This window comes from Drosophila montana, unplaced genomic scaffold (assembly GCF_035044405.1).
Source record: "Drosophila montana isolate Dmon_TW-CO22-7 unplaced genomic scaffold, ASM3504440v1 contig_3733_1, whole genome shotgun sequence".
Taxonomy (NCBI): domain Eukaryota; kingdom Metazoa; phylum Arthropoda; class Insecta; order Diptera; family Drosophilidae; genus Drosophila; species Drosophila montana.
In genome coordinates, this window is record NW_026998620.1 from 12,871,102 (window position 1) to 13,009,733 (window position 138,632).

At 41.6% G+C, this 138,632-nt stretch overlaps 18 protein-coding genes and 1 long non-coding RNA gene across 32 annotated transcripts; 11 read left to right on the forward strand and 8 right to left on the reverse strand.

The window, feature by feature from the left end:
* The first annotated feature begins 8,670 nt into the window (after positions 1-8,670).
* LOC135436742 (uncharacterized PE-PGRS family protein PE_PGRS10) lies at positions 8,671-9,850 on the forward strand. The gene is made up of 3 exons (XM_064694435.1): positions 8,671-8,825; positions 8,890-9,653; positions 9,709-9,850. Exons 1-3 carry the CDS (start codon positions 8,811-8,813, stop codon positions 9,719-9,721), a joined length of 792 nt encoding a protein of 263 aa, XP_064550505.1. The 5' UTR covers positions 8,671-8,810; the 3' UTR covers positions 9,722-9,850.
* Positions 9,851-13,668: 3,818 nt separating this feature from the next.
* Positions 13,669-32,905, reverse strand: Cpr92F (cuticular protein 92F). Of its 2 annotated transcripts, none has more exons than XM_064693647.1 (2): positions 16,613-16,798; positions 13,669-15,375 (listed from the first exon to the last, which is right to left on the reverse strand). In XM_064693647.1, the coding sequence occupies exons 1-2, from the start codon at positions 16,622-16,624 to the stop codon at positions 14,239-14,241; spliced, it is 1,149 nt and encodes a 382-aa protein (XP_064549717.1). In that variant the 5' UTR covers positions 16,625-16,798; the 3' UTR covers positions 13,669-14,238. The 2 variants fall into 2 exon arrangements, 1 of the variants encoding a protein (XP_064549717.1); XR_010437488.1 differs by lacking the exon at positions 16,613-16,798 and adding an exon at positions 30,982-32,905 and having other exon boundaries at positions 15,249-15,375.
* Positions 29,469-38,322, forward strand: Nep4 (Neprilysin 4). Of its 3 annotated transcripts, none has more exons than XM_064693645.1 (5): positions 29,469-29,540; positions 33,457-35,111; positions 35,631-36,639; positions 36,697-37,113; positions 38,036-38,322. In XM_064693645.1, the coding sequence occupies exons 1-4, from the start codon at positions 29,507-29,509 to the stop codon at positions 37,020-37,022; spliced, it is 3,024 nt and encodes a 1,007-aa protein (XP_064549715.1). In that variant the 5' UTR covers positions 29,469-29,506; the 3' UTR covers positions 37,023-37,113; positions 38,036-38,322. The 3 variants fall into 3 exon arrangements, with proteins under 3 accessions (XP_064549715.1, XP_064549716.1, XP_064549714.1); XM_064693646.1 differs by having other exon boundaries at positions 29,503-29,972; XM_064693644.1 differs by lacking the exon at positions 29,469-29,540 and having other exon boundaries at positions 32,970-35,111.
* A 130-nt stretch (positions 38,323-38,452) lies between these two features.
* On the forward strand, positions 38,453-47,034 carry LOC135437167 (uncharacterized). The gene is made up of 28 exons (XM_064695031.1): positions 38,453-38,775; positions 38,843-39,003; positions 39,067-39,289; positions 39,343-39,735; positions 39,799-39,962; positions 40,023-40,253; positions 40,315-40,518; positions 40,577-40,661; positions 40,721-40,997; positions 41,059-41,260; positions 41,319-41,544; positions 41,615-41,727; positions 42,294-42,443; positions 42,497-42,664; positions 42,752-43,049; positions 43,626-43,786; positions 43,847-44,063; positions 44,120-44,310; positions 44,375-44,573; positions 44,627-44,790; positions 44,849-45,079; positions 45,138-45,341; positions 45,401-45,485; positions 45,543-45,819; positions 45,883-46,084; positions 46,141-46,366; positions 46,425-46,687; positions 46,742-47,034. The coding sequence occupies exons 1-28, from the start codon at positions 38,673-38,675 to the stop codon at positions 46,901-46,903; spliced, it is 5,580 nt and encodes a 1,859-aa protein (XP_064551101.1). The 5' UTR covers positions 38,453-38,672; the 3' UTR covers positions 46,904-47,034.
* Positions 46,982-56,268, reverse strand: Lrrk (Leucine-rich repeat kinase). 2 transcript variants are annotated; one of them, XM_064694830.1, is made up of 12 exons: positions 56,057-56,268; positions 55,215-55,374; positions 53,584-54,852; positions 51,663-53,528; positions 51,118-51,603; positions 50,673-51,048; positions 49,536-50,615; positions 48,938-49,468; positions 48,658-48,881; positions 47,992-48,600; positions 47,503-47,935; positions 46,982-47,442 (listed from the first exon to the last, which is right to left on the reverse strand). In XM_064694830.1, exons 1-12 carry the CDS (start codon positions 56,082-56,084, stop codon positions 47,215-47,217), a joined length of 7,290 nt encoding a protein of 2,429 aa, XP_064550900.1. In that variant the 5' UTR covers positions 56,085-56,268; the 3' UTR covers positions 46,982-47,214. The 2 variants fall into 2 exon arrangements, with proteins under 2 accessions (XP_064550900.1, XP_064550899.1); XM_064694829.1 differs by lacking the exon at positions 56,057-56,268 and adding an exon at positions 55,446-55,600.
* Positions 56,269-56,362: 94 nt separating this feature from the next.
* Positions 56,363-61,780, forward strand: Pi3K92E (phosphatidylinositol 3-kinase 92E). Its single transcript, XM_064694831.1, has 8 exons — positions 56,363-56,618; positions 57,443-59,437; positions 59,502-59,708; positions 59,767-60,354; positions 60,419-60,725; positions 60,792-60,962; positions 61,031-61,150; positions 61,212-61,780. Exons 2-8 carry the CDS (start codon positions 57,729-57,731, stop codon positions 61,338-61,340), a joined length of 3,231 nt encoding a protein of 1,076 aa, XP_064550901.1. The 5' UTR covers positions 56,363-56,618; positions 57,443-57,728; the 3' UTR covers positions 61,341-61,780.
* A 3,810-nt stretch (positions 61,781-65,590) lies between these two features.
* Positions 65,591-71,284, reverse strand: H (Hairless). 3 transcript variants are annotated; one of them, XM_064693577.1, is made up of 6 exons: positions 71,124-71,284; positions 69,079-70,023; positions 68,681-68,854; positions 67,782-68,617; positions 65,949-67,677; positions 65,591-65,887 (listed from the first exon to the last, which is right to left on the reverse strand). In XM_064693577.1, the coding sequence occupies exons 2-6, from the start codon at positions 69,764-69,766 to the stop codon at positions 65,859-65,861; spliced, it is 3,456 nt and encodes a 1,151-aa protein (XP_064549647.1). In that variant the 5' UTR covers positions 69,767-70,023; positions 71,124-71,284; the 3' UTR covers positions 65,591-65,858. The 3 variants fall into 3 exon arrangements, with proteins under 3 accessions (XP_064549647.1, XP_064549649.1, XP_064549648.1); XM_064693579.1 differs by lacking the exon at positions 71,124-71,284 and adding an exon at positions 70,660-70,681; XM_064693578.1 differs by lacking the exon at positions 71,124-71,284 and adding an exon at positions 70,618-70,640.
* On the forward strand, positions 70,721-71,252 carry LOC135436112 (uncharacterized). Its single transcript, XR_010437481.1, has 2 exons — positions 70,721-70,926; positions 71,014-71,252. It is a non-coding gene; the product is annotated as an uncharacterized LOC135436112 (long non-coding RNA).
* Positions 71,285-72,158: 874 nt separating the features above from the next.
* LOC135436111 (double-stranded RNA-binding protein Staufen homolog) lies at positions 72,159-74,975 on the reverse strand. Of its 2 annotated transcripts, XM_064693581.1 has the most exons (6): positions 74,749-74,975; positions 74,259-74,599; positions 73,093-74,196; positions 72,812-73,032; positions 72,513-72,754; positions 72,159-72,460 (listed from the first exon to the last, which is right to left on the reverse strand). In XM_064693581.1, exons 1-5 carry the CDS (start codon positions 74,758-74,760, stop codon positions 72,561-72,563), a joined length of 1,872 nt encoding a protein of 623 aa, XP_064549651.1. In that variant the 5' UTR covers positions 74,761-74,975; the 3' UTR covers positions 72,159-72,460; positions 72,513-72,560. The 2 variants fall into 2 exon arrangements, with proteins under 2 accessions (XP_064549651.1, XP_064549650.1); XM_064693580.1 differs by having other exon boundaries at positions 72,159-72,754.
* An 823-nt stretch (positions 74,976-75,798) lies between these two features.
* On the forward strand, positions 75,799-79,669 carry LOC135437168 (meckelin). The gene is given in 7 exon segments (XM_064695032.1): positions 75,799-76,033; positions 76,650-77,590; positions 77,653-78,833; positions 78,898-79,069; positions 79,164-79,251; positions 79,306-79,469; positions 79,532-79,669. Coding segments are annotated over 7 exon segments (2,919 nt in total).
* Positions 79,670-80,779: 1,110 nt separating this feature from the next.
* Positions 80,780-99,281, reverse strand: bon (bonus). 6 transcript variants are annotated; one of them, XM_064693587.1, is made up of 11 exons: positions 99,264-99,281; positions 98,172-99,199; positions 84,485-85,868; positions 84,325-84,408; positions 83,879-84,264; positions 83,685-83,811; positions 83,342-83,619; positions 83,093-83,267; positions 82,027-82,363; positions 81,843-81,966; positions 80,780-81,769 (listed from the first exon to the last, which is right to left on the reverse strand). In XM_064693587.1, exons 2-11 carry the CDS (start codon positions 98,361-98,363, stop codon positions 81,518-81,520), a joined length of 3,339 nt encoding a protein of 1,112 aa, XP_064549657.1. In that variant the 5' UTR covers positions 98,364-99,199; positions 99,264-99,281; the 3' UTR covers positions 80,780-81,517. The 6 variants fall into 6 exon arrangements, with proteins under 6 accessions (XP_064549657.1, XP_064549658.1, XP_064549656.1 ...); XM_064693588.1 differs by having other exon boundaries at positions 84,491-85,868; positions 99,264-99,280; XM_064693586.1 differs by having other exon boundaries at positions 80,780-81,772; positions 99,264-99,280.
* A 43-nt stretch (positions 99,282-99,324) lies between these two features.
* Positions 99,325-101,046, forward strand: Pus1 (Pseudouridine synthase 1). Of its 2 annotated transcripts, none has more exons than XM_064693590.1 (4): positions 99,325-99,483; positions 99,543-100,049; positions 100,100-100,370; positions 100,426-101,046. In XM_064693590.1, exons 1-4 carry the CDS (start codon positions 99,444-99,446, stop codon positions 100,949-100,951), a joined length of 1,344 nt encoding a protein of 447 aa, XP_064549660.1. In that variant the 5' UTR covers positions 99,325-99,443; the 3' UTR covers positions 100,952-101,046. The 2 variants fall into 2 exon arrangements, with proteins under 2 accessions (XP_064549660.1, XP_064549661.1); XM_064693591.1 differs by having other exon boundaries at positions 99,325-99,479.
* Srp72 (signal recognition particle 72) lies at positions 100,933-103,278 on the reverse strand. The gene is made up of 4 exons (XM_064693589.1): positions 103,073-103,278; positions 101,974-103,013; positions 101,229-101,914; positions 100,933-101,170 (listed from the first exon to the last, which is right to left on the reverse strand). Exons 1-4 carry the CDS (start codon positions 103,182-103,184, stop codon positions 101,041-101,043), a joined length of 1,968 nt encoding a protein of 655 aa, XP_064549659.1. The 5' UTR covers positions 103,185-103,278; the 3' UTR covers positions 100,933-101,040.
* Positions 103,279-103,379: 101 nt separating this feature from the next.
* Positions 103,380-105,598, forward strand: Sep2 (septin 2). Its single transcript, XM_064693592.1, has 2 exons — positions 103,380-103,604; positions 104,272-105,598. Exons 1-2 carry the CDS (start codon positions 103,457-103,459, stop codon positions 105,381-105,383), a joined length of 1,260 nt encoding a protein of 419 aa, XP_064549662.1. The 5' UTR covers positions 103,380-103,456; the 3' UTR covers positions 105,384-105,598.
* A 154-nt stretch (positions 105,599-105,752) lies between these two features.
* LOC135436496 (uncharacterized) lies at positions 105,753-109,432 on the forward strand. The gene is made up of 7 exons (XM_064694110.1): positions 105,753-106,119; positions 106,194-106,342; positions 107,140-108,004; positions 108,066-108,185; positions 108,250-108,414; positions 108,506-108,614; positions 108,674-109,432. Exons 1-7 carry the CDS (start codon positions 106,056-106,058, stop codon positions 108,909-108,911), a joined length of 1,710 nt encoding a protein of 569 aa, XP_064550180.1. The 5' UTR covers positions 105,753-106,055; the 3' UTR covers positions 108,912-109,432.
* A 1,305-nt stretch (positions 109,433-110,737) lies between these two features.
* LOC135436290 (uncharacterized) lies at positions 110,738-111,837 on the forward strand. The gene is made up of 3 exons (XM_064693856.1): positions 110,738-110,848; positions 110,905-111,169; positions 111,232-111,837. The coding sequence occupies exons 1-3, from the start codon at positions 110,780-110,782 to the stop codon at positions 111,519-111,521; spliced, it is 624 nt and encodes a 207-aa protein (XP_064549926.1). The 5' UTR covers positions 110,738-110,779; the 3' UTR covers positions 111,522-111,837.
* Srp14 (signal recognition particle 14) lies at positions 111,545-112,269 on the reverse strand. The gene is made up of 4 exons (XM_064693858.1): positions 112,139-112,269; positions 112,013-112,085; positions 111,838-111,938; positions 111,545-111,773 (listed from the first exon to the last, which is right to left on the reverse strand). The coding sequence occupies exons 1-4, from the start codon at positions 112,160-112,162 to the stop codon at positions 111,642-111,644; spliced, it is 330 nt and encodes a 109-aa protein (XP_064549928.1). The 5' UTR covers positions 112,163-112,269; the 3' UTR covers positions 111,545-111,641.
* A 78-nt stretch (positions 112,270-112,347) lies between these two features.
* EloB (elongin B) lies at positions 112,348-114,344 on the forward strand. The gene is made up of 4 exons (XM_064693857.1): positions 112,348-112,706; positions 112,936-113,029; positions 113,200-113,344; positions 113,860-114,344. The coding sequence occupies exons 1-4, from the start codon at positions 112,704-112,706 to the stop codon at positions 113,972-113,974; spliced, it is 357 nt and encodes a 118-aa protein (XP_064549927.1). The 5' UTR covers positions 112,348-112,703; the 3' UTR covers positions 113,975-114,344.
* Positions 114,345-114,499: 155 nt separating this feature from the next.
* Positions 114,500-115,679, reverse strand: LOC135436289 (esterase GA18864). The gene is made up of 3 exons (XM_064693855.1): positions 115,473-115,679; positions 115,095-115,415; positions 114,500-115,038 (listed from the first exon to the last, which is right to left on the reverse strand). The coding sequence occupies exons 1-3, from the start codon at positions 115,600-115,602 to the stop codon at positions 114,617-114,619; spliced, it is 873 nt and encodes a 290-aa protein (XP_064549925.1). The 5' UTR covers positions 115,603-115,679; the 3' UTR covers positions 114,500-114,616.
* Between the last annotated feature and the right edge of the window lie 22,953 nt (positions 115,680-138,632).

Sequence of the window (138,632 nt, forward strand, 5' to 3'; positions counted from 1 at the left end):
GCAACATCACCCCCAAATCTTTCATCCCCATTTCCACCAAGGAGGAATGGATTTTCCAAAGCTCCTAGCTCTTACGGTTTGGGCAGTCAATCAGTAAGTCAGTCAGGAGAAACAGTTTATAATATAGAGATAAATATTTATTTGTAATTACGTATTCGCCTGTAAATTCTCACGCTCGGATATTTTATCGTCATCTATTAGTAGAGGGAAGACGAACTCTTATATAAATCCATCACTAAAAGAACAGAAAAATAATGGTCATTAACTTGGATACGCAGTAACTTACCTACTTGAATTAGTGAGAATCGCGTAGTAGAGCAATATTTATAAATACGTTTTATGGTCATGTTTGGCTCAGCTCAAATTCAAATACATATAAGCCAACGTACAAACATACGATTGTAATAGTTGTTAATTTTTTTTTTTTAATATGATAAGACATATTTAAGTTTATAATACGTACTAGTTTTTTCAATTTCCTCCGCCAAAGCGATAACCACTGCCTCCTCCTCCTATCTCGAGCTTCACGTTTTAAGTTACATTTTACAAAAATATTTGACAATAAGTTTAAGATCCATCGCATGAAAAAAACAAATGTTAGAATCAACTCTTTACGCACATATTAGTCCTCTGGTGAGAACTTAAAGACGAAAAACGAACGAACGTTTAAGGCTCTCGGCTTAAAATATGATTTATTGAGCTTTAAGTGTGATTGATTGCAACTTGACGCTTTTTTAAACCGGATCAACGTATTCATAAGCTTTAAAAGCTAATTCTTGTATGGAGCTTGCAAGTGCTTTCTAACACATAATTTATGCTTTATACATTGAAAGTCTTCGTTGTTTAACCTAATTCAAGCATTTTATGCTATTAAAAAAATTAATCTGTTAAAGTCCACTAAAATTTGTTACTTATTTATGTCAGCTCTTGCATTCGCTGGTCGAGGGAGTAACGAAAAATGGTATATAAATTACTTGCTTAACCTATTTCGCTGCCATTTCTCAATAATTTGCGCTCAAAAATTAACATTTTAATGCCATTCCCAAGAAATGGCTGCCTTGCTTGCCAGCATTTACATTTGACTTTACGCTGCCATTTATTTTCATTCACTCCTAATCAAAATCAAAATGTTCACATTAATTTGCTGCTTGATGTTGTGAATTTAAATGTAAACTTCTGGCATGACATTCTGATATCTGAGTTGTGCTTGTAATGGATACTGTGTATGCAGAGACAGCGCGCGGTAACCTTTAGCCAAGTCTGGCCCACTTAGAACTCAGTCCAATTTTTCCGGTTGAGCATCACGCCCACATGCTCAGGGGGCGATTTACGCCCACATGGCCTATGGAGCAGCATGCTAGCTGAAAGTCAGCTGGGTTCTTTGAATACGAAATGTTTTAGTGCGTTGCCACATAGTGTCGTTTTTGCTGTATGTCCTTTTACGGCTTTTCGTGGGTTTGCCTACAAAATGTCGAACTGCGTTCGGAGCCAGCATTATGCCGTTGACAGGGCCTAGATAAACAGACGTCCTGCCGCTTGGCTGGCTGGCATTAAACAGCTGCATGCCACCCCACGTGGCCACGTATCACAGTCGCGTTTTGCCGCAGTAATACAGCAGCCATTGCAGTTTCCACAGTTTCCCCCCACACACCAACCATCGCTTTCGCTCTAAACTGTAAACGAAAAACCCCAAACACCCCAAAGCTGTTCTAGTGCGACGTGCAGCTAAACGAGCATTCAATGCTTTTATGGGCTGGCATTGTTGTTTCTGTTGTAGTTGTGATTGTTGTTGTTGCGCCAGGAAGAACAGCGACATTGTCAGCGTTGGAGATTGTGTGCAAAAAAAAAAAGCTGAAAAGTATGCTGGAGTTTACACGCTGTGCGCCCAACTGCAGCGATGAGACGAGCATTTTAAGTAGCTAACTTTTTTCGTCTCAATTAAAGGCAGCCAATTGAGCTGTTTGCCGTTGGCCCAAATGTCAAAGCACTGCTGCGGTTGCCTTGCCTCACAACGACCGCTCTTAATGAGCCGCAGGCATAAATCAATTGGCTCCCGGGGTACCGCTCGAGCAGCCTAGTTAAAGCCAATTTCTAACACACACAAAAAATTGACGTCAACCGTAACAGAAACGCCTGATAGAGCATCAGGAAAAACAAATACAAAAACAAAATAAAATAAAGTAAAACACAAAATACTCATTGCTGAAACTTATCACGCAATTAGAGCTACTGCACACCTGGCCATAAATTATGTGCCCAGCACAAAAGTAGGCAACAACGGGGCGCAAAAAATTAAAAGCCCTGGAAAAACCTGATGAAAAGCAGCAAGCGTAGTGAAAAAAAAAACGAAACGAAACACACAGAATTTGCTAGCTGTGCGTGTATATGTGAATGCTTGTACTGTGTGCAAGATCTTTGCACTTCCGCAGCAAAGCAAAGCAGCGGGGCGCACAGTGCGTATGATTAATGCGTTATAATAAAAGATGATTTGTTTTAAGGGTAGGTACAAGGCAATGTGGAAAGTCAACAGCCGCTACATACAAGTCAAGTCCCCATTCGAAATGGGATCAGGTGTAGTATACACACACACACACAATTACAATCTTTGACTGTGTCACATGTAAATTGGCTTTGAGCGTATTTTTAGCCTATACGTTCAGGTTTGATTTGCTTTGGTTGTGTGTTTGTTGTTTGCCCTGCCAAGCTCATCAATAGCTAAAAGAGAAAGCAAATTGAGCTATTTTTCGTTGGAGTGAGACAGATATAAATCCATAAATACCCCCAGGAAATTAAAGATAAAATTAAGTGTACCCAATCGATTTATTCATAAACATACTCGCTTATGCGCGAGCAGGTATAGAACTCTTTTTTGGTAACGGGAAGAAATACAAATGGCATTGCTAAGAGTCCTTCAAACATTTACCACATCTGCAATTCTTTGACTGATGAGCCAGCGAGCCCCCCCCATCCAACAGGTTGTTGTCTTTTGCTCTGTGTGCGATGACGAAAGCACAAGGACAAGGCCACAGCGGCGCCAAGCACCGAAAGTGCGTCATCAGCCAAAACTAGACGCCCACAGGAAAGGAATGATATAATACGCACTCGAATCTCTGTGGTCTGCTCCAGCTGCGACTGTGCCCAGTGTCTGCCCTATAGACATTTATATAAATGGGCGACAACTAAACCAAAACTGCCAGCTTCTTACAAGACACTAGAAGCATGACAAAAACACAAAAACTCCCAGAACAATACATTCAATTATCAGGAACAGCTTCCATTTCCATTCACATTGCTGCCAATTGCTTTCAACTGCCAACAGCAGTTTGCATAAATGGCTTTTTGTGCTCTGTAACTAGAAATGTGACTTTGACTGTGACTTCGACTTGAAATGGGAGTGAGTTTTAGACAGGGTTAGGAGCTTGTGGTTGCCGATGCTGCTGCTGGTAGCACCAATTGTGTAAGACAAGAGTTTAGAACGCCATATTTTCGGTCCGAATGGAAATGAGGCCATGGACAATGGTATCAAATGAAGCACTAGTATATACCCAATGTTCGACCTTGGTTTTTGCTTGGCTTAAAACTTAGTCCATTTATGTAAACTCCAAAACCCAAAAGCCCTTGCCTCAACTGGTCTGTGCTTAAATTACGCGCATTATCAGTAACTGTGACCAAATCATAAGCTCACCCACACACACACACACACACACACACACACACACAGGAAGATGAGGGATCAGGCAAATGCTTTGCTTATCGATAAAGTAGACCAAATTGATGGATGGGCGCCAGGGTCGGATACTTGCGGTTTTTCCAAAGAAAGCGCCAGACAAGACGGCGACAGGCTGATGATAAGCCCCGCCGGGCTTGAGTAACAGTACTATTAATAGCAAATTCTTGGTTACAAGAGATTTACCCAAGGCTTTACACATGAGCTCCCTTAAATTAAACAGCACCAATTTTGTTGGCCTTAAAGCTCTTACACATAAAGTTGACCAAGCGAAAAGAATTGCCCTAGTTGTTGTTGTTGTTGTTGTTGCTGCTGATGTTGTTAGTTGTTAGCCGCCGGGATTTGGGGTTGTTGGGGCAGCTCGTAAATGTTTTACTCATTAGCAATGGCGTGAAAAAACCAATAAACGCCTTCAGTTCATAACGGAACGCGAGACGATGCCAACAAATGCAATCAAAGTCGAACAGAAAACTAAAGAAACAATAAAAATTCCGTTATGATATGATCATAAAAGCCAACATAGGCGGCTGACTGACTCAAGGAAAACCAATTTGTTGGCGCTCAATAAAAACAATAAAAATATTGCAACACTTGTTAATGCCCAAACATTCAGTTTCACGCATTTTATACGGCTCGACGAGCTTTTTGTAATCGCTTTCAGTTCATTTTATTTCTTATTTTATGCCCACTTAATGGGCAACAAGTATATGAGTACAATAAAAATGTGTGCAAATATCTGTATAACGTCTCATAAATCTATATATATGTATACATACTTCTTCTTTAATAACTTTAACACTTGAGACGATTTTACAATGCTCGTCAGACAGGCTGATGGGCGGCTCATCGTTGCCATTTATTATTAATTTGATACATGTACTTTTCTTCTTTTTTGTTTTTTTTTTTATGTCTTATATTTGCTAGGGAAATTGAAGCCTAGATATGAAGCGTACAATAAAGAATAAACGGGAAATTCGTAGAAAACACTCTTCATCTCCTTCTAAAAACTGTTTTCCTTACAAATTCTCTTTGAAGTCTAAACTGAATATTATCAAAAATTTTGTATTTAAGTAATTTCTCTAAAAATGTAATTAATGTAATAAAATAAAATAAAAAAATTCTGTTTATTTTGCACTTACTAAAATATGCATTCCCTTAACATAAATTCTTATTTACTCATAAATAAATACAAAAAAGAATATCTACTTACCCAAAAATGCACAGAAAAACGCTCGAAAGAAATGAAAGAGGTAGAGAGAGGAACTTGTTTGTATGGCATTAAACATCAAAGTATGAAATATTGTATGTCTCTGGAATATTCGTGAGAATCGCATAGTAGGGATATATTTCATGAAAATACGTTTCTTATTAATTTGCCGCGCAGCAGCAAAATTTATCAAAATACATGTCCACTTGCATACATATTGTACACATACATACGTACCTTTCTGCATGCAAACATACATACAAATATAATTATTCTTACATATGTAATAAATTGTTTCTTATGTAGTGCTTCTAAAATAGTTTTGGAGCTAATACACCGTTGGACTCTCACTTTATCTCAGAGATTTTACTGAACATTTTCCTTCTTTTTTTTTTGTTTTTAATGTTTATCGTATTGAATCAAAAATAGCATACATTTTTATTACAGCACAGTTGGGAACATATTTCACATTTGCGAAATTGAAGCTTCCTAGCTTTTACAGTTTTGGTTTTGTGCACTTATCCATACTTACAACTTAAGCTAGCAATAATTGTTGATATAATTTAAACGCTTTTGACGCACATCATATTTATGCATTTTATTGTCAACTGCAATTGCTAACCGAATGTCAAATTGTCAGCTGAAGCATGCCGTGAAAAGCGCCAGCCGCAAATGTGAGGAACGCAGCGACCGCATTTATGCATTTAACATTTGCAGCAAATGGCATGGAAGCAAATTTTGACGGCCGGTTCTATGATTTATTATGATTTAAATGCGGTTTGTTTTGTGCTCTACTCCGTCGGCACTATAATATGTTTGTCTGACTGAACACTCGCTTGTTATTGATGGCTATGTCGACACTTTCAACATGCTGCATATTGTGACAGCTGTGACGACACTTGACGCCCCCAGTAAATGTCAAGCCCTGGGCTTTTGGCTTCTATATGCCACTTACTGAGACCGGTCAAAGTTCAGCTCAGGGAATACGTTTTTGTGGTGTCAGCGTCGTGTAGGAGTATTTCAACAAGCATCATAAATCATCTGACATGGCTTATTTTAAAGGTGAAAAGGAAATGCATTTAGAATGATAGATACGCTCACATGAGTTAAGTATTTATAAGAATTGTTGCCAAAGTTTCGAATGGGAGGGAGATTTCTTTGAGAATAATTGAGCATTTCGTTAAAACAGAGCAGCTCGAGAGCTCAATAGTGAAATGTTCTTATCGTTTGCAAAACTAATTCTAATAATCAGCTGCGGCAACAAATCAATAACTTTTAAGGCTAACGTTAGATAGTTAGTTAAGCGCCTTGCTAATATATAATAAATTATCGCTAGTCAAGCTTTATTATTATAAGTTAGCATTTTGTTAGCACAAGTAATAAAAATCGAAATGATTCATGTTGCGTCTCTTACGAATTTAATTTTAAAAATAAATCCTGATTATACACATGATTAAGGGTAGAACGAAATACATTTTTCTCCTTTCAATAGCAATAGCAATACCCGCAAAGCTAGTCTTTTAATTAAACACATGGGTGTACAATGAATTTACAATTGCGGGCATGTAGCACACTGATGATGGTGATGGACTGTACCCACTGACAGTTCCCTGGGATGCTGCTCACACATTCTGCCAGGCATTCGTGTGTGCAGGGCGCACAGCAATACATCACACATACGCCACATTGCTCATTAGGCATTCGCCCAGTGGTAATCATTTCTGTAAACTGTTTTCGATCTGCGCATCGTGCGGTCTTCCCCTTAGGGTTGTAGCAACACACGCCCACACAAAACGCACATGCGAGGCACGTAGAAGCCTTTTTGTGTCTCAGAGCAACGACAACAAAAATCCCTTTGTTGTTTGTTGTTGTGGTTGTTGTTGTTGTCGCTGTCCGCGTGCAGAGCCGATGGCAACGTCAACTTGACTTGGCTGTCAGTCAGCTAACAAATGAAGCACCGTCGAGTCTCCAGCAAAACTATTTATATGCGTCTACCCCAAAGGCGTGGCCGGGGTGCGGAATGTGAATGTATGGTCGCCTCCTTGCTGGGCTCCCAGCTCCCATTTATGGGCAACATATTTAAGCGCATTGTTTGCGTCTGCGGCTCGTCGATTGGCGCCTCAGTTTTGATTAATAGCACACGCCACCAGCTCCACCTTGGACAGTGGTCGCTGGCCCCACTGAGGCGCAAAAATATTTGCAATGCCAGCAAAATTGAATCTCAGTCAAATGTTATGACCAAATGCGCAGCGTTGGCATCATTTCATGTGCCAGTCGCGTTCCAAAGTCCGACGCTGGGCTAATTGACTGCAACTTTGTCCGAGCTGGTGCTGGTGGAGGGGCTGTAACTGGCTAACTAGCAAACCAACTAACTGGCCCCTCACTGCCATCCTTTGAGCGCACACGCTGCGTCTTTTTATCAGCTGGTGGCACACGCACAAACAATTTAGTTTTACTAAGTTGCCAGCTCACCCGCCCGCCCCTTTGTTGCTGTGAATAATGTTCCGGGCTTTGTAGCTGAATGCTAAGAATGAGCAAAGGGACATAGCCAAGACGAGAACGAGAACGAGGATGATGATGATAATGGCCTCGTTGCCGTTACTCGCTCCTTGCAGTCCCTTATGGTTGTTGTTGTTGTGGTTCTTTGGGCTTGTTGGCTTAATTGATTTAGTCGTAGCTGCATAGGGTTTAATAGTTGCTCATCATTTATGAGAAGCCCAGAAGGAGCTGTCAGGCGGCACAGCAACCCCAGCAGCCACAATAGGCCTTCAGCTAGCACTTAATTTTTGCCACCACTGTGTTACACATTTGACACGCGACGCTGAATACAGAAACCGGTTGGTCTACTCCTCAAACGCCACTTATGCCTCCAACACGACCACAATTCACATGCTATCGCGCCCCAGCCACGGAGTCCGCGACGCCAACGCCACTTTAAGCCGCTTGGCGGACTGCTGCCTCCTCAGAGAGTTCAGATTCTTGACTGCCGGCACATGGCCATGAATGGCATCTTATCTCGGGGTGCTGCCACCGCTGACAGCGGCGCATTTCAGTGGGAAGGCATTTTAATTATTTATTAGTTGATCAACTAGTGAGAAATTTCAAGAATCTCGATTAGGTAATATTTCAGCATCGAATAGTTCACATACCCTATGGTATCAAAGACACAGATATGACAAACTATTGATGGGATTTTAGTATTAACATTTTATCCAGATTAAAATTAACAATGAAAATATGATATTAGATGGTATTTTTTTTTTGGGAACACCTCTAAATATTTGGCATCATTTTATCCAAATTGTTACCTTTTTGAAAGAAAATATGACATTAAAGATTTTTTAGGAAATGCTGCTCCTAGCGAATGCCCCTAACATAGCAAATAATTGTTCATTTTCTTATCCAAGCATTTGCCGACATTTTATTCAAATTTGTATTTGTAATAAACATAGGAAATGATGGAGTATTTGTGTAGGTATGCTGACCTTGGAGAATACCCCTAGCATAAGAAATATTCATTCAGAGCAAACTAAACTGCGTATTTGATCGGTTCTGTGTTCTGTGAGTTACGCTGGATACACTAACACGATCATTGTGCAGCGTAATTGTTGTTGGTACGATTATAATAGTGCATTTTGCTGTAATTAACTGGGATCGAACTTGATTTATGCGGTTGCAGGTTGCTAGAGTGGAAGCTGATACCATTTATAGACAATGTCGCTATTCGTAACCCAGTTCCAATTAATCAATCGAACAGCAAGCAGACAACATATATAAGCATCGTTAGGGCATGACCAATGGAGTCAGTTCCACCTCAGCCTCAGCCGAGATCGGACTCAAAAGGGATATATAATTTGCCATTAATTTACTCACAGTATGCGAACAACAGCGGTAAGCAATTAATTGGGTTTAATTGATGCCAGTTTCGCAGATTGAACAAAATTTACACCTGCAGTTGCTGCTGCCGCTTGTGGCCCTATTGGCCGCCCACTACATCGATTGTGGCACGGCTCATGTGGTCCCATTACCGCTGCCAGTTTCTGGCACATATTTAGTAGCACAGCCGGTACCAATCCTGCTGCTTGTGCAGTCGCCAGAGGATGATGGCAGCTATAAGCCGCCAAATGACGCAGATGATGGCCTGTGGAAACCACAGCCAGGCCTGGAGGGCGAATATGTGGAGTCCTCTACCGGAGACGCCGGCGTGAATGGCGAGCCGCTGATTATCAACAACGCTGCTTCTGCGGAAGGTAGTGCTGCTGATGCTGCTGCTGCTGCGGCTGGTGCAGGGGCTGGTAGCGATGGTAGTGATGGTGGTGGCGGCGGAGGCGGTGCAGGGCAGGCGGGACAAGCTGGTGGCATTTTGGGCGGAGCTGGCGGCAGTGGCGGTTCTGGTGGCGGTGGCAGCGCTGGTGGTGGCGGCGCCGGAGGAGGCGGCGGTGGCGGTGGTACAGTCACATCCGGCGAGAACGGCCAAAACGGCGAACCCGGTGCACCCAGTCCAGCCGGTGCACAGCCAGATGGCGAAGATGGTGCCGATGGCGCTGATGGGCCCGACGGACCAGATGGCTCCAAGGGTGGAAAAGGTGGCAAAGGCGGTCAAGGAGCACACAATGGGGCCGGTGGCGGCGGCGGTGCCGGTGGCGCAGCACCACAACCAGCACCGGCAGCTGTCCTACTTCCGGCGCCCGTCTGGCCACAGCCGGAACACAATTTGATGTAAGTAGGTTTCGAAAGACTTGATTCAATGATTGCTCACATTGTCCGCTTACAGCGCCGTGGTCTAAGCAAATTCCCTGTGCCATCCGCAGCCAGTTCAACGTAGCCCTTTAAATGTCTCTGTTAGCCATAGGACTAGTCAACTATGTGAGAATCAAGCAAACGAATATTAAAATTCGAGAATGCCCAAAACGCAAGCACTACCCTGTGTCCATACAGATATACATACATATAATGGTGCTTAACTTTGGCACAGCATGCAATTAAGGCTCGTAATAGTGCCTGCAATAAATCCTTGCACTTTACAAACTGGGCCAAGCAACTGGCGAGCAGCAGCTGGACAAAGTTCTAGCCTAGCAACAGCTGCTTGACATTTACAATAACAAGGAACATTGAGATTTATATTTGCTCTCACCCTCTCTCTCTCTCTCTCTCTCTCTCTCTCTCTCTCTCTCTCTCTCTCTCTCTCTCTCTCTCACACACACATACTCTCTTTCACTCGCTTTGTTGCTCTTACGTCCGGCATTATCTCAGCAATTTAAACTTTTCTCAAATAGCAATAAATAAGCTTGTCCTACATTTCCGGCTACCACTGTGCTCATGTCCGAGCATTTGTTGTTGTTAGCTTTTGGAGTTATCCATAATTGTGTGTCACATTAATGAGCTTTTGACAGCAGCTTTCAACAGCGTCATAAATTACTCACATGCCTAAAAGCAGGCAATAGCATTTGCATATTATTAAGACCCAAACAAATAGGCAAGGAATCGAGTGTGCGAGTTTAATACCACATGTCAACAGCAAATTGACAAATATTCAATATTTTCCGTATTGTTGCACTTGACAGCTGCTGTTGCTGCTGCATATACGACAAATTGTCAGCTTGTTGCAGTGCACGTTCAACAACAACAAAATGCAGCGAATGCAGCAGTTCGCATCAATTTGCTGCAAGCGCTGGGGCATGGCACCCGCGGCACCATTTGGTACAAATGAAAAGGAAAACCGTGGAAAATTGTTTGCCAGGCAGCAATCAGCATTCGGCAATCGCATTTCACATTTCACATTTCTCGCTGCTTACTTTGTTGTGCAAATGCGCGAAATTTTCAGCGCATTTGCTGCATCAACTGCAGCGGCAGCAAATTGTGTTGCATTATCTTCGCGTGTTGTTTCAATTTGTTCGTGCTTCTACGTTATTTGTTATTGTCCCAGATAATTAAGCGGGTATACAAACAATTTAATATTTGTTTATCGGGCAATTGCGGCTGAAAAATAGAACAGGATTTAAAACTGAAATTTCATATTCTGCATAATCAGTATACAGATTTAAAATGACTAAGGAATATGTTCATTAAGTTTTAAAAATGTTTTTTCCAGCACTAATTTTCTTGCTACATTTACAGCTCTAACCTCATTAAGGTCTAAAGGAATATTTGAAATTTAATTCAATTAAATAAATTAAAACCACAGCCGCAAAGTTCTGAAAAATCGTAATTAAATTTCGTTAAAGTTTCAAAAAAACAAAATGTACAGTTAATGTTTAATAAGTCATGTCCCAATTCCAGGAATACGCTTTCAGGATATAACAGACTTTCATCAAATCAGAACTATACATAAATTCTCGCAAATTTCCGAGGATTGCAGCTCACTCAAGTGGAATTCTTTTCATCTAAATTTAAAAAATTTAACAGTAGCCCAGCGTATATAATAACAATGGTTTCGACTTGATTTCAACACTTGACTGGATTTACATATATTCAAATTGGATCAATTAGGCCATAAATTAACGCCTCAACCTCGAATTAAATTGAAGTTAAACCTAAAAACCACTTTCAACAAAAATATGCAAAACGTTGCAAAATGCCTACCACAAAAAAAAAATGAAAAAGTAGTGTATATCAATTTATCAGAGGTAGAAGAGAACCAACAGCTGAAAATGGCTAAGTAATTGTGTTATTTTATTCGAATTGTTGGCTGGCATTTATTTACATAGCCTTTTTCGCTATTGTTGTTGCTATTGTTGTTGCTGCTGTTGCAGTATTGGTCGCTGGGCTGGAGCTGACCCTCCAATTAAGCGTTGTTCTGGCCAACGACAAAGCCAACTGGTTGGCAAATTGAAGGCGCATGCAAATGAGCCAAAACGAAATTCTTCAATTCCAATGAAATATGAAAAGGCATAAAGGAAAAAAACAATAAGGTACACCGTGGCAACAAGCAAGAAGCGAGCTGCCTGCCACTTGTGCAAATCAACGCCAAAAATTGCAATAATAAAGTTGGCAAAAATGATTTGCGCCAGCAGCAACACAACAGCAACAATAATAACAACAGCCACAATGTAGCACATTCACTTTTGACGTGGGGTGGGCCACGCCTCACCACTTGTGGCAAGCTGTACGAACGATACGGTCATGCTACCGTTGCAACGCCTGCAACTGTTGCCGCTGCCACACATTCTGAGCTGGCCATTTAAACGGTTGCTTTGCAATTTAAACAATTTCAATTGCACTTTATTTTCTTTTGTTAAAGCATAATTAAATTGGATTCGATCAAATCAAAGACCAGATCCTTAACAACAAACTGCTGCACCTGAGCCAGCACCAGCCGAAGGTCAATCGAATGAACTCAAATACAAATTTAATTTCCTCTCGCCTCGAATTCCACTTCCAAATGCATGTCTAATTTAAAAGCTACATTTCAGAGCTTTAGTCTGCAGAGCGACCATTTTTAGGCAGGCAGAAGGGTTTTGGGCTTTGGCTTCGTGACCCTTCTGTTATTTATGCGTCGATAATCGAACAGTGTCGACCACTCGTTCTGTGACCTTTGCGTGTGCGGCGCAGATTGTTAATTTTTAATTAGTTGGCCACGTCAGGGGCATTCCCTGTAATTGACGGCGAGCCGCCAAGGTTATTGATTAGTGCAAAGGTTGCATTTCAATTTATGGCCCACTGGCATGAGGCCTGCATATTCCTTTCAGTCCGAGGCCAGCACCAAGTATTCGCACAAATTGAAATGCAGCCACGTACGACTATTACATATTTGTTACTGAATTACCCGCAAATAGATGTGAGCAAATATGTGCCCGCACAGTATACACGTGGAAATGTGGAATCAGAAAAATGAAAATGACACACACTCGCTTTTCCGCATTGATTGATTGTCTGCGCTCGACGCTTCCACTGAAACCTTTAGCAACATTTCCGTCGAGAGCCCCAGACTTTTGTGTTCCTGCTCAATGGCATATGCACATTTCAATCGCCTGCACGGTAAATACATCAGCATATGTACACGTATTTGTGCTGCTCGTCAGGAATAGTCTTCGTTTGAGTGTGTGTATGTGACAAGGTTTACAGACTTTAACATTCTGGTGGAATTGCAAAGGATGTGAACACATAGAATGAATATGAAATGCAATTCAAAGGGTAAAAAAACCTAGTCGAGAGGTAAACGGATATAATGGAAAATTCATTGAATAAACTCGTAGTTCATTAACTCAATGTTGTGAATAAAGATGAGACATGAAATGCGAATTTTTTGCACTCATCGGAACTCGGGACTATATATAAGAAGCTATGACCGAGATTCTTAAGAATTGTCTGGTAAAGCGATAAGAGTATAACGAATTATCCGATTCAATGAATATTCCACTGAGCCAACTTTACAAGAACTATATTTAAGTTATATGTACATGTGATGTAGAAAATGCCTTAGGTAACTCATACAATAAACTCGCTTTTATTAACGCAATGTTGCAAATAAAAGGATAGAAAGGCGAAAGGCAGACCTTTCAGCATTTCCCGGAAGACGGATTCCTAGAATTAGGATTTCATAGAAAGAAGTTTACATTGCAAGCTGCCGCAAGACAGCCTTTAAAAGAACTGTCGCCTTATACTTTCATATACAAATCGCCAAGTTATGTTAGTTGCGAAACCCGAACATATCTTATTTTCGGAAATCCCAGTTTTATTTCGGATTTTTAAATTAAAAAATAAAGGATTCCATGCCGAAATAAGATGCAACTAGTTTTGTGATCAAATACATTTTTGCAGTTTATTTGTCTGTTTGCAGTTTCATATAATATATAGATACATATTTAGTACAAGATACATTGAAAATTACAACAATTATTTACAACATACTCGTTCAGCGTTGCTCGAATCAAGAATAAGTCGAGGAATTATAGAGGAAAAGAAAGTGGAAAGAGAACAACTAGAGAATGGGAAAATTCGATATTGACAGTTAACAGTGCGCAAGAATGAGATAGAAATATAGATAGAGTAAAAGAGTTGAAAATAATTATTGATAATTCGATAGTTAAAGAGTACATCGGGTTCTACTTGGGGCGTCAGAGTGGGTAGCGGGCAAATGAGACAGCAGCTCAAATCTCCCGTGTGTAGTCGTTTACCGTTCAAGTGTGTGTCAGACAGAGATGCAGATATGTAGTTGCAGATAGGCAGCGTGATAGAGACAGTAGCTTAAGCGTTAGCTTGCTTCGGTAGTCGTTAGAGTGAAACAGAAGTATATCGGGCAGATTATGTAGGAATGTTCGTCGTTATCGTTGTGGTTAATGGCAGCCTCTGGCAGATCCTCGACTTAATAGTGGTTGTAGTGCCCATGGTACTGGCCATCGTCCTCATGGGCAGAGCCGCCGTAGTATCCGCCGTGCGAGGCGCCGCCGTGACTGGCCGCTGCTAGGGCGTTTAGATGAGCGGCGCGCGCATGCTGGACCTCTGCGGGCTCCACGGGCACACCGTTGTGGATGACCGGGATGTGGATGGGACCCTTATGCGCATAGCCGGTGGAATAGCTCTGGGCGTGGCTGTCGTGGCTGGCGTCCCAGCGGCCATCATAGTGGCCATCATCCCAGGAGTTGTGCGAACTGCCGTGCGCAGAGGCCTGAGAAAGAGCGGCATAGTGAGCGGCCTTGGCGTGCTGCACTTCGGGCGTATCGACGGGCACTCCATTGTGGATCACAGGCACATGGTAGCCACCGTGGGCAATGGGCGCTATGGCATGGCCAGAGCGAGCAGCAGCATGGGCGGCAAAGTGGGCGGCCTTGGCGTGTTGCACCTCAGGAGTTTCGACGGGAGCGCCATGGGCATGAGCCACTTGACCCAGAGCCTTGGCATGGGCAGCATAGTGTTCGGCCTTGGCAGCCTGCACATCAGGAGTATCGACTGGGACGCCATCATGGGTGAGCGGCACGTGAGCAGGAGCACCACCGTAGGCCCAGCCACCGCCATAGATCGAACGCTTGTACAGATGATGGCCGCCAGCATTGTGGGCAGCAGCAGCATGGGCAGCAGCGTGGGCAGCTTTGGCGTGTTGCACTTCAGGTGTGTCTACGGGCACGCCATCATGGGTCAGCACCGGGATGTGGATGCCGTGCGCATGATGAGCGTATGGCACGTAGGCGGAATGAGCGGCGGCATAAACGGGAGCAGCATGGTGCACGGCTGGAGCTTGCGGCAGGTTGGTGCCAACGGCATTGAAGCCATGATGCGGATCTGCTGTGTACGCCACGGACTGCAGATGGCCGTGTCCATCGACATAGGAATAGGAGCCGCGCGTGGTGCCATCATGAGCACGAGTCTCGTGCTTCTGTGAGTTGGGATCAGCATAGCCGTACGAATAGGTGTGGCTATGAGGGTCCAGATGCTGGTACTGTGTGGAGACAGCGCCATGCCAAGAGGCGGACACCGTCGAGATGAGCAGCGCGGCGGCAAGCAACTGTTGTCGAAATAGAGATAGAATGAGAGAGGGAGAGTATAATTAGGAGTTAGCCGAGCTTATGCCATAGTTGATGCTGATACGTAACAGCTGGTGCCACCTGGCGGCGCAATTATAGTGCTCGTCAGTCAGTCAGTTGGTCAGTCAGTCTCTAAAACAATTTCTCTTTCGCTTCACTTTCGCCTGGCTGGCAGTCCGATCGCCTCTCACTGCTCGGACCAACCACACACGCCTCTCTTACATATCTCTGGCCTGTTGTTAGGCGCCGTCATGCGAAACGTTTGATTTGATTTCGATTCGAGATACTCGCACCACCCAGCCGAGTAGCTAATATTACCGCATACGAGGCCAATATTATGTGGAGCAGCTATTAAGCCGCCTGAGGAGGCCGAAACTAACCGACATGCAACATGTCAACGGCTTATCAACTGAAATTCGTTGTGGTTGGTGGCAACTGTTTCTGATTTCTGGGTGGTTTCTGTGTCACTTGACCTCCAGCTCAAACATTTTAAACAGCGCGCAGCTTGTTCTACGATGGTCGAAGAATAAACGCTTCCAATGTCGCTACGCTCGTACACTTTATATTTTAGCTATATTTGAATTAAATAAGATTTAAAAATTTTCGGAAAACTACATTTTATATTTAAGAAGAACTCGAAAATAATAGAACAGAACACTCTATTTTCCAAATAATTGCAAAGCGTTATTTCGAAAATATATAATTTATTTTCTATGTAAACTTTGAGTCCTATTTTGCTTTTGATATTATTTTTCACAGCCAATATTCAGTTGCGTTCTAGGAAATTAGTAGACACCCTTAATATTCCTATATTCCTACTAAGTACTGCTGTATAGTATAGAACTTTTAAAAATCAAGAAATATGTGAACATTTGCAGTTAACCTAATATTTTAGAAAAAAAAACAAAAGGCAACTTATTCGGAAAATTCTATCACGCTATTAAATTTTATTATTTAAGTATATCCACTTCAGTTATTTATAAACTGGTAGTTGAATAATTTTAAACTAGATACTATAGAGCATAAAATAAAAAATAAATAACTTTGTTTAAGGACCCTTTCTAGCCATCTCAGGACTATAAAGTTTCTCAAATATACTCTCACTGTAGTTGCCTTTGGCACATAAATTACAGCTAATTATCCTTTTCACATGCTAGTCCAAATATTGATATAACTTATTTTCATTTGATTTTATAAGCACGGATTGTTTTTACTTACAAATGGCTTCATATTTGTTCACAAAATGTTAATCACAAGTTGAGTTGGTATTTCTTAAAAACGGTAGTTGGCCGTTTAAAGGATTTGGGTTAGCTGGGAAGTAACAGAAAACAAACTACACACACACGACGACACACACAGTCACTGGTCGTTGGACGCTGGTTGAACCTCCTAGAATCTCGACTAGGACTGTTAACGAACTGTGCTGACTGTCGGCTGGCGGCTCTAATATATACCGCCAGAGACAGCGTCGGCTGAGACGTCGGCGACTGCGCAGAGCCAAAGACAAAGACAAAAGCTCAAGTAATAACCAGAGCAACAAATACACACACACACACAGACAGAAACAGAGACACACATGCAACAATAACAGTAACTACAATGAGACCAATAGCAGAACAATGTGGCACAAGAGTAATCGAATTACAGCGTTAATCGCGGCTCGAAGCGGGTTTTAGCCAAAAGCCGAAGTGGCAGCCGAAACGAGCGACGAATGTTGCCAATGCATGTTGCCAGACACTCAGCCAATACGGCTAACATTTTAGCGGGTTTATAGCTATAAAAATGCTATACGCACACATACGCATATCGATGTGTGGTTAGCCAATACAGCTGCTGCATTTTGCGTTTGTCACTGCAAATGCTGCCCTGACCTTGCTTTCGATTGACTCAGGCGTTATGGCCACGTCGGAAAAGAATTTTAATTGCTATCTTGGCGGGTTTTTATGAGTTTCGGCTGTTTGTGAACGCTTTTTCACATGTGTGGGCAATTGAACTTCCGTGCATTGGACAATTAGTACTCATTATTTGGTGTATATTCAGTTTATGTTCGATCTTATCGCCGCGTGCCTTTCCAATAAAAAACAAAAACCAAAAAATGCCCACAGACCACGCCCGCAAGCGCTCACATCAACCGCTAACAAGGGGCCTGTATTTGGCGGCATGGGCAGCAAATTAAAAAATTCTTATGAATATTTTTCAAGCTAGTGCGACGCTTAGGGAGCTGCAATTGCCACAGCTTGCAACATGCCACGGGCCACAAAAGCAAAAATCGTAAAACAAAAAAATTGTAAGCCAATTTCTGGGCGTTTTGCCTCTTTAATCATTGAACTGCATCGAAAACGGGCTGAAACGAAAAGTTTGCAAATTAAAAACAAAAGCGCAGCGTACAAAACAAAAGACATAAAATAGAGTATTGCTGTTGTTGCCACATGTTGCAGCATTTCTTTGGAGTTCATTCAATCTTGATGTTGCATTTGCCACACTTTGCAACGTCTGTTGTTGTTGTTGTTGCTTTATTGTTTTACCTGCCACACACAACACAAGAAACACATTTAATAACGAACGCCGCACAGAGAGTTTGATCATTTGCATTCGATAGGCGCCATCCATTGCTGCCCCATGTGTGTGCCTGTGTGTGTGTGTGTGTGTGTGTGTGTGTGTGTGTGTGTGTGTCTTGCATGTGGCACACATAGCCGCAACTTAATTTAGCTTGCCTCAAATGCAACGTCAGCGCCAATTTCATTTAAATAAACCAAATGCAGCTTACTCTCTTGAACTCCCCCTACAAAATGTACGTGTGCTCTGTTTGCTTGGGGGCGTGGCGGGTGTGTTTTGACATTTTTGCAGCATGCGCAACATTATAAATTATATTCCCGTTGTCACCTTCGTTTTCATTTTATTAGTTTTTGTAAACTTCGTCGTTTTCTGTTTTTTGTTTCCATCTTTTTGCCGACATGTGGGCTGAACTGCTCAAGTGCAATCTACAGATTTGTGTATGCCCACCTATCCTGCAATTTGTGAGCTATAATTATCATTTCATATGGGTGCGGTACACGCAAAGCTGTGCGGCATATGTGCATAAATCAAGAACTGGATAAAAGTGTTAATAAAATAATAGCATATATCAGCGAATTGTATTTACTGGCGAAATGACACTATATTAGCGTATTACAAAATTTAATTAGTTTTAATATAGCTTAAATTATATAGCAGCAGGCTAAACGAGTGGGAAATGGGGTTGGCTTTGCGAAATATTTATATACTCGCTCGCAACAATTAATTCCTGTTAAAGCTAGTGCTGTTAAACATAAATTAACACCTGTTTGTTTTTCTCAATATTAAAAGCCAATCAAAAAAAAATTAATCGTGTGAATTGCTATCATAAAGCTCAATTCTTTGGAAATTGTGCAATACCCAATTTGAATAATTCAATTTGAACACATTTGTTTGCCATTTTGATCCGCCATAAAATCAAGACTTTCTAACAAAATTATAGATTCCCTTTTCAAACATTTTTATATATTATTTATCTATTTTAAAAGCGCTTTTAATCGTATTTTATATAGTTGTAAAATTCCAAATTGTAAAGCCATTAGAGTAAATATATTACGTATACGCTTTGTGAACTTTAAGCACTTAAGTTTAATGCCATTCAGAATACCCTCTATGCTACAATTAAAAAAACAAATACCAAAACGGAAATTCTTGAATAGCAGCTGCAAACTTAAGAGATTCAGCAAAAGGTGTTGTTGCTCAGGGCCCTCAATGCCCTACAATTAGTCACAAACTCAAGGCATTTACATACATGTACACATCAGCTAGAGTACAGTTAAGGTCATAAGTTAGGCAATACTCGGTGGGCGTGGGAGTGGGCGTGGGCGTTGGCGAATGCTGCCTGTTTGTTCTTATTTATCAGTATATATGTATGCGAATATGTGTATATGCAAATTGTGGCATTCAACAGAATGGGAGATTATAAAACACAAAATGCGGCAGTAAATTGCAAGCCAAATGTCTTGTCGATTGTCAGCGAATATTTAGTTATTCTTGTTCAGATTTGTAGCTATCAAAAGTAATCGCTTATTTGGGATATAAATACATTTTTTGAGAAGTTGTTGCCAGCGAATTGAACGGCAGGTGTTGTGTGCAGTCGTTTATCTTGCAGTCCGACAATCCATATTCATAAGCAAATCATGTTTAATTAATTGCACTAGCTGTAAAACAACATAATTATAGCGAATTCTACCACAAAGTCGTCGCGGGTGTTGGCCACATAACCAGTCGGCCAATTGACCAGCTGAGCATTTGACCAATGTTCAACCTGCTGGATCATTAGGCAAATGAATACGCCAACACTTGGCCCGCTGCAATTAAAACCAATTAATATTCACATGCTATCCAGCAAAGACAATAAAATGCAACACCACACGACGCAACCAGAAAACCACGTGGCAATCACCAGCGCAATTCTAAACCAAGTCCGTCTAGCCTGGAAAATCACAGCAAACCTCTTCGACTTCCACTTGTCATGCATCACCGAACCGCAGCTGGCATTGAAATTCTTGCAATCGCCTCAGTTTTGGTTGGTTATTTGGTAGTCATTAAAGCAACTGCTGCTCCGCATTGCTCAGCGATGCAGTGAAGCGCAGCCGCCACTCTTTGGCTGACTTTTGGCCAGGCGGACGCAGTCGACGCGCACCGTGGGGTGTGACTTTGCGCCCAAGCAATGGGTGTATGGGTGTATTTCGTATTTCGTTACCTTCATGTGTCTTGTGCTATTTGTTCTTACACAAGCAGTTGCTTCAAATATTTGCAGTTAATTATCTTTAGCTAATTGCTGAGAAATCATTGCATATGTGAATACAGGATGTTTCTTTCTGCTATGGATTCGGTTATACACGGTGTGTGGGCTTAGACGGGGATGAAGTATTAAGTAGCAGTTGCCGAAGGTTTCAAAAAGTTTTTTTATTTTACTGGCAAGTACTCTGCTGCTTTATTCGGAATTTGCCCTGCGCTGGACTAAAACAATATGTTGAAAATCTGAGGAAGGTCTTCAAGGTCTTCTTGTTGAAGCTTGTTGTGGGAACAGGTAGACCATATTTCTGGATTATATTTAATGATATATGTATGCAGTTGGCAACAGCTTAAGATAAAATACTAGCTTTGAAAAAGTACTATTTATTTGAAATATTTGGATAGAGCTGTTAAAAACTTATTCTAATGCTAAACAATTTTCTGACTCAGATAGCATGCTTGAAAGCTTGCTAAAACAAATCCTTTTTGATTAAAAATATCAATATTTATTTTTAAATTTAGTTTGTTGAACACAAATATGATGAACCCAGGTTCCAATCAAATGCTGCGTCAATACATACTATTAAAAAAATAAAACTTTTGTATCTCCTTGAATTAAAGTGTTTGTTATCAGAGCACAGCTACTTCTAGTTATATTATTTGCCTAGCGGAAACACCCTGTACATTGAGCTAAAGAATTAATGCAATGTGCTAAGCGAGCAAAGCTAAAATAAATCATTAAAATTTATGAATTTAATTGCCTTCAATTATTGCCACAGATAAAAAGCGTTGCAAACTAAGATCGAACTAAGACTTGAACTGCCACCCATAAACAAGCATTAACCGTCGCAGTTGATCGCCATGCACTTGCAGTTTCTATTTGGACTTGGATTGGATTTGGCTTCGCTATATACGCGCTGAGTGGCAGATAATTCAATTCAATCAACGGTGGCCGCCCTAACATGAAATTACGAAAATTATGGACACGGACGGCACAAACTAACTTGCTAACTTGTCATTAAGGCGTTACTGAAGGGGAAAGGGAGAGCGAGAGAGAGGGGGGGGGGGGGAGTGGATTGGATAGCAATGGAGGCGCAGTGTTTTGGCCTGGCATGTGGTCCGCATCTGTCACAAGCCAAGTTGCTGCCAGATAATTGCCAGCTGCTGCAGCAAGGGCCAAGCAAATGTCGCCACTTAAGCCGCATAGAAAACAAATTGAAAATGTTGTTGTGGAAAATGACTGATTGGCCAGTTGTGTGCAGCGCATTAGATGGCAATTTGTTTGGGATGCGATTTGGGTGCAGTGGCCTGTTGAACGCGTGGGTTGGTTCTCCAATATTGATATTGATATTAATATTGCATTTTGTGGCCCAGTTGCGGGCTGGCAACCAACTGTAGCCGCAGCAGCAGCTGGCATACAACTTGAAGCAATTTGACACGCTTCAAACCAGTCTTTTGGGTGGCGCGCTTGCAACACTTTGAGTCGCCTTAATGTTTGAGGCCAGTTGCCTGACAACTGTGCGGCAATTCGGCACAGGTGCCGCGAGCAGCACAGGCCACCTACAGCTGCGGATGACTTGGGTCTCGGCTCGCAAATTGATAGCCGCCCAGATTCTGATAATTCTGCTAAGGATATGCACGTGCCGCACAATCACGAATTCTCGCGCTTCAGTTGAGTTTTTAACCCTCAACGTATTTGACATGGAAATTGCAGGCGTACGATAAGCGAGCAAAACGACGCTAAAATAACGAATGGATATCCATTTCAGGACAAACCCAAAAGAAAAAAAAAAACAAGAAAGTGACACATAAACCGCACAGCAACAACGTGAATAGCCACATGCACCACGCTGTTATGTCCAAATTCATGTCTATAAAGTGCGCACAAGCGAATGAAATGACGGCCGGGCAACTTTTTGGGGGCGCGGCTTACTGTTTGGCCTCTGATATTAAAAGCAGAAACAAACAACAAAAAGAAAATCAAAAAATAAAGTCAGCCAACATGCATAAAAATATGCCAAAAAGTCAGAGTTGCGCACTCCAGCAACCAGCTGACCACCCAGCGAATCTGTGCCCCAAACCAAACCCAACACGTCGCGGCGTCGCGGCTTGATGGGGCAAGCAGCTACGTGCGGTGGCAGCCGTTGCAAGTAGAGTTGACTGCTGGGAAAAAACTAAGCAAACAAGCGCAGAGCGTAGCCCAGGCTGGGATTCGGTGCTCTGAACCGCTCTGCTCAATGGCCATCTGAAATGAGCGTATAAAATAAGGTGAGATGCTGCTGCTGCTGCTTTTAAGGATGTTGAAGCGTTCAGTGGCATTAAATTTGTACAACATAAAATGCTATAAAATACGGTGCAGCTTTTGATACTTTATCATGGGTAGCATAACGCAGAGCTTGAGCACAGCAAAAGTTGGTAAAATTATGCACAGGATGTTGAAAGACACATAAAAATAGTGAAATCATTAACTTTTTATTCGACTTAAGTCCAAATTAACTTTTAAGTAGCCACTTACTTTGAGACACAATGACCTAGCTTAAAGCTTGCATGCGCATTGTAAGTATTTGTAAATTGTGATAACCTTCTTAGAGATGTATAGCTTTAATGTGCTTTGGAAGCTCCTAGCAACTTATGTAATGATAAGCAGATAGCATCGCTTTTAAAACTATTCGACAAAGATCAAACAAGAGCTTTAAAAGCTTGTCAAATTGTTGCCACTAAGTAGTGCTTATAGCCCTAAGATTTAATGCAACCGAAAACTTAAATATGCCTGCAAAGCTAACGTTATTTATACTTTGTGTCAATAAATATTTAACGAGCCGCATCATTAAATAATTCAATACATTCTAAATACTGTGACGGCTTCAACAAATTGGCTTTGTGAGAAAGGATTCACGAACCTTTTTACTACAATATATCACCAAAACAAAAAAAAATCTAATTGGTATTTTGACAAACGCTCAGGCCACATGTCAGCTAGCCTGGAAGCCTTCATTTCATATTTACGTTTGCTCATATTTCAGGCACTTTTATTATTTATGCCCTATTTGAAGGTCACGTCGGTGACACCTCTGCATGCCCACGCCCAATCAGCAGCATTCAAATCCGAGTAAATGGCTATATCTAAATATCAAGAAAAGGAAAAATACAACAACAGCAAATGTCGCTCAAGTGTCGCACGTTTATGCCTCTCTCTACGCCTATGCATCTCTATCTAATCGTGGAACTGACAGCTTCAGTTTCACTTTCAAATTTATGCAATGACAGGAACGGAAAATGTCCACAATGGCTGCCAAACGAGCTGCCTACGAAATAACAAAGGTCACAGCTGTAACTTTTCAATTGATTGATCGGATAGGTAGGTCTAGGTCTATGACAGCAACGTACAACCAGTTGCCCGGGCAGACCTTTGACTTTTCGGATCTGACAGCAAAAGATGTCGAGATTGAGATTGGCCCAAAGGAATGCAGCTAATTTGCTTTGGCCATGCTACAAGCTGACTTCTGACCAGAGCTAACTAACTTCTACTAATTAAGCAACGCAAATGGAGCAAGTGGAGCTAGCCGGAAGCGCACAAATGTAAAATATACGCATACCATTAGACAAGTTTCGAGAAGTAGTGAAAATTGGATAGCTGCTGCTTCTTGTGGGGATAGCATTTTTCACAGGAATTTCAACAATCGGCTAATTGCGCGCTGCCTGCGCCATCTCCACGGCGACAGGTCCTTTTTTAATTGGCCGCAATCTTTTTGCATGCCATTTATTGCTTTATCTTTGGGTTATTGCTAGCTAATTGCCGCAATCGATTTTGCATAATCGGCATGCGGCAATCGAATTGTCACTTGCAATCCCAACATGAAATTTACCGCAATAAGCGTGAAAGTCCGCAAACGAATCGAAAAGCAAATGAAAATGCAGCGGATTAAATTGAATTCAAATAAATTGCATGGAAAGCAACGCAACTTGTTGACGCTATTAGCGACAAGTGTGGCAAATCAGCAGCAGCAACCAAAACAACACACACACACACACGCATACAGACGTTTTTACCAAATGCTCCGCACGTTGCGTATACGCAATTCCCGGGTCGTCAGCCTTGAGGTGCGGCCAAAAATGAAAACCAGTTGCAGCTGTGCAACGTGTCGATTAGCGGCAACTTTGCGTATGCCAGCAAATTGTAAGTCAATGTCACGGCTGAAGTTCAGCACACACAAAACTCGCAAGTGAATGAATGGAGTGACTAATCGATGTGTGCAATGTCGAGTTCAATGAGGTCTTTTTTCTTATTCAATACTTATGGGAACCTACAATAATTGGTACTGGCAGCACACTGAACCCTGCAAAAGAAGGCTAAGGTAAGAGAATGTGTACTTTAACCACCATAATTAAGTACAAATGCAATATTGGCTACTTTACAAATTACTACTTGCAACACTCTATGTAATTGGTAGCACAAAAGATAACAAAAGAAAACTATTAAGCATCTGTGCGACTGTGGAAGCGATTCATCGATTAGCTGGCTTAATCGCATCGTCAAAAAATAAATGTGAGAATAGTGCATTACCTGTTCAATTTTAGCAGGTAGGTGAATTTGAAAAAATTTATAAAAATTGATAAAAGTTATTTGCGTAATTAAAAAAGGTCTTAAATCAAGAATTTAAGCATTATTTTTTTGGGAATTTTACGACAACAAATGTTATTAAAATAATAGTTTCATTCTCAAGTTGAGGAATTTCTATGTAGCACCTGTAATTTAATTGAGTTGATTACTCTTGAGTCGAGGAGGTCCCGGTGAAATATGCGTTCAGTTTCGCAGTTTTCTTACCGTTTGTAGTAGACGAAATTTTGTATATGAAAATATATATGCAGCTTGCAACATTATGACAAATACAAAAAATTACAAATTAAAGCTTGAATCAATGGTTCAAAGATCTATAAAATAAGAATCACGAAAGGAACCTAAAAGTAGGGAGATCGTTTGCACCGTGAACCGAACCACGGACCCTTTCGGGTTTTCTTAGTTAATAATCCAGTTGATTTATTTCGGATTTTATTGATATTCGGCTAAAGTTATTTTTTATACCCTGAACCCATTGAAAATGGGTAAAAAGGGCATTATGTATTTGTGCAAATGTATGTAACAAGCAGAAGGAAGCATCTCCCACCCCATAAAGTATATATATTCTTGATCAGCATCAATAGCCGAGACGATTTAGCCATGTTCGTCTGTCTGTCCTTCTGTCCGTATGTATGAACGCAAGGATCTCAGAACCTATTAGAGCTAGAGACTAAAATTTTAGCTGTATGTCCTCCTAGTCCCCGTGCAGATCGAGTTTGTTTTGCCCCGTTTCCAATCGATTAAAATCGATATCGAAATCCGGTTTTTCGGGCAACTTCGGTAAATAATATGAGCTAGTGTCACCAAACTTGACATGTAGCTTCTAGAACAGTATATATATATCAAGTATCTTTCATTTTATACCTATCGCCTGTCGGAAGAAGAGGGTTAAGGGTATCCCCTAGTCGGGAGCTCCCGACTAGAACCTCTTACTTGTTGTACTTAGTCCAGTCTATCTGCTGTGTAGGCTTTAAGTTGACTAAATGTTTAATCACTTGTTTAATTTAAAATTTCTAAGAGACGTCAGTCTTTTTTCTAGTACAACCTTTTTAAATGACAACTCACATCAATTGCAGATAAAAAAAATAATTTCCTTAACACAGTCTAATAGTTGAATATGTCGAACTCATTTAATGTCCATGTGCATTTATCTAAAAATACATATACCACTTATCACTTGGATACGTATCTCAGTCTTTAAGACGCTTTACTTATTTTCCAGCTGAGCATTTGCCAAGTCGGTGCTGTTGCAATCAAATTGTTATTTATTTTGGCCAGCCAAGCAACAACCTACAAAATGCTCGCATTCAGTGTCGGCAGCGGGCAATATTATTAACCATATCAATTGCAAGAGTGCAACACCTTTGCGCATGCGCAACCCGGCGATAGCCAAAAGCTCAGCCTGGTCAACTGATGCGGGCGGGTGGTCAGCCAATTGGAATTGCAATTGCGGCCGCTGTTACCGTTAGTCGTGGCTGCCGCTGCCACTGCCGCTGCCGCTGCCATCGTAAAAGTGCAAAGTCACGGATGAACGAGCCGACAGTTGGCAGTTGGCCGACAGTTTGAGTTGCCGGAGCCGGTGGAACTTTGCTCCAGCGATTCGTTTTAATTGATTTTGTTGTGCGGCTTGTTGGTCAATTGCGGCAGGAATGGCAACGCCTGCACCAACCACCAACCACCAGCCAACAACCGCCAACCAGCAGCCACAACAACCACCAACGGGCCCACTGCCGATGAGTTGCTAAACTAAATTTGCGCTTGGGCAACTAATTTAACTGAACATGCTGTGGAGACAGTGGAACTCAATCCAGGCCCGGGTATGCAAAAGAGTTGCCAAACATTCGCGGCCAAATTCGGCGGCTCCTAATTGTGGATTTTGGACGCCACGTCCACTCACCGCAAACCAGAGCCACCGTGGCGATAATTCCACTTGGCACCCTCTCGCTTCATTGCCTGATTTGAGTGCTCTTGCTGCTGCTGTTGTTGTTGTTGTTGCTGCTGGTGTTATTGTAATTGCCATGGTTTGTACTTTTTTTTTTTTTTGGCTAATTTTCAAACACAACGACGGCCCAATGGATTTCCATTTCCACTCGCTTGCCATAAACTTTTTGCGGCAAATGTTATTGGGCTACTCCAAGTGGTTGTTGTTGCAGCTGTTGTTGTTGTTGTTGTTGCAGTTGGTGTTTATGCAATCAAAATTCTTGGTTGCCCCGCGGCAAATAGCAACAACAACCACAACGGCTCGAATGGCACTTGTGGGTGCAATTGTAATTATCCTAATTTATGTTGTATGCTGCTCGCTTTGCTGCAGCTCTTGGTTGCGCACACGCCGCGCTGGCACCGCCCAGCAATAGCCCGCCTCTGTCGGATTCTAATGCTGCACAGATTTATTGTAAATTATCTAGCCACTTGACAATGATCGATAGCATAAGATTTATGCACACAAATATTCAGGTATTAAAAACGCCGCTCAACGTTGCCCATTTTGGGAACAGCTCCAACTGCAGTTTCGGACAGCACTCGAGTGCACTCGAATCGCGTTTATTTTGTGGGCAACGGTTTCATTTTCTATCTGCGACTATTCAAAACATTTTCCACTGTCATTCCTGTCGCTTGGCTTTTACAATAATTAGGGTAAATAAATGAGGCGACAATTTTGAAATGGAATTGTGAATGCGCTGCATTAGTGAAATGTCTGAAATGGGTTTTGGCCAAGTAGATTTTATTGTAATTAAGTGCGCAAGCTAGAATTTCAATTTTCAATTGCACACATAATATTTCAGTTTTTGTTAGCTGCAAATTACATAAATTGTTGTATTTTAATTAGCTAATTAACGCATAGTGCATCGTTATTTAAGCAGCTTTACAACTACTTCAAATACCCTATAAAACAATAAATATCACCAACTTTATTTATTTTAAACTAATTAATTAAGTTACAGTTTAATTAGTCTTATATTAGTTCTAGATTCTATTGCAGTTTTTTATTTTTACACTAATTAAGACATCAATGTCTGCGCCAAGTTGAAGAATCTATTACGTTTATTACACCAACATTTGTACTCGTTTAATATTCGCATGAATATTCATGCCTTAAACGGAACTAGAGAACTAATAAAAACAATGTAAATAAATTGCTTACAGCATAACACAAATGAGAAATAATTAACAGCTCCTCCCATTGCCATAGGTTATTTAAAATGAAAATATTTATAGAAGGAGCCACTCCAGAAATTGCATTTTATATATTGCAAAACCAAGTTCACACACACACACAATTAAATATTTAATAAATAAATTAGCTCATAAAGGCAAAACTACGACAATAACAAGCAAACAAGAACAAATAACAAATAAACAAATAAATGTGTTGAACAAATACGTAAAGTGTAATCGCATTTGAATGAGAAGCGGGGGCCAGAGGCCAACATGGCATACGACATTCACAAACAGCGTTAATGCCCGCAGGTGTTAATAATAATAAATACAAAAAAAAAAAAAACAAAATCAATTTCGAGCATATCACATCAAAGTTCTATCGACATTTCAGGTGTGGTCCAGACCATACAAATTGATATGTTCATGTCAAAGTATGACAACAAATAAGCTAAATCGTTCATTCAAGCATTCAATCGAGTACATGAGCGCAGACAACGCCAACTCCATTGATTAATGGACACTTTATGCTGTACATGATAATTAATACCACTCGAATGTCAAATTAAAATTTATGTGCACGCACTTTGGAGTTGACAACTCGCGTTTAGTTTTGTATGAATCTAATTAAGTGCGGGAATTTGAAATGCAGCAATGACACTAGCTGAAAGCTCAAGCCACTAAGATATGTTAAAAGATACATTAGGTTGCAGTTGACACCAAGCATTAACATATCTTACGACTTTCCTCTATTCTTCGCTCTAACTAATAGTTATTAAATAAAACTTTCAGCTAAAAGTTTGTGTTTTACCAAAAAACAAAGCTTAAACTTGAGACTGTCAGCTTTTGTTTCTCCTTCTTTCTCTTTAACTACTTTTTATTAACTTCTACATTCAGCTGGTGTAATTTAAGATGTATGAAAGAGTTATGTTACATTTAAAACAGCGTTAGCATCTTTTACTCTTTTTCTTTTTAGCTTAATTTTACTGAACGCAACTTTCAGCTAAGCTTAAACTTATAGCCTAAGGCTGTAAGAAACTCTACTCCCGCTGTTTCCATTTCTCTCTGACTTTCCCGCAATCTCTCTCTCTCTGCTTCTTAATTAACTACAAGTTCATCTAGTGTGATTTAACCAGTAAAACTTTAGCTGTACAAGTTGTATAATAGTTGAAAAATCGCTTAAACTAGACTCTGAAACGTTTAACATCTTGTAATCTCGCTCTCTTTTTCTGTCTTTCTCTCCAGCTTTTCCCTTTCTCTCTCCCTCTTTCTCTGTCTATATTTCCCTTTCTCCCTTTGCCTCTCACCCCATCTCTTTTTCTCTATCGCTCTCTTCAACTGATTTTCGTCAACTGCCGCTTTTGGCTAGTTTCATTCTGACTTAAAGCAATTCCACTAAAAGCACTGCACATAAATTGCTCTCGAAGTAACAAAAACAAATTTATTTTAAGTATACTCGTGCTCATTTAATTGAAAAGCACTTTGTAGTCTCGCCGAGCTTTGCCTATTAAGTCAACTGATAACAGTTAAGAAACTCTGTTGATATGCTCACAGCTGAGTCCCCATCTGATTTTCACTGTGAGTGCGCCCACAAAGCAGATGCGCCCGCTGCTTTTCACATTTCAATTAGCGGTAATCTCGCGGCAATTAAAATTAGCAACAGCAAAGTGCTGGGCATATTGCCAGTAGCTTTACCATTATCCCGCCAACAGCATTCACATCAAAACGCAACAACATTTCGCCTTCAACGCGCATCGCTCCCAACACGGCAAAACATTCGCGACTTCACCTCCAAGGCGATAACAGGCAGATGCAGCAGCAGCAGCAGCAGCAGCAACAACAACAACAACAACAACAGCAGAAGCAACGCTCAAAACACAAATACCCTTTCCAAACTCAAGTTTTGAATCAATTCTCAAAGTGCCCGTGGCGAACGCAGACATAAGCAGCCCAGGAAATAACTGGATAGCCTGCTTAAGCAAGTGTGTCGAAGTCTACCAAGGTTTGTATGTGAGTGTTATTTATTTAACAGTTTGAACCTGTGAACCTCAGCTCAGACTAGACACACACACACACAACATAAGTGCTGACAACGGGTTTCGCTAAAATATTTCTGCATCATTGTGAGTTCATCATGCATCATCAATATCATAACGAATGTGAAAATCATTCTCAATGGGCGGTCGTATTGTTGTTGTATTTGTGCATATCGTGTTATGCCAAATCCCAATTAGAATAATAGTCTCGCTCGAATACAAAATACCCTGCACAAAGTTTGGAGTATGGCAGCACATATCGTAATTGTGATATGCTAAAATCAAATATGAAATTTGTAGTAATTATAATGGCAGATTATCCCATGTACAGGTTTGAAGTATCCATGTACACGATCTTGTGCAACTTCTCTTTTAACTTTATCGTTTAAAGATAATCAGATTTCAGAAATACCAAGTAGAATAATTGAACAATACAATTGTTTTAATATAAAAACTGTTCAATTATATTTTACAGATTAGGTGAACATATTTTTAATTAGGATCTTACTTAGAATTTTCAATTATTAATTGTGTAATTCACAATGTAGTTTTTAAACAACAGATAGGAATAAATAAAATTAACAAGTGAATTAAAATAATTGCGGCTTTATCAAAATTGCTCGATCTACACAAAAGTGGAAAAAGGTTTTAAGAATTCTAGAGATATATTTGCTGTTTAGGCTGAAAGACATCATATACTTTTTTTTATCCTATGTATTTGAGTACAGGGTATTGTCGTGTGATGCTGCACATGCCATAAACAGAGATTTTACATAAGCAAATAGTATTTGTCGTAATTATTCGTATGCTATTCGGTTGATTAGTCTGGCTGGCTGCCGATCATTTTGGGGGGATTTTTAGAAGATAAGTCAACTCATTGTTAATTAACCGCGTAATTGAAAAGTTCATTTAAAAGTGTCGTTCATGCATGCACACACATAACCACAGGCATTCATAAATTGATTCATTTTTGGTTCGTTTACCTTTGGCACAACCTGATGGCACAGTTTTCCTCTGTATAAACATGATGTATTCGTTTGTATTTATTCGATTATTGTGCTCTTGAACTAGAGATCAAATGAACACAATGGCCAAACCAAATTAAAAGCCATAAGGCTGGCAATTATATAACTTTAGCGCCGGAGACTGCAATTGCAACTGGCAACTGGCAGCAACAACAATTACAAGTATTATGCAGTGCATTCCACCTATTTACATACATGTGTATGTGTGTGTGTGTGTGTGTGTGTGTCTGCTTGACATGTTCTCCAATCTCGGCCATAGTCGCTAATTAAAAGGTTTAAGGCTAAAATTAGCATACGAGGCAATGGCAATTCAAAGTGAATACAACTACAGATGCACCTCACAGCGACACGCACAAAATGAGTAAACCACAATCACACACATACACACAAACGCGCAACACACACACACATACATAAGCTAATTCGCGTGTTTGCTGTCCATGAAACACAAATTCATGCGATACGAGATGGAGAAATGGACCTCGGCAACAACAAAAAATGCCCATAGGCTTGTACTCTATGTATAATGATTGGATGGGTAGGTGGTCTGAGTGTTGATGGGGCAGGGGGCAGGGGGTTGGTGGTTGGGGAGTCGGCTATTTTGTTGAGCATGAGCTGCGTGTCGTCATATTAGATGGCATCGCATGCCAGCAATTATCCGCATAATCTTGTAATACTAACCTAAACCCAAAATGATGTCGAAAGGCAATTTAGTGGCAAGTTTTCTTTTCGCCTCGCAAGTAGCTTTAATTCACTTAACTAGTTGTTCGCGTGTGTGTGTGTTTAGATATGTGAGTGTTTGCGTGGCCAGTGATTATGCATATAAGCAGTAAATACATTTGACATTTTCGCTGATGGAAATTACGTATACGCACGGTGTGCGCAATTTGTACTTGCAGAAACTTTTTCCAGTGAAATTCCAGATGAGCTTAATGGGAATTTGGCCTTCAAATTAACTCATAAATAAGTTAACTATTATTAAATAAATTAATCCGGCTAGTAGAATCTTGAAAATTACATATAACCTGTCCTTGTAGATTAGCTTATGTGGAATTGAATTGTAGCGACCTAACCATTGCAGCTGTTAAAATGCCGCATTTCGTAGGGTGTAGCGCAGCGAAGCAACCAAAATTTAACCAGCTTTGGTTGCCAGTCCGTTCTGTCTGTTTGTGCTGTCCAATTGTTTTGTGAAATTAAATTAAATTGATTGAATTTAGACTCAATTCAAAGCTGAACCTGGGACGGAGGTCAAAGCGGAGGTGCCACCGTTTACAGAGTATGCGTGTACGTGTGTATGCCTATGTGTGTGTGTAAATGTGTGTACCAGTGATAATGACACTAATTTGAGAACGAAAAGTTTGTTGTTGCGACCGCTGCAGCAGCTGCTGCTAATGTTTATATCGTATTATTAAAGCACTTCTTGTTGTTGTCGCGGCTGTCTGTTCAAAAGTTGTTTTTGTTTAGCCGACATTAGTACACATTAATGGAACCGGAAGTTGCCGCTTAGGGTGCTTCGAAATGAGGTAAATAGGTCGAATGCTGGGCCTACGGCAATGCGATCGGCTTAGGTGCAGGTTGATGCATTTGTGGAAGGTCAAAGACCCATTGATATCAATACAACAATCATGTTCTGCTAGGCTGTCAATATTTACGTTATGCCCTGTCGCGCAAACTGAATGGCAGCATACGCACACACACACACACACGCACACTCATACACTGCCTGGGCAGTAAACACAGATCACAATCATTGCGACAACATGGAAGCCAATCTCGTCTCCACCTCTACCTCCGCCGCTGACGCCATCTCCTTTTCTTTACTGATCTATGCTTTTTTGAGGGGTTTATTTAAGCGCCGCGTCGTCGACGTCGCCATCGTCGCCGCCGTTGTCTTCATTCAATTGTTTGTCGCGCGCCGTGATTGCGTCCAGCTTGGCCGGCGCACTGGACAGTCCCAGCCGAAGCTGGCACTTTTAGTAGGCAATGCGCGTGCGACTGATGCGCTCGCACTAGATCTCGCTGCTCGGTGCTCTCGATTTTCAGTTCTCGGTTTACGGTTCACGGTGCTCGGTACTCGATTCTCGGCTCTTTGGTTGGCGGCTATTCATTTTTCATTGCTTCGCAATTGCGACGCGCAAAAAATTGCGTTTAATTAAAGTATAATAGGCCACAGCGCATATTCGGCACCATTCGTTGCCGTATTCACAACTCGTGTTCATATTCGTTATACATATTCATAACCGCGCACTTCTATGAGTCGCCACAGCCCGTTGAAGTTGGCGCTGGTGCAGGTGCACGGGGTTCAAATGTCGCCTACGCCACCCGCCGCTCGTGCACGTCGCGTCAAGCTGGGATTAGGGGTTAATCAGCAAACGGGTCGTGTACAGTGGTGTCCCGGTCTAACATGCTGTAAATTGCTTTTGCTGCTTCCAGTGGTGATGCTGCCATTGACATTGGTGCTGCTGCTGCTACTGCGGCTGGACGGAATGCTGCAGGCTCTTCAACTAAACGAACAGCGCATGCGCGAGCAGCGCCTAGCGGCAGACTCGATGCCCGGCTATCTGGACGACTACGAGTCGCTGCTGCCGGAGGGCGACAGCTACAATGAGCTAGTCAATGATGAGTTTCTGTTGCCGCGGGCACAAAGCGCCCGGCTGGAGACACTGGCGGAACGAGCCAGACGCTGTCTGCCTTATCGCTATGCGAATGGTGAGACTTTGGAGCTAGAGGATCGCAGCATTTTAATGAAGGATGCGCGCACCTCCTTTCTGCCACATGGCCCTGGACTCGGCTCCATGCCACGCGAGTGCTTCGGCAATGAACTGTTTTTGCCCACCGAAACCGAAACGGATACGGTGGTTGACGACGATGCTGGCTCTGAGTTTGACACAAGTCACAAAAAGGGCATGCCCAAGCGCTACCCGGAAACACTGCAGTACTGGTCACGGCGGCAGGCAGCTCGTGAACGGCGCGAGGCACAGCAGCAGCGAATGGATAATATGGAATCCCAGTTACTCGATAGCCCGCTGCAATCTTTCTGGAATGAGCAGGGCACACGGGAGGATATACGCCAAGCACAGGCCAAAACCATGCAGCGTTACATGAACACCCATGTGGATCCCTGCGTGGATTTCTACAAGTTCGCCTGCGGTAACTGGGAGAAATTGCATCCCATACCCAAGGACAAGGCAGGCTTTGACACTTTCGAGATGCTGCGTGAGAGTCTGGATCTGGTGCTGCGAAATCTGCTCGAAAAGAATGTGCAGCAGCACAGTCCAGAGACGCATGTACGCCAAAACGTATTCAAACTGAACGAACAGGAGCCTGAAACAGATCAAGCGTCCGAACTGAAAGCCGAGCGCCTGCGCCGGCACATTGTGCACCGGCGGCATTTACTTAACCGGGTGCTAGTGCGGTATAAACGCTTCAGCAATGGCACCAAGCGCAAACGGCTCATTGAGCCGACGCGTGAAAAGTCGAAAGAGGAGGAAGCGGCGGCTACAGCGCGCAACAACAAGGATAAGGACCATGACAAAGACAAGGACAGAGTCAAAGAGGAATCAATACATGTGCCGCCCGGCCCTGGAAGCCCCAATGAGTTTTTAAAGCCCAAGCACGATGCTCAGGTCAAGGCCAAGAATCTCTACAAATCCTGCGTGAACAACGAGCTGCTCAACCGCCGCGGCCTTGAGCCGCTGCACACGCTAATCCGCCAGCTGGGCGGCTGGCCAGTGCTCGACTCCGATTGGCGCAGTACCCACTTCAACTGGCAGCAACTGGCCGCCACACTGCGTCGCTACAACAATGACATACTCATCGTGCAGTGGGTGGGCGCCGATATCAAGAACTCTGAGGAGAATATCATACAGTTTGATCAAACCGGCCTGGGGCTGCCCACTCGCGAATACTTCCTGCAGCAGAACAATGCCAAATATCTAAATGCCTATCAGCGCTACATGTCCGAGGTAATGAACAAACTGGGCGCCAGCAAATCGGATGCATCACACACCGCCACCGAGCTGATCGCCTTTGAGACGCGCCTTGCGGCGATTACAGCGCCAGCGGAGCAGAGACTCAATGTGACCAAGGTAATGTGTGAAGTGCAAGAAGCCGCTCTATATTCTTGTATGCCAGTGCAACTTTGAAAAAAAAAAAATAATAATTTAAAAATATCTGGCTTACTGCTTTGCATATATGTATTAAAGCTCGATATATCTGCAGAGGATTTATCTTTAAGAAACTTTTTTTGACCGATTCTTTCTAAAGAGCTATATGTTATAAGCTTTAGCTTATACAAGGAGTAAGTAAATGCCAAGTTCGGTTAAGATATCTTGTAAAACAATCCCACATGATCTTAATTTTTGATCGATCATTTTAATAGTAGCTATATGTTAGTCGTCCGATAAGTAGAAAATACTTACAACCAGAATTTTCATTCTGGATATAAGCGAAAACTGTTTGTATAGAAGTTAAAAAATTGTACTGACTTATTGAAGTTTCGGGATAGAAATGTTCTTTCTAATGCATGAAAATACGTGGCTGATTTTTTTTTTCTGGGTGTAGCTTTTTGAATTGCACCAATAAACTCTATAACTTGTACTCCATAGCTCTACAAGCGGATGACGCTGCAGCAGCTGAAAGCTTTGGTGCCACAGATTGGCTGGACTGCGTATCTGAGTACGCTGCAGGGACGCAATGTCAACGAAACGGAGCAGGTGGTCATCTATGCGGTGGATTACATGAAGCAGCTTGTGGCACTGCTCGCCGTTACAGAGCCACGCACTGTCGCCAACTACATGATGTGGAGGTTTGTGCGGCACCGCATCAACAATGTGGACGATCGCTTTGACGATATCAAGCAGAATTTCTATCATGCGCTATTCGGGCGCGAGGAGAGTCCGCAGCGCTGGAAGGTCTGCATAGCGCAGGTGAACACCAATATGGGCATGGCCGTCGGCTCCATGTTTGTGAGTCGGTATTTCGACGACAACAGCAAGCGGGATACACTGCGCATGACCCATGAGCTGCAGCAGGCATTTCGCGATATACTTAAGACCACTGACTGGTTGGATCAGACCACCAAGCTTCTGGCCGAGGAGAAGGTGAATGCCATGTCGCTTAAGATTGGCTATCCGGATTTTATACTGAATGCCGAGGAGCTAAACGAAAAGTATGCGGGCATCGATATACATCCGGACAAGTACTTTGAGAACACGCTCAATGTGCTGCTGCACACGGCCAAGATGGAGCAGGCCAAGCTGCACGAGCGTGTCAATAAAACCAACTGGCAGACGGCACCGGCGATTGTGAATGCCTATTACAGCCGCAACAAGAATCAGATCATGTTTCCCGCTGGCATACTACAGCCACCGTTCTATCATCGCCATTTTCCCAAGTCGCTTAACTTTGGCGGCATCGGTGTGGTCATTGGTCATGAGCTAACCCACGGCTTTGACGATAAGGGTCGGCTTTTTGATAGCAATGGCAACATACACAAATGGTGGACGGACTCGTCTATTCGCGGCTTTGACGACCGCGCCCGCTGCATTATTTCACAGTACGGCAATTACACGGTCGAGGAGGTGGGCATATCGCTCAACGGCGAGAGCACGCAAGGTAAGCCATAAATCCACTAGCCCAATTAATCGTATGGCTCATCAGTCATCTGCCCAGGTGAGAATATTGCGGACAATGGCGGACTGCGGCAGGCTTTTCACGCCTACATGCGTTGGATAAATGAAAACCCGCACGAGGCCAAAGATGAGATGTTGCCGGGCCTAAATATGACCGGACCGCAGCTATTCTTTTTGAATTTCGGTCAGGTATGGTGCGGTGCCATGCGGCCGGAAGCGATACGGAACAAGCTGAATACAGCTATACACAGTCCCGGACGCTATCGAGTCATCGGCACACTCTCCAACTCGTACGACTTTGCGCGCGAGTTCAATTGTGCTGCAGGCACGCCCATGAATCCCTACAAAAAGTGCAGCGTCTGGTAGTCGCCATCGATTGTTACCTATAGCCTAAGAGTATTACAGATGATCTGTTCCTAAAAATACCAATTCAGGCCAGTTGGATCTATCGCTAACTGTAAGTATTATTCAGTAAACCCAACCACAACCACTTCTCACTCGCATTCCAATGCTGAAGCACTCTTCATAATTGCTCCACATTTGAAGCCACTTGATTAGGAGTATGTGTTGGCTGCCAGCTTCCTCTTCTGGTGCTGGGCTTGTTGGTTCTTGTCAACAACAACGTCGCACTTCACTTAGGCCCATTGCGCCACAATTCACATTCACTTAATTAATGGTGATTTATGCCCACAAGTTGGATTGCAACTGTCTGCCTCCCAATGCGGTTGTTGTTCTCCTTCTTGTTATGTTAAACTTCTTCAATTGTCTTTCCAATAAGCTCGCAATTCTTATGCGCCAATTTGCGAACTCAAACAATTCGCTAATTAATCGTATGTGTTTAAATTTAAATTCAACAATCAAATTAAAAAAAAAAAACATGACCCAATTTATAAGAATCGGTTAGTTTGATAGTTTGAACATTTTACGAAGATAACTTTTCATACATAGTGTACATTCCTTGAGTTTATCAACTTTGTAAATACAAAACTCTCAAAATAAGTAAGCGAAGGGGCTGCATAAAATATTTCCAAGAAAAACGAAAATCCAATTTATTGCTTAAAAATTAAGTTTTGAAAATTCATTTCCTAGAATTGGGAAAATATAATTTCTAATTGCTTTAAAATCTTAGCATGACTTCTGCTCTTTTAGTATATTATTTTACGCAGTTTTCCTTACATTTTTTTTATATCATCCAAAATTAAATGTTTAAATACAAATTTTTGATAATATAAAAAAAAATGTCAAAAAAAAATTAGTCTATAGATACAACTTTTTAACTTTGAGCAAAATTTCATTAAGAAAAATGTTTAATATTTGCCAGAGCCAAGGGCGTTCCAAACATATTCGTCTACAGATTTTTAACTTATTCACTTTTTCAGTTTACAAAGTTTTTGCTGGCCTTTTTACCAAAGTATTTCAAACTCGACTTGCCGGTGAACGTGAATTACCAGGATATATTCGCAAGTGTATTTATAGCAATATAAAAAACTAACTGTGCCAAAAATAATGTATGATATGCTTTATTATTTTCTTTTATATACATATATATATATATTTTTCTTAGTAATTAACTATTTATATTTTTAAATAATTTAGTTGAAATTATTTGTTTGTGATAAGTGTAATAAAATACAAACGATTATAATATGCACAAACGAATCAAGAATATTATTCTCTATCTGATTAGTTTTGAGTCTGCAAGTTCTCTAATCAAATTTCCCGAAATTTATTTGGTAATTACGCAACACTGACGACAATTCCAAAACTTTGGAGCTTTCAAGCTCCAAACCAAACAAATTATTTGGAAAACTTTTGAGTGCATTTTCTTCAGTTGATTCCCCTTCAGTCGGAGCCCTGTGTTCAACGGGTACGGAACACCAAAAAAACTCACGTCCGTGTGGGTGATCCAAAAATATATATAGAACAAAAAACCAAGCAAAAATAGAAACGAAATTTTCAAAGCGGATCTAAGATATTAAAAAGAGAAAAAGTTAGACTTTACAAAAAATAGGTGAAATGCATATCTGGTTATTTGTGGTGATATTACTGTGGCCACACGAGGTCCATGGCTATGGAGCCAATTCCTATGGAGCTGCCAGCGGGCAGGCAATTCGAATCGGTAAGCTTGAAGAAGAGCAACCAAACGAATCACTCATTACTCTTTGACTCAAACGCCCGGGGCACAGGTCTTATCACAGACGATAGCACGGACAGAATACGCCAAACCTTTGAGCATGCCATTGCCGTGGTGAACAGCGACTTGAGCGTTCCGCTGGTGGGTGAAACGGAGCAAGTGGCTTATGGTAACTCCGTGCAGGCGTTTACACAACTATGCAGACTTATGCAGGTGTGCAAAGATGGGAAAGGAAAACTTTGAACAATATTTAAAATACCTTTACCTTTGCTATAGAATGGCGTGGGTGCAGTATTTGGACCATCTGCCAAGCATACAGCGGCACATCTGCTAAATGCTTGCGATGCCAAGGATATACCCTTCATATATCCTCATCTATCGTGGAGTCCCCAAACAGATGGCTTCAACTTGCATCCGCATCCCGAGGACATTGCCCACGCTCTCTACGACATTATCCAACAGTTCGAATGGTCCCGATTTATTTTCTGCTACGAGTCCTGTATGTTAATTGCTTGGGTTATGGGAATGGATCTAATGGTCAGTTACTTGCAGCGGAGTACCTCACCATACTGGATCATCTGATGACACTATATGGCATTAAAGGACCCGTCATTAAGGTCATGCGCTACGACCTCAATCTTAATGGCAATTACAAGGCAGTTCTGCGACGCGTGCGCAAATCGGAAGACAATCGCATAGTGGTCGTGGGCTCAACGGAGGGCGTGGCCGAACTTCTGCGTCAGGCTCAGCAGGTGGGCATCATGAATGAGGACTATACATATTTGGTGGGCAATCTAGATCTGCACACCTACGAACTGGAGGAGTACAAATACAGTGAAGCCAATATAACTGGCATACGCATGTTTGATCCGGATAAAAAGGAAGTACGTGATTTAATTGAGACACTGCAACATGAACTGGGCGAAAGTGAGCCCACAAACAATGGTAAGAGCTGCCGATTTGCAATCTCCTTCTAAACTGCTTGGCTAAATATGTATCTAAATGCAGGTTCCTCGCCTATCACGCTGGCCATGGCTCTAACCTATGATGCGGTGCGTGTCATTGCCGAAACCACCAACTACCTGCCCTATCAGCCGCAACAGCTGAACTGCTCCGAGCGCCATGATAATGTCCAGCCAGACGGTTCCACTTTCAGAAACTATATGCGATCAGTAAGAAGATCAATCAAATTTTAAAGAACTTTATACTATATTATTCGCAACGTTTTACAGTTGGAGATTCTGGAGAAAACCATTACCGGGCGCATTTTTTTTCAGGGCAATATCCGTAAGGGATTTAGCTTCGATGTAATTGAGCTGCAGCCCGTGGGTCTCGTCAAGGTTGGCACCTGGGAGGAGGGCAAGGAATTTGAATTCAAGCGACCGCCACAAATAACAACTTTTAATGACAACGAGGAAAACTCCCTGGTTAACAAAACCTTCAAAGTGCTTATCTCCGTGCCGGTAAGTTGGCGCTTATCTCACTAAAAATAACTCCCCATATAAAGCACCTGTTCAAACTTAGAACAAGCCCTATGCCAGTCTGGTGGAGAGCATTAATACTCTGATTGGCAACAGTCAGTATGAGGGTTATGGCATAGATTTGATCAAGGAGTTGGCCGAAAAACTGGGCTTTAACTTTACCTTTCACAATGGTGGCAACGATTATGGTTCCTTTAATAAGACCACAAATTTGACAACAGGAATGCTTAAGGAAATTGTTGAGGGCGTAAGTTGTAGAAACCAAAACATTAACCATATCAAAGTAACCCTGAAATCTTTAATAGCATGCAGACTTGGCAATCACAGACTTGACTATCACGTCGGAGAGAGAGGAAGCCATTGACTTTTCCATACCATTTATGAATCTAGGTATGCCCCCTAAATCGAATTGAAATTGTATGCGGTTTTGATATAACTATCTTCTCAAGGTATTGCCATTTTGTATGTAAAGCCGCAAAAGGCGGAGCCAGCGCTCTTTTCCTTCATGGACCCCTTCTCAAAGGAGGTGTGGCTGTATCTGGGCATTGCCTATCTGGGCGTCTCCCTGTGCCTCTTTGTGCTGGGACGTCTGTCACCTTCGGAATGGGATAATCCCTATCCCTGTATTGAAGAACCGGAAGAGCTGGAGAACCAATTCACCATTAACAATTCACTATGGTTCACCACGGGCGCACTACTACAGCAAGGCTCCGAAATTGCGCCCAAGTAATGATAGTAATGATCAAATCAAAGCAATAATTTTTATGACTACTTTTCTATTTTACAGAGCACTCAGTACCCGCACAATATCAGCTATCTGGTGGTTTTTCACGCTTATTATGGTCTCTTCATATACAGCCAACTTGGCTGCTTTTCTGACCATTGAGAACCCTTCGAGTTCGATAAACAGCGTTGAGGATTTGGCAGAGAACAAAGATGATGTGCAATATGGAGCCAAGCGTACGGGTTCAACCAGAAACTTTTTTCTAGTAAGTGCCATATAAGAGCCAATCTGTTATCCATGTATTATTACATGCATTGCTTTAGACTTCCGAGGAAGAGATCTACATGAAAATGAATGCGTACATGACCAGTCATCCAGAGATGCTAACTGAAACGAATCAGGCGGGCGTCGATAAGGTCAAAGCTGGCACTAAATATGCTTTCCTTATGGAATCAACCTCTATTGAGTATAATACGGTGAGGGAGTGTAATCTGAAAAAGATAGGCGAAGCCCTTGACGAAAAGGGTTACGGCATTGCTATGCCCAAAAGTGAGTAGAGGCTTAGCACAGAACCTTTTCAACCCAATTTAACTTAATAAATAATAAACCCCATACATAGATTGGCCATATCGCGATAAGTTCAATAATGCGCTACTGGAGCTTCAGGAGCAGGGTGTGCTGGCCAGGCTTAAGAACAAATGGTGGAATGAAATAGGCGCTGGTGTTTGCAGCGTAAGTTTTGGAAGTACCTTATAATTTTATAGTAGAGGAGATTACACATCCAAGATCTAAATTGACTACATGCAGATGTATATGCTGGAATGTTACAGACATAGTATGCATATTTAATTAGTATCCGTTAATAAGAGACATACTTTTATAGTATTAGGAGCATTTCACTAATGAAAGCGGGATAAAATAAAATCAGTTAAAACCATACGGAATAAAATAAAGAGATACAAGAGACAGGAAAGAAAAGAAAAAGTTAAGGTTCAAGAAACTTAATCAAAACGAAATTATGAGCGGGCATAAAGCTAATTAGACTTCAACATAACCTGTTAAAAATAAAATTATAATCAAGGCATGAACAAATGTAAGTCTTACTTGAATTATTGAGAATTGCATAGAAGGGCAATGTTCAAAAATACGTTTTTAAAATTCAAATTTACACACAAGAACAAGCCGTTTCCACAAAAGGTTACAAAGAAAAAATATTAGGAAATCGTCAGTCAGTCAGCACTAACTGTTACATACATACAAACAGCTATATACATATAAAATATGCTCCTTTCATACAGGCCAAAGGCGATGATGATGGTCCATCGGAGCTGGGCGTCGACAACTTGAGTGGCATTTACGCCGTGCTTATTGTTGGCTCGTTGCTATCCTTTGTATTTTCATTTTTCTACTGGTGCCTATTCGTCTTCAAGAAAGCCAAATTCTATGAGGTAAGCAGCAGGGATCATTTCAAAGAATAATTACTAGTTGAACTTCTTCACAGGTGCCCTTCTGCGATGCACTCGCTGAGGAGTTCAAAATTGTCATCAGCTTTGCGGAAAATGAGCGTGCCTTGAAGAGCGCCCAGTCGGTGTATTCACGCAGTCGCAATTCTTCACAATCCATAGAATCGCTTCAAACCGATTCGGAGGAAAATATACCCGAGGAGGATTAAAAAATTCTCATTAGATATTCTCAACAATTTTGTTTGGCATCTCTTGATATTCACTCATAAAATGCTTCAATAAAGATTTTTAAGCTCAAAGCTTTTAGAAACTTTTACTCAAAAACGTTTTCCACACATATTTTGGAAATTCTCAGGCAGTTGTCGCCTTTCCCTCATCGCGTAGAGAACACAGAAGTCCATAGCCTCTTTTATTTTGTTTATAATTATGCATATATAATCAAAAGCTTCATTAATTTATGCAATAAAATGCCTAAAGCTAATGTTTTAATATATTTTGTAATATTAATATTAAAAATATCGATTCTTAATGCTCAGTATGACAATTATGGCGGCTACGATAGCCTCCAAAACTCGGGCAATATACCAATTGGTAAGTTTTTCTAGCACTACAAATTGCGGTCTCCGAACGCCTGATTTATTTTTAATGCCTCGTAAAGAGAACATGCTGTTCGTTCCATCAACGCTGAAAGCTCATAAAATTCTTTTTAGTATTTGTTTGTTTGGATTTGCGACGGTTCGCGGCAACGTCTAAATGTACTATATATTCCCGCATATAGACAGCGATAAGTTCAAGTTTTTGTTTATAAACAAACCGGCAAATTACATATACTAGGACTGTATACTTAATAGTGTATGTTTTAATACTCTACTGAGAACGTGTAAAAAGTATATTTGTTCAGACATTTTACCGTCTGTCCATTTGTGAAGCTAGGGATTTGAGACCTTTATGTTTTCTTCTATTCCCACCGTAGACTCAGTTTAACGTTTTTTGACGTATTCAAATTTTCAAGTCTAAAAATTAAACCAAAACAATTGCCATGTTCTCCTTACCTTAGTCACTAAAAGAAAAGTCATGTTCAAATTGCTATCACGCTATGAACAGAGTATTGGGCAGTCAGTTGCATCCGACTGCGAAATTCGTAATTGTCTTTTCTCCATTGAATAGGCCTGCTTACTGATCAAAATACGGAACAAATGAATATTGTGTTTGATCATGCAATCGAAGTAGCCAACTTGGAGCTGGGCTTAGCCATGTCATCCCTCAAAGCCGAGGTTAACTTCGGCGATGCTTATCATAGCTACGGAAAACTATGCCGCATGCTTGAGGTAAGCTTTCATCGAATTTCATTTATTGTTATTATAAATTATATTACCCGTCCACTGCAGACGGGCATAGCAGGGGTATTTGGACCCTCTTCTCGCCACACGGCTGTGCATCTGATGTCCATATGCGATGCCATGGATATACCCCACATATACTCTTACATGAGCGAATATGCCGAGGGCTTCAATCTGCATCCCCATCCTGCTGATATATCCAAGGCGCTCTACAGCCTCATAACTGCCTTCGAGTGGTCGCGTTTTATATTTCTTTATGAATCGGGTAAGTTGTGAAGTAACTTGCGGTTATATACTATTTATATAATTTGTCATTCGAAGCGGAATATCTGAGTATCCTGAATGAGCTCAACTCGCTTTTCGGCATGAATGGACCAATTGTCACGGTACTGCGCTATGATATGCAGCTGAATGGCAACTATAAGCCCGTCTTAAGACGTGTGCGCAAGTCCATGGACAATCGAATTGTAGTCGTGGGCTCCACAGAGACGGTGCCAGAGTTTCTAAATCAGGTGGGCCCTATAAGGTAAATGTAAAGCCGTTCAATACATGAGTCGGTGCCTTTATCTGATGCAGGCTCAACAAGTTGGCATTATTAACGAGGACTATAGCTACATTATTGGCAATTTGGACTTTCATGCCTTTGATCTTGAAGAGTATAAGTACAGTGAGGCCAACATAACAAGTCTGCGTATGTTTTCACCAGAGAAAATGGCCGTTAAGGAGTTAATGCAAAAAATGGGCTACAATAATGAGCCAGATGATTTTCGAAATGGTAAAGAGAATTACATAGCAGTTCTTACCTGAATCTCACTCTCAAGTAATTAGGTTCGTGTCCCATAACCGTGGAAATGGCACTCACATACGATGCCGTACAATTGTTTGCCGAAACCCTGAAGAATCTGCCTTTTAAGCCGGTTTCTCAAAATTGTTCCCAGCGCACGGAAAGTGTGCGGGATGATGGTTCCTCTTTCAAGAATTATATGAGAACGGTTAGTTTGTGTTTTTGAACTTAAGATTTGGCTTATCTCATCCCACTATCCCTGTCAGCTGCGTCTCAAGGAACGCCTTCTCACCGGACCCATCTATTTTGAGGGCAACGTTCGCAAAGGCTACCATTTGGACGTCATTGAGCTGCAGCCCTCCGGCATTATCAAAGTGGGCACCTGGCATGAGGAGCGCGGCTACAGGCCAGAGCGCTTGGCGCCCACCAACTCACAGTTCGATAACATCGACAATTCTCTAGCGAACAAAACATTTATCGTATTGCTTTCGGTGTCGGTAAGAGAGCATATAATGATAATCATAGCTTAAGCTAAAGCCAAATGCTTTCGGACAGAACAAACCATACGCCAGTTTGGTGGAGAGCTACAAACAACTCGAGGGCAATAGTCAGTATGAAGGATATGGTGTGGATCTAATCAAGGAGCTGGCCGATAAATTGGGCTTCAACTTTACCTTTAAAAATGGTGGCAACGATTATGGCTCATATAATAAGACTTCCAATGAATCAACGGGCATGTTGCGGGAGATAATGCATGGCGTAAGTTTAAATATAACACATCATTATAAAATTTACAAAAAATATATATTTCTTTGTAGTATGCTGACTTGGCAGTCACCGATCTGACTATAACATCGGAGCGCGAAGAAGCTATAGACTTTAGCATACCATTTATGAATCTAGGCAAGTTGAGGCAAATCTTTTCTCAACTGGTCAAATTTACGCTCTACTTGATTTTAGGCATTGCTATACTCTATTTAAAGCCGCAGAAAGCCACACCGGAACTATTCACATTCATGGATCCGTTCTCGGAGGAGGTTTGGTGGTTCCTTGGCTTATCCTTTCTGGGTGTTTCATTAAGCTTTTTCATACTTGGCCGTCTGTCGCCAAGCGAATGGGATAATCCATATCCGTGCATTGAAGAGCCAGAGGAGCTTGAGAATCAGTTTACTATAGGTAACTCCATTTGGTTTACAACTGGTGCTCTGCTACAGCAGGGTTCAGAAATAGGCCCCAAGTAAGTTCTTATAAAACTATTTTTAATAGTTGTATATGTTTATGCAATCTTATTCCCAATCAGAGCCTTGTCGACGCGCACTGTAGCCAGTTTCTGGTGGTTCTTCACGTTGATTGTCGTCTCCTCCTATACAGCCAATCTAGCTGCGTTCTTGACCATTGAGAAACCACAAAGCTTAATCAACAGCGTCGATGATCTGGCCGAGAACAAGGATGGCGTTGTCTATGGAGCCAAGCGTACAGGATCAACTAGGAACTTCTTTTTGGTTAGCCTTAAGATCTTTAATTTCGTAGGGATTACGTTACTCGTTTTTTTCCGCAGACCTCTGAAGACGAACGCTACATGAGAATGAATAAATTTATGACCGAACATCCTGAGCATCTAACAGAAACCAATCAGGAGGGCGTTGACCGGGTCAAGACTAGCACTCATTATGCCTTTCTCATGGAATCCACATCGATTGAGTATAACACGAAGCGCGAATGTAATCTCAAGAAAATTGGCGATGCTCTGGACGAGAAGGGCTATGGAATAGCCATGCGAAAGAGTGCGTAAAAAAAATTACCCAAAAAAATTCCATAAACTTATAAACTCAAATCCCATAGATTGGCCACATCGCGATAAATTTAATAATGCGCTGCTGGAGCTGCAGGAGCAGGGCGTGCTGGAGAAGATGAAGAACAAATGGTGGAATGAGGTGGGCTCTGGGATATGCGCAACCAAGGAAGATGCACCCGATGCCACACCGCTTGCCATGGATAATTTAGAGGGCGTCTTCTTCGTCCTGCTCGTGGGTTCATGCTGTGCGCTGCTCTATGGCGTGGTCAGCTGGGTGCTGTTCATCATCAAAAAAGCGCGGCACTTTAAGGTAAGCATTCAACAGATGAAACCTTGAGGTAAACTCACATAAATCCTGTTTCAGGTGCCGGTGAAGGATGCGCTTATAGAAGAGTTTCATTTTCTCATTGACTTTAACAACTATGTACGCGTGCTCAAGAACTCGGAGTCAATTTACTCACGCAGCCGGCAGTCGTCCATGTCGGTGGGTTCGATCAGACAGGAATTGCAAACGGCGTATCATTAAATTGGAAATTGTCAGCTTTATTAAAAAGTTAGTTGGAATGCTATGAAATTTTTTTAAATTATGAAATATTACTTCATATTCTGTTTGTAGCTTAACCTTTAAAAGTTTTTCAGTGCAATAAATGGGCTTGATTTGCAAAAGCACCAAAAAATTATATGAAATAGACCTATAACTCCAATAGAAGGAAGTGCCTACGCCAGCAATATGTTTAACAAACTATTTAGAATATTTGGGCCAAGCACTTGGCCTAGTTTTAGTAGATTAATAAATATTTTAACAATATTACGTAGTACACATGGTTGAGATCGGCCTTAGGTCCAGTTCTTGGCACGCCACAACAGGCAATGTATGTGGTTATCCACGTTAGATGGTGGCATGAATTTGCCCGCACCATGCGTGGGCGTGCTTGCCACTGAGCTAGCTGTATTCGAAGTGGACTCACCCATGTCCACATAGCGCGAGATCAGCGAGCGATAGCGTCGTCCAAGGGTAGCTATAAGCGGCACGCTAGCATTCGGCATGGTTATGATAGCTTTAATCTGCAATGGATTAACTACTGAATTAACTACTTAATATATACTATATACGCAAATATTGACCTCATTCTCGTAAGGACGAAATACACTAATGGGACGCAGCGTTTGCAGCTCGGCCACAATGAGACAACCCCAGGTGGTGCCTATGTACAGCTCGGTGTTGTGTGCCGCCAGTGCCGAGATTTGGCATTTGATAAGATTTACGTGTTCATCAATTGCAATGCTTTGTAGGGATTCGGAGCAGGGCAGCAGCTTGGAGCAGTCCAATTTGTTTTCAATACGCTTCGTCATTGTACCCCACTGATATACCATGCAGCCGGGATACAAACAGCTAAAGACGTGGCTATCATTGCTGCAGAGGCGCACCACCTTAACATCCTCGATCAGGTTGGGCTCCTCGCTGTGGCACAAAGCCTGATGGCCGCACACACCAGACTCATTAACAGGAAAAACATTGATTTTTCCAGCTAACTCGCCACACCACAGCTCATAGTTGCTGTAAAGGACGGATGATGATTAGCAAAGTTGAACGATGCTTGTTAACAAACTCACCCTTCAATCAGTACTGAGCAGGCGGCATGAAGCACAAAACCGGAACAAATCTCGGTGAGCACAAATGAGCCTTCGGCAAAGGCGCAATTACTGGGCATACGACTGGCATCTACCAGAAAAACGCGACCATTTTGCAAGCCCACAGCGACACGCACAATGTCCTCCATATACACTAGACTTATCACAGCTGACTTGATGGCGGGATCAAGCATGTAGGAGAACAAATGTGCATAGCTCGATGTGCTGTAGGCGTGCAAATTACCCGAAACATCACCCATCCAAATAGCCTCACCCACCAAACAGCAGCACTGCATATTCACCTTGGGCACACGCTGGGCGGATCGTGCGCGTGTGGTTGCGCTAGTTTCGGGCGTTTTAGGCGGCACCATTTGCGGCTGTGGAGCACAGCTAATGCTGCTGCACTGCAGCAGACTACCAGTTGGCGAAACGTCTAGTATGTCGATGTGTGAACCAAAAGCAGGCAGCCACAACTCAAGGCCGGAACGCTCCTCCTCAATGCTGCCCAACAATAATTGAAATGCGCCGCAAACAATCTTGTCGCTGTGCGGCAGAGCTACCACGTCCAGCAAATGGATGCACTCAGGCGCACTTTAAGGGTAATTGGATTTAAGCTCGCGATATACTGAGAGCTGCTTCAAACCTTACCTGAGTATAGAAACTATTTGACTAGCTGATGGCCGTCGACGCGGCTGCTCGTTCCAGCAGAGCACCATAAGATCTAGACAACAGGTGGGAAACTGTGTCTCGCGCTGTGTCAGCGCTGGACGACTGCCCTCCAATATGCACTCCTTGATAGACTCATGACCCTCAAAAGGCTGGCGCAGGCTAATATTCTCATAAATGAACATACCAAAAGAAAAGCAATCCACCTAAGGGGTTGAACAATGATGAAACAGCTATTTATATCAGATCAAATACCAGTTACCTTTTCTGTATACTCCTCCTCGCCATTGTAACGTATAATCTCGGGAGCCATAAATCCTTCCGTGCCGCCAAAGCCTTTGGCACTAAGACCAGCCGCCGTTTGACGACTGATGCCATAATCTGCAATTTTAATATGCACCTGGTTGCGTGGACTATCCTCACTGTGCGGCTGTGGCAGCTCCCAGACGAGCACATTTTCAGATTTCAGATCCCGGTATATGATGCGCCGGCGATGCAGATACTCGATGGCGCGTGCGGCCTGCAGAACCAGCATTTGGAATGTATGAGGACCCATGTGTGCGCCACTGCGCCTATACTGGCGCAGCAGTGCATCAAGACCTCCTAGTGGCGCCAGCTCCAGCACCAAGGCCAAAGGCTTTATGCAAATGCCTACCAGAGGCACGATATTCGGATGCTTCAGTGTGAGCAGCACAGCCAACTCTTGTCTGGCGGTGCAGTAGGCCTTGCAGGAATGCTGCAGCGGATCGCGATCCCATTTGCCCACTGCCACCTTGTAAGCCATCAAAGCGCTCTTAAAATACAATACACATAAAAAGAATATAATCTTTAAGGCTTATTGAGACCTGATTTTGACTAACCTCCTTAGCCCGCGCACCCGGCTGCACCGGCTGCAGCATTTTCATGGCCACCGGCCGAGACGCTCGAGCGCCACGCAACTTGCAGGTGGCCTTGAAGACAAAGCCAAAGGCGCCGCGACCCAGCAGTGAGCCCTTGATGATGCATTCAGGGGCAATTGTATGCTTGTCGGGAATATCTGCAAAGATGACATCAGGTGCCAGCTGGGCCATAGACTGCTCCAGATGAACTGGGCAGCTGAGTTTGCTTTGATTGTATACGGACAAAATGCACTCCTCAACCATCCAGGTATAGCAGACATTCGAGTTGTCTGGTAGATTATGCGAAGCATAAGCGGGATGCCCATCCACAGAGGTGTTGCGGGAAGAGAAAGCCGAGTCCGGTCCTACGCCCGAATCCGCATCTGAGCCAGCGCCCAAAGAGTCGGCTGAGCGTCTCTCCCGGCTGGCAGTTGCATTAAGATAAGCGGAAAACACATTCAGGGCGCCATCGTCACCAGGATCACCAATGCCATGCAAAAAGAAAGTGCCACGTTTACCGCTGCGACTGGGTCTACTGCCACTCAGACTGGGCTCCCGTTCCACAGGCTCTGCACCATTCTGCAGCTGGAGCTTGCGAAGGCAACGTGGGCAAAGCACTAGGCGCGTTATCAAGAAACGCCCCTCAGAGGTATGCACAAAGCGTGTACCGAGCGCTGGATACCAATCCTCCAACAACAGATCTATGTGGTCCACAACCAGAGCTAACAGCTTAGCCACATGAGACATATGCGGCTGTAGCTCAGCCAGCAGTTGTCGTTCGCCCGCATCGAGCTCTTGGTAAATGCTCACGTGAAGCAGCGGAAAGTAAACCTCCAAAATGCTAGAGGAGCTCAGATTCACATCGCTCCAGGCGCCATCCAACTTGAGCTTGAAGCGGTTGCCAGCTGTGCGAAAAGGCTGTGTGCGTTCGGTGCTTTGGAAGGGCACTTCCCAAATGCGAAAGATAAGTATGGGTCCGTAGTATAATGCCAGACCCGTTTGCCACAGGTTCCACTGGGTGTCCTGCTCCAGCGAGCCACGCAAATCAAAGTCTAGATATTTCTGGTGAGGAATAGCGGAATTAGACGCATTCAATTTCAACTAAACCAGAAAACTCACATCCTGTGCGGCCACATAGACGCCTCGAATGGCCTCAATTATTTGCTCGTCGGCTAAAACTCGCGTAAGCAGACGTGACCAGAAGCCAGAAGGAAAGTACGTCATGAGCAATAAACGACGCAAGCCCTGACTGGCCGCGGAGACCGAGCACGTTGGGGTACGTGGCAGATGCTGTTCATAGATGAGCTTATTCAGATTCAGCTCCTGCGAGACGGAGCAGCCCAGATTACGACCTCGTACACGTTGCAGTAATTTAACCGTGGTGCCCTCGTTATAGGCAGTAGCCTCCTGCAGAGGCAGCAATGAAGGAATCAATAGCGTACGCGAATCCCAGGTTAACGCCACCTCAAACTTGTTCAACAAGCTTACTATATAGCTGAGAAAATAAACATATAAATAGATTTGGTAAGAAGGAACAAGTTTGTGGCAATACAAGTGCACCCACCTACGATTACCATTGCCCTGGGCGTGTACACTGCGAAATAGCAGCTGCAAGTCGTCTAGCTTCATGACGCCCGTAGGAGCAAAGGGATTTATCTCCCGCACAGTAACCACATGCGCCAACATATCGCACAGCCACTGCGGATCAAGAAAATAATAATCCCTTAGCGTGGCATCATCATAGTGCAGTAGAATGCCATTGTCGTGACACCAAGTTGTTGCCTGCTGGAGCTCGGCGGCATCGCGGAAACTCTTGTAGTTATGCAAACGCATTTGCTCTGTGACCAGACAACGATATTGCTCCGCATCTAATACCGGATCGCGACCGGCGGCGCGTAGACTACAAGCAATCACATTAATAATATCCTCCAATGCAATATAGGTTGCTGGTATCTTCTGCAGCAACATCGGCTCCTTGGAGCCGGGCGATCGCAGCTGCATGGCTGTGTCATAGATGATGTTGGCCAGCAAATGGATATTGTGCAGCGTACTAGAAAATGGAGATTAGATATAACATTGGCTAAGTTTTTAACCTCCAACAGGACTCACCGACAGCTGATTTCAATGGAGTCAATGACACGCGGCAGTCCAATCTTCTCAGCATCTGGAATGGCTATAAACTTCTCGCGTATCAGCTGCTGCAATTGCTCTGCCTGCTGTGCGGAGATGGATTCACCAACCGTATCGAAATGGGTGCCCACAATGAGCACCGGCGAGTTTGGAGCACGCGCCTGTATATTGCCTAGCCATTGCAGCAGTTCCGCCAAGCCCTTGTGGCCATCACTAATGCGCCAAAGCACCAGATAGAGACTGCGCTTGGACAGAAAGTATTGATGTGTCGCATAGTATTCCTTCTGGCCGCCAAAGTCCCAAGTGCGAAAGACAATCGCTTGACAGCCTGTTGCCCGCTTGCGCTTCTCGCAGATCCAGGTGCCAATGTCCACGCCAACCGTCGAGATGTTCGCCTGGCGCTGGGAGCGCGAGGTGCTGCGCGCGTGTCCCATGCGCTTGGCCCAATGATTCTCATTGGCGCGCGAACGATGCGAACTGGAGCCACCTGAGCCACTGCCCACACCCTGACGCAGTAGATCTAGCAGCGTGGTCTTGCCAATTCCACAGGAGCCCACAACCATTAGCTTCATGCGTGCATACGGCTGCGCATCCTCATAGATGGACTTCAAATAACCCACTATGTCCATGGTCTTGTGCTTTTTACTCTCAATCATGGAGCGCAGCGGCTCCTGCAGCAGGCACCCGCGAGTGTTCAGGTTCCAAAGCCGCGAGAGCAGACCCAGATGTGGTGGCAACTCGGTAATCTGAACATTTCCACTGATATTCAAAACGGAAAGGCTGCTTAACTCATGCAGGGAGGCAGGTATTTCCTTAAGACAGTTATTAGTCATGTCCAGCATGGATAGATTGGGAAATATGACCTTTGACTTGTTGACGCCCACCACACTCCAGTCGGCGTCCTCACACTCATTGAATAACGTCGTGGCATCATCTGTAGACAGTTGTATACGCGTCAATAGATTATCGGCCAAGATGAGCGTCCGCAGCGCTTCCAGACGCAAATGGCGCCTGTGCCTGCAGACGCTCTTCAGCACAGAGGCACGAAAGGAGCAGCTGCTGCCTTTAGACGACTTATAAATGGGCTCATCCATGCCCTCTGGCAGTTGGACGTGACTATAGCACAGAAGATTGGGATCGGATTCGGTAATGCGCGGCAAGCTGGGCCAGCACGAGATTTCGTTATGGCTCAAATCCAGCTGCTTCAGTGTGGCCGGATAGCTGGTCACATGGCCCATGGAGCGAAGGCTGTTGTAGGACATGTTCAGCCGTGTCAAATTAACTGCCAGACAGGGCAGAGCAGCGGGAATGCTGGTGAACAAATTGTTGGCAATATTCAGACTGCTTAGCTGCGATGCGCCATGCGGCGCCTTGCCATCAGCCACAGCCTGTTCCTGCTCTTGCTCCTGGTCCTGCTGCCACTTCAAGTCATTGTCAGTGATGTCCAGCGCAGTGGACCACAGATTGCGATGCGTCAGTGTCCGATGTTGCAGCGTATGCGGCTTATTGGAGGATGGCTCATCACAGGATTGCAGTAGCTGCAACTTGTCCAGGCTCATCAGCGAGCCGCTGGTTTGCATGGGCGGCACAGGCAACTCGCGCAGCAGATTAAAGGCCACATTCAGTTCACGCAGCTTGGGCGCTCGCCACATATCAAAGGGCAGCTGTTGCAGCTTATTGTTGGAAATGTCCAAAATTGTCAACGCGGGCAGATGGAAAATAGCCGCCGGCAGGCAGGTCAGCTGATTGTCTTGCAGAAAGAGCTCATCTAGCACTGGACAGTTGTAGGTCTTGTCCAGGGGTGCCGGCAGCTCCGTGATTTTGTTCTGGGCAATGTTCAGATATCTAAAAAAAACAAGGATTAGGTACATTTTCTTAAGGATTAAAAAGAAGCACTTACTTGAGACTAACTAAGCTGAACAGCTCGGGGGGAATGCTGGTTAGTACGTTGTGCGAAAAATCAATGCGTGTGATAGCTGTTAGCGCCACCTCGTTGAGCCTGGGATGCGAACTAAGCTTGGGATTCAGTTGAAGCACTCCACTCACCAGCCAGCCAATCCGCACAAAGGGAAGCTGCACATTCATGCTGAGGCTGTGCCAGTCAATTATCGTTGGAACATTAGGAAACATGGCGCTATACGATATATTGCTGGCAGAAGGCAGAAATACATTCACCTCCACCGGCGTGGGCAGACCCTTCTTATTAATCTTGTAGTCTGAGTCGGGATGCACACGTCGCGCCAACAGGCGACTCAATAGCGCCTCATCCTCGCTGGCAATGGCCACGCTTATGGCCGTGCCATTATCATCCCGTGCCCCAAACTTCAGCAGTAGGTCCAACATGGGCAGGGAGCGTTGTTTGCAGGCCTCCGTAATAGGCATATTGCTTAAGCCATAGATCTCCTCGCTGCACTTGGGATCGTTGTGATCTTCCACGGGCTTGGCCACAATATTCGGATTGGCGCCGTGCTGCAGCAGCGCTTGTGCCACATCCAAATGCCCACCTCGCACCGCAGCTAACAGCGCTGTTTCGCGTGCTGCACCGCACAGCAAATTGATATGGATGGGACATCGCTGCGACTCCTGCTCCTGCGTTGGCTGTGCTTCGAGCGCCTCACCCTCGCCGGATATATGCAGCTTGGACATAATGGCCTGTATGCCAAAGGAGATGCGCTTGCGCGTGGGCGTTATGGGCGTGCTCTGGCCCGTCGTCGTACTGCCCGAGTCCTCGCTCAAGGTGCGCCGGCAACGCAGTTGCCACTTTAGCAGCACAGCCAGCAGCTGCTTATTTCCAAGCAAGCTGGCAATGTAGAGACTGGTTTGCCCAGTCACATCCTGGGCATTCGCATCGAAGGGCAGGCGCCACTCCCATTGGCCCTCCTCGTCACGATATGTCTGATAGAGGTAGTCGGGATATGGAAAGCCGATTATCAGCTCCAGCATCTTGATATGCCCATTGATGCAGGCCGCATGCAGTGGTAGCCAACGCTCCACTGTCGCCTGTTGTATTAGCTCCGGAAAGCGCTCGAGCATAAGCTTGGCAATCCCATAATGGCCATTGTGAACGGCTGCATAGAGCGGTGAGTACTTGGTGACCGCATGGGAGCGTCCATCTGCACCAGCGTCAATCAGCCGCTGTGTGATGCTCTCGAAGCCGGATTGGCTGGCGCTAGATTAAACAAGAGAAGACATTGCATTACTGAGGTACGCATACACTGATTGATTGACTGAAACATTGATCGACCGACTGATTGACATATTAGCACTTTGGCTGAATAATTGACTGGCTAAAAGACAGTGACATATATAGACTGCAAAACTGACTGAATGATTGACTGGCTACCTTATTTGACTAACTGAATGACAAGAATACGCGTTTCAGGTAGTTTGGAAAGTCCAAGATTGATTCGATTGATTCAATTGACATCAATCGTATTTATAACAATTTTTGTAATTGGAATTAGAGACGTGCTTTTCTGATAACAGACTCTCCCCGCACACAAATATTATTTAGTTTGCACTTTTACTTACATATAGAGAAGCGTATTGGCGCCGGCTGGTGCCATATTGACAATGATCTGTCGCTCCCTACCCAGCGCCTCGAGCAGCACGCGCACCGTGCGTTCATCTCCGGTGCTGACGGCCGCACGCAGCTCGCCATGCTTTATTTGACGTACCTCCTCACGCGCATCTGGAAGGGACAAAAGCATTTAGGTCAAGCAAGGATACAGCATATGGTAAACTGATTATCATGTTTCGCACCCAGTCCACGCGAGTTCTCAATGACCTCATCGACAAAATAGTCGCAGGCATCCAAAGCAGTCTCAGTGCCAGGCTTCGGCCGTGCCACAAATTTCCAAGACATTCTTATGTAAGCTGCCCCAAGCTATGCCAAACAAACCAAAAAAGACTATTTATGCCATCAAGACGACCGCGTGGCGCGCTGCTCGAAATGTAACTGAGCCAACTATTGACTTGGCAGTTGCTTCGGAAAATCGATTCATTTTCCAGCAACGTCGCGACGTGTTGTCTGGCGTCCGCTTCGACAAAAACTTCATTCATTCAAGCCGTCGCACGCACTGCGCAAGACACACAAATCCCACAACTGTTGCACATTGGGTATGGGTCATGGTTGGGTATACCATGGACAGGTGTGCGTATTTATTTGTTTACATTCATACTTGATGTGTATCAAGTATCTCAGGAGCGCAAGTGTGAATGCGAACGCCTAGTCAAGCATTTCCAACTCATGTCTATCCGGCTGTATCACATATCAATTTATTGACAATTAAAATTGTAATTTTGCGCGCCCATTTGACAATTGAGGTACTTAAACACCCTGTGCCAACGCTAGTTTATTGACTTTTACTTACCCTCATCCGAGTCATCACTATTCTTCATATCCTTGTCATATAAAACGCTTTGCGCTCTGCTTTCAACACGTTTATGTTGCACAGAAGCATGCAAGTCACTTAAAATACGTTGTGCAGATTTTCACATTTTTAGCGCGATTTTTGTACACATTTTTCGCCGTTTTACTTGCGAAATTTTCACTTTGTTTATTTACCTTTGTGCCAGGGATGTCGAAACAGTGACAGTTTCGTTAAGTTAATCGTTATCGTTTCGATTGTACAGCTCTGCATCGTTGAGAAAAATCGCACCTATACAGCACTGGATTTCTTTCAACAAGTAAACAAGGAGAAAAGAGGCCATCAAAATAAAAAGAAGAATAAGAAGTTAAAAAAAATAAAATATTAACGGTTTAATTGCGTTTTTTGTGCTGCAGTAGTATTTTGTGTTTGCCCGCGCGCGGGCAGCGTTGAACGGGTCACAACTAGCAGGCTTGCGCAGCTCACACCCAAAAACATATACTATATATGTACATATTTATATGCGTGCATGTGTGTGTCATGCGTATGTGCGAAGACAGACTCGGTAATAAAAACAACAATAAAAACAAATGGAAAAGTTTGAAATGTATTAGAAATTAATCAGCTGTAAAGTTTAATTGCGTTTTGTTGTGTTCTATGCAATAATAATTTTAAAGCTCTGCGACTTACAGATGAGACTTCGACGTCAAAGGCCGTGCCGCGTAACTTAATGGACTCTTTGCCCTTACCCGTGTGCAGTACAACTGCTTTGTGCTGCAACTGGGGACAATGATGCTCAATTGCGCAAATGTTGGCCATACAAATTTCCCCATAAAGCGCATTTGGTTTTTAATCTAAACTTTGTTTGAGATAAAAAAGAAAGGGGAACTTTAACTATTTATGGATTGTAACTTTGGCCAGCGCATAGAGTATGCCAACTTCGCCATACAATTTTCAAATTTATTTTTTGACTTGTTCGCCATTGCCATTGTCGCCGCCACAACCCCTCCCCGCTGTGCATATTTGTAGCTATAATGTATGAATCATACTAAATATAAAGTCAATCTTTTTGGAGCTTTAATCCATACGGCGAGCTAAAATGTCAAAATTTACGATTTCAGTCAATGAAATCTTCTCTTATGTGGTTTATTCTAGTGATTATTTTAATTTATTAATCTACACTTTGCTGTTATGTTTCGTTTACCAAGCCAATTATCTTTAAAAATATATAATTGTATATCAGAATGTGGTTTAAACCAAATTTAAACATTTCAAAGTTTTCCAAATGCGAAATACATATTAATTCTGAATCGCTGCCATCTTATCAAAGTGGGCCGCTAATTTCCATCTGTTTGCTTTTGCAATAACTTTGATTTATTTCCCATACAGAGAGCGCGCTGGCTGCGACGTCAATTTAAATGGAAGGAACTGCAAAGTAACAAAAACAACAGCAATATGCACTTAAAATGTGTACCAACAACAACAAGAATTAAAAGAAAATTTGCTGATAACAAGGATAAACAAAATCGATACTACGCGCGAAACAATTAAAAGACAAGCAAAAGATCAAGAGTGCGGCAAAAGGAGCCAGAGAGAGAGAGAGAGTAGCTACTTTAATTATAAGTACATATGTACATATATTTAAAATATAGTTGAAATATATCGAAAATAAGCAATGGCCGATATGACATTTTCAAAGGACAAATACTTGTGCAGCAGATTCGCGATTGATCTCTGGAAGTACGATCCGCCAGACGTTGTCCATCTAACATGCTTGATGCCCAACGGGCTGATGCTCTATTTGGTCGCCAAATCAACGGCCACCATACGCGAGGTTAAAGTGGAAATGGTGGCACAGGCAAAATGTGGACCATTGGGCTATTTGATTAAGGATGCCTGCGATTATCTGGTATATGGCATCTCGCACTACACCATCGAGCCATATACGGACGAGACGAAGCGTCTGTTTGAGGTGCAGCCCTACTTTGGACTTTTGAGTCTGGGTGAACGCACGGACACGACAACCTTTTCCAGCGACTATGAGCTGACCAAAATGGTTACTGATATAATTGGCAAGTCGTTTGATCATCAAAACACTCAGGGCACACCGGAGGTGGATCACTTTCGTACGAAAGTGGCATTAATCTGCGATAACATTAAAATAGAGCGCTCGAAATATTCGTGGCAGCAACGATTACTTTACGAGCATCCACTGCGGCTGGCCAACTCGACAACCATGCCGGAACTCATACGACAACGACATCCGAGCTCAGCATTTCTTATTGCCGTCAAGAACGAGAACGATCAGAGCACGTTCACGTTGTCTGTGGTGGAGAACGATACGCCACTCTCATTGATCGACAGCACACTGCAGAAGATGAATCGTTCGCAGATGAAGATGAACGATCGTGCCGGCGACTATATACTCAAGGTGAGCGGCCGGGATGAGTATCTGTTTGGTGATCATCCGCTGATACAGTTCCTGTACATACAAGAGGCGCTCTCTGATGCGGCGGTGCCGAATGTGGTTCTGCAGTCGGTGCTGCGGCTCGAGTCCTACATCAATCACTACAGTGAGCAAAGTCTGGGCCTAAAGAGCCCACCAAAACCGGATCGGCAAACCACAGCTACACTGCACAAGCCCATTACAATGTTGTGGGATTTGGATGAGGTTAACTTTACATTAACACTGCATGGCGTCACCAATGTCAACTTTGATCGTGCACGCGCCTTTAAAGTGGGTGTCCATGTTGGCCTCTATCATGGCAAACGCAAGCTGTGTGCCCAGCGCAGCGTTGATGCTTCCAGTTGTGGTAGCTCGCAAGACTTTCAATTTGATGATAATGTGATGGAATTCGATATACAAATGCGTAACCTGCCACGCATGACACGACTGTGTATCGTGGTGTTTGAGGTAACCAAAATGTCGCGCTCGAAAAAATCTTCTAATAACAGCAGCACGCTCAAGGATGTCTTTTACAATAATAATCCATTGGCTTGGGTCAATACCACGCTCTTTGACTACAAGAACCAATTGCGCAAGGGACGGCAAACGCTATACACCTGGACCTACGCCGACGATATACAATCGGATGATGTCTTTTATCCTCTGGGCACTGTCGAGTCGAATCCGCGCAAAGACGGTTGCGCCATGGTGCATCTGACATTCCACCAAGGCGCCAACGACAGCAGCAATGAAGATGTCTGCTACCCCAGCGAGGAAGAGGTGCTACAATATGCAGAAGATCGTGCCAACCGCGATAAACAACAGCCAATTGCAGACCGTGAGAAAACGCTCCTTGGTGTCCTGCTAGCCAATTATTCGGGCAAAGATAAAATCTACGAAATGGTCGACCAGGACCGCAATACCATATGGGAGCGCAAGTGAGTTAACTAAAATTGCCTATTCTTCAATCGACTTATCCTAATCATTTATTTATGTTTTCAGAAACGATATTTTGCGCGAATTTCCAGAAGATCTGCCCGTGCTGCTGCACTGCGTCTACTGGAAAGACCGCGATGATGTGGCCGACATTTGGTATCTGCTCAAGCAGTGGCCGCTTATCTCCATCGAACGCTCGCTGGAGCTGCTGGATTATGCCTTTCCCGATCCAGCAGTGCGCGGATTTGCTATCAAGTGTCTGCATAATCTCAAGTAAGTCGTCAATGTTATCGAACAAATTGCTCTTTAATTTCTGTATATTTCTTCTCAGGGATGAGGATCTGCTGTTGTACCTACTGCAGCTGGTGCAGGCCATTAGGCACGAGTCGTATTTGGAGAACGATCTGGTTATATTTTTGCTGGAGCGAGCTTTGCGCAATCAGCGCATAGGACATTACTTTTTCTGGCATCTGCGATCCGAAATGCAAACGCCCTGCATGCAGACTCGCTTTGGCCTGCTTCTGGAAGCTTACCTTAAAGGTTGCAAGCAGCATGTAAAACCGCTGCGCAAACAGCTCGAAGTACTGGAAAAGCTCAAGCAGGGCTCCGTGATAGCTAAGAAGGGCAGCAAGGAGAAAGTGCGCAACGTACTTCAGAAGTTCCTGCGCAACGAGCATAATAACGGCGTCTTCCAAAATATCCAAAACCCCTTAAATCCAAGCTTCAGATGCAGTCGCGTGACGCCCGACAAATGCAAGGTGATGGACAGCAAGATGCGACCGCTCTGGGTGGTTTTCGAAAACGTGGATCAGACGGCCAACGATGTGTATATCATATTCAAAAACGGCGATGATCTGCGCCAGGACATGCTTACATTGCAAATGCTTCGCGTAATGGATCAGTTGTGGAAGCGTGAAGGGTGCGTTTTAGATTTAAAGTAGTTAAGTGATTTATTAATAATTCAAATATATCTGTTTTAATAGATTGGATTTGCGCATGAACATCTACAACTGTATCAGCATGGAGCAACGTTTGGGCATGATTGAAGTGGTGCGTCATTCGGAAACAATTGCGAATATACAAAAGGAAAAGGGCATGTTTTCGGCAACATCGCCATTTAAGAAGGGCTCGCTCTACAGCTGGCTTAAGGAGCACAACAAGGCGCCCGAGAAACTTAACAAGGCCATTAACGAGTTTACGCTCAGCTGTGCTGGATACTGCGTTGCGACATACGTGCTGGGCGTGGCCGATCGTCATTCTGACAATATCATGGTTAAGCGCAATGGACAGGTAATCAAATTAGATCACATTTTGTATGTAAAAGTAATCATGCTACACATATTACCCTATCAAAAGCTCTTCCATATTGACTTTGGCCACATTTTGGGCCACTTTAAGGAGAAGTTTGGTGTGCGTCGCGAACGTGTGCCCTTTGTGCTTACACACGACTTTGTCTACGTCATTAACAAAGGCTGTATCGATCGCGAGGCAAAGGAGTTTTGTTATTTTCAGACTTTGTGCGAGCGTGTAAGTTGAAACATCATTCGTGTTCTAGTTAACAACATCTAAGAAAAAACTTCCGTATTTTACTTTAGGCATTTTTAATATTACGCAAACACGGCTGCCTTATACTATCGCTGTTCTCAATGATGATTTCAACGGGACTGCCGGAACTGTCCTCCGAAAAGGATTTAAACTATTTACGTGAGACTTTGGTAAGCCTTGCACTTTTATTATATCGCACAGTCCACACGTTTCTAACATATATTTGAACAGGTGCTAGATTACACGGAGGAAAATGCGCGCAAACATTTCCAGGCGAAATTCAGTGAAGCTTTGGCCAATTCGTGGAAGACCTCACTCAATTGGGCCTCGCACAATTTCTCTAAAAACAACAAACAGTAAACTACAAAACGCAAACGTAGCAAACGAATATAATTTTTTATTGCGAGATAAAAACAAATGCACACAGACAGATACACTCCCTCACAATCCGCAGCTCCTGTTACTTTTCGGTCTACATTTCTATGTTTCCGTTTCCGGATGAGGCGTAGTACAATTTTTTATATAATACATAATACCGAGTTCAAAACTATGTGTTCACTATATAAGGCCAATACACACACACACACACACCCACACACTTACACTACTTATAAAGGTTATCAGCCCATACGCTTCTCTCGCTCCATAAGTGCTCCTATAATTTTTTTCTTTTCTGTAATGTTTTGTTTTCAACTTGTACAAGTGTTTCCAAATTATTTCGTTCTTATGTTGCTTTTGATTTACCCACACCTATACAAATTATGATGAATGTATCCTATTATTATATATATTTAATCTAAGCGTCTAACTCTTTTGCATTGGTTAAGTTGTACGCTTACTTTAATTATCAAGGTTATTATGTACCATTGTTTTTTTTTTTATTTTGTTGCAATAACAAGCAACAACAAAAACACCTTTTGTGTTTTATGGTTTTTTGAAAAATGATAATCTCGGGGTGTTTTTTGAAAGCGTGGATCTGACATCAAATCATACATCATATTCAGGACATAGCATACACTGCAAATGTTGTGCATTATTGATTAATTGGGAAAACGCAAAATTGTGCGTAAGGATTATTATAGGTCTGATCTTTAATGAAGTGATCCGTCGTGTGACTCAAAATAGAAAACGGCATGAATTCGATGTGATCCTAGAAGAAGACTTCATTCTATCGAAATCCACTTGCATTTAATTACAAATGCAGCCAGAAATATGTAGGGCTTACTTCACCCAATTCAGATAAAACCCTGTAACTTTTTGTCCACACTTCTGTGTTTCCGTTTCCGGAAAATTTGTAGTACAATATTTTATATCAACCATTTAACTGAGTTAGAAACTATGTGTTCACTATTTTAGGCCACTTTACAAACTGTCAATATGCTTCTGTTGTTCCACACTGCTCCAATTAATTTTTTTCTTTTTTTTTGTCAAATTGTAAGAAATGTTTTCAAGTTTTTTTGTTCTTCAATTTGCTTTGATTTCTTACAAATGCCCCTATACACAAAAACCACTGACCTATACAAATTATACTGAATGTATCCTATTATTATATGTATTAAATTTAAGTTTGTAACTTTTTGTAAATTATAAGTTATTATACTATACTCCAATTATTCTCTGTTGATGCAATCGCAAGAAACAATATTTTTTTTGTCTAATGGTTTTTGTAATCTAATGCTTATCTTATAATGCATTTTGTTTATGTATATGAATGGATGATGAAAGCAATTTAAAGGAACTAAGTACATATATACATGAAAAACAATTGCAACAAATATATTAATTACGCCGGGTAATTCACAAATATATGCGTGCATATACGACATACATATATACATATGTAAAGGTGATGTATACCTTAACCGAAACATACAACAAAAATAAATAAAAATGTGCTTCTTCAATAGACTGTATGCAACACCAAAATCGATTGTGTTTTCTTAAAGTGTAGTTAATTTTAGACGTTTCAAATACAATTATTTGCAAGGAAACTTATACACTGATAATATCGAGGACAATATAAATACCTACTAAGATAAGTAATGGCGACCTGTCCCCCAATTGCAATTTGTCGCTACTGAAAAAACAAATTTTAGTAGTTTACTTGCGCCGACCATGACCTCTCCCAAAATTATATTTATTTGAATATTTTGATTTGATTTTGATTTTCAAGTAATGGTATAAATGTATAAATTAAATGTTTATATCTTATATAATCATCATGTGGGAAGATAATCATTTCTTGATTTTGTTGCAAGGTATGTGGTTTAAGAAAAGCCAAATCTTAGCCTCCACCCAATCTTAGCCTACCTCCAACCAAGGCGCCAAAACCTCCTAATTTAAATATACGTAAATAAAGGTATTTTGATATATCTTAATTTAACTTAAAATAATTATTTAAATACCAGCATCGGCTTAAAAGTTATCAATTCTCTTCGGACCCAAGCTCAGTGCACAATATATGAAAATATAATCTCGGGATAGGTCAGCCGAAAAAAAAGTTTACGTAGATCAAACGTACAAAGCTTTTCGCTTCATGTGCTTCGAAAATTTGGTACCTCTAAAAGAATAATCTAAGTATTTTTATTGTCTTTGGTATTATGCTGTGGATCTAGGAAAATTAAAGTTTTTAAAAAATTAGCAGCTTTTTAACTTACCACTTGTGGAAAGAAATGGCAAATATTCTTAATCATGAATAATTAGGGTTAATTAAGGAATATCTAGAAATACCGCTAGCGTAATTGCAATTAAATTTTAAGTTTTTATAAATCATTTAGTATAAATTTTATTTGACATCAATAATTCAGTTTCAGTTTTATGTATGTATATAAAATATATTATTTGTTTTAAAACTAGTTTTGTTTCCGATTTACTTTACACTCATCTCATGACCATATAGACGACGCAGTACTCAATATATGTTTACTATACTATATAACCCTATCGCGCGTTTTTCAGTTAGGTTCGCGGTTTTAGTATTTGAAACCTCGCCAAACAGCGTCTTAAATGCACGAAGTACATTTAAAAATCAACGTTGCCAGCAATCTACATATAAACAAATGGATGAAAATTATTCAAAACAACGCTTAAAATTTCATCGAACAAAGGCGTTGTACACAGTACCAATATTATGATTTAAAAAAAATATTATAGACCCTAGGTGGAACAATTCAAGGACTTTTGATATTATGTTGATTTATATTTTACGTAACGCTAACTATGAATAACATGTTAGCGTTCATTGGGAAATATTTAGGTTGTGGAATCGTTTAGATTTTATTATTGTGTATACATCAATATATCAAGTTAATATCCTCTAAAAAAATAGTTGTATATTAAAAATATGGGTTATTTGTTTACTCATTTGTTGCTGTTGCTCTTACATTGTTGTCGGTGTAAAAATACTGTATTTACAAATATTACAACTATTTTTACTTATAGCATAACATATAAATAGTCATTTGTATTATATAAATAATTTAGAAAATATGAGAAATATTTTTGTCTTTTTTACTTTTAGGAATATATATTCTTTTCATTTATTTGTATTAGTTTCAGTTGTACGAAATATAGGTCTGTGTTTCTTGTAAATATTTTCTGTATATGTAGACGTAGCATTTTTTTTTTGTACATTTTTGCAATTCTAGTGTTGGCGATATTGACCATTTTATATTAAGTACAGCCATACAGGAAAATTCTCTGTGCTTTCAATTGAAAAGATTAAGATCAATTCAAACGAGCTTTAATCTTGAACTTTTCAATTAAATATATTTGAAATATTTATATAATTTATAGTATTTTTTTTTATTAAATGTAAACATAGCAAAATATGATCAAAAATATTTTGCTATATATTCATTTACAATATTAAGAAATAACAATATTAAGAAGATAGGGTAAAAAAAATAAGTATGGCCAGGACTTAATACAAAATCGAGTGTCAATTGTTTGCAATTTGCATCTGTATTTTGGACCTCATTTGCATGGTATACCGTTAAGTATGCAGTTTAGAATAACATGTAGGTTAACAGTTTTGTATAAGTGTGAATATTTCAATTTGTAAGTTGTTTTTTCGTAGTAAATTACTCTCCGTTTTTAATCCCTAGATTTATTTTCATGTTCAAAGGCACACGCATTCTTTAAAAATCTGATTTGCATTTTTTTTTTAAGTTTTTCTTATTTTCAAAGTGCTTTCTTACATACACACATGCATATAAAAGTAAGATGCAGTGGTATATGTTAAATTTATTACCGTTTTTTGTTTTCTCTCTAAAAGTTTTAAGTTCAGTCTGTTTCAAGGAAATGTTTTGATAAAAAATCTTATGCCCGAATTCTCAATGAGCAGTTGAAACAAATGTTTTTTGTTTTTTTCTGTTTGCTGCAACTGGACATTGATATAACGGCCCTTAAATCATTTTTGAGATTCTTTAAGACGTGCATCCTATGGGAATTAAAAAAAATATATATATTATATAAATTTACTCTTAAGTTTGGTTATTGAATATGTCGACCAAATAATTTAGTTGATTATTTATACTCCTAACTGATTGCATAAATAGTTTTCGAACGGTTTTGAAAACATTCTAAAATTTATTTCGATGAACTCGCAGTTTCCTATTTTTTTGTTGTTGTTGTTGTTTTTTAAATTGTCTCTCGGCCTTAGAATAAACCCTAGCTAACTTAATGCAATACAATTGAGTTACAACTAATAAATATCAGCTAACTTATGAAATAATTTTATGTGTGTAGTGTGGTTTGAATGTCGTCTTAAGCGCTACTAGTGCAATAATGTACTTAACTCGAGGGGTTGCCCACAGACACTGAAGCAGCTGGGATGGAAGGGGCCATGGGGAATGCTGGTGTGGGGGCACGTATGTCTCAGTGTTTTGACAGATTCAGTGGTAAGTCTGAAATAAATTAATATTGATTTGCATATCTTAACTTTGTATATTTCTCAATGGGGCTCACCTGAACTTAGTTCATTCCTTAGACTACTATTTTGAAACATTGCGGATTGTACTGAGTCGGGGCCGCTGCTGACACCGCCACCGTGCGCTGCACCTGCAGACGTTACGGACGCACTAGAGCTGCCCGATGAGCTGGAGACGGTGGTGCGATGACTGGACGCTGCAGACATTTGGTCAGTACAAATATCAGTCAGTTTTGGCATGTGCGTTCTGTGCTCGGCCAAATGTGTAGGCGGCGTATTATGATGTGCTATCGCCGCTGGATGCGTTGGATGTCCTAGATGCGGATTCGATGTTGGCTGCCCAAAAGCAGAGGCTGCTGCAGCCGCTGCGGCGGCCACAGCAGCCGCATTCACATTATTGTAGCCAAAAGGATGATACGGCGATTGTGGCGATAATCGCGCTCCGACCGCGGTACTCGTCTGTGGGTGCGAATGTGGATGTGGTGGCGGTGGTGGCAGCAATGGCGACGCACCCGCCTGATAATGCTGCACCCACAGCGGATTATGACGCAGCGCGGCAAGCGTCGATATGTACGGATGGTAGAGGGAGGGCGAGACTACCGATGGAATGTATGCAGCTGCAGCAGCCGCAGCAGCAGCGGCCACTGCTGCACTGCTTGTTGTAGGTGTTGCATTAGGTGCTATTCCATGCGGACTAGCCGTGCCGCTTCCATTCAGCTGCGTCGGCGGATACATGTAATAGTGCAAGGGCGAACCAGCAGCTGCAGCCGCAGCAGCGCTAGGCGAGCCACGCTGCAGTTGAAGATGCCGCCGTTCCGGCGACGATGTGCTGCGCTCGCCTGGCGAGGGGCAACTATTCGCTGTGCTGCTGCTATTGCTATTGCTGGCCGTTGGTGAGGCGAATTCGCGTCGTATCGATGCAGTCTTCTTGGGCACAGTGCGGTGCGGCGTATTGGCAGTGGCGGAAGGCTCACGTGGCGAAGCGCTCGATGACCGCGGTGGCGATAGCAGATCACGTGTGCCGCCGCCTGCCTGTGGAATGTGCGGCGAAACAGCGGCGCCTACATAAGGCGCATAGAAGGAATGATGCTGTAGATGCTGTGCATGCGCCTGTGCCAACTTATAGCTGTCTGGGGGCGTGCGTCGTCCATAGTCAATTGGCAGCGGCGATCCTGCAGCGGCATAAGGCGGCGAACGTTGCTTCTTGCTGACCGCATGTGACGGTGACTTGCCGCCGTTGCTGCTGCCCATTTCCGGTGACTTGGGCGAGTTAAGCAGCGCGCGTGGATAGCTTGCGGAGCTTGCGTACAATGAATGATGATGCGGATGATGCACATTGCTGATTATTGTGGCCGGCTGATCGTGGCTCTTCTTCGAGGAGGAGCTGCTACCGCTGCCGCCCAGCAGCGAGTGTATGCTATAGGAGCTATTCAGTCGGGTTGGCTGCGTTGGGGCAGCTACTGCTGCTACTGCCGTTGTTGTAGTTGTGGCCGTGGTCAGCGCTTTGGCCTGTGGCGGCGCCAGATTCATGGGCATCGACTTATTGGCTACTGCGCCGGTTGTTGAACTGCCTTTGGCGCGGCTACGCTTACCACCGGCGCCGCCGCTACTGCCTCCAGCTACCCCACTGCCATTATTCACGCAGCCATTGTTATCCTCCAGCGATACCTTCTCGAATTCACGCAATATTCGCTTGCGCGGAGACACATGCTGATGATGATATTCGACTAGACGGCTGGCAGCCGCTGCCGACGATGGCGGCGAGACCTGAAAATCAAAAGATATATTATGCGCCGAGAAAAGCTTAAGAATATTCATCAATTAAAGCAATTTCCAATTCGTATAGAAACAAATGCGAAATGGTCACGTACCTTGTGCGCCAAGGAGTGACTTAGACTACCGATGGCTCCGCCACCGCTGCTGTTGCTGCTGCTGCGCTCTGCTGTTGACGCCATTGCTGATGCTGTTGCCGCCGTCGCTGGTGTCTTTGACAATTGCTCGAGGCGCGCAGGCACGCCATCAATTAGTTTCTGTATGATGCTATTGAGCTTAGCTCTGGGTTTCTGCTTTTTAAGTCTTATTTCTGTCGTCTTCGTCGTTGATGTCGATGCTGCTGATGTCCTTGTGTCAATCTCGCTGCCTGCCTCACACTTGGTGTGGGCCTTGAGATCGCCATTCAGTTCACTCGCATTGCCGTTTACCAAGCTATCGCTCGTTGGGGCTGTCACGTCGTCCACTGTCACCGACATAGCATCCTCATCTTCGCTTGTGTTCATTTTCTCCATGGTTGCCTCCACTTTAACTGCATCATTATTCGAATCATTATTTGCATTGGAACATGCCTTTGATTCCGACTCTGTCTTGACCTCATTCAGCTCCTCTTTGATCGCTACTGCTTTAATCTCATCCGACTGTTTTTCCGCCGCTTTTGCATCAGCTTCTATAGCCTTTAGCGTCTCATCGCCGTTTTCGTGCGTGGAAACACGCTCAAAGATCGAATGATGATCCTCGCTAGCGAGCGTTGGCTCGTACGGACGACGTCGCTTACGCATCGCAGCCTGTCGCGCACTGTGGCTAAGCACATTGTACCTGGGACGCTGGTAGTAGAGCGACAATTCTTTGGAGATTCCACGACGCGGTCGCGTCTGCTTCCAGGGTTGGTCACGCTGCCAAGGCGATGACTGTATGGAGCTATTGTCATCCGAAACTGCAATCATAAAATTTGTTAAGATTGAACTCTTGCATATGTTTATAGCTGTGGTCCACTTACAGCTTAACGATGTGGAATTCTCGTTCTTTGGATACGTTGTTGTTACTGCCGACGTGGGCGTTACCGTAGCCGATGTCGCTGCCGATGGAGTACGAAATGGCTTGCGCGGCACTGATACCCAACCATTCTTATCGCCGTCCTTAGCACGTGCCAATTCCAATATAAATTTACCATCTGCAAAATATAGCAGTTGTAAATATTGTTTGAAATAAATAGAGCATGTACGATAAAAGAACGTCTATATGGAACGGAAGAACTATAATTAATGTATCTATGGATAGAGTATAATGGTTTTGTGCAATGTCGGCCTTGACTTAGAAATATATTGCTAATATTATAAATATATTGCATATTTGCTTAGTTGAGTCGTCTAGAAATATGGCGCCTTCTTTACTGACCTTTAAAAAACTGCAGCCGTCCTCCACAGCCGGACATGCTATTGTTGCTGTGCGTTGATATCGGATGCCTGCCCATATCAAAGCTACTGCTTCCGTTGCCTGCACCGCCAAATTTGCTGCTCTTTGTGGCGGTGGCACTGGGCCCATTCAGTGCGCTATAGTCCAGTACACCGGCCATAACATCGGCGGTTGCCTTTGGAGCTGCAACGCCGGCAGCGGTGGCAAGGAGCGCCGTAGCAGAGGCCGTCGCCATAGTGAGACTTGAGCTGCTACTGTTGCTGCTGCTGTTAGTTTTAATCGATGATAATGTGGGCGTGGTGCCATTGGATGTTGCTGCTGATGGCGACGTAGTTAAAGTTGTTGCTGTTGCTGTCGGTGCTGCTGCTGATGTTGGCTTCAGCTCTGGTGCGGCGGGCAGTTGAAATGTGGCAGCAGCTGCAGCTGCTGTTAGCAGTGTTGCTGCCGCTGCTGCTGCTGCTGCTGTGTTTGTGCCGTTTATACCATTTTTGAGTAAAAACTTTGCAGCCGCCTCTGCAATTAAGAGCTCGTTGTTGTTGTTGCTGCTGCCGCTTGTACTGTTACCGCTACTACTGTTGTTGTTGTGGCTGGTGCTGGCAATGCTCGTCGGACTGCTGTTGCTGCTGTGGATGTTGCTCTTATTGCCGTTACCGTTGCGCTCATCGGTCATTTTTTCAGCCGTACTAGCAGTAGCTGCAGCATTTTTACGCCGTACATTAGTTATGCTGTCTTGTTGCCGCTATACTTTACATCAATCTTTATATATTCATATATATTTGGCTGTTTCTGTTTCTTCTCGGTTTGATTTTTTCCCAATTTGTGTTGTTTTTCTTTCAGCATACATGCACACGCACACACACACAGCGTCACACATTTGTCGTCACTGTTGATGCACACAACAGTTATATTCACTGCTGTTGAGAAACACTAAAATACAAACAATTAAAAATGTTTTTGAGTATTATATTGTAACGTTTATTCTTGTTTTTACACGCTCGCATTTTGTTTTTATATATCTTGTGCTCCATCTTCTTACTCCACACTTTGTTACACACACATTCATACACACACACACACATGTTTTTACACAGACAAACACTTTCCACGTTAACTCAAGACACGAGCAACACTCGCTACTTCACTCGTTCGCCTCTCTCTCTCTCTCTCTCTCTCTCTCTGAGCGAGTGTCCGGCGCTCACACCCAAGAACGTTGCTGCGTGCTCCACCAACTGCCATTTTGTTTAATTTTTAATTTAAGCGTACGTTTGAATTTACATGCATGGTTGCTTTATGTGCAACAACAACAGGCGCACTATGGAATGTGTCCTAGGTTATGAACAATTGAAAACTTTTAATTACATTCAACAGATACCGTTGCAATAACAATTACAGTAACATGAAGCAGGCAGCCGGCATATAGTTATAGCACGATTATTAGTAAAAAAAAAAATAAAATCTACGCATAATCACAAATATGGTTATCAACACGTCCCATTGGACTTCGGACGTATACATACGTACACATATGTACTGCCATATGTTTAAAGATGCTGTGTAACTCACAACGAAATTTGTTGCCTACTCAACGAGCTCGCTTCATATCAGTACAACTTGTAAAGCTATAGTTGCACATTTCATTATTGTTCTCTAAGCGCGCACAAAACATTGTTTTTGTTGTTGTAAATTCCTTGCACAGAGCGAGTAGTTCGCGGCCGTTGATTATCCCACAAATTGACGGCGTCGCTTACCAAAATATGCCAGCTCGGCACCGTATTGGGGGAGCGTCTGCTATCATTTTCATGTTGTTGGAAACTCAACAATTAGTTTTTGGTAGAGACACATTTGCATTTTGGGTTTTAGTTTTATTTGCAGTGCGCACCTTTTTTGTTATTTATTTTCACACACACTAACAATTAGCACGCATTTGGTTGGAGGGAGCAGGAGCACAAAGAGAGTAGCACCACACAAAACGAAGCGGAAGAGGAGGAGATAAAATAATAGAAAAAACGTTCTCCAATTACCAATACCTTTGGCAATGTTTTTCACATTTTCACACAAAGCGCGCACACGAAAGTACATAAAATATAAAGCAAAACGTTGTGGTATCTTTGTTAAGCACTTTGCAACTATTTTAAACGAATAAATTACTAAATAAATACGTTAAAACTTAATTTTAAAAAATTATCAACGAAAAACGCAGTGCTCAAGCACAGACGGTAGGGAAGTTGATATCGATTGCATATATCGATAATTAAATGTGCATACGATATTTCTGAGCTCACAAATGCTATAAATATCGATGTTTTTATTAATATCAACAATGCAGATGATGGCGTTGCCAACTAAGCTATGCAAGATTGTGCGCAAAATTTAAAACATCCTGATATACATATTTAGATTAGAATAAAATATTTATCTTTATTTGATTGGACAGGTAGACATTAAGCGATATTATGCAATAATATATATATACCTTTTTTTTAATTGTTTTATTTTAGCTAGGTAAATATTAAGGGCTTGCATATGTCTTTATATCTGGTTAATACTGCTTGATACGAATTCGTTATTTCAATGTGCGGACATGGAATAAAATATAATATAAGCTTATGCGTACGAATGTATGTAGTCGAATTACAACCCATCTGCTGCTTAAAAATTAATACAACTCCACGTTTGTTTCTTTAAACGCCCTCCGACGTTGCGTGACAACCCACGACATAATCTAGCAAAATATCTTATTTAATTGTATGTGTATATGAGTATGTGTACGCGTATATGCCTAATATGTAATATCCTTTATTATGTAGTATAGGCAGGAGGCCTTTATATTATTGAGTTGATTTAATGTTGATATGAGTGAAAAGTTTTCAATTGCACAAAAGTGATTAAGAATAAATAGGTAAATAGTGAGACACTTTGTAATATTGCACAAAGTAAATTGTAGTTTACACAACAAAGGGCACACAATTATAAATTAATTTAATTTAGGTATGTTTTTGTTTAGTTAATGTGCTGCTTTAAACATAATTTAAATATCACAGACTTTTTGCCAATTGAATTAATATGCTTTGTCAATTTTGTTTATGCCGAATAACAAATGAAAACAAGTAAATAAATGAAGAAATTAAACAATTCTTATAGGTATGGATTGGACATTGGACTGCTGCTCAATCTTAGACCCTAGCCGAGCTTAAGCGCATAAATCTTGTGACACAATCTAAAAGGGATACACCACTTTTAGCTAGTGACATTGTATTATGAAAATCAGTCAAATATTAAAATGAAATCAAGTCTTGTGTTAAACATGGCACATAATAGGTAATTGGAAAACCATGAGCCAAGGCTATGAAGATGATAATCTAGTCTATATAAATACTGTATTGATGCTCGGAATCGCGGGAATATTAAAATATTACCTAATGTAATTTGCTGCGATTCAACTACGTTTTTCGTCTCGGATCCACTTAGAGCAAGTTGTCCACTCTGCCGGATTGCAAGCCAAGCGCATTCATGCTCAAGCCGGGAGGCACACCTACACCTACGCCCGCGCCCACATTAACGCTACCCTCGCTCTCGCTCTTCCAGGATGAAACTGGAATGTGGGGTGCCGGCAAGCAATTACGCAAAGTCTGCACAATTTGAATAGTATCCATGAGAGCTGTGGGGGACGAGAAAGTTGTTTTAGTTGAACAGCTCCTTGAGCGGATTAACTTACTCTTCTGTAGACTCTCGCTCTGTTTGCCATAGGGCTTGCACATTGAGGGGCGTATGTATGTCTTCATGCGCGACATGTTACGCATTAGCTCCGAGAAAATGCGCACAATCTTGTCCTGGCCAACAGTCATGTGATCTATGCGATTGGCATCGTGGCTGGCCCAAGCGCCATTGTGCAGTGCCAACAGATCCTTGTTCGATTCAATCGAGTCCAGATTTGATCTAGTAAGAAAGAAAGAACTAGATTTAAGTGAGCGGATAATATAACAATAAAAAACTTACCTCAATGACTCCGAAATATTCTTATGCGGTAGCGGATCCATCGAAGAGTGCGAGGAAGACGATGACGACGAGTGCGGCGACTGCGAAGGCGGCGGTAACGAATGGTGTGTATTGTGCACCTGCGCGCTAACGCTGGAGCTGACCGTTGCCGAAGAGTTGCTCGTAGCTAGCGGTATTGGCTGCTGTTGATTGGAGGCCACAGCCGCGGCCACAGCTTGCGACTGCATCATGCCTTGAATTTGCAAATTGGCTGCCGCTGCGGCAACTGCCATTGGATCAAAGTGTTTGGGATCCAACTGTGCAAATACACGTTGCTTCTCCAAAGCGCTCAAATTGCTAAGCTTCTCCAGGCTCTGTTGGGCGAGCACACGATTCTGCTGTTGAATCAATGCAGCTGTCAGCTGTTGCTGGTGTTTTGCCTGGGCTTGAGCCTGCGCTTGTTGTTGCTGCTGTTGTTGTTGTTGTTGCTGCTGCTGTTGTTGTTGTTGTTGTTGCTGCTGTTGTTGTTGCTGTTGTTGCTGATGATGTGCTGCAGCAGCGGCGGCACTTATTTGTGACAGCTGCGACTGTATGCTACTCTGCTGCTGCTTTGTTAAGTGCTGCAACTGTGTCGGCACCTTGGAGCCGCTTGATTTTGACAAATCAATCTCAACAGGAATAGCATTGTTGCTGCCACTGGAGACGCCAGTAGCAGCGCTGGAAGCTGCTGAGCTCACCGCAGCACTGCCTGCTGCTGCGCTTGGTGGTAGATGCGAGAGACGCTGCAAGAAATCAGGAGTATTAACGCCCGGATATTGTTGCTCCATAAACGGCATCGGTGATATGCCCATGTGATTCTTGTAGTAACGACAAGCAGGACTGGGGCATGACTGCACGACCTCGATGATGAATTCCTTCTCCATGCCGAACTGATCACGTCCAATAGTGTAGGACTCAATGACAGCACGCACCGTGGCATCCACACTAAGATGCAGACCATGTGGCCCCGACATGTGCTTCAGCATGACCGCGTTAGCAAAGTGCTCAAAGGGCAGCACAATTTTGCCATTGTCGCGCAGTATAAGCCTGCCCTGTGAGTCCAACGTCAGTCGATTGGCCAGTACTCTGCAGGGAGGATGGCGTAATTTAAATTGGCATAAAAATAGGTTATTGACTCTTTTACTTACTGCAAGTAGGCGGCGCTGGGCAGCATCGCATTATCCTTAAGATCGCTGAAGCACTGCAGCAGCTCTGCGCTTGGGTTCCACCCTTTATTCTGCAGATAGAGCTGCAGCAGCATGTAGAGCTTCTCGGTCACATAGCCAACGCCGGCGTTCGGCTGTTGTTGCAACATATCGCTGTGTGTTGGTGCGCCCATCGAGCTGGTGAGGTTGCTGCTGCTGCTGCCATTGTTGCTGCTGACTGCATTGACCGCGCCCCCGCCCACAGGGCCCTTGGATAGTGCCGCCTTCATTGTCTCCGAGAGATCCAATTTGTAGTTTTCTGGATAATAGTGCTTGACGTGTTCCTGCAATCAGGTTTCAGCACCCGCACAAACACAAACACATTAAGTCTCAATACACAGCTCACACCGACGTATACATGCACGCCAACACCTATACACCTATACACTCCCACCTCACCCACCCAATGCACACATACACACACCACACTCACCAAATTGTTCATTTTTCGGCTATGTACTGTTGCAAGTGCAGTGGCATCTGCATCTATTTGGACTGGCGCCACCAGAGCATCTTTGAAACACTAACGGTTCTGGCTAGTTGTCCAATTGGATTGAAAATGTGTCTAGATCTTAACAGCAACACCAAAATGAAAATTGTATGTGTCTGCCGTCTATTTCTGTTGTCCTTCGGCAAGGAAGTGGGGATTGTTGATACTCATTATATCGATTAATCGAAACTTTGCGATGATTTAATCAAGTGAACATATCGATATAATGAATAATAAGTTGCGATTTATGGGATCCGCCGATATGTTTATGGTTGTATCATTATATTACATATTAAAGTCAGAACTGTTATACGAAAAACATGTATCGATAACATATAAAAACGTTAATTTTTAAATGTAATTCTTAGAATAGTTTATAAAAAACAGTCAGTAGACTGTGCCACATTCTTATATGTACATGACATTTATTGTAAGCGCATTTAACTAAATATTAAAAAATAATTATTTTCCTCAAAAGCGGTAGTATTATTTTGAGCCCCATAAATTCCATTTGCATTGCGACATTCCTTAATGTAGGTCTATAAGAGCTTAATTATATTTCTTATTGTTGGCAAAATGACTTATGTCGGCAAAATGTAACCAAAATAAATGAGCTAATCATAATTTACAGCACGCAAAAAGAAAGCTCGTCTGGCACGCGATAACCAAAGCGAGAGGCGTAACAAGAGACGCCCTCAATAACCCATTGCTGTGGTGGTCAGCCACTCACCTGTTTTAAAACAAAACCACATTCGACCCGCCACCACCACCAGGTGTAATAGGCATTTTGCATGGTTAAGTCGTTATCGCCGCGGCGAGGGTTGGGTAGCTATAGCAACATTTGGAAAACAATAAGGAATATGCGCACACATCGAATAAGCCAGGACTTTGTTTACCTGCCCACGTGCACCTGCAATTGCAGCTAGCACTCAGTTCCCATTTGGTATTCGAACCCGAAAGAACTACCATATAGCTAACATAGTTTTTAATATTATGTGCTTCCTACTGGTAAATTGGTTCTTCCCATTGTTGTGGACAACGGTTTTCATCAAATTCGGAAACTGTACTCTTCTGGACACAAAACAGTCGCCCACGCCAAATACATTTCGCTTTCAACATATCCAAGAGTGCCTTAGGAACGAGTTCTATAACTTGAACTATTTCGAATGTTCACCCTGCAATGAGGCTGGAAATGGAGACACGAACGAGCTGCAGCCCGCTGCGGATAGTAAGTGTATTGATTAAACAAATAACCATGGAGCCCAGGGGGCCGTCCGATGCAATTAGAGAGTCTACCTTAAAGTAGAAAGATGCAGGTGGGGTATTTTATTGAGGTTAAATATTGAACAGATTATGCGACATGTACAACTCAAATGAAAGGTCCTTAAAAATCATCTAAATACTCTCCCACGGCCCCTTATTTTTTAGAGCGTGCAAATAAACTTAAATTTGTATAATGATCACATTGCATGCCCATAAATTGTCTCAAATTTCGAGTCCAAGTGCCCAACTTGAATTTTCCCTGTATTTTTGTGGCACACATTTCCCTTTGTTTAGCAGTCTGCGCACATAATATCCTTTTTATTTTCTGAGCCCCATTCCATGGACTGTATATTCGCAAATAACTTCTGGCTCAAAGATCTTATTCAATGTGCGAGTTTTTATACGATAAAGAAGTCAAAAGTGTTGTGTCCCTTCCTCTTATAATGATATATAATAAAAAATAAGAGAAAATGGGTTACCATGGGAGGAGATGCTTTCGTCGTCCTGGATTTTGCGGAATGATCCCATTTCTCCGAACTTTATTATGATATCGATTTTATAATAATTTTCTACCCATTTAGAGTTCGCCTGTGAGTGTCCAGTTGGTCACATATCGTTATTCGAGAAATCCAAACGTTGGCCAACCTGTGATGAGATCTGCAGCAATTCCACAAAGACATCTGAGAGCTGTACTCCAGCTTGGTCCACCCAGTTGCTGCCCCTGCAATGCAGCTTCCAATATCTCAATAGCACGGCAGCCTATCCAGCAAGCGGTTCCATAGTGTTAACCAGAACGAATCCTGCGAGCAACAGCAGCGACTGTCATAGCTGCAATGCAGCGTACAATTATCGCTACCAGGACTATTGCATAGCCAATGCGCTGTTGCATCCTTATCTGCACTATAATGCCTTCTGGCAGGCGACCATCAAATTTAAGCCCAGCTCTAGCAGGCTGCACTTTGGGGATCTCAAGTTTGTGGCATTCTTTTGCTTGGCTCTAAAGAACGACAGTGCCTGCCAGCAGTTGGCTAATCTCTGTGTGCTCTCGCACTACTCCATGGACAAACACTCGCCGTGCAGCCCGTTTTTGCTCACCCAGATGTCGGATGTGGTCATGAAATATGCACACGCCGGCGAGCAGCTGCGCGCCCTGGAGCCCTTCCTGTTTTATAAGAAGGGCAGGACAACGCGAGAGTTTCTCACAACTACACTCCAGCTGGCGAGTCCGATGGAATTGCAGATCCTTAGCACTACCTACGATCTGGCGGGACGTCTAAAGCGCTGGGGTGGCTTTAAGCTGGAGCAATTGAATCTCTGCCAAGGCCAAAGGGCGCCAACATTGCAGTTTGCTCAGCATCAGCCAGAGATTAGTTGTCAGCTAAGCCTGGAGCAGCTCATAGATGTGGCCAGCCGGGAGGGCAATGACAACTATCACAATCTTTATCTCAACTTTAGCAGCAACTGGGTACACTTGCTGCACCAGCTGCCTGTGCTTATCGAAACGTTAACACCGGAGAACCAGGTATACCCCATCCCATTCTTTGCTATAATCCTCCTCTCACATTCTGCTCCTCAACTTTTCAGCGTCCGCAAGAGGAGGAATGGCAGCTAGTCAAGCGCTTTCAGCTGATCTCGGGACAGCCCCGTGACAATCGGCTGCATCCGACCCTGCCGCGCTACGAGGACGCCCACAAGCTGCAGCTGTACCGATCTCTGCGCTATGTGGACCAAGTGGAACTGCAGTACAGCATTCAGGACGGGCATCGCATTGGTCTGCCACTGCTGCGGCTACGCTATCGTCACTTTGAGCTTGCGGCGAATGCGTCCCTGACTCAACTCTACCCTTTCTGGCTGCGCGTGCATTTTGAGCATGTGCGTCAGGGCGTGGCAGCTAAGCTGCTGATGGAATTGGCTTTGCCGCTGTTACTGCTGTTCGCCTTGGTGGCGGCACTGCTGCGTCTGCAGAATCTGCGTAGACGACGGCGGACGGAGCTGTGCCAGACCATAAATCTGCTCGAGCTGATGCTACAGTTGGCCGCCAATGTGGCACTGGCGCTGCTGGCCACAGCGCTGCTCCTATTGACGCTACAGGCTAGCGTTCCTGACCAGCTGGCGCTGCTCATCTATCCCGCCTGCGTGCTGCAGCTAATCTTCCTGGCAGTGCATCTGCGACGCGCCAGTCAGCTGGAGCTATTTCTCATCGATTGGGAGCGACCACGCAGCAGCTGTGAGGGCCAGCGTCTGAATCTGGATAGCACTTCGCTCTGCTCCAGCGTGCGCACCTACGTCGCCGAGAGCAGCGTCTCCGCCTGGCGCGTGCTCTTCACGGCCAACGCCTGGATACGACTCAGCGCCACCCAGAGATATTCCAGCCTGGTCCAGGCTTTCGTTGTCATCGTTGCTCATCAGTTGCTGCAGCGTTTTACCCAGACCCAGAGCGACTTCGGACTCAGCTGCTGCCTGATCGCTGCAGTTTATTTGTCCACTTATCTGCTGCAGCTGGTCTTGCGTAGATTGCTCTACTCCAATCCTCTGCAGAAATTCGTTGATCTGTGCAGTCTGGCCAATATCTCGCTATTTTCGCTGCTGGAGCCAGGCTATGGATACTATATACATGGACGTTCCCCACATGGCTTTGCCGATACGGACATGTCTTCCATGATCCTGCAGCTGCAGCGTGAGACACAGAACATGTGCGGACGTCGTGGACTACTGATTGATTCCGACAAACAGGCTTACATTATATTACCACCGCGTAATCTACGGTAGGCAGATCTTGGGTCTATATCTTAACAGGATCTCTAGTTGATTTATATGCTTGCCCCACAGCACCTATTTGGATCGCCTGCTGCTGCCCTTTCAGCGCAGTCGAAACGGCAGCATGTCGCAGACGCTGCTCTATCAGAAGGATCTGCAAATCTCCAGCATCGATGGCCAGGTAGAGCGCACCTCTATTGCTTACGCCAGCATTAATCGATTTTTCTGCGCTTTCATAGATCATGTGAGTTGGAAAACATTAATCGTTATAGTCTTTAGTTGGGCACGTTTCCCATCATAAGTATATTCCAAAGGCTTAAAACATGATTTTAATGCAGGCCATCAAGGACATGGATTATATTATTAAGGAGAGAACTTTGGTGGAAAAGCTATTTAACTGTGAAATCGAGAATTATCTCACGGAAAGTGGGTCATCCATTAGTGTATATGACAGCAGATTATATCTCTTATATCTTATAGATAAAGGTACCTTCTATATAGATGATAGCCTAAGCTTTAGCCGCGTGCTGCTGTTGGGTAATCATGTGCACATCTTTGTCCTGGAGCTGCTTGTCTTGCTCTCGATCTATTTGCTGACTTCCAGTCTGCTGTTTGCAGCTGCCATCGCGTGCGCCTTGAATATGGTAAGCGAATTAGCTCTCTTAAGTACTAAGTATTTCCGACAGCTCTCCATTATTCTTTGTAGCTTGTGCGCCACACCTTTAAGCACTGGGTGCGTCGCAATGTCTCCCGAAAGACGCTGATTGATGAGCGATTTCTGCTGTAGCCAAGCTCGCATCTCGACGAGCAATATATGCGTGACGATGGCTTCTTTGGAATATGATTGATTAAAAGCGTGCATCAATGAAATGTTGCCATTTTTTTATTATTTAAAAATCCACTTGATAGTAAGTAGTACATTCATAAGGTATTGGTTTTTTGTTTTTATAGATATTTACCATAAAACTTACTACTAAAACAGATACATATATAATAATTTCTATTGTTTTCACATTCAACATATAAACATAGTTGGGCATATGCCTGGTTGACCATTTCACTTTCAATTGCTTGCTTCAACTTCGATAGGATAGCACACACATATGTTCCTCTATTAATTCATATATATATATATATGTATATATATATATATATATATATATAGTAGATAATACATCTATATAATTTCAATTTCATTTTCGTTTTTATTGTTTTCATGGTGTGTGACATTAATAGGAGAGTTTGCTTTATTCTTGCAGTTTGAGTAGATTTGTTAGGAGATATTTTCTTTATTTCTTTAGTTAAAATATTTATAAAAATATTCACACTATTGCGAAATGAGTTTCATTACAGTTTTAATTTCATATCGTACAGTTATACATTTGTATGTAAAATAAAAACAAGGTGTTGGCCACAGCATTTGACTGTTTAGGTTAATGGGAAATAATTATGAATACTTTTTCATATATATGTATATGTATGTACACACCAATACCAATGCATATCTGTTGTGAATGAATATATTTTATCATGGAGTAGTGTACGGTTATGGCTATAATGGATATTACTAGTAGACTGATTGGCTGTATGCCTGATCGGCTCTATATGGTAGACTAAAACTAAAACGTCAAACGTACAACATTAAAAGTTCTATGCTAATATAATTATTATTTATATGTTTATATGCCTGTATTTCTATTGTGGGTTTGATTTATTCGAACTTATTACTCTAATTGTAACTTATTACAAGTGTCTTCCTAAATGGTATACGAATGTTTGCTGTTTTATAAATGAGCGTATGCGAAATATAAAAAAATGTTCTGAGAAATGCCTAGGTATACATATCTATAGATAGATACATTATCGGAACAATGGGCAATAAATATCGTACACAGCAAATTCGAAAGTAAAATGTCAAAATGAGTTGGGATGCAGTAATATACATATTAGGGCATAATTTGTTCATTATTTTTATTGTTTTTTTGCTATCACAAAAGTAAATACAACTCTAACAGATATGGGGTTAGAGGATAGAGCTGGGAGCACTCTTAAGTTATGCAGTGAAATTGAAGTAAACTACAAATTAATCTCTACTTGGTATATCTGCTTACATATGTATATTTAACACTTAAGATTGTATCTAAAACATATCTCCACACGAACATCGAGTTATTCTTGCATTGTTAATCCATAAATCATATCAAATGATTTGCTTATTTACAGTTGGGTAATACAAAACTAAATTTACAACAGCTACAAGTTGTTTGTTCTAAATGATTAGACGACGTTTTTTCATATATACTTATTAACTAATTGATAGCGCCATTCATAATTTATAACAATGTTGGACTTATTAGTTGCGAGTGTGTACGGATATGTTCTTTAATGAGTCACTCTATTAAACGCTCTAGAGTCCGAAGGCGGCGGCATATGCGTGCAGCAGCTGGAGCACATAGTCGGCGCTTTCCTGTATTACACTGCTACCCAGACTGCGCGGTCGCTGTGCTAAATCTAGCTCCATATCTGCTAAGTGCGACTCCTGATTTTGCTCAGGCTCATCTTCTTGCAGCGTCTGCTTATCGTCTGACTGCCGCTGCTCTTGCTCCGGCTGGTCTTGTGTTTCACCTCCCTTCTCTTTCTCCTCCGGCTGCGGTTCCTTCTCCGTGCCCTTCTCGTCGGGCAAAAGCTCGTTCTATTCATGCGCCGAGCGACGTGAACGCTTGGCCGGCAAGCAAGCATCCTCGCTGTCAGCTAGCGAGGCGGAGCTGCAGCTCTTGCGCCCATTCTCAATTGGCGCAGGCGAGCCAGTCGCTGCCGCTAACATGTTAGGTGAATTGGACGAGGTGGAGGCACCACTCTTGCTGCCAAAGTTGGGCAGCCATTTGGCGAGCTGCTCTTCAAAGAAATTTTCCAAATACTTGGCATTGCTGTACGTTTTCGAATCCTCCTGTGTGAAAGCAATACCAGCACAAATTTATCAAACTGATATTTGGTCGACAAATACACATTTCACTTACCTGATAAAAGAGGTAAGTATTCTTGAAGATAAGACGTACGTCGGCGACAAAGCCGGCTATATCCTTGTAATGATTAGGGCTGGAAGGATCTAAGCGCGTGCGTATAACATCCAACGACATAGGGCTACAGCGACAAAAAGTTAATCGGCTTTGGATTCCAACAGTAACTGTCGTTGGGACTTACTTGCAAATAATATCATAGTACTGGGAGTTGGCTGGTGACTCCGGTTCGCGGAAATTAAGACTCTGTTCATACTGACAGTATAGTTCCAGGCATATGCGCTGGAGTATTCTCAATTCTAAGCTGCTCAGCTCGCCAGGATGCGGCTTCTCGTTGCCCTCAACTTTGGTCAGCTCCTTAAGATTGACACACAACAAGCATTGCCAGCTCTCGCTTTCATCCGGCAGGGAGCTAATCGCGGGTATGTGACAGTTCTGATGGAATACTTTTGGGCATTTGTCGCAGCACATTAATTCGCCGCCATCCAGGCATACGGCACACCAATCCTCATTGGGGTCATCTTTTTGTTCGTTTTTATTATTAACTGATATGATTAGTTTTGGGTTTGCATTTATGTTTCGATGAGTGTGTATAGGCGTGGGTGTGTATGAATGTGTATGTGTTTCGTGTTTCGATTGTTTTTTTTTTTTTTTGTAATTTGGTTTTATTTTTAATTATTGAATATATTAATTTATTGGTTAGTAATTGATTGGTACGGTTTATTGCGCGTTTGGATCGGTTTTTATTTTGGGTTTTTGTTTTGGTATTTGGAAAACGAGTTTGCAGTTTTGAAAATAGAAATAAACAAAGCAAAGTTATATGAGAATTGAATTAAATCGATTTAAAACCAACAGCAAAGTAATGTTAAACATAAGACTATGATATACAATACACAATAGTGAAAGTTTGAAATAACACAGGTTGTTTTTCTCACACATTCAAATAGAAGCCCAGAAATTTAAGACCGTAATGTATGAGCTGTTTAACAAACAAATTTTAGTAACAGCACGCAAACTATTGAACACACAATATTAATATAGCATTATGTGTTTACTTAGCTGCTAATATTCGAAGAAACAAAATTGTTTATGACATTTGACCCATACATATGATGACAAATTTCTTTTGCATATAGTTGAGTACAGTTTCTTTAAAGACAGCACTGTTACGACACACTCACACATTCCCACAACCCATAGATTTAGCCAATACCGAAAGCACAAAACAGATTAAAGTCAATGACACTCACCTTCCTGCGTATTGGATAGATCCGTCGAACTGTGCACTTGCGGCGAGGTGGTCTTGGTGCGTCCTTCTGGCAACACTTGAACGCCATTCGAGTCCAATTTGGCAATGGTGGCAATCAGATCATTTATGGAGTCGTCACGTACTTTGTCAATGGGTTCTGTAAAATCCTTGGTGTTCTAAGCCAATGAAAACAAACCAAAATAAGTTAGCAATCAGGCATTATATTAATAATCTGTATTGACCGTCTCACCTCATGCGTGCTGGGGCTGGGTGTCTTTGGATTTGTCGATGTGACATTAGAGAGTATGGAAACCGCTGGACCAAGACCAAGGGCAGCGGCATTAAGCTGCGCTATTGTGTTAGCAGCCGACGAACCATTGTTCAAGCCTGGCAGTGCGGGCCCACCAATGCTAAGACTGGGAGGTGTGCTGTTCTTTAAAGTATTTGGCGACTTTAATGAGATTTTAAAATTTTCCGATGTCTGGCGTCCGTTTGCAAAAGGCAAAAGCGGTCCCTGCTGTTGGCAAACTGCACCCGAGAAATCAATTCAATTGTTAATGGTGCTGTGTGAAATTGTTATCAATGTCACTCACTGCTTGATTGCTGCGCAGATTGCGGTATATGCCACTTGGCGAGACTGTGCATGGCGTTGTTCAGCTGCGGCGATGTTTGCGGCGGGCCAGCGTTAAAGCCAGCCGGGCTCCCATGAAACCCCAATGCCTATTAAAAGATCCAAGAATAATTTTAAAAATATCAACTAGTTTTAGAGCTGAATGCGCAAGCTTACACTTTGCATGGGATTTGGCATCATTGGTGGTCGTTGTAGTGAGCCAGGCGAGGGTATCTGTCCGCCGCCAGCACCCGCACTGGCCATGGCAGCTGCCGCTGCCTGCTGCTGTGCATGGCTGGCCAGCCGCTGGTACTGCGACTGGAAGCGTGCGTTGCTGTTCATGAAGCTGTTGTTGTCTCTGGGCCCACCGCCCGGGCCGCCACCCTGTCCGAAATTCTGTTGGCCGGGCATAAAATGCGCCCGCATCGGGGGCATTGATTGCTGGTGTGCCGGCGAGGGCGCACCCTGCGGCCCGCCTGGATAGCTGGGTGGCCCATTAAAGGCCAGATGAGCGTTAGGACTCTGCGCTGCCTGATTGTTCAACAGACCACGCAGGCTAATGTCTAAAGGAAACATGAAGCATTGGATGAAAATGCTTATGATAATTTGATTTTCGTACGTACCCATATTCTGCGGATGTGTGGAGGAGCTGACATGCGGTTGACCCTGACGCTGCATGCCCACGGGTGGCATGCCGCCAAAACGAACTGCAAGGAGATAAGTAAGGTGATGTTAGCAAAAGTTAACTTTTCGATATAAGAATATTGGTTAATTGAAGCCTACCCTTACCTGGCCCATCACCTGGAAAGGAGCGGCTCATGGACAAATTGTTGAACTGCTGTTGTGCGGCCGCATTACTGTACATGGGCGGTCCGTTCTGTGGTCCAAAACCGCCTGGTGGTCCATTGGGCGATAGGCCTGCCGTCATGCCCGGGGGTAATCCGGGACGCAATGGTGGCGCCATATTTGGGCTAGGTGGCTGACGTGGCGGCGGTGGTTGGGGTCCATTTTGTGTGGGCGCCGGTGCCGGCGGATATGGTTTGCCATCTACTATAACAATGCCCAGCTGTGAGATGACCTTCTGCAGTTCAGCGACCTGGTTTAGCTGCACCTGAATCCGAACTGGAATCTCTGGATTGGGTATATCAGCTCGCTGACATTTGAGCTTTTGCAGATGACGTACGAGTGACTTTTTGCTTGACAATATTGCAAAATCACTGCCCTTTTCGAGGGCATTCTGCATAAATTCAATGCAATGATCGGTGTTATCGGAGAGCAGCTGCAGCGTCTCCTTCTTCTCGACAAGCACCTTCAGTTTGCTGTCGCATACTTCGTTTAGACGCATGACCAGCTGCTTGCCACGCATGTTGACTGTGTTGGTGATCTTAACCACCATTGCGGTTATCTCTTTGATCAGATCCTTCTTCTTGTCATGTATCAGCTGTTGGCGATCATCGATCACCTTTGTGGCTGAGGATAGCAGAAAGCGCTTGTAGTTGATCTCAGAAACAAGCGTGGACAATGCCTGTCGCGACTCTGTGGCAATCTCATGGGCAAACTTGTACTTGTGATCCCTATGATCGCTTAGCTGGCAATCACGACAGGTTAGCTTGTCGCAGGTCTCGCAGAACAACGAAAGCTTCTCCTGTGTGTGCAGTTGGCACATGTGCAGCTTGTCGACGCCGACAGTGCCTGCCAGCTGTTCATTGTTGGCCTCATCTTTTGGCTTGATCGTGTGATCCTTTGTGATCTTGAGACGCTGATGCGCGTGTACACAGCTATCGCATATGTACTCCGAGCAGTCCACACACCACGATGTGGCCACAGCTCCATCCGAGCAGCTGCTGCACTGTATGTTGGCCGTAAGAGAACTCTTCAAACCATCGGTGGAGCCGTTACCATCGCCGCTGTCCCCGGCCGCACATTGCTCAATCAGAAACTGATTCTCAATGATGTACTCATTCTGTGAGGCATTATCGCACACTGGACAGTGTATTAGTGGCGGTAATGAACGATCCAGCTCAGAGAACTTTGTATTCACACACTGACCACATGCCACGTGCAGACACTCCAGCAGCTTGGGGCGATCGTTGATGCCCAGCACCTGGGCACAGTAAACGCATTTGAAGAGCGTAAATTTGGCGGATGCCGATGAATTTGATTCGGACTGTAAATATATTTAAAAAAAAAAGATTTGATTACCAAGCGAACGCATCATAAAAGCTTAAAATATTTATATTCAAATGTGACGCGCTTATCAGCGACTATATAAAGGCTATAAAACTCAAGGTGAGCACTTTTGTGTTACTTAGTGGGTTATCTACAAGTGGAGCAACTCAATAATTATTTTTTCTAGTTCAGGATGATATATCATAAAGCTAACGAGTGCTTCTATTAATTATATTTTCCTGTATTGCTCATTCAAACGACTTATTCATAAGGTAAAACTTTCACTACCCTATGATTGATGACTAGCTCAACTAGCATTATCTAATCTAACCTGAACTTATCGGAGTAATTTTGATAAGCCGCAGCCTGATGACCTGGCAAACTATTCAAAATGGCCACCAGCTGTTATCAGTGTGAAAACTCCATATATTTTGTGTGGTTACTGATTATCTTTGGTATACATACATAATATTAGATTCCAGGGAAAGCTTGAAGAATTTTGATTACAAACTAGAACTGGAGGATTCAGTCGATATGTTGGTTTAGTCAGAAATGTCTGAACAATAGTGCTCTAGTCAGAAGTGTCCAACTAAGATATACCCTGAACCCTGCCACGAGATATCATTGATAACATTCCAGTTTTCTTTATAGAATGACTGTATACCATATACAGTAGATACACATAAAAAAAAAAACACGCTGCGGCTTGTTTTCTTATCTGCACACTAGGAAATGCTTCCGTGCTTCCGATTTAATTCAGTTTTAATTGTCCGAACTATGAAATTTGAAGTACAAAATGTATGCTTAAAAAAAAGTTATAATGTTACCGATTTTTAATTTTTTTTTAGGAAAAACGATCAGATGGACAGAAAGGCTGAAACATGCTGATTGCATAATTCTGTTACGTTAACATGTTAACATAATGTTAATCTGATATTAATTAAAGAATTGTCATAATTTAATTTTTTTTATTTTAAAATCGGTTTACACGATTAAAGGATATCTTTTGCATTGCCAATATATCTTTCATAATAAATTGCACTAATTTTCCAGCGAGACAAGAGGGCATAAATTAAGCAATAGAAAAAATAAAAGAAACAGCTTATCTTGGGGTAAGCAAATAAATAAAGCTCCCTACTGGAAGTGGAGATACATTGGAATGGGTTGGGGAGGCTGTTGCTGGTGCTGCTCTGGTCGTCGTCTCCGACTGTCGCAGGGCAAGATTGATTAGTTTTATCTTGAGTTGGAGCACATAAATCCAATTGATTGATTATGCTTTTGCTCGATAAAGATTACTGCATTGGTATACGAGCGTTTTACATGCAATAACCAGTGTGTGTGTGTGTGTGTGGCAACGGAAGCGCCATGGACATTGATAAATGCGCCACAACAGACCAGACCCAGTCAAATTCGAGAAACAGTTGTGCGATTTTGCGGCTCGGCATTGCAGTCAAACTGGGATCCATCAGTGCAATACGTTTGCTACGATCCAGCGATCCATCTTGGGACTCAGTGTTGACGTCACCAATGCCGTAGAGAGAAAGTCTATCTCGGTTTTCTCCAATGACCCTCTCACTCTCTCTCTCTCACACAGCTTTCGAAACGCCTCAGCGCTCATAAATCATCAGGCAACAGCCATTTTATATTTATATATATACTAAACATATAAAATATATGTATAGTATATGGGAAGCTTGCCACATGCCCACGCGCAGCGAGCAGCCAACATACATAATTTGGAGTCAGGGCATTAGGGGGCGACGTTCCACTTGAAAGCCATTCATCATAATGTATGCTCCATGGCCATTGCTCACGTTCTCCTCGCTCGCGGCACTCGCTCGTTCGCTAGCCAAATGTGGGCCTCCAAACTGGTCGGCTCGGGGCTCGTGCGCCCGCTCGGCTCGTTGTTCACGTTGGATACTCGGTCGGCGCAGCCCACTTAAAAGTTGCTCAAGTCCAGTGCGACTGACATACCATTAAAAACGTTGCGAAATAAAGAAAAAAATAAACCAGCTGCAACCCCCATGTTTTCAATCACGTTCAAATGACTTGCCATAAACTGAAAGCGGGTAGAAAACTGGTTTCTCGCCCACATCCGCTCCCAAAGACACAAATAAGGGCTCAATTTGGCCAAGTAATTCCAATTAATAGATATTTCAATCAGCCAATCAAGCATCAACAACATCAAGGAGAAATGAAAGCTATGTATTGAAACTGTTTTTCAATTCCCTTCCAGAACAAAAGTAGTCGTAGCCGTTATAAAGTGTAGGAACATTAGTATAGAGATAAGAACAAATAACTTAGATAAAATTGCTTATATTAACATTTATTATGTTTTTTAATTTTTAGCTGTTAAGATTATTAAATTGTTCTTCGTACCAAGAATGTACCAACAAATAGAAAAAATAAGAGCGAATGTTTAATAAATCCCCGAAGAAATTGCCCGGCTTCGTCCGGGGTGTGAACGAACATTATATTAGAAAGAAACATGACGGTACGGCTATTTTCGGCCCGCCCTATAAATGCCCTTGTATGGCTCATGATTTGGAAATTTTGCGAATCAAATTGTAAATTTGCTTAGTTTGGTGATGATATATTTTCCAACTACACTGTCTATAAAGCTATATGATACCTGATGATGTAAAGAGCACAATGAAGTAATAAATGCCAAATTTGGTCACGATATCTTGATATGGCAGCTACATGGCATACGGTTTTGCTCATATGTAGAGAGAATGAGGTTAAGGAGTTTGACAAAATTATAAATCCTCTACAGCGTCTCTCTATTTGGTGGCGTTGCTTTCTTCAATTCTTGTTATTGCTTCCTTCAATTCTTTTTCCTTTAGTCCCTGTTTTTAGTTATACATACTTATTATTTAGTTATGATAGCACGACTTATTTTATCATCCCTAGCGTACTGGTCTTTGACTTCGAACGACTCCGCCGCCCAGTACTAGATCAGAGTTTTCTTTTGCATTGTAATGGACACTGTAAAACGACTGGGATATTTTTCACAATCCATTTTACAGGAACCAAATCTGTTCAGTCGTTTTTAAGATTTTGGGAGTTGATTTAACGGTAACTTATTTTCAGTTCAGTCTAGTAATTTACAGAGATTGGCTATAAATATAATAAATAATAATCCAATTCCCATCAAACTTATTTTCGATCTTTCTGTTTGGCTTTTTTCGGGTATAAAACAAAAAAATAATCATCCAAATCGGTTGAGAAGTAGTTCTTTATGTATGTGAGTTTTCGTAATAAATATATTATAAATAAAATTATTATGCATAAAATATAATATCCTGTCGGCTGTTGAAAATCATGCTACCTTCATTTTAAGCATATCTACGCAATCGTAGGGTGTCCAATGGAAAGGACGTTGCGCTTGTGTTGGCCATTAGCAGCAGCCCTTGGCAGTATGTTCCAAGCAGGGAATGTATAAATAATTCTAAATCAATTTCAATTAGAAAATGTTGAAAGGATGCCCCAACAACATTAGCTAGAAGCTGAAAAAACAACAACGAAAATAATTGAGAGCTTCAACAACAATGGGGCACAAAGAACGAAGCACTAGAAATGTGCTGACATGATGGAATGGCTGCATGACGTCTGGCACTGAATGAGTGCAGTTATGATAGATGTAATTTTGATGAAAGTAATCACATTTCCATCCAGCATTGCGAAGCCCTTTAAAGCCGTTTCACATTTCATTGGGAATTTATTTGCAATAAGTTTTTAAGTTCGCAAAAAGTTTCATTCTTGTTAGTCACACAGAAAAACTTTGTTGCGAAAATGAAAGAAGTTTTACAACTATATTTCATTTCCCCTCTACCCCAACCACCACCACCGCCAACACTTATCCAGCCCTTCAACTTCAGATGCTGGCGCTATGACAACGGCAAAATCGGTTGAAAGTCCCATTGGCAACAACTTTCAAGCACATCTCACATGCCAAATCCATTTTTTCCAGGCAGCCATAATTCCATTAATTTGCGTGTTCACATCAAATTGGATTTTCAGTTAAGCCGCAGCTTTTGCTGTTCGGCGAAAAGTTCAGTGAGACGAACGAGATTCAGGGCTTTAGCTTTGACAGGCAGTCAAATGAACATTATATTTTCATTCAACTTAATTTTATAATTTGTATACCCTGCATACCTGAAATGTGTAAAAATAAACGGGCATATGCATATATAAAAATACGCAATTCAAGGATAAAAAACTTCAAGTTCTTCTTTCTTAAGTATGGAATAGATAACAGCGGAGCTGTAATCCATCTTGACGATTTTAGTAAATATCTTTACAACAAAAAAACTCCATGTCAAGCGCGCTGGTCAAGGCTTAACGACAGTATTTAATAGTTTCAAGAACCGAGAAGTTTCGAAATTGTATTGACGCGGTTCAATTAGGTTATCAACTTATTATTTGTTAAGTTATTTACATAATTGCATCTGGCGCCATCTGGATTATCAGCTGTGGGCCGTGACTATATTATTTGATTACAAAACTTTTTTGTGAACATTTTTTTTTTCTTTTTTATAGTGAATGATTAAATGGTAATGGCTTTTACATGTACAATATAAAGTAAATTGCATGCTGATAAGCTTTTTCTGTACCAGACTGCATTTATATTATAAAATAAAGTGCATTACTTATGATTATCTTTAAATTATCATATTAATATGCATTACATTTATATAACATTTTCATGTTCTTTTCAACTTTGTGAGCTACTCATTAAGAGCGGAATCCAATTTATCAAATAATTGGAGCCACGTGCGGATTATAGGATACTCGGGGCTACGTCGTAAAAGTTTGTAATTGGTGCAATTTGATTGACAACTCTTTAAAAGCGGCTGGTATATTTTTATTTGCCAACAGGTTCGCATGTCCTTGTTTGGCCGTCTTATATTTTTATTTTTTGCGTGTTTATTTATTTCCAACGAGAGATAAGTAATATGTAATTCAGCGAATGGCCTTAAATTAAATGAAAGCTATAATTACAGTAAACATCGGTTGCAAATTAAATGCATATTGAAGTATTTTGCATTTCACATGACAGCAAAAACAACAATAATAAACGGTATACAGATTGTTGTACTGCACTTGTATGGCTTTCGAGGATAGCACGGCGGGACTTTTGGTCCCTGCCTGTGGGTGGCGTATAAATCAATGCAATATGAGAACATGCATCATCTGTGTGCGTCAGGAATCCTTACTAAAAGGACTGCGGGTGGTATTCGACGGCCATTTTGTAAAAGTCCCTAACGCTGCGGGCGGCGTCCTGTTGCTGTTGGTTGATGCTGCTGCGGGTCCTGCTGGTTGTGTTGGCTGTCTTTGGGTTTCAGGTTGCACACCGTTTGTCAGTCAAAAGGATATTATTTATATATTCCGCTATGTAATATACATTTTACAATATTTATAATATGCGAAATGTCCATGAAATGACTGGCGCATCATCAACGGTGTTCACGATGTCTTTTGCCGCAGCAACAACAACGAAATCAGCTTCAGCATCGAGGTAATTAATTGCAGTTGAAACCAATTAGGCTTGTGGTTGCATATCGATTTATTGGCCAAGTCCTGCCAAACCACCCCAAGTTTCGAGTTAATATCCTTTGTGTATATTAATTGCATTCGGTGCACAAATGTCTTCATTTGCGTGTTTTTGCAATCAATTTCTTTTCGATATGCATTCTAATGATAGTTCATTTGATACAGTTTCCATGCGCCTGGCGAATCTAATTTGATATGCAACGCAGTGCTTGGTAATAATTGATTGAACTGTATCCAGAAATATACATACGGTTTCTATGGAATATTTTTTTAGATTTTGAATTTTCTAAAGATAAGACAGTACAGCGCAGCCTTATAATTAAAGTATACGATCAACTGCTAATGGGGAATACCTTAGACAGGTTTTATGGCAAGCCTTTTATAAAGATAGCAAATGCGTGACTAATCAAATTTTCCATACATAAATATGGGTTTTACAATGAGCAATAGATTACTTTTATACAGTTTTTTATTTCATATCAAACATTAATAAAATTTCATTTGAGTTGCCCTCTCAATTTTCAGGCCAAGGACTCAAAGTCACAGGGCACAGGTGAATAAGAGAAAATGCGACGCTTGAAATATTTATGAGGCTGAGTAATAAACTTAAAGATAAAGGAACGCTCAAAATGCCAGCTATAAATTGCGACCAGAGAAGGCGAAGGAAGGAAAGAGACATAAATATATGTATAAGGAGTGAGATAGCCTGAGCAGATGGCACAATAAAATGCATTATACTGCCCATAATAAAAGCAAAAAACTTGATTGTGCCTCAAAACCTGCGATTGAACTCAACAAAGCAAAAAAAAAAATATGTACATCAGCCTGCAAAAGGTGCTGCGATTTATGCGATAGCGTCGGCCAGGACCAGGCCCGGATCTTGGCCACATAGTATCTTTTGGCAGCTTAAGGCAAATTTTTAATTGGCCTGGAACATATTATTAAATTATAATGCGTGAAATACATATTAAAATTAAATGAAAATCCTTGTCACACAGTTCAAACTATATGGTTTTACTAAATTACTTTTTAATCTGGATTTTTGTTGACTCCAAGATATTCGGAATCCCAAATTAGATATCTTTAGCTCTCATGAGAACCGATATATGGTCAAAAAATGGCATGTCAATATCAATTTTATGGAAATGGGGATTTTAATAAACTCGATCTGCACAGGCCATAGACACCTACGTTCAAAATTTCAATCTTCTAGCTAAAATAGTCCTATAGTTGGACACGATCATACGGACCGACGGACGGGCTAACAAAGGGACAGTTGGATTAAGAATACCATATACAGTGAATTCTCTCATAACCGGACACCAACCGTCAATTGCAAATTATGGAAAATATTTAATGGTACAATTTATGAGGCAGAAAACCGATTATGTTATTAATTCGAAGCAACAAACTTTTACAAATCAAATACATATTCAGAAATGTAAGGAGGAATCTCCAATTTCAACCCAAATATGAATAAGACTAAATGCAGATTAAATACAATTCTTATTTCATTGCTTTTCTGCGCTTATGAGAGATTTGAGGACGTTTTGTAAAATTAGTGTTCGCGTAAAGTTTTTGGACTGTCCGGTTATAGAAATGCATTTTATATACCCTGTATACACAAAACCATTATATTGATTTTACCGACTTTCAATTGGCTTAGGAACTTTCCATCTAGAAGCACGTAAAGCCTATAAACTTCCCCTGCACAAAGGTCTCGCTGTATGGCCATAAATTAACTGCACACACCTGCGATCAACCCTTAGACATTTCAAATTAACGACCGGTCTGTTCTACCATGCAGCCGTTAGGTTATACAAATTTACGACCGATCTTGTGCCGCCGCCCCTTACAGCACATAAAATAAATATACTTGATATACTTGATCAGATTGGGCATGTATCCCCATTTCAAATAACGAATTTCAAATAGAATATATCTCTGCAATGCATATCTATACTATAAAACTATAGTTTGGTTTCTGGGCCATTTACTTAAATCGCTGACATATCCGGCAGCGGCGCTGCAATTTCCGCTGCGCCGCTAGAGCACAGAGAGGGTGTGTGTGTGGGTGTGTGGAGGGGTCGTCCTAATGGGCAAACCCTAATGACCTGACATAACATTTCATAACGCAATTTAAGCTATCCAGAGAAAAAAAGAAAAAAAATTTGTTACAAAAATGATGCCATAAAAATGAACGAGTTTGTATTTGATTGCGGATTAACATAGGACGATGCTCGAACGGGGTGGAGCTCAATTGGTATGCCCTACCGCCCGACCCCTCTTCAACATATATAGAAATGTATCTTTCGGATTTTTTTTTTTCGACAAGTGTTGCTATTCGCTTCATTCGCATCGTTTCCCATCGTCGCAGTCGTAAAGATTTAATTGTATGGAAATCGTAAATGGCATGCAAAAGAACCAAGAAAGTTTTTATGAGCTTCGAGGGATACAGAAAATCGATGGGCCCATAAAGGTAACCAAGAAACTCAAACTCCAAAAACCGAAAGGAACTTCTCATTTATACATATATTTAATTATATTTCTGTTAAAGAATCTATTGTATAGCGTAGGCTATATCTACATACAAGGAACACGATAAGTTGGAGACGACACCGATGACCTCAAAATATGATTCATAACGACAATGACAGCGAATCAAGCAGTCAGTCAGTCAGCGAGTTATGCCATGCCAATCCATTGAAGTTGATTGCTTTGAGTGGTTTTGGTTGCGGTTTATTAAGAAACATACTTATAGAGCAAATTGTTCAATCGCTACGTCAATGTGAGACCCATTAAGAAAAATGGGGTCTACTTTCGCATTGCAGAAATATCCATTAAGTTGTTTATTGTTCTGTCAATGCCAATATAATTATTATTTCTGACTATATACGAAATATAGTAGGCAGTTAACAAATGGAAAACTACTAAGACTGTCCTCTTTATATCAAGGAATTCTTAATCGCAAAGCGAACAAGAAATAATAGGCCTACTCGGCCTGTCGATTTAATACCCTTGCAGACACACGATATACGTTCGATATATTTCTATACTTAGCCAATGTTGCTTTCATACAATGACTCAAAGTTTCACCGATTGTCGAAAGGCAGCTAAATTTGTTAGTTTACAATAACTTTTACTAAATTTTCAATCTGGACGGACCTTTGCAAAGTTTCATGCCGACATCTTAAGAATTGAGATCTTAGTTTACATATAAAGAGTTAAGAATATATTACATATTTCCTTACAAAATGAAACTACCCTCTTAAAGGGTATTAATATGAATATATGTTAAAGTACATGCGAATTTAATTTCATGTGCAATATTAATTTTAGATATAAATTATTTCCATATTAGCGCAACGCTTTGCTGTGTTTTATAAATGCTTTCATTATTTGCGTCAATTTTGAATTTCAGTATATTGAATATTGCAAATCGATTGAGGATATTAATGTCGAGAGCTTGCAGGAATGAAGCTGAAACCACAAACTAATTAAGCGGGCGGCTACGTTCGCAGCTTTAGGGTTCAGGGTTCAGGGTCTCTGAGGGGATATATCGTGTGGCCTGTGCCTGTCTCAAATGATAGCGACGACGACGGATTGGACATTGTGGGTTTTTACGGTTCAAAGAGCTGGTCGCTGGTCTCTGGAGCTTACCAAAACCGCCGTCGCTGCTGCTGCCGTGGCTGCTGTTGCTGCTGCGGTTTGCGGTTCTTTCTGCGCCTGATGCAATTGTTCGTGCTCCCGGTCCATGAGACAGACACAAACACACACTCTTGCTCAGATACATTTTCCAAAATGGCGTCGGCGTGGCACTGATGTAGATACAAAACAGTAAAGCCGCAGGGGTCTCAAACGTGATGCAGTTGCAATAAAATTCCAAGTCGGCTTATGCCGTCGGAGGCGTACAGTATAGACGGTGGGCGGGGTTCAGCTGTCGAATGAAACGCCCTAAGCTTTGAATTTGTGCTTACGTCTAGCAGACCTCTTACGTTTTTGCCATCTCATTCAGGATTTATACACACAGCTTATGAAACTTTACCCAGATTCTGAAATACGTATCTTTGGGCCAGGCCATAGTATGAGATGCGCTTCAATTTAAAGTTACGTCAACTTGTGCTGCCTCTGTCTGGCTGCCTGCCTTTTTATTGTGCATTATAATCCGCTTTATGTGATCGGATTATGTCCTGCGTTGCGCCTAATCCCACCACATTCAGGCGTCCGGTGACATGTGTAGCCTATCCGGAGCGAAGCGAACCGGCAGGCCACCCTCTTTTCAGTTCAACTGATCCGTTCGCGTAGTCAACTTTAATTACGCTCGCTCTGTGGCTGGATTAAGGCCCCAGCCACGCCCCAGTGCCAGTTGAACAGAAAAGCAATTAAAATGTGTATCTGTTGGATACATACATGCACACACATATATACAGCCTATTGCCTGACAGGTGCGGGGCGCAGGTAGCGCTTGAAAGTGAAAAGCGGCTTTTCCAAAGATCTCTTCGTTAAGATTGCCTCGCAATAAAGTTAATTAGAAACTTTTGGGTAGCGCTCATTTACCCAACCGCCTGGCCGCTCGTACTGCGTCCCTCAGTTCGGTCATCGGCACTTTGCTTTGCTTGCATATTCTAGTGAAATTATAGTTAATTGCACATCATTAAAAGCAAATTCTTGGAATTAATTTTATGTTTCGTCGAAAAAGCAAAAGCAACAACAACGTAACTCCAATAAACAAAATGGCCGCCCGTCACCGAAACTCAGCAGCTGCCCCATTCATTATAGTGTCAGATTCAACGAATAATTACAACCTGCACTACACACACACACACACACGCAAGAGTTGAAAATGTCATTAAAAGTGACCATTGGCCGAGGATGGCCTAGGAAAATGCAAAAAACTGTAGTCCCACACGGTATTTAAGCTCTCATTTCGATAATTACGTACTTAACTTTTTTTCAATTTTAAAAGTATATACACTAAAAAGGCTTACACAGAACGAATTTTAATTTTTAACGCCTTTATTTCTTATTTAAGCTTTTTTGTATTATTTCTCTAAATGTTCGATGGAATATGACGTATAAGTCATTTTTATGGACATGGGTAAGAAGTTGTAATTAGAAGCTGTTGCCAAAGTAATAACAGCTTAAAACAGGAAAAAATCTTGGGCGTGTTTACAATATTATAGTTTATCACTTATACTTTATTTAGTATTACAAATTATTGGTTCCGAAATAGTAATTTCTTTAACTCCCATTGGAAACAGCGTAAATCAATAAGAACTACATAAAGTAGAATGTAAATTTATTACCCATTTGTCAATTTAACATATTTTTATACATATGTATTTGTGTTAATCCATCATCCACCTGTACGTCAGTGTGATAAGCTACTATTTATTTTATTATAGTATTTAAGTCGAAAGTGGCCACTTATTATCAGTGGGTCTTGTTTCTTTCTGCATGTCTGGGAGTTCTTAAGTTCCGATGAGATCTGACAGCTGTCTCATGTCATTAATAGCTGTCTATTAAACGTTCCTCACGACGAAGAGATAGTTGAAGAATAAGCGTGTTGTTTTTATATTTGTGTGTAAGTATGTATATCTATTTAAACCTTAATGTAGCAGCTGGCAACGCCATTTTGAATTTGTCAGCCATCTTGAAAAACTTTGAGCGCTTAAAGCTCCTTAAATTCGTTGCATGATTATTTTTTTAAAACATTTTTAATTTTCTGAGATAGGCAGTGCAAGGGGGCAAGGCGAAGGTTAACTATTGCTGACCACGCAACGGGCCGAGGGAGAAACAAGAGCAGAAGACCGAGGCTATACACGGTCCCCTACAATCACATATGCACATGTATGTACATATGTATGTATGTTGTACGGCAGCGGCACTTGCATGATTGACGGATGGACTGAATGAGTGCACGTCGTTCGCAGCCGCCATGAGTTGCCCTATGTGTATGGTATAAGTGTGTGTGAGTTACGATGGTTCGTCTCCCACTCCAACGGCACTCAAAGTGTCCGCGCCACTCGGAACTTGTATTTCTGAATCTAAATATTTAGAGGAGCTCACGTTCGTGGCGCTCAAGCGCGACGAGACCGCAGCAAACAGCAAACACAAAACACACACACCTTAAAAGAGACGAGTCATTCGCAGCCGCTGCAGCTGATCTTGATGGAGAGCACTCTGCGGTACAAAGAGTGAGAGAGTAAATGAGTGTGTGTGAGCGGTTGTTGTTGTTGCTGTCTCTGCTTTGTAGTTACATATTTGCTTTGCCTTTCACACCGAAACGGCAAAACCAGAAACCGAACAACAAACAGCACGAGACTTGAACACGAAAGTGAAACACAATTTCAGCAACGTCTGCCCGCGTCTGTGTGTTTTTGCATACATATGCAAGGGTATACGTGCCTGCGTATGTGTCTCATTGTTAGTGTGGGTGCCTTAGCATTTGTTTGCTGTTACAGTTGTTTGTTGTTATAGCATGGGAAAAGATAACGTACGAAATTGCACGAGACAATGAATATTTGTATACTATACGATAAGCAGCATATGTATGTAAGTGATAAGCTGTGTCAATCGTAATTCTGATGATTTAATAGATTCGAGAGTGCAGAAAGATTACAATTTCTTATCGCAATGCAGCGACGGCACGAGCACGTGTAGCCTGCTCGAAAGTTATTAACCTCAACCAAACACTTAGATAAATTGAAAGTGAGACCTGATCGATAACAAGTCGATAACTTACCCGCTTTTCGGCACTATCGCAAGGATTGCCAACAGATGATGACGATGACGAGGATGTCGATGTTGTTGCCGCAGTGCTAGGCAAATGATTTGGTGGCAGCACATCCGCTACCACCGAGTCCAATTGCTCCTGCTTAATGCCGGCGATTAACGGCAGAAAGTCATTCTTCAGATTCTCCAATTCCAAATCCATTTTATTTTCTTTGAGTATGTCAAACGTTGTCTGAACGCTGTATTGTGTGCGTGGGAATGGGGATTCGGATTTGGGTTGTCAATGTGGGCGTAGGCTAAATTTAGCGCGAGAATTTTATCTTCACCAGCAGCTGGTGCCCTTGGTGAACATTTTTAGTTATTTCAGGATTTCTATTCCATTTCATTATTCATTCATTCCCGACAGCGGCAAGCGAAGTAGCAACACAAAAACAACGCCAAACTGGCTGCCTGCACACACACACACAACCACAGTCACGCACACGCATACACAAACAAGTCACTTTGTGCACAATAAATAGTTTCGCTTTCGTATGGGACTTAAAGGTTTCTTGATTTACACGGCGTTTATTTGGTTGTTCTTGGCATTTTATGGTGGCTTTATTTGTTTGTTAATGCATTTTCATTTTCACCTTCAACTTCGAACGTTTTGCAAAATTTTTCTCTCTACTCTTTTTGCACAAATTCTCATGGAGGTGAAAACTTTCATTGAAATGTTCACATTACACTCTATATTAGGTTTATCACTACATTGCACTGCACTGTGTTAGTTTTTTTTTTGCGTTTGGCGCTTGGCTAGCACAATTGTTTATTTGCTATTCAAATTAATATTTGTATTTTATTGGCAATAAATTTTTACGAAAACACACGGTCACGGCGTTTACTCTCCTTGGACGCTTCTTCTGTACAAAAATTTTCTACTCGCGTAGCCATTTTGGATTTAATAGCGTTGCCAGACTTTTTCTAGTTACGGGTAGCAATACACGTTCAGTCCATCCGATGTATAAGTAATTTAATTTGCTCACATTTTACATAAAACTGTAAGGAGAAAAAAGTTTAACATAATTAATAAAAATTGAAATGTTAATGTTATGTGTAACACCTTTTCGATTTGTGATAATAAATATAAATTTCGATAGGGTTGTGGCAGCTTTGGTAATCAAATATGTGTGTATGTGAAGAACTACAAGCCATCATGCAGCAGCTGTGTTGTATTACCATAAGAGAACGGCACACGTGTAAAGTTGTATTTGTTGGTATTTCACCTTTTTAAATTAAATAAATGCTGTTAAGTCATATATTAGGCCGCTTCCCAAAGGCAGGTGAATTTTTAATACACTGTCAAAATAGCCAGCAACAAATAAACTTATTTATTCCACAGTTTGCCTGAAAACGCTGCTTCGAACAGAAATTAGCCGGTTCGCTTTGTGTACGCGTCATAAATCATTTGCTGTTGCCATGACTGAAGCACTCGACAAACTGGAGCAAGAGCGGGAGGCAAGGAAAGTCACCAAAGAGGCTGAAGATGAGTCCGTTAAAGAAGCCAATCGCTTAAAGCGTACTCTTAAACGAAAGAAATGGGTGGACTGGAAGGCACAAGACGAGGAAGATGCTACGAATGGAACAAAGCGAGCTCCATTCGATCCCGCGGATCGCATCAAGCGTAAGAAGAGTGCCATTTTGTTGAGCTACTGTGGCGCCAACTACTATGGCATGCAACGCAATCCTGGCATGCAGACCATCGAGGAGGAGCTGTTTAAGGCAATGTTGAAACACAAATGGATTACAGAGGACTCTTTTGAGCAGGTGCAAATTGCCAGCTTTCAGCGTGCCGCACGCACAGACAAAGGTGTCTCGGCTGCGCGACAGGTGTGCTCCGTTAAGTTGCGTAAGTAATTTAACTATTCAGTTAACCATCACTAATGCATTACTTTTCAGCCGAGGAACTGGATCTTCAAGCATTTAACGCAGATTTGCCCGAACAGATACGCCTGTTTGGTGTGGAGCGTGTTACTAAAGGCTTTAATGCCAAGGATCAGTGTAATGCACGCACATATACGTATACTCTGCCAACTATAGCATTTGCCGCCTTTGATGAGCAGCACGAGCAGGAAACGTATCGCATACCGATTGAGCTTCAGGAACTGGTTAACGCCACATTAAAGCTTTATGAGGGCACAAAAAACTTTCACAACTTTACGAGCAAAAAGTAAGTCATTCGTCTCCAGCTATTGTCTATCATAATTAATATTCTTGCCTTTAAGGAACTTTCTGGATCCATCCGCCAAGCGTTTTATCATGTCCTTCACATGCAGCGCACCATTCCTAAGTCCACAGGGCGTTGAGTTCGTAACGCTGCAGGTGAAGGGTCAAAGCTTCATGTTACACCAGATACGTAAAATGGTCGGCCTGGCCATTGCCATAGTTCGTGGCAATACCACAACTGCGTCATTGGAACGCGCGTTAACCGAGGAGCGTCTGGACTTGCCTATGGCACCGGGCTTGGGCCTTGTGCTGGACACCGTGCACTACGAGCGCTACAACGACCGCTATGGCAAGGATGGCATACATAATCCATTGACATGGGCGTCGCAGGAGGAGCAAGTTAGCCAGTTTATAGAGCAGCACATCTACGCCAACATATACAAAACGGAGGCCGAGCAGCGCAACATGCTTGACTGGCTGAGTACTTTGCATTTTCACTCGTACGACACGAGGCGGGACGAGCCTCTGCCTGAGGCTACCGGCAAGCAGAAGAAGAACAATGAGGATGATGATGGGGAGGAATAGCAAAACTATTTATGTATAAGTTGACAATTCAAAACCAGTTGTAATTTTGTAAAGTTGATACAGTTTAAAAGCATTTGTTTGGCTACAGCTTAGAAGCGTCCGCCCTTCTTCTTCTTGTGACCACCTTTGCGATGCTGCTGTCTTGGACCGGGTGCGGGTTCCTGGTAGACGGGCGTCGCAGGCGAGTTCTTGTTCAGATTGACACGATTAGACATGTCGCTGAAATAGGAAAAAATAAGTTAATACTTAGCTTATGTAGAAGCAAACGATCACTTACTATTGGTCAGCTGCGCCAGAAGCCATGCCCTGTGAGCCTTTGATAATATCCTTGGCGCGCGCACCGCCGCGCTTCTTACGAAAGCCGGTTCGTTCATACTTGGGAAGCCAGCGCTCGGGATCGGGTGCCACCTCGGCATTGTAATTCTTGGGCAGCTTGCCTTTTCGCTTGCGATTGCCGCTCTTCTTCTTTTCTGTTGCGGGTGTGCTAGGCGATGGCTCAACTTTGGCGTTGGCTGTTTTTTTGGCTGCCTTCGTAGACATCACCCAATTAGCCGCTTCGAGGGCATCGATTTCGGAGGCCGTGGTAAGAGTTTCCAGCTTGGGCAACTTGCGGCTTATCTCAAGCGCGCGCTTAGGATTAAACTGTGCATAAGCAATAACTAGCTGAGCTAAAACCTTCATATCGTTTGGTTTTAGCTTGAGCAGCTCTTCTAACGAGCTGGCCGCGGTCTCAGAGGCGCCACCACGCAAATGAAATTCGGCTGCCTGACGCCACATGTCCGACAAATCACCGCTGCTAACATTATTCTGCTTGTACCAGTCAACGGCGGACTTGAGTAGTGCCGACGCGGCCGGCTTATTGTCTGTGCCCAAATAGAGCGACACCAGTGCCGAGACAATGCCAGGCTTGTATTTGGCCTCACCCAGCGAGAGCAGTGTTTCGATGGCATCCTTACGATTTCCCTGAAAAATTATGGAATTAGGTTTATGAAAATAATAAGAAAAGGATAGCCACCACTGACCTGTAGCAAGTGCAGCTGAATAATAGCAAATTTGCTGATGAACTCGTGTGTCTTGTGTGCACTGGCAAACTTGTTCAGCTGCTCGATGGCTTCCTTGTGCTTCTTGTCATTAGCCAGTTGGCTGCAGCGTATGAGCAGTGCCTCAAACTCCACTTGTGGATAGCTTTGGGTGAGCTTCTGGGTTAGCTGTGGCACCTGATCGCCGGCATTTGTATACAATGCCAAAAGACAATTGTTAAGCGCTATTGTCTGCTTCTGACGTGAAGTTAGCTTTGGTTCACAAGCCTCTGCCATGGCAGCGCGTATTTTCTTCTTAGAATCAAAGACATTCTGATCCTTGTTGATAACCACCGAATTGTTACTGGCAACGGCCACAAGAGCAGCGTCCTTGGGCTTATGGCGCAAACACTCAGCGTAAATGACGCTCGCCTCCTTGATCTTACCCTGCTGTTGCAGACAGTAGGCGAGCTGAACTCGGATGACGTCCAGCTCTTCGAGAATTTCCTCATCGCTGGCACCTTCCTCTTCGAGAAACTCGCGGCACAGTTTTTCACTGGTGCGCAGTTTGCGCTCGGCCTCCACAAATTTCTGGCGATTGGACAGAATGCAAGCGCTGTTGAAGTACTGCTCGTAAGTGTCCTCTGGCACTTCCAGTACATCCTTTTCCTTATCCAAGGCCAAATTCGCTGCTACTGCACTGAGATTGGTGCGACGCTCGTCCTCGTACTCGTCACTACTGTTCTTGATAATCTCCTTGTATGCATCTAGACAGTCCTCGTAGCGTTCCAGGCGATATAGTATTTGTGTACGCAGCTCCTTCAGCTTAGCTGGCAGCGGCTGCACGCCAGCATCGTCAATGGTTTTAAGTGCCTGCACCTGCTTGTTTAAGCGGTACTCACAGTAAGCCTTCTCAAAGATCAGTACAGTGCTGAGACGATTTTTCTCGATAAACTTGTTCGCCTCATCGAACTTAGACAGCTGCATCAGGCAGACAACTTTGCAGTGTAGGGCCGTTTGGTCATCGGGTGCAACGCCCAGAACTGGGAAAAAATTGTGATTGTTGAAATTTGGTAGTTTTGGCACATTTCTTGAAACTTACTGCGATTAACGGCTTTTACCGCCTTGTCAAACTCCTGATTGGTGCCGAACTTATGAACATCAGCATAGGCCGCTTTGATAAGCGCCTCCTTGGGATTTGCATCTTTCGACATAATAATAATAATCAACGAGAAAAGTTTTGACACCGAACTTTCGCCTCGCTAGCAACTTTGACAGCTGGACACATCAGCAATAATAATATCGAGTGTTGCCACTGCTAGACTGTCAAGCATGCAGTGTGGACGGATCGCAGTAAAATAGTCACTCGATAATTGGTCTTTGTCGCCTGTGTATCGATAACGATTTACTATCAACAAATATTACTCGCTGGCGACGCCTTTGCGAGCTCTACTCTGTGCGTGTTTTTTGTGTAAATTATTGTAAAATGTCGGCTGAGGTAGATTTTATAAATAAAAAGGAAGTGCATCTACGCACGCTAAAGCAGTGTGGACATGTTGGATTTGACAGTTTGCCTGATCAACTGGTCAATAAAAGCGTGCAAAACGGATTCGTTTTCAACGTTATGTGCATAGGTGTGTATATACAAATATGCTTTTACACATGTGTGTGTGTGGGTGTGAGTATGTGTATGCGGCATTGCCTAAGTGTGCGTATGTATGTGCAATGATTCAACGAAGAAAAATGTATGGAGTTGTAATGAGTACATTGCACACAGATTCTTAGGCACGCCAGCACTATATGACTCACTCACACATGTACATGCATATCTACACTACATTCATGTACTTTCGCATATATGTGTAAACAATTGAATACGGCGTGAGCTAGCCGGAGCAGATTAATATGCAAAGTGTTTAGCAATCGATTTTCATCAATTTGCTTTCTACAATTTCACCCTGACGCCAGTGCTGTCAGCATTTGAAGGGCGTAAAAAGCTATGTATATTGGCAGAAAAAGCTAAAGATTTGCAGCACTTACAATATATCTATGAATAATGAAAGTAGATTTGGATTAACATTAATTGCTAAAATTTAGAATTTGTATTGTCATAGATTTCTAGCGAATAGCTCATCTAGAGTTTCCTGATTTTTCAATACTTTCAATATGGTAGACACATATGTATAAAAATAGCTACAAAAAAGCTATTATGGCAACACTGCCTGACACAAATATTTGTCTAGTGCCCAATTGAAGACACTTATGAACATTGCCAGTAATATGTGCTTCTTTCCCCTATAGGCGAGACGGGTCTGGGCAAATCCACATTGATGGACACACTGTTTAACACCAGTTTCGAGTCGACGCCGAGTCCCCATACGCTGCCCAGCGTTAAATTGAAGGCCCACACATATGAGCTTCAAGAGAGCAATGTGCGGCTCAAGCTGACGATTTGCGATACTGTTGGCTATGGCGACCAAATCAACAAGGACGATTCGTTCAAGGCTGTTGTCGACTATATTGATGCCCAGTTTGAGAATTATTTGCAGGAGGAGCTTAAAATCAAACGCTCCCTTGTCACGTGCCATGACAGTCGCATACACATTTGTCTGTACTTTATCTGTCCGACGGGACATGGTCTGAAGTCCTTGGATTTAGTCTGCATGAAGAAACTGGACAGCAAGGTGAACATAATTCCGGTGATTGCCAAAGCGGATACCATCTCCAAGGTGGAGCTGCAGCGTTTCAAAGCAAAGATCATACAGGAGCTCAATACAAATGGCGTGCACATCTACCAGTTCCCCACTGACGATGAGACCGTGGCGGAGACAAACAGTTTGATGAATTCGCACATTCCGTTCGCCGTTGTCGGCAGCACCGAATTCATCAAGGTGGGCAACAAACTCATTCGTGCTCGTCAATATCCCTGGGGCACGGTCCAGGTAGAGAACGAGACGCACTGCGATTTTGTCAAGCTGCGTGAGATGCTCATCCGCACAAATATGGAAGATATGCGTGAGAAGACGCACACACGACACTATGAACTCTACCGTCAGAAGCGGCTGGAGCAGATGGGCTTCAGTGATGTGGACAGTGACAACAAACCTGTCTCATTCCAGCAAACTTTTGAGGCAAAACGCTCTAATCATCTTGCTGAGCTGCAGTCCAAGGAGGAGGAGGTGCGCCAGATGTTTGTGCAGCGAGTCAAAGAGAAGGAGGCCGAGCTCAAGGACAGTGAGAAAGACTTGCATTTGAAGTTCGAGAAATTAAAGCGGGATCATGCGGAGGAGAAGCGAAAGCTTGAAGAATCTCGAAAAGCACTCGAAGAGGACTATTTGGACTTTCAGAGGCGCAAGCAACAGCTGGCCACAGCACACCATACACTTACGCTGGGAAAAAGCAAGAAGAAGTAGACAGACATTACATATAAGCAATTGTCTTCAAGTATTTTGTACGGTTTGCGTATCCCAAAGTAATTATTGCTTTTTCATCTCGTTGTATTCATTTATGCTATTAAGTTTTCTTCAAATATTAACATATACACCAACGTACATACATATATGCATACATACATATAAGTATGATTATTTACAACTAACGAATAAACGAACTTAGTATTTTAAACAAATTGAAAGCGGGTTTTCTTTGCCAGGGCTGAATACCATAATATTTGACTAGAGTCAGGAGAACGAACGAGAAGGTGAATCGAATGAGCAAGCGAACCAGCTAAATAGTCTGCTTCGTTCATTTAGTTCAGTGAGTCGATTGCGCTTGTATCGAACGACTTGACAACTCTAACTTGCAGTTCTATCAAATAAACGAAAACGCAATTATTGTATTGCAAATAATTAATGTAGTCAATCATTAGAATTATTAACAACTATAAAGCAATTAAAAGTGTTCAGCTTGTTGTATACATTTCGAAAGTTTTTGTATGGTACTCTTTAAAACAATTCGGAACTTTCTGTGTGTATGTGTGTTTTTTTGTTTGTCAATAGGGGCGGGGGTGCAGGTGCACTGTAAAAGTGATTTTTCATAATAAGCGTAGTCGGAAATACCAGACGCCAATTTGTTGCTTTGCAAAAATGCATAGCATTAGCAGCACACTGCTAGCGTTAACTCTAGTGCTGTACGCCTTATTGCATAGAGGTAAGAACAAACATCGATGCCAATCGGGTATTGATTCGTGCAAAATGAATAATTTTCAACTATTCGTATTTTAGTTAATTGTGAACATGTTGTTATAACGGCCCCACAACATGCGCTCATCGGCTCCACGATGAATGTGAGCGCTACATTATATGATGGCAGTAAAATTGCCAGCAAAGGCACCTATAGCTTCACCTGGAAGGACAGTGCTGGCCAAATGAAGGTAAATACGGTGCAAAAAGAAAGCGACGCTTGCCTTATAGAAAAGAGCAACGGTTGACACAGAGCGCATATATGTTCATACGCACCATATTATTACTATGACCAATTAAATGTACACATGCGAAGTCTCTGCAGCGAACATTCCCTACGTACAACGTCCCAATTCAATTTTATGATAAGAATGCTAAAGCTGGAATTGTTAAATGCGCATTCATCACCAACAACAAACAATTTCCATATTTAAAGCTCATTTCAAATGTTGTATAAGTCAATTTGATAATAATATACATTTACAGAGTTAATTTTAGATACCGCTTCCATTGAATTTGTATGTACTCGATATCAAATTTGCAATGCAAATTTTTACAATCATTTGATGTCGCTTAATAGCCGTGCCTGGCACGTTTAGTTACACTACATTAGGGTATTCTGAATTGGTCATGTTCTGTAAATTAAGAAGATTCGCGAAGCTGGCAGGTCAATTTTTTCCTTTGTTAAATTTTCTATTAACATGCGGCAATTTCAATTGTGTATATGGGTCATGTAATATATAAAATCTATTTTTCTATATATATTGCAACAGTAATTGTAAACTGTACTCTTGTTACGGCATACAATTAAAAGAAGTACAAAAGGCGACTGATTTATACAAAAGTATTTGCCTCTAACTATACATAGTAAGGTTTTGTGATTAGTCCGCGTCACAGATGCTATTTTAAACTACCTAATTAAACGCTGCGCCCATATATATAAACGAATGACTAATTACGTATTTAACTTGCTTTTGCTGATATGCAGGAAATTGAGACGAGCGAACCAATCAGCAATTGGAGTTTAAAATACACAAGGGACGACACAAATTTGGGACGCCATCGTTTAGAAGTGAGTGTGTCGGAGAAGAAGTTTATAGTGTGGTTTCCGTTGGCTGAGAATGCAGTTGCCCTCACAGTGGTCAACACACTCAGCGGCAGTCTGCAGCTTATACAGGATAAAAAGGTGCGCACACAGGATTTTGTGTCCACCCAGTATCCAGTAGATCATAGCATTGAACTATGGCCAGCAGATTTGGAGTATTTGAAAAGTAATGATTACTACATAAATACGTACTGGTTCGAAAACTGTACATATCTGGGCATGTCGCATGCCTACGACTATCAAGCAATATATCCCGATCCCGATCAATACTATAATGTTGAGGCGCTGGTGGTGGCATCACCTTTTCCGCTGCCAGAGCCAACAACATCCACAACAACAACAACAACCACAACAACAACAACAACAACCACAACAACGAGCACTACAAGCACCACGCCCGCAACTACAACGTCAACTTCCACAACGCCCGTTACAACAACAACAACACCAACAACAACTACAACCACAAAAGCACCAAAGTTGAGTCGACTTAAACGTGACCTTAACCAAACCATGCACGCAAATGCTAAGCTGCTTGGACTGAACCTGGCAGCCGCTGTACAGCAGGAGCTGCTGAAGCAAAACAACAGTGGAAACGCATCCATGGCTCTTTTGAATCCTTTGGGCGTGCGCAAGCTAAAGCTGCTGCCCGTCCCGGCACCAGCTTACAATTGTGTTGACGGCAACATTGTTGCCCAGGATCCAAACAATACCTATGGCTATTTTCAGCGGCGTATTGTTTCTAAGAGTAAGTGATCGATCAAATTTGAAAGCAATTCAACATTATTAAAAAAGATTAATTTCTTCAGCGCCCATCTCCAGCTTTGGTACGAGCGGCAAGAACTGGCTGCAGCATTGGGAGCTGATCAATCTACAAATCACCTGCAAAGGCTCAGCGCCTTTTGAGGTGTGCATTCAGTATTACAATGGTGCGTATCCAAACGTATAAATTGTCCAATTTAGTGCCTTATTTAACTTATTACCAAACTTTAGCGCCGTATAATGCAACAGGCAACGAAACGTGCAGCAGCTATGATATGTACGACAATTGCGATTTCATCTTTGCGCGCTATTTCGCGGATAGCAAGACGATTCTGTTTTTTATTCGCAACGAAGTCTCTGAGAGTGTAAATCAAGTTACTATTAACATCTATGAAGGTTGGCAAAGCACCTAGAAATCTATTAACAAAGATTTAGTTCACTTTTAAGAGTTTGTTTTTTTAATGCGTGTTTTCCACTCTTCCAACAGCTAAACGACAATCGCAGCTATCGGTTGTAGTTGTGCCTATTGCCTGCACGCTGGTAGCCGTTTGCCTGGTCATTTTCGGAGTGGCGTATTACATGCAGAGCCGTAATCGGTAAGTTCCCAATATCCGAATCGTAGTCGCAACGAGTAACTGATTTTGTATGCCTTCAGATTTACGGTAGAGGTGGCTGATTTTAATTTTGGTGATACACAGTCGGTGGATATGGAATACAAGACATTCCAGCAGCGTTTGATCGACAGCATACGCGATGCGTGGCCATGGCCCAGGTGGCGTCGGTACTCGCAGTCAAGCACGGATCTCATGGCCGAGCAGCCGTCCAATTCCGGAAGCTTTGGCGGCAACGTTGGCGACGTTGACAGCAATTTGCGCTACAATACGTTCAACTAAATTTGAACACTTTTGCATAATTGTTATCTTTATTATTATTTAATCATATTAATTTAAATTTTGAGTTTTTAGTTTATAATTTTGATTTCTTTCAATGGGTGCGTTTTGTACGTTTTAGTCATTTGCATTGTAAAGCAGCTTTTTTGTAGTGGGCAATACCATCCCAATTTTTTTTCTTGTCCCCGTTCACTCATATTCGTGACCGTTTTCGTCCACAAGAACGCACACTCGCTCAGCAATTGCCAAACGACATGCAATATTTAATAGCAAATGGATAAATTTTATGAACGCAACTAATATTCTCATAAAATGTTGTAAAAGACTGTCTTTGTTCTAAAAAACAAGCAAAAGCAAGAAACAGAAAGAAGGAAATTAACGTATGCTACAAAATTTGTTTCGTTTTAAGTGTAAGCATAATATATTGTCATGTTTGTAGACAGATCTTGATGACAAAGACACAGCACATGCATATACAAGACAACCAAACACAAAAAATATAATATTCATTGTGATAAAACTAACATTATGTTTGTATATTTAAAACAAAATCCTGGACCAGGATAAAACGCTACTAAAAGTGCATACTTGGCTTGTGCCAAACATAAAAAGAAGTCTTAATGGGATGACACAGAAAAAAATAGTATATGTAAATGTGCATATAATATTATATGCATTGTTTTGTTTAGATGAGTTGGATCAAAATTTCAAATTTGATATATCTCTATATATAAAACTGTTTGTCCTGACTGACTGACTGACTGACTGACTGATTGGTGATCAACGCACAGCCCAAACCGTAACAGCTAGGAAGCTGAAATTTTCAGTGTAGTTACCTTATGTGATGTAGCTGCACTTTAAGACGGGGTTTCGGGAAATTCCACCCGCAAGTGTGGAAAAATCGCGAAAAACGTTTGTATGTAACTTTTTTGTTTACCATCCGATCGACCTCAAATTTATTTTCAAAGGTCTTTGTTCAAATTCATTTGAGGGGTGTTACGCACTTTTTGGAAAATGCATCCCTCCTTGGTGGAAAGGGGGGTCAAAAATTTGGTGGGTGACGTTTTGCCCTCAAATTTATTTCCAAGTATCTATATGAAAATTCATTTGAGACGTGTTTTTTACGTTTCGCAGAATTCAAACTTCTTCGGGGGGAATGCGATTCAAAGATTTTTTGGGCGAAGTTTTAAGTTGTGTCCGATTTGCTTCAAACTTATTTTCAAAGCTCTACATAAGAACTTAATAAATAAGTATTTCAGCGAATTGGGAAATTCCACCCGCAACAGTAGTAAATTGGCGGAAAACGGTTGTATAAAAGTTTTTTGTTTACCATCCGATCGGCCCCAAACTCATTTTCAAAGATCTATGTTCAAATTCATTTGAGGGGTGTTTCGCACTTTTTGGAAAATGCATCCCTCCTTGGTGGAAAGGGGGGTCAAAAATTTGGTGGGTGACGTTTTGTGTTCAAATTTATTTCCAAAGATCTATAAGAAAAATAATTTGAGACGTGTTTCATATTTTTCGCAAAATCTAAACTCCTTCGGTGGAAAATGCATTTCAATGTTTTTTTTTGGTGAATTTTAAGTTTGTTTGATTCCCGTCCGATCAGTTTCAAAGCTTTTTGAAAACATTGATTTTATAACATACGTGCCACGGGCAAGGCCGGGTTATACCCGCTAGTATAATATATATAATTTATTTGTATTCGATATTTGGGACACATCTATTTATTATTTTGAAAATGGCGCGTTAATTACGCAGAAATGCGCTTACCAACGCAAATTGCTCTGGTAATAATTTGCCCATGTAAATTTACAGGTAATTTTGCGTCAAAACTAGTCTAACAATTTGTTTGGTTTCCTGTACAAAAAATGTTTTTAAATGATATTGGACAGCCTTTAATATTAAATCCTCATAAAACATATGGACCTTATGAGCAAGTAAGTAATATGATAGATATGTTTGAATATTAATAATTATATTTATAACTACTTAGCATAATGGACCGATGCTGTTAACATCAGTCGCGTTCCAGGATCACAGAGTTCCTTCAAATTGGTGTGGGCGCATTATCGGCTCAGCAGATGATGTTGCTCGTTTCCAAAGCGTATTACCGAAATCGAATCAAAGCTATAAATACGATGCTCTTAAGCCCAACGAACCAACCGAAATTGTATACGACAAAACCAAGATCATGCTGACTTTGATACCAGCTGGACAGAACGAGGCCAATGAAAATGCCACCTTATATTATTTGAAAAGTTGGTGCCCCACATACATATATATAAATAACACATATAATCTACAATGTCTTGTTCTTCAGATGACTACATCAGTGCTCTTATAGCTGACAATTTGACCGGCTATTTAGATTTCATACCAAAGGCTGGTGCATCCTTCCATCTTGCACTTGGCAACGGCATCGATGTCATGTATATTGACGACATATGCTATATGTCCGAGGACGATGAAGCACTGGCACAAAGAGAGTATATTTATGCTCTGGTGCAGCTTATAAGGCCCAAATATTTGTACGGATTACGATTAGACAAATTACCAAAGTGTTTGCTCAATCTGTGCGTTCAGAAGGATAAGTTGTTAGCCAACGATTAATCACAATAATTGACACCCAGAAGTACCGTAAAAATTTTAATTTACAAGTTAACGCAATCGGGTATTGGTAGGTAACTAAAAGCTTTAACTAATTTTAACGCCGCCGTCTCCAAACTTGCACTATGCCTTGGTTGCCTTGGCCTTGCTTTTCACTTTCTTTACACGCTTAAGACCATCCATTTTGCTCTTCATAAATTGTGAGTACATCGCCATCATTGTGGGAACGTCTCCCTGGCGAACCACTGTGGAAATCTGTTATTTGACATACAAGTGAACTGTTAAGAAGCAGAATATATTAATAAAATGCTTTGTTTACCTTTTTGGACTTGAATTGGGCACGCATCAGGCACATGTATGTTTCTGGTTTGGGCAGAGGTTTTTTTTCTGCTCGCGGCACAGGCCGATCATGCCCATCATCTGTGCGTTTTAATAAAAAAAATAAAAACGCATTTTAATTAGGAAAGTCGCATGCGGGCAGACTTGCTACTTACATCGTTTAAATGTTATCGTGAAGGAAGAATTGTCTTTGGCCTCATTGGCAATCTTCTCCAGGCGCAGAATAAACTGTAAATAAATGCAGCGTTATTGAGAATTTTTATGTAAATGGATTTATTTACGTTGGAATTGTCGAGCAAAACCATTTCGTGGCAGATATTAGAGCTAGCGTAAGGTGAGTTGTGTGCTGTGGCTTATTTAGTACAATATTTTATGGAATGTCACCCAGCATTGCTAACAGACTGTTAACTAACATAAGTTCTGACGACACAAAAAGCATTAGAGCTGCCCACTTGCATATGCTGTTAAGTTGGCAGGGCTGGCATTCGGTCTTGCTTCGCCAAAAAAAATTTACATTAAAAATCGTAAAAATCTACGAAAACTTACAAGTGCATGCAATCAGCTAGGCTGTTGAACGCCCAAACACTCACAAAAGTTGGCATCACCGCAGTCGCATACCCAACGCTCCCACATCGCTTTCACATCCAGCGTGTACTGGCTGATGGTGTAAGCAGAAACGATCGACCGACTCGACGACCGCCAAAGGAAGCGCCCCCGCCCGCCCACGCCAGTAGCAGAAGTAGCCGTAGTAGGCAACGACAATAACAAATTCTGTGTTAAAGCACAACCTTCAAACCCCTTGGCAGTGGTTAACAAAAGGCAACGCACGACAACAATCTTGCAAATATGGTAAGCACGCGTAGCCGGCCTCCGGCGCAGCTCAGGACGATGTGTTGATGCTGGGCAACTTGCGCGTCATTAATGCAGACACACACACACCCACACATACACACACACACCAACACACACAGGGTCGTGAGCACGGTGAATAAGCAAAAGCCGCGCAACGTCGCCGTCGTCATCGCTGCTGTTGTTGCAATGAACTTTGACCGAAAACATTGTTACTACTTTCTTACAGGACGTGTTCCTCATGATCAGAAGGCATAAGACAACCATCTTTACGGATGCTAAGGAGAACACATCAGTTGTTGAACTGAAACGCATGATCGAAGGTAAGTGTACCAATATGCATACTCATGTATTTCTCTTTGCTCTGTATTCGCGTGTGTGTGTGTGTGTGTGTGTGTCCGTCTGTGTGGGTGCGTGTGCGTATGTGTTTAAGTGTTATTCCTATTTATAGATCACATTTTTGATTATTAAGTAATTTTATAATCATTGGCAGGCATTTTGAAAGTGTCACCTAGCGATCAGCGGTTATACAATCAGGACAACGATGTCATGGAAGATGAACAAACGTTGCAGGACTACGGTGTTACGGTATCAACGGCAAAGGCTCAAGCCCCAGCACAGTTGGGCTTAACATGCAGGTGAGCTACGATTGATGCCCATTCCCTGTTATTCCAGTTGCCGTTATGAAAGCCGCCCTTTGAGTCACGCTGATAAGCGCCTACCGTTGTTGTTTTTTGTTCTATGTACATATAAGAGATGGACGCGTGTTTGATTTTTCTAACACGACACGATACCAACACGAATCACAAACATGTTCAAATATATCATAAACTTAACACGACTCGCACGACTTTTACCAATGTTTACTTTTTCTTACCCCTTGTACCTTCTTTAATTGGTTTGCTATCTGCTTTAAAGTTAATGAATCAGCATTTTTTTTTTAAATTAAGTAAAAGTATTGTCCAGTTTAAATATCAACGTAAGTTCTATCTTACGCGACACGTGCTTAGTCCTGCATTGTTGTGTCACAAAAGACAACACGACACGAGTCCAGCTCTAGTATGTATGTTATCATTTGATTCTCATAGCGCCGCACGTGTCCGTAGTTGTTGTTTCTGTTTACACTTATTTAATGCTCTTTCTATGCTCGCAGGAACGAAATGGGTGATTTTGAGACGCTTGATATCACCCCATATTCCGCACCGCCCGACTTACCAGAAGTGATGAAGAATCAAGAGGCCTCAAATGGACAGGAGCAAGTCGCATAAAGTGAAAAGAAGCATTAAAATCAACAACAACAGCAACAACAACAACAATAACATCATCAACAATAACAACAGCAGCTACCACTTGGATTCACAGCCGCTGCTGCTGCTGTCGCATGCGAGACAAACCTAATGCTGAGAGTCAAAATTACTATTGCTCGCTTGTCCCCCACAGTCAACTCTCTCGATGCAATGCTAAATGTTTTGAATTGTACTACAATTTCTACTCTGCCTGGTCAAAAAACAGCAACAGCAACAATAGCTAATTATGTATGCATTTTTTTCGTTGGTTATAGCAAGGAACAATTTAAATAATATGATTCAAAATTATAATTTGAGATGGGATTTGATAATCCTATATATTTAAAATTAACTATTTGTTTGTTTCTTAAGGAATTTGTACGAATTTGTTTAAGAAAAAAATAGATATACTACACAAAATTTTAATGAAAATTTATGAAATGAAAGTCACACTTGAAATAGCTTATAAAAATGGCAATTGATGATAATTGAGCAAACGGTGAATAATTTAAAATATTGGGATTTAAATTTATTATAATTTATAATCAAATTATGATTATTATTATTATTATTGTAATAATAAGATTTAATTATTATTAAAAAGGAAAAAGAAAATCTACATTACTAATCACTATCATCCATTCCGGAACCGGCGGCTGCCGTCACAGCTGCCACTTCTGCATCGTTAGCATCCGTCACAGCTCCCTCGTCCTCCTCGGCGCTATCGATGAATGAGGCGTTGCTGCTTTGCTGCAGCTCCAAGTGCTCCAAATACTCTTGAAGACGGTCCTGGAAAAAATTAACGTACGTTTGTTTCTGCTGCGCAGTGGCCGGAAAATAATGGCCTCCACTATGTTCGAGCACTTCTACGTTCTTAAAGTGAGCTGCCAGCGACTCGCTCATATCCTTGGGAATGATTTCATCCGTCAACCCGTAAACGTGAAGGGTGGGAATTGTGATGCGTTCCTCGTAGGCACTCATATGCACAAGACTGCCAGATATGAAACCGGAGCTAAGCACAGCAAATTCGGGTCGAATAGAGGTTACTGGTTGGAAAGCAGAGGATGTCAGTAAATGGCTAAGCCAAGAATAGAACACTTACATTTCTTTTTGGCCAGACCACATATCAGTCCCACAAAACATGCGCCTTGGGAAAATCCCAGGAGCCCTTGGAATGGTCCCTGTGACTTCCAAGCATCTTCGACGACGCGTAAGCTCTCTTGGAATCCGAACGCCGGTCCACTTTTGTTGGTGCCTTTAAATGTGCCATCATCTTTGTTGGCCCACCAGCTGCGCTGTTGCTCCACTGGCTCTGCCGATGGTTCTAGTGGCGCAGCTACGTGAGGCGCTGAGATAAACACAAACTCGGCATACTTCCCGGCAAACTTGCGAAACGAACCCAATTTGTTTTTGAATGAATCCGCTTCAATTTCAAGTAATATGTTTAAATGTATTGTTTCAAAAATTCAGTAGTACGAACCATCTTGGCGGTATCCGTGCAGGCAAAGAACTCGCACCTTTTCTGTGATCTCCACCTTGGCGGCAGAAGATGCGGAGGCACCACTACTCGCTCGGCTTGAGCCAGCAGTCTCTGTTTCGTTGTTGGTCATAGTGGAAAGAGTAGTCCAAGCTGCAAAAAAGCGCCACAAGAAAATCTATTAATGTTTTTTGAGGTTAGACGTATGAACAGCTGATATGCCAAATGCTAGAGATGAAACTTTTAGTTCATTTTGGTCGGCGTGTTTGAGTTGGTTCAAAAATCATTAATATACCGATGGTGGCAAACTTGATTGGGATGTATACAATACTCAAATTCAAGCTGATGCTAGCTTAAGTAATTGATGAGCCTATCAAAACTATTTCAGTTAGTCATATTTACGTTATCCACAGAGATCTGAATATTACGCTAATAGAAGATCAGATCTCTTTCTACTCCAGTCGCTATAACGAAAGACTGATAAACCACCAAAACAGATCTGCACAAGCCCTTGTCGGATCTATTCCTATAAATAGACTGAAGAAAAGACACTTCGGTCTTTTACAAAACAATTAAAAACAATTCTTAAGAAGACAGCTTAGCCTTAACCTTATGTAGAGCAGGAGAAAATAAACTAAGAAACAAACATTGTTAAATGCAAATTTTGAAGCATGTACATGTTTAAAAAAAAAAAAAACTCATATTATCTGTTAATATAATAAAGATTTTCAAAAAAAAAAAAAAAAAAAAAAATATTTACGTTATCATAAAAGTTCAGTAGGTATAAACTTTGTATATCCTTTTAAATACAACTTGTTTGCGCCAACACGAATATACTTGTCCTTTTGCATGCGCATGTCTCTTCGACTGCTGTTCAACGCATACACGTGTCGACTCTTTCGCACAGTTTACGCTGGCGCCATCTATTAATTAACTAACTGAACTTAATATTTCGGGTTAGCGTCACCTGTTGAGATATTTTAGTATTAGGCCGCCATCTGTGCGAATGTATTCGAGCTAGAACCTCATTCAGCAAAACTGTTAAGTTAACATTAAAGGATATTTATAGTAGATCCTAATTATATTTCAGTACCCACTCAACACACGCACCTTGCATTGCGTCTAATATAAGACCAGACTCATCAGTCGGATATTAGGTACTTGTGAACTTTTCCTACGTTGCAAATTTGAATGTTATCCGAAAAGCGGAAAGAAATTGATTTAAGGAAAAAGGGACAAATTCAATGATGTGCTCATTTTAGTCTGTTAGAGAACACACACCAAAATTACCGAAATTCTTGAACTGAAATTCTAAACTGGAATATGTAATTGGAGAATTAATGGGACAAATTGTTGTAACGCATAACATAAGTAATGTTTACCTTTGTGTCCAATATGTGTGTGTTTTTGGCCTGTTGTCACCCTTTCGCCCAATCACATGTTACCCGTTTTGTTATATTAATTTGCTGATTTATTAGCATCGGCCCATCAGATGGCAGCGATAAATTTAAATGCAATTTAATGAATGCTTGCGTATTTCGCATTTCATTTGGCCATTGTTGAGGTTGAGCTTGAAATGGTTAAACGGCAGGCATTTGCCAGTTATGCGTAAATTGTAAATATTTATGTGCTTCACGCAATTGTTACAATTTGCAATTGTGTGCGTGTTTTATGTGTAAATGTGTTTAATGCGATCAAATAAATAGAAAAATGCGTTTCCGGCTGCAACTTATTACGTATTTACACGCATTGAAGCGAACAACTGGCAAACCCGCAAAAATGAAGAGCCAAATAAAAATGCATATGTATGTATGTAGATACATGCATGCATATATTGAGCTACCGCAGAAGCACAACTTTGTACAACACCCACACACACACACACACACACAGAGGAGAGCGAGCGAGAGAGAGAGAGAGACAGAGAGTCGATAGAAAACTGTTAAATATTTTATGCTGCTGCTATTTTACGCTTGTAAATCACAAACAAAGCCACAGACAGCCGGTCCAGGGCAGCCTTTAAATGCGCATAAACCAAAAAGTTGCCCAGCATTTCCTGCAGAACCAGGCCCAGGCACAGACTGAACTCTAAACTTCATATGTCTGCCCTTCATTCGATGTCAGTGCTTAGCAGCGAGGTTGCAGCTCTGTATCTGTAGCTGTAACGGTATCTATAGCCATGTGGTCATGAGGCCAACAGCAAACAGACGTATTTAATATTTAAATCAAATTCCAGCGACTGGAATTCAGTTGCGATTGCAAGACGTTGCAAATGTTTGTCAGGTGCTGGCAGCGGAGTATTCAGTTTTCGAATCAGAATAGTGTGAAATAAATTAATAATCGTAAATCACATTAAATGCATTGGTGTATTTGCCAGGGACATAAATATCTCTGACAACATTGAAAGCGCATTTCGGGTTTGAGGCTTTTCGGTTTCGGCAACCCACCTGACTTATCGCACAGGTGTTGATGAGTTTATTGGTGCCTACGGCCACAATAATGCAACAATAAATTGCAATTTAACGATATATATTTAACATACCGTTGATATATAGTTAGTACTTTAATTAACGTCCGTATATACACAATAACTATGTGGTCAATTTATGGTGGTAATATCGCAAAAATAAATATCATAATTGAATTGATTAAATGAGTATATTTATATTTATATTTATTGTGGTTTTTCCAATATATTTTGAGTACTCAGTTTTGACAGTTTACTGTATCGAGGCCTTACTGTACTTAGCCACCTGCTAATTCCTTTAGCTGGTTTGTAATTCTTGCCATTTATTTGCAGCTAAATTAGCCAAATGCCTGCACTGACTTCGGCTCTGGCACAGTTCTGCGCCTTCGAAGTGAACGGATTTTAACAACAAATCAATTTTGTTTGCCAGATTGCACTCTACGTGACTCAATTGCTAATTGCCTAATTTGAAGCAAGCATTAAGCAAACTCAATTGGCCCCAAAAACAACCAATTGGCTAGATAGAAATATATGCGCTGCAAAGAGCTGCCGGCATTTTGATGCAATAAGCTTGCGAGGCTTTGTTAAGAGAACAAAATACTATTCCGTATAAACTTTTTGTATGCCATCCGATCAGGCTCAAACTCTATTTCGCAGATCTTTGTGAAAATTCATCTAGATGGGTTTGTATGTGTCAAAGTTGAAGTTTTGTGCGATTAGCTTTAAACTTATTATCGAAGCTCTATACTAAGAATTACTAATAATGTGTTCCGATGATTTCCATTCTTAAGGTCGGAAAATGCGTGAAAACATGTGAAATTCAGCTTTTATGTTTATTGCTTTAAAAACGCTTTCTGAAATCTGCATAAAACTTAATTAAAGACGTGCTTCGTCCACGTCAAACTGATGCTCAAATTGAAAAGGTCACCTGGGCAACGATGGCTAATGCCCGCCCTGGCATTATCATGCTACACTCAGTCGAGCTTATTCTGTTGCAGTCTATCTTCTCTTCCCTTCTCCTTTTGTCTCTCATTACTCTTTCTTTTTAAGTGGCAAACAAATAATAGCAGCACTTTTTATTTCGCTATTTAAAAGGTTACCAAATATGAATTTACATTCTGAAAATGATGTGCTCTTTCCTTTAAAATGATTAAACGTATTCATATGTTCCTTGATGATGCTATTATTTGTAATGCCGAGTCTCCATTCTGTCTACAAATCCATCTAAAAAAATAAGAAATTTTTGCGTATGTGTGGGATACACATTTACATGTACATTATTTTTCCAATTATATTAACATACATATAAGCATATTCATATTATAAAGCAATTCCGAAATGAATTCGAGCTTAGTTCCGTTCAAGACTTTGCTGAGCGGCTTTTAAAATATATCAGAAGCTGAACAATAAATAGAAAGAATGCAAAACAATAAAACATGCATCCAAATATAGGACATTATAGGATAATTATTTGAAAAGCGTGCAACTCCTCAGTGCACATGCCTCTGGGCGCATGCAAACAGAATAATTGCTTAAAAGCAATTATTATTTAATTAGCAGAGCGGCATAAACAAAACGCAACAAAAGCCGCGTTGAAATGTGGCACAAGTGGCCAAACCAAACCAAAAATGGCAAAAACTAGAATGAAAAACTGGGCAAAAAAGGAAAATGAACGGCGCGGCATTAAAATCGATCTCATTACTTAGCAACGGGCAGCCACACAATGTCGGCTGCAGAGGGGTAGTCGAAAAGTTTAATAACTGAAAATACTCAAAACACAAACCACAAAAGGGAAAAGTGAAAAGCTCTTAGAAATGTCCAGCAGGCAAAAAAAAAGAAACACATCAAAACAAAGCAAAAGCGACTCGAGAAATCAAAAGCAAAACTCAATCAGGCATTAAACATTAAACAACAAAAAATAGCAGAAGAAACCCCAAAGCCAGCACGCCCTACGCGCCACGCCCCACGCCCCACTCCCCACTCCCCAGTCCCCAATTTGAGGGCTGGTCAAGAAAATAGCACAGCAAGTGGGTGAGACGTGTGCCTGGGCAAGAGCAACGGAAGCGGAAACAGTACAAAAGTAAAGTTAAAGTCAGTTGGCCCTCTCAGACCAGCATAACGGACGCCATCTTTGAACTGGTGCATTTCCGGTTAACAAAAAGGACATGGCAAAATGTTTTAATTTCTGGCTGCTGCAACCGAATACCCAAAAGGCGAAGTTCATAAACCCCGACAATCTCTAGGCCTTTGTATGTGTTTTGCATTTGCCTTGGTTTAAATATCCGTTTTTCCAGCATTATAGGCAAGGCTCGGCAATAACTGGCTAAAATATTTTGTGTTTGGCTATCAGGTGAACCAGACATTTATGGATAAATAAATGCAGCTACGTTCTCTATCAAATAGTAATTAAAGCTCAATACAACAGAGACACTAAATTCTGTTCGGCTCCAAAAAGTATGCTACTATAAATTTCCAACACTAACTGCTGTTGCTCTCATGCTACAATTTGACAAATGTGTTTAAGGCTTTGCTGCCAATCGGCAATTGATTATAGCCAATTCACAAAAAGGCACAAAAATATACTCAGTATTCGCATTTAAATGAATAGTGCTTATGGCTGGGCTAGATAGAAATGTGTTGGTAATCAACTTTGCTAATCAGGCTGAGAATTTTTCAATTTGTTCTGAGCAGCTTTCATTTGTTGTGCATCCAAGCATATAAATAGATTGGGTTCCTTTTAAACGCCCTCCATTTGTTGCCTCCGAGTGTGCTTAAATACCCTTTCCAAGGGTGCGTTGATTGGGCTACGAATTGCGCAACTGAGTTTAAAATGCATTTAGCAATCTATTCAGGATTTATGTTCATGAAAATAAATTCATCTCTTAACTTGATTATTTGTGAAGAAAACTCGTTAAGTAATCTAATAAAGTCTTAAACGTTATTGTTGCTTAATTTGTTTGAACTAAACCAAGTTTACTTTAGCGTGAATAATCTGATTCCGAGCTTGACTAATTGAATTGCCTTCATTATAGTTATTTTCTCTGTTTAATGCTAATGTCTGCATGCACCAAAGGGACAAAGTGAAGCCACAGCCACATTTGGCTGCAGCCGCAGTAAAGTCACCTGCCGCAGTCACGGCTGGCCGAAAATCGATTAACTGTGGCTCCTCACTTAGCGGCTGTCGTGGTGCATCTCTGCATCTCATAGCAATTAATTACATATAATATTATAATACATGCGCACATTTATAGGCAGCCCACTCAACAGCCTGGCAATCAAAGTCCTGCAACTTTAATGCGTGTCATGTGCGCATAGTTTGGCAGCCAATAATAATAATAATAATACATAATAGGACTGACAAAAGCCGGAAAAGGCACGAGGTTCACGTACATTGAACAGGATGGCGGTCTAATGTATGCAATCCGGGAATTGGTTGTTGTTGTTGTTGTTGTTGCCGGCCATAAGTTCGTTTGGCCAAGCGAAATGCGGCCACTAGCCATTAGCTTATCGGTTTTGGGCCAATTGGCCAAATTAAGTCATTTATGCTGTGTATTTAAATGCTCAGCTTACGCTCAAAGCCAGCCGTAAACGTAAACGTAAACGTAAACGTAGACGTAAATGCAAATGCAGCGAGGCACATTGCGCAGACCAAAAAGCATCAATGCATACAAATGAACCAATTTGCACTTGAGAATGCGAACGAAGCCAGCCAAAATCAATTTTCAATTAAGTATTGCATATTTTTACAGGCAACCGCAACAATAACAACAAACATGTAAACAGCTTTACACACATTTTACACACATTTTACAAGCTGTCCTGTGGCCAAAATGCAATTCAATTAAATGTCCATTCCTTAAGCATATTACCATGTCCGTCTGCTTGCGATTGCTACTTAATTTGAGCAGCTGCCTTTGTTTGTCCACTGGCAGATGGCTCCTAGCTACTCGAATCCAGCTACTCTCCAGCTGTCCGTCCATCGGCTTTCATCTCCACTTTAATGCAAACAAGCTAAAAGCTTTGCGCCATGTGTGGCAACAACAGCAACAACATGGCCAAATGAACATATAAAATGATAATATCCATTTGACTGTTTGTCATTGGTCTTGATCGACCGCTAGATATCCTGTAGTCAGCTTTTAAAAGGCAATCTTAACTATATTTATATTTATGCAATATTCTTCTAAGTCTTGCTGTCACATTTATGAACTCAATAAGCAATACTTAAAATAAAATTGGTAACAAGCCCGGTTTCCAAGAGGGGGGAAAGGCTGTCGTTGCTCTTGTGTTCCGTTCTTAAATACTCTAAGTGCGAACTTCCTTTCAGTAAAAAAAAAAAAATAATGTTCTTCATTTTAAGTTGTGCTAGACAGACTGCTCGTCGTACAGGGTATAATAACAACTGCCAGCGAAACCTTTAAGCGGATTTTGTTGTAGCTGCTGTCTACTTTGTGTTTGCCATTGGCAGCGCTGACAATTTTAATTGATTTGCATTCGACAAACAGAAATTGCATGACACATTTTGAGGCAACGGCAACTGTGGCAACACTGTGGCTTAGTGGCTGTCCAATGGGTTTTTTTTTTTTGAATCCACATTTCAGTTGATTTTGCCAAATGCGCAGCGACCGAATCGAAATGTTCCCTGACAGGACATAGTTTGTGATTAGCAGCTAACTTAATGCATATTAAAAACTATTTCTAATTGTGTCTGGCAATGGACTTTCCCAACTTTTTTGTTGAGTAGGGTAAACATAAAGTTCCGATTACCATCAGCTAGGCATGAAAATGTACACATTGCTATTAAATATCACATATAAGAAACACTTCAGCTATAATTGTCAATATACAGTATAATTTGCTCAGCTTCCTCGAGTACCTTGCACAGTACAGACATTAGAGGCAGCTATCCTAAAAAAGCAGTTAACTTACTTAATTTTTTTCCTAAAAGTGAATCGATTTCATAGTAACCTCTATTTATTTTAAGTTGCACTGAATTCTATTTAACAGTACAAAATTAATGTGTATTTAAATTACATTTAATTAAATTTCAATACAGTTTATTGTATACATAAGGAAAACAAATCAAAGATCAACACATCTGATCATAGATGGCGCAGGTAACTTACATGATATTCATAGAAATTGGCAAAAAATTACTGCCGATAGGCGGCGCTTAAATGCAAGAGGCTGTTAAGTTAGATGCACTTAACGTAAATAACATTTTAGGCAGCTATCTTACCAATGCAGCTAAGTATCGAGTCAGCTAAGCAAACTATATTGTACATTCTAGGCAACTGGCATAAAGACAATTTATAATGATTATTTTGGACCGAAATTAAGAAAATGTATCATACTATAATTATAATTTAATTATAAATTATATATTATTATGTTGGAATATATCTTGGTATATCTAAGTTCCGAATAGAGGTTAACTTCCAGTTGCAGATTTTGCCGTGCCCTTTTATTTTGTGGCCTCTGAAGATAGGTTTAGTTTGATAATACCCTTTCAAGGTTTTATATTCCTGATAAGCAGCCGACTCGATCCAGTCTGTAAGAATGATCTTAGAGAATATAGAGAATAGTTTTAAAAGCATTATTTTTAACTATTTCGAGATTTCCCTGAAATCGATAGTTTTCGATTTTCAGCCCGAGTTTTATATGCATGGAATCTGCGATTCGGTGCCAATTCACTAGAGCACTCATGTTTTATTTATGTTATATTTATTCGTTGTTTGTTTTTCAATTGGACAGGAAAAAAGTCACGTCGTTAAAAAATTTGCAGACAGATTGGCAGAATTTTTCATCAAATTCAATTCAATCACGTGCCAATGATCAATCTATGCTGTCAACGCGTGAATACAATGTTGATGCCAACGAAATCATGAATGAGACGTAGCTAGACATCAATACACTCACACGCACACGCACGCACACCCTACTAACTGTGTGTGTTTGTGTTGTTTACTGCAGTCAGAGCTGATTGAATGACTTTTGACATTAGTGCGCCATGTCGTTAATCAAAATGCTTTGGGGGCCACAAGTAGATTTGGGGCAAATCACCTAAAAGCCAAAAGTCAACCAAATGCTGGGCATATGTCTCACATTTGTAAGTGTGCGTGCGTGTGTGTGTGTGTCTGTGCGTGTGTATGACAGACAGAGTTCTTATGTGCCTTACAGGATTTACCTTTGCCGCCAGACTCAAAAGACTGCGCTGTCAGTTCGTAGAAATGAGTCTATGTGTGGATTTTAGTTAACTTTAACGCAATGAAAATCTTTTTTATGACCCACTCAAGGACACATGTAGGTCCAGCCAAATGACAGTCATTCACATGAGGAAGTCGCATCGACTTGTTCCTCTTCTCTTGTGTGTGTGCTCATTAAGCGTCTTCCGCTTGCAAACAGCAGCTTATGTGTGTGTGTGCGTGTGCGTGTGCGGATAGTACATAAAGCACATACTTATGCAAATGTAGCACTTGCTATGCGCTTGGCCTGTCCCTCGTGCCGCCCCTCGCCCCGCTGTTGTAGATGCGCGTTCATTTGCTCAACAAACTGTTTGTTTGCCTGTCTGTTTGCCCTTTAGTCCGTCTGGCTGGCTGTCTGCACGTTTTGCGTGGCGCATGCATTTCATAGCAAATGTGTAAGCAACCACACACGCACACACTCCCACTCACACTCACACAGACAGAGATACAAACGCACAAAAACCTTGCAATATGCGCTGTGGAGCGGCCATATGCCAGCCGGCTCCAGTTAAATTACGTACCCTGATCTGGCCCATTCTTCTTGCTCTTGTTGCTGTCAGTTGCATAATTATGTCACGTAAGCTTAAAGCAGTTAACTCCCATATTGCCATCTAGTAGCGATTCCACTCTCAACAACAACAACAACAACAACAACAACAACAGTGACAATGGCCCACAAGTGTCCTTTTAGAAGCTGATGAGCTGTTGGTGCGACAGATTTGGGCCACATTCTGTGAATGTGGCAAACACATTGTTTGTTGGTATTGCGGCGAGTGCGTATACGCCCCATCGGGCGACAAAATGCTCAGCTGCTGCGTTGTTGCTCCTGCAATGTTAATTGAGCTGAAAATCACTTAACCCACTTAAAATTCTGCAGTTGCACACAGCACAAAAATAAAGAAGCTGAAATTGAGCTTAGTCCAGAAAGTCCAGAAGCACTGCAATGGCAGTGAAAAACTTGTCCAGGACAATGGATTTTTTTGTTTATTTTTTACACATAACGGTGAGTAGGTGTGCGAGGAAAACAGGTTATTTGGTCACTTTAAGATGGGTTATGTAATTATTCTAGCTAAAAACAAATTAACAAAAGTGCATACCGACGAGCTTTGAGTGCATTTCTGAAGTAAGCAAGCCGAATATATGCAACGTCTCCGAATTATGTGTTAAATTAAAAATACAAAAAACCATATTAATTGTTTTACGTGAAAGCCCAGAGAAAATTGTACTTGGTTTTTGCAAAGGCCAACAATCCGTTTCAGCCAAAGCTCGTCTGAATTTTACATTTTACACTGCTCAGCCACTTGTAAAGTAGATCCACACTTTCCGATGTGGAATTGTGTTTCTTAAAATATTCAGTTACCGGCAAAAAAAAAGAATGCGATGATTATTTTTAACAAGCACCTCGTCGGTTCTTTGTTGTTGTGCTATTTCTCGCGAATTATTAATGAAATAGCTGAGTAGTATGTAGATGAGTGCCGCGTTTTGTTGCTGGTATTGTTTTGGGCGCACTAATAGCTCAAAGAAGTGGCACTTAGAAGCTCAACACTGTTCGAGGTATTCAAATGCAGCAAATTTGATCTGAATGCGAAAATAAAGTCGACTTTATTTTGCTTTGGGCAACAGTTAAAAGTTGACAATCAGTCAGAAATATTTACGATATTCACACACAGAAAAACCACCAGCAGAAATACTTTTTGAGATGCCGCAGGACGAAGACCAAAAGTTTGGTAACTATTTGCCAGATTATACCGAATATTAGTTAGCTTACAGCCATAAGCTATTTGTTGAGTAAAACCCCAATGAGAGCAAATGGAAAGCACTTCCGAGCCTGGCACTGGCAACTGGCCCAAACTTTGCTGGCTAAAGTTTTCTGTAGCTGCCAATTTAACTCAAAAAAGTTCACATATCCCTAATAATTTGATCAATGAATTATGACTGCAAATGTTGGTAGCTATCAAAACGCCATGTGGCTAATACATTGCCAGCTAAATTATATACCAAAAAATAATAAACAGACGACTACTAAGTGCACCCTAGGTAGACAGTATAAGTTTTATAGGCTGCGTCGCACGAGTCAAACAAGCCGCAGCAAAGGGCGAAACAAAGTCTACTAGAAAAGTGCTTAGTGAAAGCGAAACTTTTGCAAACGTTTTTAGCTTTTTCTAATGATCAAATATAAATATCAATTTAGTCAAACCATAAACAAAATGCGAATGAAGTTTCAATTAAAATTTGTTACTTAAGAAGGAGTTCATCTGCGAAATTCGCATTGCCTAACAGACACGAGTGTGCATATTTGATTAGGAAAACTGCAAGATAAATGTCAAAATTTGAGCTGCAGCAAAAACTTGAACAACTTTTGCCATATGTAAATTGCTGAGGCCAAAGAGGATTTTCATTTCTTTGAATAATTTGTCAGAAGTATTTGACATTTGTGGGACTGAGCAGCAGCAGCAAGCACACAAATGATTAAGTCCAAACACAACCAGACTTATTATGCAACTGTCGTGTCAGCTTTGAAGTACTCTGCTTCTAACCCTACACAAAACCGAGCCTTAGGCAATCTCAAGCCCAAGCAATTTCCAATGTATGCACAGGAAATGGCATATTTTCCACAAGAGAAGTCGAATACGATGCAGTACAGCATTTTGGCTGAAGACAATGCTCTAATGCCAAATGCCGTATTGTGTGTGCCTATTATGTGTTAATATTCGAGAGACAACAATTTGAATCCTTCGGATCGGTCCACGCAAAATCTGTTGCAGCAGCTGTGGCTTTAATTTGTGGTTCTTGCTGCTATTGACAGGCAAGTAAATTGTTTGCCTTTTGGTTTATTCAAGCGTAAAATGAACTCTTTCAAAGAATACAAGATTACCATTTCAAATAATCATAAAAAATATGATTTACAGCACAAAGCACTTCTTAATTGTTGCAAATGTAAATACTCGGCTTTCAATTGGCTACACAAAAAAATCGTGTTTTTTCTGTGCAAAAAAAAACATGTAAGAGGTTCTGGTCGGGAGCTCCCGACTAGGGGATACCCTGAATCCTCTTCTTCCAACAGGCGATAGGTATAAAATGAAAGATACTTGATATATATATACTATTCTAGAAGCTACATGTCAAGTTTGGTGACTCTGCTTAAAATAAAGGATTTCGATATCGATTTTTATCGATTACTTGGAAACGGGGCAAGTTATCGAATATCGGAAACAAACTCGTTCTGCGCGCGGACTAGGAGGACCTACAGCAAAAATTTCAGTCTGTAGCTCTTATACGTTCTGAGATCCTTGCGTTCATACATACGGACGGACGGACAGACGGACGGACAGACGGACAGACAGACGGACATGGCTAGATTGACTTGGCTGTTGATGCTGATCAAGAATATATATACTTTATGGGGTCGGAGATGCTTCCTTCTGCCTGTTACATACATTTGCACAAATACATAATACCCTTTTTACCCATTTTCAATGGGTTCAGGGTATAAAAAACATATGTTAAAATTGTAATTTACAAATTCGTTTGTGATGGTCAGTTTTTGCAGTTTTTTAGCTTTGCAGTAATTGCTGGCTAAATGGATTATTGTGCGAACAATACTTTTAAATCTAATAAATGATACATTGAAAGAATTACAATGAATTGAAGCTTACAGATAAATTATGTTTCACCAGCTAAGCATGGCAAACAGAGTACTTAAACATTAACTGGAGACTGAATTAAACAAACAATATAATCAAACATTTATTACACGCTGCCTTCAGCTCTACAATTGACATAAACAGCCCTGTCAGTATTTTAATCATGAAACTTTAAGACTCAAATTGTTATCTAGTTGTCATTCAATACGGTTTGAATTCAACTGAAAACTGCCGTTGGCTGTGAAATGAGAAGTAATTGTAGATAATTATTTGGTTATACAAGAGAGAGTTTGGAAAGAGACATTGTCGTTATTTGATGACTCAAGACAATTGCCGTTTGATTGTTTTAATGGTGTGCACGTGGCACAAATGAACAGTAAATTTTGTTATACGCAGCATCGAAGCACGCGGTGCACGTTGCAAAGTGTTTTATGTGCACGCGGCGTATGCGCGATATTGCCAACTACATCAGCTTGCAAGCGGCAAACTAACTAAATGTGCTACAAATACAAACGAATTGAGCTGAGTGCAAGAACAAGCGAGCAAAATTCAGCAAGTCTTGTCTTTAATGCTATTTACTGGTGTTGTAGAGAATTTTCATTAACTTTCGTTGTCTCATTTCTGAGGTATTAGCTTGGGCCAACCGAAAGCAGGCGTCGAAGTCGACACAAAACAACAAAATCGAAAGCAGAGAAACTACTACAAGTTGAAGAATAACTAAGCGAATAGTCTCGACTAACCAATCAACTGTGGCTAACTGTTGGCCGCAAAACTTGAATTACAATGGAACCGGGCTGCCTAAATGGCCAGAAAGCAACTTGCACAGCACAGCATAACAACTAGCTAGGACTCGGGCCAGAGTCAGGAGCAGTAAACTGTGCGACACAAATGAGAAACCAAATAAATACTCAATCGAGCGTAAAGCATTCGATGTGACGGCGCCAGCGGGTGCAAAGGGTGAAGTATACAAAAGGTGTTAGGTGATACGACTAGCTGGGGTTAAGGTTAAGTATACGCAGTGTTGTGCGGTTGACCAACTCCTAGCTGCCATCCAATGTTATCTACAGTTCACAACTGTCCACTATCATCATCGATGGCTTTACAATCTTGTTAGAACTTGCTCTTTGCTAAAATTGTTAAGCGCTTGCCTTTCTCGCCTTTCAAGTGTTTTATAAAAGCTCCAACTTTTCACGCTGCTCAACGTGAGCAGAGTTTTAATTTTTGTAAAAGTCGACAACAGCTTACCACACATTTATGAGTTAGACATACAAGTTAACTTCTATTCGAGAACTAAGCAGGCGCTTTGTGGTTTGCTTTAAGCCAATTTCTCATAAGCATTGCACAAGTTGGCAGCACGCGTGCAAAATGGCGCGGAAAATTGTTTAAAATTTTCCCTAATACACTTTGTCACAGGAACGTCTTCAGATATGCGTGGGTGGGCGTATGTGTGCTTATGAAGGCTGTGCGGATTGTTTATTGGCGCGTGTGCTTTCGTGCTGGTAATTCATTTAGAGTATTTATAAGCAAGCATCGTCTTGCATATTTAATATAATTTGCAAGGCAAGGTTGCCAACTTTCCATTTGCTGCTCGACCCATGCTTAGCAACAAGATACAAAGCTTTTATTTATTATATACTAAATGTCAATTTAGAATTTTGCATTCGACTTTGTTAAGCAAACACTCCCAGCTCCATTTAAAGCCTTCGTATACCCTATAATGTGGTCTCTGTTGAAGTTGAATGCAAATACTGTATGTTGAGAATCAGTATGCATGCCGTTGCCCATTTTTTGACGAGGTCCCCAACAACAACAAGATCCCTAGACAATAACAAAGACAAACAGAAGTCAAAAAAATGAACGATGCAAAGAAGAGCAGAGACTTTTTAATTCGGCCTTTGACGAGAAAGGTTTTGAGAGCTGTTTCCAACTGAACAAAGACGTCGATTTGCTGATCGTACAATTTAAGCCAATGTTTTGTAGCTTCAAACATTACAAATACTCTTTGTACAAACTTATCCTAAATAAAACCCCACACTAATAGTCGATTTAATGTAAATATCATTCAGTTTTTTGTCTGTTCATTTGTTGGCATATACTTAGATACACTAAGAGCTCTATTTTTTTTTAAATTAGTTTCGTTAAATAAAGCGCTGGATCTATCTGGTTGAAACTATGCGTGTTTCATTGCCAGTAATAAAACTAGCTTTATAAGATATTTGACATACAGTTTAACAATATGCAAGTGAATTTAATGTAATCGGATTCACACGCAACTTAACTTCGTTTCAGAGCTTAATCAAAGCTTCTCAGCTTGTTAGATCTTAAATAATAATATAGCTACATCAATAGCCCCTTAATGGTTAAAGAGTGTTCCGGAAGTCGGATAGGCTTTTTACACACAAGTCTACGCGATTTACATGCATACCTTATTGCATATATGTATATGCATGAGTGTGTGTGTGTATGTATAAAGCGGCTTATATGATTTATTATTTACAAGATCAACATTTTTCATGTTTATTCTGTAAACAGGCGTCCAAAGGCAAAGTCAGCGGGAAATTCATTCATCGCGCCGCCAACGCGCACTTGTTGAACTTTGGCTTTTGGCGGATCTAGACATATGGAGCTCAGCACGCAAATGGCAGCTTATGAATGGTTGGTTCTATTAAAATTTTTAATTAGTTGAAATGCCATACACCGCAGTCGCTAATTAATTGTAGATCCGTTTAAGTTAGCCGCACTTGACATGCTCTTTAGTCTGAATGGTACATTAGGTTGCATTGGCTTTGAGTTAATCGATGCGTTTTCCGATTAGATAAATCACTTTGGTTCGCTAATGAAATTACGCTCACTCACGGCCACACAATTCAAGCTCATTAGCATCCATGGGAAACCAGCGAAGAGTCCTTGTGGCCATATTGAAGTATTGATTAGCGCCAAGTTAGGGCGAGCTGTCGCTGTCACTGTCACTGCCACTGTCCCTGTCAGCTGCGCGAAAGTTTTTGTCGTAATCATTAATTTATAAGTGAGACAGCTCGTAGGACTATTGGCCAAAAAAACGAAAAAAAAATAAAATAAAATAAACCCCAAACTCAAAAACCAATGAAAAGTTTAAACTTTGGCAATTTGTTGAATGGATTTGCGCTGCCCCAGCTGCCCCAACTGCCCCAACTGCCCCAACAGCTCGGTCACTCTGACATTTTCCAACAATTGATCTCATTGCGTAGCTTAATTCATGGTATAATAGACCCGTAACAGACGCTGAGTACGCAAAACTTTTGTTTGGTTTAAGCTCTGAGTCGCCAGCCGGGTCAAAGTTGGGTCTCCAAATGTTGATTACATTTGATATGCAACACAATGGGGCAGGCAGCGGCAACTGTGCAACTATGGAACTGTGGAATTCTATGCATTTCTATGATTTGCATGCGGTTTGTGTGTGTGGCTGTTGTTGTATGTAAATTGCAAGTAATTGGTGTGAAACAGCTGCCCGATACGTGACCCCTTCTTCAAGCAGTCAGCGAAACCACGCTCGATCTCAATGATGTGCAGATGTGCAGTCAGCACGAAACGTGTATCCATTATTCAGAAGCCGCATATCAAAACAGAACTGCACACAACCAACTTATCCGCATGGATAGCATATTTGTCACGTGGCCAAAATAAAATGAGCTTAGCTCAAGACGGTAGCCCGTCGTTAAGGATGCTGGCGGCAGCTAGTTGCGTTAAGCATAGACTGGGTCATAGGGAAATGCGACTACATTGTTTCTGCATTATGTCTAGGCATAATTCTGTGCCAGAGCAGAGTACAACAAACTTAACTTTTTAAGCCGCCAGCTACGACATAGATTTTGGCCAAGCGAAAGACAACTGAACTGCTCTTGGCCAAGCTTCGTAAACATTAACCGAATGGCAAGCAAAGAGAAAGCGTGTTCTAAAGAGCTAACCAGACAGAACGAGAGAAAGAGAGAGCTTTTGCTGTACTAAATAAACAAAGAGCAAAGCTTAAGAGAGGCAACCCTCACATTTACGATATACCCCATACCCATAGTTGACCTACCCCAGGGCCATATTCCCCCAGCATGTAAAACCGAAATTGATATTTGTATGGCTAAGTGTTTGTGTGCGTGTATGTGTGTGTGTGTGCGTATGAGTGGGCGTGTTTGTGCATGGCCTGCTTGTTTAGTGTAAATGCATTACAACAACAACAACAACAAATAGAACTTACATACTTGCGTGTAAGTGGCTCAACGAGCCCAGCAATTTTAAACAACGCCAATTTCAGAAGCTGGTATTAACCAACGCTTCAGCTAATTGACTAGACAACTTTTTGTAGGTTTAATTAGCTGCAACACCGCATGGGCGTGCCAAGCGTATACGAATTTAACTATCATTAGCTCATCAGTCAATTATTTTGTGCCTGCCTCAAGTGAAGGCTGTGTGCGCTAATTTATGCCTCAAATCACAAGCAACCAGCTGTTCAAACATTGCGTACACGAACTATTTCAAGTTATACGTGTGTGTGTGTGTGTGTAAGTGTGTGTAGTGCATATCCTGCAAGCAGTTGGTCAATCTATGTCAATTAATGTTTGGTCAACAATGCCCTCCTATTGTCTTGCATCATATATAAATTTTGCAGTATGTGGTGCAATTTTGCGGCAACTCCTGTTGTTCGGGCTCTAATAATTGTTGTTGTTGCTCTGATCTTTAGACCAGGTGCACATCACTCGATGAGTATTTAAATGCCATTCAAGGGCAGTTAAGAAATTAAATCCTGCAACATATTTGCTGCAACTGAAGTGACCACAAGTTTGCCAAACTGTTTAAGCAGTCTAAGAATGGAATGGCAATGCTAAGAAAATTCAAATATTTATATTTATTAAATTTATATTTATATTATATTAAATTAAATACATATTTTCGTGGCAATAATATGAAAGTTACCTTTTGTACGTGCCACATTTTGCCACTATTAATGCTCGGGCATTTTTATTCATATTGGAGAAAATATGATTATAATCGTTTGCGATTGAAAATGGGTAAAAAGTCTATTTTGTATTTGTGCAAATGTATGTAACAGGCAGAAGGAAGCATCTCCGACCCTATAAAGTATATATATACTCTTGATCAGCATCAATAGCCGAGTCGATCTAGCCATGTTCGCCTGTTCGTCCGTGCGTCCATCCGTCCGTCCGTCCGTCCGTTCGTCTGTCCGTATGTATAAACGCAAGGATCTCAGAACCTATAGGAGCTAGAGACTTGGAACTTTAGCTATAGGTCCTCCTAGTGCCCGCGCAGATCGAGTTTGTTTCCGATATTCGATAATTGGCCCCGTTTCCAAGTAATCGATAAAAATCGATATCGAAATACTGTGTTTTGAGCAATTTCGGCAAATAATATGAGCTAGAGTCACCAAAATTGCCATGTAGCTTCTAGAATAGTATATATATCAAGTATCTTCCATTTTATACATAAATAAGACTGGTGTGCTTAGATTAACTTGAAAGAATTAAGCACTACTCTGTAAAACGCTGTAAGAAGAATTGGAAGATTGGCGAAAAATGTAGATTCACAGTAGCAGAAGAATTTGATGCTGACTGTGTTTTGGTTTTATCACGCTTCTTACCATGATTGCATTTTTTATCATATGTGGGGCATGCATACATTATATATTTCGGCAATTGGAAGATTTGTACATGATATTTTTTGGCTGACACGCATACACACGTAAATTGGGTGCAATAAACATTTTTGGAAAAAAAAAATAAAGCTGTTCTCAAATTACATATTGTTGAACAATGAATAATGAATAAAGCTGTTCTTAAATTAAATTTTGTTCTTAGTATGTTTGGCGCACAGTGAATAATTGCTCAGCAAATTTAGTATTTACTGTTAATTCTTAAAAAATAATATTTTTTAACTGTCTACAAACATCAGTTTAATAAAATATCAAAGAAATAATGGGCAAACTGAGCAAATTCAAATGCTGTCCAGTTTTCGCGCTGTAGTTAACCAAACTTAATACGAGACTCTTGCGGGCTACAAAAACCATCAGGTCTTGCGCCCAGCAATGGTTAGCATAATTAAAGACAGTAAAGCTTTGTGGCACTCGTGGTGCGTGTTGTCGAGTCTCACATGTGGCTAATTAAAATATATTGCATGTGGCCCTTTTGTCATGTGAAATAAAATGAGCTGATTTTTAAAGCGAGGCGAGAAATCCGGAATCATTTGTCAAACTGAATATAGAAAGCGGAGCAAAAGAAAGCGAGGCAAGCGCCATTAGGAATGACATTATCAAAGCAAATCCTTTACGTCTATCGCATGTATCACATCCAGCCCCATAACAGATAGAGGAAACGTAATAGAAGCCCACACAGCTGTCAAGCGCTCGCAAATTGGCAAGCAGCGACAGCAGCAGCAGCAATTGGAACACAAGAGATATTGACTCGAGCGTCCTTGGGCTGAAACCGCACGCACACACGCACACACGGACACACACATTCTCATTTATAAACACATATGCAAAGCGAGGCTCTAGCGCACACACATATCAAAAATAAACCATCAAGCGTGGCAAAAAAACAAAAAAAAACGACGTCATATCAACATTAGTCAATGTCGCCCCGCTGGTTACCCGTTTGCAGGCTTTTCCCATGGCCAAGCACAGCAGCCCGCGCAGCTACCGTCCGTGCCGTATCCTTGCTGCTTTGAATAATTGAGCGTCGCTTGTGTGTGCGTGTGTGTGTGCGTGAATTGTTTAAAGTTTGAACAATTTGCGTAACTTAGTTGGAAACGCGCCCACCGAGCCCAGACATGGGCATAATGAACTTCTACGTAAGCTGTCATATGGTGAAAATTAAACACTAAATTCAGTAATTTTAAGTATAAAAGTTGGCTTGAATATGTTGTTTTAACTACAAACCGATATCGCATATCACCCGGGGCAGTTCCGTTCCAGTCTTCTTCTCTAAGTATTATCTTTCACTTTTTAATACATTTATATACATTCATAACTAATTAAATAATAAACAAGCTTTAAAAGTAGTTTAAAGTTAGTGGCATGTAATATAGAAAACTTGCATGCAACAATTTCCAGCCCATTTTCCATGGAGATATTTGATAGATATTTGGTTATGAGTTTGATGTCGATCGGATATAGAAATCAAAAATGTACACAAAAGTGCGTGCAGAACTTTCTTAATTAGTCCATTTTACAGTCTACTCAGAGTTTGAGGGTCAGCTTTTTTTGTTTAAAGTTCTATCCACAGTTCAGCAAGCAATGGTTCATTGCTTAAAATCACACAAAAGTACGTTATTTGTTTTTTTCTGGTTGTTTTAAATACCTAAAGCAGATAAAGCTGATGTTTACAGAATTTGCCTTTAAAAATAAGTCGCTGCTCGATATTTTATTGCCATTATGCGGTAGCTGCAACATGTGCTCAACATCCATCACTGGACCAGCTTCAAGTTCGAATATAGTTTATGTAATTCAACAAACTTTGCATAAAAGCAAACGCTTGCCTCAAACATAAGCTCTAGTCTCTCACATGCATGCATGTGAGTGTGTGTGTATGTGTTTATGCGCGTCTGGGTTTGTGTGTGTGTGTGTGTGTGTGTGACAAGTATAACAAAATGTTTGCATTGGTGCTGAATTTCGCTTGAAACGTTTCATGTGCAACTCGAAGTGGCATACGCTGCGAAGATTGGCTTTGGGGAAAGTTGCTCTGGCAACTTCAGCCAGGGTCTTCCTTATATTGACTTGCACTTTGTGGCGCATTGCGTTGCATACAAAATGGCTGCAAGACAATACTGAGCTTAACGCGCAGCTACCAAACGACAGGGAAACGAGAAACGCTTTTCATTTGCGGTTGACATCCTTTGTGTGCAATTCCACTTTGGCGCCTTTCTGCTGCACGCACGACTTGTGCCCACTTTGGCAGACTGTCACTGAGTTTGTATATCGCGTTTGTTGAAACTTCATTGTCAGGTTGCAACCAGACCGAACATGTTTTTAAAAATCATAAGGACAACATAGGTCCATGTGGCGTATGCTTAATGTGCTCACAACATGAAAAAATGACAGCAAAACGTGACGTGTAACAGGTTATTAGAGTACATAATGCAAACGACAACAATAAGAACAACTTTATCCAAAGATCCTTAAACAACAGCTGAAGCAACAATAACAACAGCAAAGAAAAACAAACCCACAGAACATGAGACACACAAAAAATCACAATACAAAGTACTGTCATTCATTGTGCTCCGCCGTTCGGCAAGGAGCTTTTCTTTATCGCCGTCTTCTCTTTCTCTCTTTCTAGCTTACTCTTATTCGCTTGTGCTTATGCTCTACTAACGGATACATAAACATTGTCATCAAACTAGGCAAACTTTTTGAATATAAATATATATGCAAACTTTAAAAATGTAAATACACATGTGAAGTAGGATAAATACATACATATATGTACAGAGATACATACATGCAGACACATAGTCGAGGCTATTTAATCAACAATTTCCCGTTTATCTCAAGTTCGCTCAATTCTACCATTCCTCTTGTACTCTAATTCTTGCAAGAAGAGCTCCACAAGTCCAATTGCTCCTTGTCTCGCTCACACATGCAGAAACTTATTGTCAATTCCCCTTTAGCCTGTAAGCATAAAACGAACGAATAAGAAAGACTTATCGAGATAATTGTTCGCAAGCGGCATTTGCCTTCTACACATGGAATCTTGATTGTGTTCAGGCTTTTAGAGAGCACTTAAGGTATATAAAAGTTTAAGTTTAAAATTTAATAATAACAATTAAAAACAATTAAGCAAAAAGCAAGCTTAGCAGCCCGCTGCTCGGATCTCTTCAGCGTTAAGTAAGTGTATAGAAAATTCGATGTGTTTGGTTTGGTAAAAGAAAAAAACATTGCTCACGCGTAAGCGTTTGCTTTGAGCTTATGAGTGTGCGTGTGTTCGTGTCGCATATGACATTTTATCTCTGTCACTAAATTGACACTTTATTTAATGGATTTTGTATGTGTGAGTATAGGGCTTGTGGTGTTTGCTTTTGCAGCTGCCTATTGCTCTGGACTGTTGCTCTTAGGGATAACAAAAAACCCAGCAGAAGTATGGCACGCATTTAGCCAGGACATTGCTCCTGTGCTGAAGCCTGACTGTGAGTACTTTGAATAATAAGAATGCTCAATTTGATGGATGCCAAACAACTCTCTTTAGATTCCGTATCAGATATTGTAGAGAGAGAGTGCGATTACTTGCCTAGCATTTTCCTTCAATTCATATTTGCTATATATTTAAACCTATGCATACAAACATTATTTATATTTCCAAAAAATTGTGCTGCACAAAATGCATCATCGCCAATTCGAGAAGTGTGTGAAAAGTGTTCTGGGGTCTAAACGCAAGAGATTGGGTGAGTGCACGATTTGGGCAATGGCCAAACATAAATTGGTCTTAATGAAACCCGTTTCGGTTTAGAATCCTCATTTGGGCTTCTGAAGCGAGAAGTCAACGATGGTCAGAAGTTGCAACAGTTGCAGCTGCCGCACAAGCTCAAGCAGCAACAGCTGCCTGTTGCATGTCCTGTCCCGTCCAAAATCCGTAATGAGGTCGTTGTGCACTGGACACGCTCTGAGCGCCAGAAATATACGTCAATTAAACTGATGCCGCCTTGGTAAATTGATGGATACGGCATTCAGCGCTGGCTACAAATAAGGTTCGAAGCATATGTACAAACTCCAAAATTAATACGATCTATATGTTTGGCAGCAGGTCTCAAAGGACTCTGACTGCCTTTGTTTTAATTGTTTAACCGTTTAATGTCACATAAATTTTCTATTGCAACAATACAGATGCACCAAATAGCGTATAAATATTTAATTTTAATTTTATATTGAGAAATATTTCCATTTAAATTAAATTCATTTACTTGACATTTTTATGTCCATTCATCGCAATTTTTGTAAGTTTGGCATAAAAATCCCAATCGGTTTTAACTGTCGCACTTTGTCAGATTTTTAAACGGACTTTTAACAGATTTCATTTATCGTTCGAGCTTTAATTTAATGCAATAATTTACACACGGTTTCACCGCAATGCGTCGGTCAAATTTTCCGTACTGTGGGATTTGTAAGTTTCACTGACAAATAAATTAAATAACAAATTGCAAAAGTTCGAGCATGGACGTGTGCTGGGATTTCTCTAAACGAATATACGCACGAGCATGCCACGCCCCCCCTCACTATCGAGCATGGGCAATCAGCTAGACTGACGCACTGACAGATTGAGTGATTGAATGACAGGCATACTTAGCATATCCATCTACTTGACATTAATGGGCCAACTGTTGGTTAAAACTCAGTTTTAATTTGCAATTTTCAATTTGCATACCCTGCTCATGCTTAATTGTGGGTATGACAATTTTCAGATTATGTGCATAACCAGCAAAAGCAGATACTGACAGATGACAAACTCCGCTTGGTTGGTTCAAACTTCGAGGCTTAAGACTAAGCATCCTCATTCAATGTTACATTTAACTTTTAAGTTAAGGTAAATACTTGAATTTCTGGTATTCAAATGGCTAAGTTAAAACTGATTGGTAGCCTTTACCTTAAAGTATATACATTCTTGCTCAACACCAAGAGTCGAGTCAATCTAGCCATGCCCGACTCTCTGTCCGACTGTCCGTGCGTCCGTCAGTCCGTATGATCTTCTAGACTATAGAAGCTAGAGAAATTTGAAATGTAGGTCCTCCTAGTATCCATGCAAATCAAGTTTATTTCAATTGAACGATATCTTGC

Coding starts and splice junctions, on each gene's coding strand:
- Lrrk (XM_064694829.1), bottom strand. CDS start 55,548: ATGTCTTGGAAATTTGTGGCACGGCCGAAGCCTGGCACTGAGACTGCT. Junction 53,529..53,583: donor TTCAGCTTAGTTAGTCTCAA/GTAAGTGCTTCT, acceptor TGTTTTTTTTAG/ATATCTGAACATTGCCCAGA. Junction 47,443..47,502: donor TTCGTCCTTACGAGAATGAG/GTCAATATTTGC, acceptor AATCCATTGCAG/ATTAAAGCTATCATAACCAT.
- Nep4 (XM_064693644.1), top strand. CDS start 33,276: ATGAGTCGCCACAGCCCGTTGAAGTTGGCGCTGGTGCAGGTGCACGGG. Junction 35,112..35,630: donor AGAGACTCAATGTGACCAAG/GTAATGTGTGAA, acceptor TGTACTCCATAG/CTCTACAAGCGGATGACGCT. Junction 36,640..36,696: donor CAACGGCGAGAGCACGCAAG/GTAAGCCATAAA, acceptor TCATCTGCCCAG/GTGAGAATATTGCGGACAAT.
- Pi3K92E (XM_064694831.1), top strand. CDS start 57,729: ATGGCCGATATGACATTTTCAAAGGACAAATACTTGTGCAGCAGATTC. Junction 59,438..59,501: donor AATACCATATGGGAGCGCAA/GTGAGTTAACTA, acceptor TTATGTTTTCAG/AAACGATATTTTGCGCGAAT. Junction 60,355..60,418: donor CAGTTGTGGAAGCGTGAAGG/GTGCGTTTTAGA, acceptor CTGTTTTAATAG/ATTGGATTTGCGCATGAACA.
- Pus1 (XM_064693590.1), top strand. CDS start 99,444: ATGCTGTTAAGTCATATATTAGGCCGCTTCCCAAAGGCAG. Junction 99,484..99,542: donor AGGCCGCTTCCCAAAGGCAG/GTGAATTTTTAA, acceptor TTTATTCCACAG/TTTGCCTGAAAACGCTGCTT. Junction 100,371..100,425: donor CACAACTTTACGAGCAAAAA/GTAAGTCATTCG, acceptor CTTGCCTTTAAG/GAACTTTCTGGATCCATCCG.
- H (XM_064693577.1), bottom strand. CDS start 69,766: ATGACCGATGAGCGCAACGGTAACGGCAATAAGAGCAACATCCACAGC. Junction 68,618..68,680: donor GAATTCCACATCGTTAAGCT/GTAAGTGGACCA, acceptor TTATGATTGCAG/TTTCGGATGACAATAGCTCC. Junction 67,678..67,781: donor GTCACTCCTTGGCGCACAAG/GTACGTGACCAT, acceptor TTTGATTTTCAG/GTCTCGCCGCCATCGTCGGC.
- LOC135436496 (XM_064694110.1), top strand. CDS start 106,056: ATGCATAGCATTAGCAGCACACTGCTAGCGTTAACTCTAGTGCTGTAC. Junction 106,120..106,193: donor GTACGCCTTATTGCATAGAG/GTAAGAACAAAC, acceptor TTCGTATTTTAG/TTAATTGTGAACATGTTGTT. Junction 106,343..107,139: donor ACAGTGCTGGCCAAATGAAG/GTAAATACGGTG, acceptor GCTGATATGCAG/GAAATTGAGACGAGCGAACC.
- Sep2 (XM_064693592.1), top strand. CDS start 103,457: ATGTCGGCTGAGGTAGATTTTATAAATAAAAAGGAAGTGCATCTACGC. Junction 103,605..104,271: donor TTTCAACGTTATGTGCATAG/GTGTGTATATAC, acceptor TTTCCCCTATAG/GCGAGACGGGTCTGGGCAAA.
- LOC135437167 (XM_064695031.1), top strand. CDS start 38,673: ATGCATATCTGGTTATTTGTGGTGATATTACTGTGGCCACACGAGGTC. Junction 45,486..45,542: donor CATACCATTTATGAATCTAG/GCAAGTTGAGGC, acceptor ACTTGATTTTAG/GCATTGCTATACTCTATTTA. Junction 46,367..46,424: donor TGGAATAGCCATGCGAAAGA/GTGCGTAAAAAA, acceptor CAAATCCCATAG/ATTGGCCACATCGCGATAAA.
- LOC135436290 (XM_064693856.1), top strand. CDS start 110,780: ATGTTTTTAAATGATATTGGACAGCCTTTAATATTAAATCCTCATAAA. Junction 110,849..110,904: donor CATATGGACCTTATGAGCAA/GTAAGTAATATG, acceptor ATAACTACTTAG/CATAATGGACCGATGCTGTT. Junction 111,170..111,231: donor CACCTTATATTATTTGAAAA/GTTGGTGCCCCA, acceptor CTTGTTCTTCAG/ATGACTACATCAGTGCTCTT.
- Srp14 (XM_064693858.1), bottom strand. CDS start 112,162: ATGGTTTTGCTCGACAATTCCAAC. Junction 112,086..112,138: donor TTTTGCTCGACAATTCCAAC/GTAAATAAATCC, acceptor ATTTATTTACAG/TTTATTCTGCGCCTGGAGAA. Junction 111,939..112,012: donor CACGATAACATTTAAACGAT/GTAAGTAGCAAG, acceptor TAAAACGCACAG/ATGATGGGCATGATCGGCCT.
- EloB (XM_064693857.1), top strand. Junction 113,030..113,199: donor ACTGAAACGCATGATCGAAG/GTAAGTGTACCA, acceptor AATCATTGGCAG/GCATTTTGAAAGTGTCACCT. Junction 113,345..113,859: donor CAGTTGGGCTTAACATGCAG/GTGAGCTACGAT, acceptor CTATGCTCGCAG/GAACGAAATGGGTGATTTTG.
- bon (XM_064693582.1), bottom strand. CDS start 98,363: ATGGATTTGGAATTGGAGAATCTGAAGAATGACTTTCTGCCGTTAATC. Junction 84,265..84,324: donor CACACATCCGCAGAATATGG/GTACGTACGAAA, acceptor TGTTTCCTTTAG/ACATTAGCCTGCGTGGTCTG. Junction 81,773..81,842: donor ATACTTACCTCTTTTATCAG/GTAAGTGAAATG, acceptor GCTTTCACACAG/GAGGATTCGAAAACGTACAG.
- Srp72 (XM_064693589.1), bottom strand. CDS start 103,184: ATGTCGAAAGATGCAAATCCCAAGGAGGCGCTTATCAAAGCGGCCTAT. Junction 103,014..103,072: donor GGTAAAAGCCGTTAATCGCA/GTAAGTTTCAAG, acceptor ATTTTTTCCCAG/TTCTGGGCGTTGCACCCGAT. Junction 101,171..101,228: donor TCTGGCGCAGCTGACCAATA/GTAAGTGATCGT, acceptor TTCCTATTTCAG/CGACATGTCTAATCGTGTCA.
- LOC135436289 (XM_064693855.1), bottom strand. CDS start 115,602: ATGACCAACAACGAAACAGAGACTGCTGGCTCAAGCCGAGCGAGTAGT. Junction 115,416..115,472: donor GCACGGATACCGCCAAGATG/GTTCGTACTACT, acceptor TTGAAATTGAAG/CGGATTCATTCAAAAACAAA. Junction 115,039..115,094: donor TGGTCTGGCCAAAAAGAAAT/GTAAGTGTTCTA, acceptor CTTTCCAACCAG/TAACCTCTATTCGACCCGAA.
- LOC135436111 (XM_064693581.1), bottom strand. Junction 74,197..74,258: donor CCCAGCGCCGCCTACTTGCA/GTAAGTAAAAGA, acceptor TCCTCCCTGCAG/AGTACTGGCCAATCGACTGA. Junction 73,033..73,092: donor AATATTTCGGAGTCATTGAG/GTAAGTTTTTTA, acceptor CTTTCTTACTAG/ATCAAATCTGGACTCGATTG.